The sequence below is a fragment of the Mustelus asterias genome, chromosome 14, assembly GCF_964213995.1.
Source record: "Mustelus asterias chromosome 14, sMusAst1.hap1.1, whole genome shotgun sequence".
NCBI classification, from domain to species: domain Eukaryota; kingdom Metazoa; phylum Chordata; class Chondrichthyes; order Carcharhiniformes; family Triakidae; genus Mustelus; species Mustelus asterias.
In genome coordinates, this window is record NC_135814.1 from 58,460,516 (window position 1) to 58,604,694 (window position 144,179).

Genomic DNA, 144,179 nt, shown 5'->3' on the forward strand with positions numbered 1-144,179 from the left:
ATGTAGCTGATGTATCCTGACATTTTAAAATATGTTCCTCTACACACACTAGACCAGGCGTGGAATGTTCAGTCTTATATCACTGTCGGAATGGTATTAGACCAGATGGTTGATTCATTGTAGAATCAAGCAGCAAGATAATTTATGCAGTTTTCTATATTGTGTTGTGTGAATTTAAAGAGTTCATGGTGTGCATACATGTAAAGCTGCTCCTTTACAGCAGTCAAACATCAATAAGAAAAGGTTAGAGATTGAGTATTTGTAATTAAGTATTTACAGGAAGTCCAGAAGGATTTTCGCTGTCTTTCTATAAAAATTAAAAACACAATCACTTGCATTTAATTATCTTATCAAGGATTTTTTTAAACATCCTTTTTACATGTTTTGAGAAAAACCTGATGCTTGATATTCCTTCCAGATTTTACTATTGCTGAGGAATTATTTGGCTTTTTACTTTGCGTTCAGTGGAGCTATAATACTTAGCAGTCAATTCCCTTGTATTTTTATACCAATGCTGATTTCATGGCATTGTTCAACTCCATACTAATGCTGAACTTGTCCTTTCGTCGATTTTCTTTTTGAAGTTTTACTAATATTTTAATTGCACACCATTTGTCTGTAGAATACTGCTCAGATCTCCTGCATGAATTGCAGTTTGAGGATCACATTGTAAACCCATACATGGGGCCCACAATGCGGCATCTTATTTGGACCTAAATCTGGAAAGACCTTAAACATATTCCAGAGACGTGAACTGCTGTTTTGGCTTCTGCAATCCACAAAAGGAATTGGGTTACTTTCAGTGCTAAATGAATTAATTGAACAGTGAAGAGAAACATGGAATAACAGTGCAATTTACCATAACCTATTAAAAATTACCGTACACTGCAAAATGGATCCAATGTTGCAGTTTTATGACCAGTTAAAATTGCTATGGTTATTTTCATTTTGTCTTTGATCAATTTTTCCCGGATACCTCTGAAAATGCCCTGCAGCTGTTCTGTGAAAAGGAGGAGAATTGTTCATATGCAGAAAGCATCAGTGACATAATGTGCAGTGGAAATTTCAGTGGCAAGTGAAATGAATTCCCTCAATTGCAGCACACTGATCATTTTGATATGAACACTTGGAGACCCCAGGTTCTATCTGGAGGTACATTATCATTCAAGTGTAATACAGAATGAATGCAAATTGCTGAAGCCAGTCACAGGAATAGTAGCAACAAGATGTAGACGCCCTCCTTAGCAATGCTTTCGTTGTTTATGATTTTAGAGTAAAGTGCTCCAGACAATTGTCCTTTGCATTGAGCTGATTTTGCATTTGTTTTAAAACCTATATGTGTTATACAAGTGCATATGTCAAGGATAGTACCTCAATGTAGTTGCAGTACAACAGAATTGCAGACACGTTCAAAAAGCCCTGGTCCGAAACCCTGCCTGGAATGATAGAATCAGCAACCTCACAGCCACACTTGTCTCCTAGAACATTGTGTGACAGTGGAGTGCTCTCTGAGGGAAGGGAAAGCTGATGGGACCAGTTCCACAAAACCAGAAGTGCATCTGTTCGTGCGATGCTGGTGAGAGTGGCTATAAAAATGTACTCTCCATCCCAGAATATCTCTCGAAAGGAACGTTCAGGCAGCGAATGGTCGTGGTGTTGGCTGTAGGGAATGAAGTGATGGGGCATGTGATGCAGTAATTGCAATAAGAAAAGGCACTGTTCCACATTTAAAATAGCAAAGGGACTTAAGTACGTCTTGGAAACTGCTTAGACTGGTGGATATTGAATAATGAGGTGTTTAGCAGATTTGTTTAGAGGAGCAATTAACACATTTGCATTTGTAAATTAGAGAATAGGGACTGTTAATCTGCTGCTGAAGTGCATCCTGTGTGTAAAAATCACAAGTGTAGATAGAGACCACAAGCATAACACACTGAACAGAACAGGTTTAATGGAAATAAATGGAGAAGTGTTTTGCAAACAGTGTCACCATTAGTAGTGTAGGTGCTTCGGTGGGTTTTATTTATGTCCAGAATGTTTCTCACACATTGGTTGTCACACTTGTTACAAACGTAAAACAATCTTTAAAAAGAGAGGATAGTCAGCAAATGAACTGAAGCCAGTACAACTTTGCGATCTGCAAAATTCCCTGAAGAAAATAGTTACACTCTGATTAGCCTGAGATGGTTTTTACTTAACCGTCACCTGGTCATGTGGCCCTAGACTACAACTTGTATTTATATAGCACCTTCAACTTGGTAAATGTCCCAATATGTTTCACAGGAGGATATTCAGGTAGCGATGGATACTAAGCTAAAGAAAGAGATGTTAGAAAAGGTGACAAATGGTTGGTTCAAGGATACAGCTTTTGGTGGAGAGAAAGATGGACAGACAGTGAGGGTTCAGGAGGGAATTCTGGAGCAAAGGGCCTGGTGGTCAATCACAAGACAAAGGAAGTGGGGGATACACAGGAGGACAGAGTTCCAGAGCACTCCAAGAGTAGTAGGGCTGACGGAGGTTACAGAAATAGGGAGGATCAAAGTGTGGAAAGATTGGAACATAGGGATATAATTTTTACAATAAGGCATCACTGGACTGAAGGCTGATGTAGATTAGTGAGCAGAGGGAGTAGATTAGTGAGCAGAGGAAGTGTGGTAAATGGGATTTGGAGTGTGTTATGATACAGGCAGCATAGCTTTGGATGAGTTTAAGTTTATGAAGGTTCAGAGGCAATTGATCGCTCCTGTGATTCTGGCAACCTGGTTAAGGCCTCTGGGAGACTCAATATGGATCCACATCTGCCCTCAGTGGTTGCCAACATTCCAAACTAACATGACTACTTCAGCACAGAATGTTCCAGTTTGACGAGAATTTGAACGTTTAAAAAGTGCAATCATCTTAAAATCCGTTAAGCTCTTTTAAGTAAATACAACTTCAATTAATATTTTATATAGCTCCGATGAGTCCTTCAGTACTAGCAAGTTCAGTTATAAATTAGGAAAATAATTCCACCCTACCAGCAGAATAATGCATTGTCCATTTTATGCTATAAACTCTTCCGTCCTTATAAAACAGCATAGCAACCAATTTACCAGAAGCAATAGCTTAGGCAATTCATGAGTATATTAAGTGCTATATGCCACTGAGCTCAGTGGTATGTACTTGATTTGTACCCTGAAACAATATAACAAACCTTCATTTTGCATTCAAGCGGCCAAAAGCACAATTCTCCTGAAATGGTGAAATCTATTTAAACATATACTTTTGTACATGCCGACAATAATTTTTCAGAATTGTAATATTTCTCCCGTTAAATCTTACTGATTAAACCATATTAAGAACAATAGACAGAGAATAAGATTCCATGTCCTCGTAAATAAGAATTAATAAACCAAGTCTAGAGCATGTCCTTTTCTATTAAAATCTAAGGTCCCCGGTTTTCAAGTTTAAATAAATATTAATTGTCTGAAATGTCCCTAAATATGAAAGAAAATGGTACCGAGGCTTTAATAGTGCTTCCCATGCAATCACCCTTCATTGTGAGCTATGTCTTTCTGCTACAGCTGTGTTCAGTCAAGTGAGACTTTAATTTGCTGCACAGTGCCACAGTATTAATAGACAATTATTTATAGCAAACCCGGTTCATTTATACCGTTTTATTAGCCGACATGGTGGAGAATTTAGATTCAAATGTTAATGTATTCATGACACGGCAGAATTCCATTTTATAACAAATTTCCAGATTGTTACACCTTCCAGCATGAAAAGAAACTTCTAAGATGATGGAAAGCAGAATGTAAGGATAATAGTGAGATTGTCCAAAAGCGACCATTTAATCGCGCTTTAGCAGCTACCAAATTACAATGAAACCACCAAACAAAATAAAAATGCCCCCCAAAACCCTTCTGAAACCAACAGTCGAATGTGTTCAAAAACTAACAAGTATTTCTCGTCAGTATTTCTCCCAAACCACCACCTCAACCTGCACGTAAATATTGTCTGCAATCTGAAGCATATATGTTGTACTTCTCAGAATTTATAAAAAATATTTATTTACAGGCCTCTTTTGAATAGTGTTACAGAGTATATTTTTCTTGTGGCCATTATGGTTAAATTAAAACGTAAACATAAATGGCATGATTTTACCTCTTTTGTAGCAATTGGCTCCATAGCTCAGTGGTTAGAATACTGGTCTTGTAAACCAGGGGTTGTGAGTTTAATTCTTGGTGGCACCTATGGGCAAATTTTAAGTGAACAGCACAGTGGTTGGCACTGCTGCCTCACAGCACCAGGGGCCTGGGTTCAATTCCAGCCTCATCTCACTGTCTGTGTGGAGTTTGCACATTCTCCCCATGTCTGTGTGGGTTTCCTCCAGGTGCTCCGGTTTCCTCCCACAGTCCAAAGATGTGCAGGTTAGGTTGATTGGCCATGCTAAATTAACCCTAATGTCAGGGGATTAAGAGGGTAAATATGTGGGGCTACGGGAATAGGGCCTGGGTGGGATTGTGGTCGGTGCAGACTCAATGGGCTGAATGGCCTCCTTCTGCACTGTAGGATTCTATGATTCTAAGTCAAATCCCTCAATAAAAACTTGTATTTATTTTATTTAAGAATATTATTTAAGTTTTAAGTGAATTCATTTTAAAGTTTTATTTTAAAAGACTTTAAATCCTAATAGAGATTAAAACAGCATTTTTTCTAAGACTGGTGGAGAATGGAAATGCTACAAAAGCATGACTTCTTATATGTACCATGCCAGAGCCACAATGAAGATACACGAAAATGTGGGCCTATTTGTCTATATTTTCTCAAAATAAAAACATTAAAAGATAAAATTTACTTTCAAATCAGCATAATTGAATTTTTACTCCTTTACAGCCACTGCTCCAAAAGCAGCAGATTATCTAAGATAAAAGTTGGAGCAACTTTCTTAGAAATTAGCAATAAATATTTTCCAGAAAACAAACAAATAAACATAAAAAATGACAAATCAGATTCATCCTATTTTTACAAAATTGAAAGAATGATTGGGATGGAGAACTGAAATGCAACCTCATTATACCACAATCCCGAGAGACAATCCCCATGGTCACTTACAGGGTAACGTTACATTAAAATATTCACTTGCTGTCACAGTCTACCTGCTTCATCTTGTACACAACAACGCAATAAACATTATAACATCTATCAATATATTTCAACAATTTCAAGAAAAGACACCTAAAGGCGCAAAGATTGGTTGTGCGACCAGTGTTACGCATCAGGTCCCTGTGGAAGGCTTGGGAAGTTTACCTGGGTAGTTTACATTTCCCCGATGGGCAATTCCCCCGCTGACCCGGACTGAGCTAGAGTCAGAGACTTCAGACAAATCCACAGCACCACCAGGAAATGTTAGAGATTAAAGCCTGGCCTAACACCCGGCTAACTCCACAACTGAGACCCCCAAACACCCCTTCCCCCATCCAACCACTCCCTTCAACACAGTTACCCTCCAAACACTACATTGCCCACTCTTCCCCCGATATGACTGGATTTACCCCCCCGACCCAGCCTGACTACTTCTCCAACCTGACCTGAATGCCCTCTGACCACTTGACTACCTCCTGATCCGACCCGACTCGTCCCTGACCATCCGACTAAGTAAGAAGTCTCACAACACCAGGTTAAAGTCCAACTGGTTTATTTGGTAGCACAAGCCACTAGCTTTTGGAGCGCTGCCCCTTCATCAGGTGAGTGGGAGTTCTGTTCACAAACAAGGCACATATAGACACAAACTCAATTTACAAAATAATGGTTGGAATGCGAATCTTTACAGGTAATCAAGTCTTAAAGGTACAGACAATGTGAGCGGAGAGGGGGTTAAAGAGATGTGTATTGTCTCCAGCCAGGTCAAGAGATGTGTATTGTCTCCAGCCAAGACAGTTAGTGAGATTTTGCAAGCCCAGTCAAGTTGTGGGGGTTATGATCGATGGCATTTTCTTCCTTTGGACTCATGGTGAACAATCACTGAAACAACTATATGATGACATCAACAAGTTCCATCCCACCATCAGACTCATCATGGACTACTCTGCGGAATCGGTTGCATTCTTGGACACACGCATCTCCATCAAGGACGGTCACCTCAGCATTTCACTGTACCGCAAGCCCATGGATAACCTCACAATGCTCCACTTCTCCAGCTTCCACCCTAAACACGTTAAAGAAGCCATCCCCTACGGACAAGCCCTCCGTATACACAGGATCTGCTCAGATGAGGAGGATCGCAACAGACACCTCCAGACACTGAAAGATGCCCTCATAAGAACAGGATATGGCGTTCGACTCATCGATCGACAGTTCCAACGCACCACAGCGAAAAACCGCACCGACCTCCTCAGAAGACAAACATGGGACACGGCAGACAGAGTACCCTTCGTCGTCCACTACTTCCCCGGAGTGGAGAAGCTACGACATCTCCTCCGGAGCCTTCAACATGTCATTGATGAAGACGAACATCTCGCCAAGGCCATCCCCATACCCCCACTTCTTGCCTTCAAACAACCGCACAACCTCAAACAGACTATTGTCCGCAGCAAACTACCCAGCCTTCAGGAGAACAGTGACCATGACGCCACACAACATTGCCACAACAACCTCTGCAAGACGTGCTGGATCATCAACATGGATGCCATCATCTCACGTGAGAACACCATCCACCAGGTACACGGTACCTACCCTTGCAACTCGGCCAACATTGTCTACCTGATACGCTGCAGGAAAGGATGTCCCGAGGCATGGTACATTGGGGAGACCATGCAGACGCTACAACAACGGATGAATGAACACCACTCGACAATCACCAGGCAAGAGTGTTCTCTTCCTGTTGGGGAACACTTCAGCGGTCACGGGCATTTGGCCTCTGATCTTCGGGTAAGCATTCTCCAAGGCGGCCTTCACGACACACGACAACGCAGTCACTGAGCAGAGACTGATAGCCAAGTTCTGCACACATGAGGACGGCCTCAACCGGAATCTTGGGTTCATGTCACACTATTTGTAACTCCCACAACTTGCCTGGGCTTGCAAAATCTCACTAACTGTCCTGGCTGGAGACAATACACATCTCTTTAACCTGTGCTTAACCCTCTCTCCACTCACATTGTCTGTACCTTTGAGACTTGATTACCTGTAAAGACTCGCATTCCAACCATTATTTTGTAAATTGAGTTTGTGTCTTTATATGCCCTGTTTGTGAACAGAATTCCCACTCACCTGATGAAGGAACAGCGCTCTGAAAGCTAGTGGCTTGTGCTACCAAATAAACCTGTTGGACTTTAACCTGGTGTTGTTAGACTTCTTACTGTGTTTACCCCAGTCCAATGCCGGCATCTCCACATCATCCGACTTACCCACCAACCTGACCCGACTATCCCCACCCCCCAACAAAACACCATCCGGAGTGTACCAACTACCCCTGAACACCCGACAATTCCTGAACTGAATGGATGGACCCTGACCACTCAATTATGCTCCCGACCCAAGCTGACTGTCTCCTGACAACCCCCGTGAACCAGCAAATGAACCCCTGATCTGACCCAACTACCCCTGAACACCCAACTACTCCCTCACTCAAACTAACTACAAACTGACCTTCCTCCCAACCCGACCCAACTACCCACTCACTCACCTCAGCCACTTACCCACCTATTCACCTACCCACCCCTCTCCACCCACCTACCTATTCACTTACTCACCCATTCACACATTCTGTCATTCATCCACTCATCAATTCACTAACCCACACTCATTCATTAAAAGATGGGAACTATTGATATCTGCTTCCGCCCACACCATCTCAGCTCAGCAAATCGAACATAGAGTGACCATTCAGCCCTGTCTAGCGGAAGGTAGCTAATTAGAATTTTGAGGGAGGGGCTCCTTGCCCTTGTGCCATCTCATCATGCCCGCTGTAAAGTATTCCCAAACCTTCTCCCATCTGACACCCAAAAAATGCAGTGGACAATGAAACGTTGACTGCAATTGGATCTTTATGAGCTCAATATTTTCATAGACTCATAGAATCCCTTCAACGCAGAAAGAGGCCATTCAGCCCGTCAAGTCTGCATCAACAATAATCCCACCCGGATCCTATCCCCGTAACCCCACATATTGATCCTGTTAATCCCTCAAACCTACACATCCCAGGACACTAAGGGGCAATTAAGCATGGCCAATGCACTTAACCCGCACATCTTTGGATGTGGGAGGAAACCAGAGAACCCAGAGGAAACCCACGCAGACATGGGGAGAATGTGCAAACTCCACACAGACAGTGACCCAAGCCGGGAATCGAAGCCAGGTCTCTGGAGCTGTGAGGCAGCCACCATGCAGCCCCATCTTGTTAACTGGTTATTTCAAAATGGTGGACGGGATTCCAATTTCAGCACCCACTCGCCTTCTGTAATATCTGAGACTGGGGTGATGACATTGTATTGCCAACCTAACCTCATTGTGCCTTATTTTACGTTCAGATGGGGATGGCAGCCCATGGATTTCTGACTGTCCAATCCAGCTCAAGGAGTCTGACATGGTCGGAGAACCATCACTCTATTTAACTCCCCAGACTTGAATTTATACTTCAAGTTTAACATTGGTGAGAAGCAATTGCCACTTTACACCAATGCTGAACTCACGGTGGAGTCAGGGTTCACGCTTCCGTTTGGCACTGCGTGTGGTATAAACACAGTGTGGTATCAAACCTGATTTACAATATGCTGGACTTCATCGCACTTTTTATTAAACCAACCTTACCTTAATTTTGATTCTTAGGTAGGAGATTCTCCCCTTCTTTCTGCAGCCATTTAAATCTGAATAGTTGGGGAAAAATTCAACATGTGAATTTATCCATCTACACATAAAGCTATCCCTTAAATGGTGCAGCCAGCAGGCACCAGAAGATGTAAACAGGGTTCTGCTTGACTGCAACCCAAATTACATCTATTTTCACATCTGGTAGCTGTAGTGTGAATGTAGCTCACATCTCTCTACATCAAGCTGCTGTCAAATCTATACCAGTGGAGGTTTAGTTTGCCCAATGAAGAATAAACTCTCTCCCTGTAGGAACATATCTCACTTGAGCAGGTCCAGACAATTTGGGTGCAGTTGACAGGACCAAGACTCTGGGCACCTAACTGTGTACATGGTTCTACTGGGGATATTGATGTCTGATACATCATTGCAACTGCTCTGAAGCAGAAAGAGGCCATTCAGCCCATAATGCCTATGTTGGCTCTTTAAATGTGCAGCTATAAACTATTTTAGCTGGTTGAAATCACAAGATGTACCAGAGCAAAGCACTGCTAAGGTTTCTCCCTCTTTTCTAACTGTCCAGTATTAGAGTGTTGGCTTTCAGGGTTGAAAAGGAGCCTAGCTTCTGGTCATAGATTTATCCCTCCAAGCTGGCAAATGATTTTGAGTACTCCGAAGTATTGGACAACAGACTACTGGGTCTAGAGCATAGGGAATTGACTTGGTTCTAAGCTTATATGAGCAAGCCAAGCATTTGAAGTCACCACAACACCAAAAACATATTTCCCCCCTTCCCAATCAAGAAAACATTATACCTTTAAGGTCCAAGATATTATATCCAATTTACTTCTGATCCAAACAATGTGCTAACCAGTAGAATTCTGTAAGTGACCACGTGAGTGTTGCACCTACGCTTTTGATTTTAATAATGTGTTACACTGGCTCAGACCTTTCATGCCAGAACATATTCTTCATAGAATCCCTACAGCACAGAAAGAGGAAATTGCCCCATCGAGTCTGTACTGACCACAATCCCACTCAGGCCCTATTCTCATAACCCCACACATTTACTCTGCTAATCCCCCTGACACTAGGGTCAATTTAGCATGGCCAATCCATCTAACCCGCGCATCTTCAGACTTTGGGAGGAAACCGGAGCTCCCGGAAGAAACCTGGAGGAAACTCGCGCAGACACTGGGAGAAAGTGCAAACTCCACAGACAGTGTCCCGAGGCCTGAATTGAACCTGGGACCCTGGCGCTGTGAGGCAGCAGTGCTAACCACTGTGTCACCGTGCCGCCCTTGGGAATTGGATTTTATTATAGGATAATCATTACTTGATACTCTTAAATACATGCCAGCAACATGGATAATATGGGTTAGGGTCAGTGAATAGGTTTTCTGAGTTTGTATTCCTTACACATAGCTTGCTGGGAGCACACATTGGGGATTTGGGATGGAAATGCCTGCTGACTATTGTATTGAAGCCACAATGTGGACTCCAAATACATAAGGGCCTGAACTCCCTAGGAGCACAAATTGAAAAACTGAATCTAATATTCTTTTTGATACCTTTGAACAACTGTAGGCACTGGAAAAGAAGAAAGCCAAGATATGAAATTAGTTATCAAATCGAAATGAAAATACACTTGTAAACTTAGCTTCGATTCCTATTTTTAAATTCCTTGAAGTGTTCCTTTTAGTGTTCACTACAAACTCAACTAAGGTGCTTTTAAACAGTTTAACATTACACACAACTAACTGATTTTCAGAGTGGAGAACATAAAGCACGTGTGGGACTGGGTTTTACAGGGGGTGTAGCGCTCACCGCAGTGGAAGGAAAGTTGGGGCTAATCTTATTTACGCTGAGTAAGGCCGTCCCACAGCAACACAGTAAAGTGCTGCCGAATGCATCAATGAGGTGAGAGGGGGACTCTCACTACTCAGTGGGAGGAAGCCCTGCCCTGAGAACTGTCGGCCAATCTGATTGATTGGCAGCTCCAGTTGCACCAGAACTGCTGGAATCACCATCATCCCCGGGATGAATGGGACATGGATCCCTCTGGTCCTACCGGCGAGGGCATAACAACAGGTCTCCATTGATGGCGACTATACATGATCCCCGCTGGTGAGGACCTTCAGTGGTGAGGCCGCTCGGGCAAGAGAGCCTGGAGGATTTTCCCCCAGGCTCACTAATAATATTTGAATTCTATTCAAAATAAATTTAAATGTAAGATCGCGATAGACGAGAAATTGGGTGTGAACCCGATTTTTCACCTCTCTTGCGATCTTACCACTTGTCCCGCCCATCGACCACGTAAGATCACTCTCTGTAACCTTTATTCTTTTTTAGAAAATATGGAACAGAGTCATAGGACTGCTAATTAGCTTTTAACAACAAAACACATTTTTTATAAATATGAAAGGTTTGACTATAATACAATACTCCTTCCCTCCCACTTATCTTCACAAATGTATACAGGCTTTAAGGACTACACAGATTACAAAATATATCCTGTGCTATCATGGTTCTCAGTAAACATACAGTCCCTGTAATCCAAAAGGCTAACTGTGGTCAGATACACCCCACTCTGAAGCCAAGTGGCACATGCCACCCAATCGATCTTCTATGGATTTCTCCTCAAATCTTTACCATAAAACATTTTGTCCTTTAATCCCTCTTGCCCTCCACTCTACTACAGACCTTTCCTTTTGTTCTTTCCTCCTTCCCCCTTTCAGTTGCACAAAGCCTATTATATTTCTAACTTGCCTCAGTTCTGATGAAAGGTCAACAACCTGAACTATATTTCTCTCCACAGATGCTGCCTGACCTGCTGAGAACTTCCATTTTTTAAATTTCAGGTTTCAGTATCTGTAGTATTTTGCTTTTGCGAGGATGTTGTCAGGGCCCATAACCTTTACTGTGTCCAGTGCCTTCAGTCATTTCTTGATACCATTTCTTGATTCTTGAAAGAATTGAATTGGCTCAAAACTGGCAAGCTGAGAACTTCAGGAGGGAGCAGAAATGGATTATCCTCTTGGCACTTGGAGCTGGAGATAGTTGCAAATACATCACTCTTGTCGTTTCTACTGTACTGACAGGCTCTACCGTCATTGAGAATGGGGATATTTGTGGATCCTCTTCCTCCAGTAGGCCACCATTCATGACTGTACGTGACAGGACAGCATAGCTTTGATCTGATCTGTTGGTTATGGTATTATTTAGTTCTGCCCATCACATGATGCTTCCACAGTTAAGGATCATGTAATCCTGTGTTGTAGCTTCACCCAGGTTAGCACTTTATTTTTAGGTATGTCCGGTGTAGCTTCTGGCAGCACTAGTACACTCCTTGTTGAACCAGAGTTGGTTCTCTGGTTTGACAATATAGTTAAGGCAATAGCAAGCATGGAGTTACAGATTGTGATGAAAAAGATGCAGCAAGAACTGGACAACATTTAGGCTTGGCTTGTTATGTGGCAAGAGACATTCTCGCCACACAAGTGCTAGGCAATGGCCATATCCAACAAGAGAGAATCTATCCATTTTTCCTTGTCTTTCCAATGGCTTTACCATCACTGAATTGCCCATCGCCAACATCCTGGGGTTACCATTACTTGATCAGACTACAGGACAGCTCTCGCAATTTTGGCACAAGTCCTCTAGAGAGGTGTACCTTTTGTTGTTTCTTGCATGTGGATCCTTCTGGTTTATAGTTATTTAACTTTTCTGTTGCAGTTTGAATCAGTTGAATGGCGTGCTAGGTCATGTCAGTTTAATGTCAACCACATTGTTGTGAGTCTGGAGTCACATCGAGAACAGACCAGAAAAGGACAGGTTTCCTCCCCTAAATGGAATTAATGAACAAGTTGGTTATTTATAACAACATGATAGCGTTTTATTTCAGATTTATTAATCGATTGAATTTAAATTCCCCAAGCTGCTGCCGTGGGATTTGAACTCATGTCTCTGAAGCATTTGTCTGAGCCTGTGGATTACTAGTTCAGTAACGCTAACACTATGCTACCGTACCTCCACATTTTTAACTTTAAAGCTGCAATTGATACATTTTTGTTAGCCAGATGTATTAAGGGAAATGGAACAGAGATAGGTGATGGATCAGCCATAATCTCATTGCACTGGTGGAACAGGCTTGGGGCCTAAACGACTGACTCTTCTTCCTTTTTCTGAGAGACACAATGAGGCACTAAATACAAATCCTTCACTTGGGTAAGAATAAACTTGAATCTTCTAACAAAAGAGTTCTTTTTACAAAGGTAGTCCCTGCCAACAACCTGTAACACACAGTTTAAAACCATTTTAAGACAACTTTGTGATGCCACAACAGGCAGCAACTATCCTTCCTTGATGACTTGCACCGTGCAGGTGTTACTCAGGTTAATGTAGGGAACAGCAGTGGAGGCAAAATAGAAATAAAATACCGTGGATGCTGGAATCTGAAACAAAAACTGAAAACGCTGGAAAATCTCAGCTGATCTGACAGCATCTGTGGGGAGAGAATAGAGCCAACGTTCCGAGTCCAGCTGACCCTTCACCAGAGTAGTGGAGGCCTCTGACCAAGAGTATCATTAAAGATACTTCTGTTAACTTGGAATATGATATGTTTGGTTATTGGAAACCTAGAGAAATACAGCATTGATTTCACCTTAGAGGTCAATGAGGAACCCTAAATATTGTATAAAACTGTTTGCATTTCTTTCCATTGTAAATTGAGTAACATGATAACATAATAAATTGGGAAGAAAACACCACTGAACTTTAATCCTTTAATTCATGTATGGCCCGAATTTTGCAGTCAACAGCAAAATGACTTGCTGCTGAACTCGAAGAAAGCTTTCCACAGATAGAAATAAATATCTACGACTTTTGGTCATTATGAAGACATGGTTAAAAAATCACCAAGACTGGGACCTGAATATTGAAGACTGTTTGACATTTGGTAATAACAGGAAGCTCTGTTAATTGAGGATGTCTTTAGTACAGTAGTGAGGGATGACCTGAGCTAAATGTAGTTTGGTTAGATGAAGATGTCTTTAGTACAGTAGTGAGGGATGACCTGAGCTAAATGTAGTTTGGTTAGATGAAGATGTCTTTAGTACAGTAGTGAGGGATGACCTTAGCTTTAAAGAGCTAGATGTAGTTTGGGTAGAGATAAGAAATAGAAAAGGTAAGGGGTCACTTGTGGGAATAGTTTATGGGCTCCCTAACAGCAGTTACACTGTACGACCGAGTATACAGGGAGAAATAAATGTGGTGTGTTAGCGGTAATCATGGATGACTTTAATCTTCATGTCAATTGGGTGAATCAGATTGGCAAAGGTGGAAAATGAGTTCATAGAATGTATGCAGGACAATTGTCTTAGAGCAGCATGTGCTAGCGCCAACTTGAGCCAGGCTATTCTAGACCTGATAATGTGCAGTGAGGTAGGATTAATCAATTGCTTCATGGTAAAGGAGACTCCGGGTGCAGCAATTAAAGCATAAATAGAACCTCACTTTCAATTTGAAAGTGAGAAGTGTGGGTCAAAGACTTGCGTTTTAAACATAAATAAAGGCAATTCTGAGAACATAAAGGCAGAGTTATCTAAAGTGAACTGGAAAACTAGATTAGAAGTTAGAACAGTGTAGTGACAGACAATTAAGAAGCTATTTAATAACTCTCAGCAAAGGTTTATCCTGGTGAGAAAGAAAGGCTCTTTGAGAAGGTTGTATCATCTGTAGCTAAGTAATCAAGTTAAGGATGATATCAAATTGAAAGAAACACAATCCAATTCTGAGTAGGTTAGTAGAAGATTGGATGGATTTTAAGAACCTGCAAAGAAAGAGGGAGAAATTAGAGTATGAGAGAAAGATAGTTAGAAATATAAAAACAGATAGAGTATTTAAAAAAGAAAAGAGTAACTAAAGTGAGTATTGTTTAACTAGAGAGTGAATCTGGGGAATTAATGGTGGAAAACAAGGAAATAGCAGAAGAATTGGACAGGTATTTTGAGTCTGTCTTCATTGTAGAAGACTTACAAAACTTCCAAGATATGAAAGGGAGGAAGGAACTTAAAGTAATCAACAACACCAGGGAAAAGACATTCTGAAAATTATTATACTAAAGGCTGGCAAGTTCCCAGGATCTGGTGGCCTGCATTGAAAAGTCTTAAACAAAGCGGCTGCAGAGATAGTAGACACATTGATTACAATCTCCCAACATTCCTTAGATTCTGGAAGCACCCCTGAATTGGATAGTAACAAATGTAACACCTTTATTCAAGAAAGAAGGGAGACAGAAAGCAGGAGACTATAAGCCAGTTAGCCTAATATCAACCATATGGAAATTGTTAGAATCCATTAATAGGTAGGTTTAGAAAATCATAATAGGACCAGGTTGAGTCAATGTGTTTTGTGAAAGGGAAATCATGTTTAATTAATTTATTAGAGTTCTTTGAAGAAGTGGCAAACAATGTGGATAAAGAGAAACTTGTTGATGTGATGTACTTGGATTTCTGAAAGGCATTTGATAAGAGGCCACGGCACAGGATAAGACACATGTGCCGGAATTCTACCACCTCACCCGCCACGGAATCGGAACGGGCGAAGGGAGGACAACGGTAATGTCCATTGACCTCGGGTGGGAATTTCTGGTCTCGCTCGAGCGAGGCCATAAAATCCTGCCCATGGTGTAGGGGGTAGCACATTGGCATGCATACAGGATTGGTTAGGTCACAGGATGCAGAGAATAGGGATAAATAGTCTTATTTGGGTGGCAAGCAATAACTAGTGAAATGTTACACGGATTAGTGTTGGGGTTTCAACTATTTACCATATATATCAACAACTCATATGAAGGTACCAAATGTATGGCTGCTAAATTTGCCGATGACATCAGGGTAGTTGGGAAAGTAAGTTGTCAAGAGGAGGAAAGAGTCTGCAAAGGGATGTAGATAGGCTAAATGAGTGGCAAAAATTTGGTTGACGGTGGTTGTTTTGGTTGCACACCAACTAAATGGTAATGGAGTGGTAGCCCTTGTGGAAATGGGACATCTCATCATTAACATGTGGGGCTCATAGAACCATATGCATGTAATTAATAGCACCCTGCACCACTAGCAATCCTGTCAGCCTGGAGTGTACACATGCTCTCTTCTGCTTCTCTCCAGTCAGTAAGATGATGAAGTTTCCTCTCCTCAGACCTCTCGGACTTTCTTGATGAAGTGGTGGAAGCATACTGAGATGTTGCTGATGTCACCTGCTCCCACCTGGAGGAATCCGTCGGTTTAGAAGTTAAGGGCAATGGTCACTTTGAAGCCACTGGCAGCGCTATCTTCACTCTGTTGTGTAGCTACAGGCCGGGCTCTATGAGGTGGTACAATTCTTTGCAGAAACAAAGGTACCTCGCATACTGCTCCAGGCAGAGGTGAAGGTAAGAGAAATGTTAACTGAAGAACCTTGGTGGATAGAGCCTTCAATTGAGAACATTCCTCCCCCTCCCTCTGAGCCCTGATTCCTCTCTTTGCAGCCTCAGCTCCAGCTCACAAGGAAATAGCCACCATTTCTGAAGCAGGCTTTCTCCTGACAGGACAGAGACCTCCCATGACTCCCTCCACAACCCATCCTCATCAGAGTCCAGCACCACGTCACTGAAAATCCAATTAGTTAATAAAACCTCTCAAATAACACAACATGGTCCTTCCATTAAGTCTGCACCAGCAAAAGTCAAAAACATCTCACCAGGAAATTGGTCCTTTATGTAACACCAACCTGGAGTCAGGGAGTGATTATGAGGAGATATTCACTGGGCCTGTATTGTCCAAAGTGGCTCCATAGTAACATTAGCGCCTATTTGGCATCACAGTTTGTCCACTCTGCATGTTCCTGGTGCGTGCTCTGCACAGCCACACTGGTGCTGTCAGTCAGGATGCACCACATGGTCCATACTGGGGGTGATCACAAACCCGGCACAACTTTTCTCAGTTCAGGACTTCAGTAGCACTGGATGATGGAGCCCAATCTCACAGCCAAAAAATCCTTCCATTCTAAATCTGTTTGGGCCTAACTGCGCTAAATTCTCCAGGTTTGACCATTACATCACGTATAGCCAATCCCTTTCATCCAAGGGATGGCACGATGGCACAGTGGTTAGCACTGCTGCCTTACTGTGCCAGGGACCTGGGTTCAATTCTGGCCTCGGGTGACTGTCTGTGTGGACTTTGCACGTCCTCCCCGTGTCTGCGTGGGTTTCCTCCGGGTGCTCCGGTTTCCTACCACAGTCCAAAGATGTGCAGGTTAGGTGGACTGGCCGTGCTAAATTGACCCTAGTGTCAGGGGGATTAGCAGGGTAAATATGTGGGGTTACAGGGATAAGACCGGGATGAGATTGTGATCAGTGCAGACTCGATGGGCTGAATGGCCTCCTTCTGCACTGTAGGGATTCTATGATTCTGTAGCACATTGAAAAGATTCAATCTCAGCCTTGTCATGTCACTGTGCAAAAGTAATTTTAGCAGCCACTCATTTCTAACTGTGTATCTACCAGTTATCTACTCAGTCTGAGTTCCAGTGAAAGCAATATATGTTTTAAAATGTTTAAAAACACAACCAACAACCGTTATCCCAACTTTAGCCAATCACATTATCTGGACTTAACAGAATTATACTGACTGTTTCTGTTTCCTTCAGGAAAGCCTCCTGTATAAGATTTCCTGTTGAAAACTCTGGGAATGATGAAAATCTGCATTGCCCCAGTGGATGGCCAGTCTATTCTGTGATCACATAACTACTACTCTTTTGCCTGTTTCTGGCAAGTCATTAATGACATCACACTCTTCAGCTTCCCAGTCATCAGGGGTAAAAGATGGGGCACAAAAATGTTCACCGCCCAGAGACTACACACAATATTCTTGGCTTCAATAACACTTTCTTACAGCAGCTTCCTCGCCTGACAGCGTGTTAAACAAGACGACTTCTCAGTTGCGTCCATACACGAGACAAGAACTCGTCTTGTTTCCAGTCCTAATCTGTCACGCTCTGATGAAGGTCACACTGTGAAGGATTGTTATTGGGAATGGTCTTACAGTAAGTACACTGTCCAATCAGCCATTGTTCATTGTTGAGCCCGAACGGAGAACCAATGGGCTATTCTGACTGTGCACAATTTTCAAGGCCAAACTCAATCTTACCCTGTGCCCCCACATTCATACTTTCCAGCTGGAGTTACTGGATAGCAGTCTAAAATGGGAATCAGGGCTGATCTTTCCCTCTCCAGGCCAGGCATACAGAGGTCAAATAAAGCATCCAAATCTCTTGTGTTTTCCCATTGAGTTATTAAAGTCTGTGAACTGGCAATGTCTGATTTTGGCATCATATTTCAATTACTCTCAGTATTTCTCTCGCTGTCCAATGATGGTCTCGTGCCAGTCAACATTCTGCCTCCCTGCTTTCATTAGACATGCCATCCCCACCTCTCCACTCTTACAGGATCAGATGAGGGAGGAGTCAGGGCTTCCAGCTTTATGGAAGCTCAGAGTTTTACTCCTGAGCCTTTAGACTGGAGAGTGTGCTGATTCATGCCATCCAAGTCTCCTACTGAGGCATTTAACCCTTCAGGGTGTTGGCTCAGGCAGTAGGTCAAGACCATAGGAAGGAAAGATAGTGCAATCCGCGCCTGCTGATGGCAGTTTTCAGGGTGCCAACATGAACACCTACTGCCATCCAGTCGCAGGCATGCCACTGAGACACAGTAGCTCTGACTCTCAATCTGGATTGAAGGCAGCAACAGCCTTATCCAGAAACACAGGGCCATAGGCATCAACTCAGCACAGTCCCATGGGCTGCATTATGGTCCGCAAAGCCCTTCTATGTCAACTATAAAACCCCTCTATGTAGCCCACAAAGCCTCTCTCTATGTGGCCTACAAAGCCTCTCTCTATGTGGCCTACAAAGCCCCTCTCTATGTGGCCTACAAAGCCTCTCTCTATGTGGCCTACAAAGCCCCTCTCTATGTGGGCTGCAAACCTCTGTCTGTGTAGCCTGCAACACCTCTCTCTGTGTAGCCCGCAAATCTCTCTCTGTGTAGCCCGCAAACCTCTCTCTGTGTAGCCTGCAAAGCCTCTCTCTATGTAATCCGCAAAGCCTCTCTCTATGTAACCCGCAAACCTCTCTCTATGTCACCCGCAAAGCCTGTCTCTATGTAACCCGCAAACCTCTCTGTATGTGGCCTGCAAAGCCCACAACGGGCCAGCCCCTTAAAGGAATAGTGCCTGCAACAAAAATAAATGACAAATCAAATGTAATACATCAAACTAAAATGTGATTTAAGGAGGGTATTCAAACCCATTCTTCTCACTGGGGGTAACAGTTTCTCTGAATTTAACCTAAAAATTGTCCTGATCTCAAAGACTGCAAAATGTACATAAAATTGGCCATGATAAATTGCCCCTTAGTGTCAGGGGGATTAACAGGGTAAATACATGAGGTTATGGGGATAGGGCTTGGGTGGGATTGTGGTCAGTGCAAACTCGATGGGCTGAATGGCCTCTTTCTGCACTGTAGGGATTCTCTGATTCTTTCGATGAAATGGCATTCTTCACTATTCCAGGATGATTGTGAGTCCAGCCCATGCATTGATTAAATGGTTTGACTGACTGTTCTCTCCCACATTAACTGCTAATAAGCTCACTAATGAACAAAAGAGAGAAACAGGCTGTGATTGGAGGAGCAGTGAACATCAGTGAGTATTAAGAGAGAGAGAGAGATGGCGGAATGAGTGTGGGGCCTACATTTGCCACACTTTCTTGAGGTGCAGACCGCTTTCACGCTGCTCCGAGCTCTTTGATTCTGCTCTGCTGCATTCTCCCCAAATTCCCCCATTTCCCCTGACATTCCCCACATTCCCCCACTTCCCCCGACATTTCCCCACATTCCCCCACTTCCCCGACATTCCCCACATTCCCCCACTTCCCCCGACGTTCCCCCACTTCCCCCGACATTCCCCCACTTCCCCCGACATTCCCCACATTCCCCCACTTCCCCCGACATTCCCCCACTTCCCCCGACATTCTCCCACATTCCCCCACTTCCCCGACATTCCCCCACTTCCCCCGACATTCCCCCACTTCCCCCGACATTCTCCCACATTCTCCCACTTCCCCCGACATTCCCCCACTTCCCCCGACATTCTCCCACATTCCCCCACTTCCCCCGACATTCCCCACATTCCCCCACTTCTCCCACATTCCCCCACTTCTCCCACATTTCCCTGCTTCTCCCCACATTCCCCCACTTCTCCCCACATTCCCCACCTCTCCCCACCTTCACCCACTTCTCCCACATTCCCCCACATTCCCCCACTTCTCCCCACATTCCCCTGCTTCTCCCCATCTTTCCCCCACTTCTCCCACATTTCCCCACTTCTCCCCAAGTTCCCCTGCTTCCCGCACTCCCCTCAATGGGCACTGGTGTTCAGGTACTGCCAGGCCTCAAGCCTCAGCCCAGACCTCTCTTCCACTCTCCCCAGTGGCCCCCCACAGCCGATTTAGTGAGGAAGAGCAAGTGAGGATGGATGAGTGTGTGTGAGGGTGGCTGTGTGAGTGCCAGGTATCACATTCCACATTGCAAGCTACCCTTCTGTCCTTACTTCCACCCCTCCTGCCCTGGCAGATGACTCCCTCCCACCCACAATCCATACATCAGCGATCTTCAAAGCATGCCCACTGTAGTATTGACACTGGGCACCACTCCCAGTGGCGCTGCAGGCATTGGAGAGTTGCTGGCTTTTGAATGGTTGGCTACTGTTGAAGGTGGGAGGCCTGCCATTTTCCTAGTAAGTGCCTAATTACCGCAGAATAAATTTGGGCCTCCAGGGTAGAAGCAACACGGGGCTCCTTCCAGTCTCCAAGCAGTAGAACAGCCCTCATCACCCACATTAAACCCCAGCTGTTGCTTTTGATGCTAAGTACAAGTTTTGTGTTTCAAAGATTTAAGAATTTAATAAAACTTTTCCAACATTTTACCGATTTCTCGTGTTTGTATTGTTTGGATTTGGGTTTCCAATGGCTTGCAGCAGTCATTTTCTTCTCATGAAAGGTGTATTCTTGTAAATAATTGTTCAAATTTCCAAACACAGTTTAGCATTAAAATAGAATGCTTGCTAATTAGAATCTATTAATGCAAGTAAAAAAAAATTCCCAAGTGTAGTTAAACTATTCAGACTACTTGTATTTACTATCAGCTTTCACTTAAAGTTCTGGATCATTTTTGTAATAAAACATTCTTTGAAGTTTAAGAGAGCTATGTTTAATTCTTCTTGTGATCTCTGCATGGGTGTTTATTGATTAAAGACCTCCATCACAAGCCCTGCCCTCTTGAGGTGGTGCATCCTACGGATGAATTATGTTACTGTACCCGATCTCACACAGCACAGTGCCTTCCATCTCTATTGCTTTCTCTCCAGATGTGCCAAGGTCCAGACCTTCAGCCATTGTTGCAGCTGTGCAAAACACAACACACAATGACACCTCTTGCTACCTTCTCTGGGGAATACGGATGTCACCGCGCCCCTCACATCTGTCCAAACATCTGAAGTTGCTCTTTAAGACCTGATAAGATCTGAGCCACCACCTTGGTGGATGCATATACCTGATTGTATCTCTCTGCCACTTTAGCCAATGGCATAGCCATAGCAGTGTGGAATAAGCCTTGTCACTGATTATTTCAGCCTTCCAATTATCTCCAAACACGCGTGCGATGAATTGTGACCAGCCTCTCCATGCTAACGATGAACAACTGAGTGTCGCCTTCCGACTGAATATTGAGGGCCCGCTTAACTCAACATTCCCAATGGAAATACATTCTAGTGAGAAACAAAAACTCCAGGGAAAAGGCTGATGAAAACATGTTAAGGATAATGTGGTGTCTCACCCCTTAAGGGACGATCTTCTGAAAAGTTCACATGATCTGCGCTGTCCAATTGTGAACTGAGTTGGCTTCATTCCAACTTGCCTGGGCTTGTCCCAGCAGTTAGATCCTAGAGTCAGGTCTGAAAGCATTGATCTGCATCACCCTGTAAACAATTGTCGTTCATTAATAAACATTTATAAGTTTGTTCTTCACTTAAAAGAAGAGGCTTCTAAAGTTGTGAAGCATAGTAGTATGTTTGAGGATTGGGAGAGTTTTAGAAACAGGAAAAGGATGACTAAATGCGATAAAAAGGAGGAAAAATAGAATGAGAGTGAACCAGCAAGAAATATGAAAGCGGATTATATAAATGTCTAAAATGCAAAAATGAGCGGAGTAGCAAAATAATGATGTAGGTCCCTTAAAGGCTGAATTGGGAGAAAGCAAAATGGGGAATGAAGAAATGGCAGAGAAGTTAAACAAATATTTTGTATTTACCTTCACATTAGAAAACACTAAAAATATAGTGAAAATAGCGGGGGCCAAGGGCTAATGAGGGTGAGAAACCTGAAGTAATTATTATCAGTACAGGAAACGCACTAGAAAATCCAATGGGACTAAAAGCTGACAAATTCCCTCCACCTATTGGCCTATGGGGGACTCCCAGTGGATTGGACGATAGGAGATGTAACACTGCCAATCAGGAAAAAAATGGAGCGAGAACAGGCGACCAGTTCGCCTGGCAGCAGTCATCAGGGAAAGGCAGGAATCTGTTATAAGATGTGTTAACGAGGCATTTAGAAAATCATTCCATGGACCGGATTTTCCAGCTGCGCTCACCCCAAGACTGGAAAATCCCTCCTCAGCTCAACAGACCTTTGCATGGTCCTGTCCCACCTGCTACGATTCCCGTTGGCGGGCGGGACTGGAAAATTCTGCCCTGTGGGTTAACAAGGTTTTATGAGTGGGAAAAATTATCCGACGTATTAAATATAACTTTTTGCAGGATGCAACAACCAGGGTCAATAAAGGGGAACTCATGGATTCCGTCTATAATTTATACATTTGGATTTCCTAAAGACCAAATAAAAGATTATTACACAAAATAAGGGCACACGGGAAATGGGAAGGGGTGAGGGGGGGGTGAGGTGTAGTGGTGGATAGAAGACTGGTTAACAGGCAAAGCGCAGAGAGTAGGGATTAAAGGAGTGTTTAATTTGGCAGGCTGTAACCAGTGTGTCCCAGGGATCAGTCTGGGCCCTCAGCTATTTACAATCTATTTTAATGACTGAGACTCTAATGTACCTAAGCTTGTTGGCCAAGCTAAGTGGGACAATAATCTGTGAAGAGGATACAGAGAGATATAGACAGTTTAAGTGAGTAAGCAACAATTTAACAGCTCGTAGGAAGAATAGAAAAGCAGAATATTTTTCAATGGTGAACAACAACTAAATGTTGATGCTCAGAGAGATTCAGGTATACTGGTACAAGGGATACAGGAAATCAGCAAAGCAATGTAACAAGTTATTTAAAAGGTAAATGGCACGCTGGCCTTTATTGCAAGAGAGCCGAAGTGCAAGGATAAGGAAGTCTTCTATTATAACAATTGTAATGGGCTTTGGTGAGATCACTCCTGGAACACTGTGCACAGTTTTGCTCTTCTTATTGAAGGAAGGATTTATTTGCTTTGAAGGAAGCACAGTGAAGGTTCACTCGACTGCTTCAAGGGGTGAGAAAGAAGGTTGTCCTTTGATGACAGGTAGAACTCTGGAGTTTTGAAGAATGAGAGGTGATGTCAGTGAAACTTTGAAGACTCAGAGGATTTGGCTGGATATACAGTGAGAGACTGACTCCCCGGCTGGGGGAGGCGGGGGGGTGGGTCCAGAACAAGGGTTTCAGGATAAAGGGCCGAGGGTTTAAGATTGAGAGGATCAGGAATTTTTGGAATTCTCTACCCCAGAGGATAGTGGATATTATTGAGTATATTCAAGGTGGAAATTTGGGCGAATCAAGGAAAATTTGGACTGGCTGGAAAAGCGGAATTAACATCCAAGGTCAGCCATGATTTATTGAATGGTGGAACAGGTTGGGGGGGAGGGGGGGGGGTGAAATTATGTGATCTCCTGTTGCTATGAGTTATGTTCTTATTTTCCATCCGTGTAGCTTTGCGAGGTCATGTGCATTCCATCAATGGCACTAACACTCTTAGGAAGTAAACAATTCGGTCAAAACCTACACTCTGCAACGATCAACATTCTCCGGTTAATGAACTGTTCAGCCATACAGAGCAGACGTCCAGTTATCTGCTGAATACAGGATCTCACTGCCCCTTGAGTAATCCTGCACAGTCTGTTTCTGCTGTCTGGAAGGAATCCAGATATGTTGATGTTGAGGGCCACGGCAACCTTTTTGCAGTTAAGGAACTAAAGTCATCAAAGGACAAGTTGCAGATCTGGCTGATAACCTTTCTTCTAAATCAATGCTGCTACACATTCAGTTCCTCAGACATTGCACAGAATGCAAGTGGAGGACAGTTTCATTGTATGATTAGGGTGCCTGTGATCTGGGTGCTGCCTCCGCTTGTAATGCTTCACTCTTCCAGCTGCTTCTATTCCTCTTGCTCCTCCCCCCCCAACAGTAATATAAAGTAAGATAAGTGGCAATAAGGGCACCTTTTTGTGTCATTGAAAAAATCGAATGGAAAGAGGCTGTCTGCACTGATGGAGAATGATAATTCCTTCAATTCTTCCTGGATTGGCTAATCTGTTCCTGTTTCAGGGCTCTGTCCACCTTAAAAACTCTTTGTAATTTGCAGAGAGTCTCTGAATAACCACAATTGGAGGGTATTTATATTTGAAAGTCGGAGGCGGGGTAGGTTGATTGGGTGATGATGTGTTTGGGCAGAGTGTTCAATAAACAGAGGTAACACAGCAAGGACTTTGGAGTAAGTTACAGGCTGGAATCTTTTGAGATCCAGAGCAGCACAAGCTGAAGTTGCTGTCAATCATCACGATCCGGTGGAAGTACTGATGGGTGCACGTGTGCTGTGGGAATGCCAGGGAAGATTAAACTGTGGATGGACTGCCCAGAAACTTGGACAAAGGTGTCCGACTTGTATACAGCAGTTGTAATCCCCACCAGCGTGACTTCACGCCAGAGAGGGGGGAGGCATTCGCGGGGGCGGAGATTCTAGTCGCGCTCCTGCTAATTAGATGGTAAGACATGTAAATGCATGCTAATGTCCGTTACACTGATTTTCAGCATGGATCTGTCGACATGGCATGGTGGCACAATGGTTAGCACCGCTGCCTTACAGCGCCAGGGACCTGGGTTCAATTCCTGGCTTGAGTCACTGTCTGTGTGGAGTTTGCACGTTCTTCCCCGTGTCTGCGTGGGTTTCCTCTGGGTGCTCCGGTTTCCTCCCACAGTCCAAAGATGTGCGGGTTAGGTGGATTGGCCATGCTAAATTGCTCCTTAGTGTCAGGGGGATTAGCAAGGTAGCAAGGGGGGATAGGATGGGATTGTTGTTGGTGCAGGCTCGATGGGCTGAATGGCCTCCTTCTATACTGTAGGGATTCTATGACACCAAAAAACTTAGGCTGGGAGACACGCAGAGGTCCGGACACCCAGCACGAATCGCACTAATCGGTTCGAGACTCCTTTCCCGTTGCACTAAAAAATCATCACAGCAGGATGGGAGAATTGCCTCCCACATTCCACGGATACAGCATGTTTAATAGTCATAATATCTATGATAACTGTCATGTTTAATGGATGAAACATCTATGAGTAAATTATCTTCCATTTTTGGAGCGGGGAAAATGTCATTCATTTTATCATCTGACAGTTTTCTGCCTCAGCGCACTCCAGCCGTGTGGGAGCAGTGGGAAACGATTCGCCCCCATTCCTCCGAGGTGAAGCTATACTTATTTAGTGAGGGAACTGGGGCCATTTTTGTCACATCCCTCTGTGCCTCAGACTGAAGTCCAGTCCACTGCTTGTCAGCTTTAATGGATGAGGCCACACTGCTCCATATAGCAGCTGTTCAACAATGAGTCAGAGTTGGTGTGAACTTTTAACTCCACAAATCGGTGTAAACACAGAAATATCTGTTGAAAATGAACATCTGTCAGTGCACGGCAATAAGACCCTCATTTGCATACAGAGTCAAATACCTCACTGTCTGAGACTGGCAACGACATTGGAGGGTCAATTCTAACAGGCAAGGGGTTAAAATTGCTCACTGACAGGCAAGGGGTTAAAATTGCAATCCTGAGCTTCCCACACTCTTCCTGCTCCGTTCCTATATTTATATCTGACGTGTTTCTGGATGTGCGTCAGGAACCTGCACACAAGTTGGGTCCAATTTCAAAGGCCAATCTCACACCCCAGTGACTCCATTACCAACCCAGTGCGTGTTAACTCCAAATCAAAGGTACCGACTCTCAGTAACAGCAGCAAAGGCTGGGGATCCCAAAGGTTCCGAGGCATTTCAACAGGGGAATCTAAGTCGCAGATCAGTGAGTCGCAGCTGCCTGAATCCCCAGGACAATTTCCAACTTCCAGCTCACCACTTTGATACTTCTGGTGCCTTAGATCAGCTTTCTTTCCTTACTATGTGAACAATTCTTGCTGTTTTTCTGCTGATTTGAGGAGGGAGCGCTAACAGCCTCCAGAATCACCTGGACTGCTCAGTAAAACTAGGCCAATGGCCCTCAGAGCTGCTCGAGTTTATACTTCAGTTCTACCTCCAGTTTGCCATTCACTGCTGTGCTTAACAGGTGACTGATTCTGCCAGAACCAAGCAGGACATGACCTTCCCCACTATGCAGGCAACAGGACAGAACTGGTGGCTTTGCGGCAGTGGCAGACTTCCTTTGCACTCAGGGTGTGATTGATGGCACGCAAGTGCCCTCGAGGGCACTGGAACAAGAGCCAGCAAGATCTGTCAGGGCCGTATGTGAGAAGCTCAGAGAAGGATCCTACTCTATCAATGTACAGCTTGTGGCCAATTGCAGGAACAACATCAGGCAGATCTGTACAAGGTGCCCAGGGAATTGTCACTATGCTTATGAGACAGTAGGCTACCATCCCCCAGTGATTTCACCCTGTAAAGCCTCAACAGGATGGCTGCTGGAATAAAAGGGATATCCTCTGCGGACCTGGCTGATGACACTTCTGTGCAACCTCAGCATGTGCGAGCAGCACATGATACAATCAAAGTCAGATCCTTCTAGAATACATGAGAGGATTCCCCTGATAGGATACCAGCTTTCTTTGCAGTCTGCTGTATAATGCACAGCACCGCATTACACATAGGCCTGCGTCTGGAGGAGGTAGAGTAACAGTCGTCATCAGACAAGGAAGACTTGGGGGAAGGAAGGAAGCACCAGAGGAAGGAGGGCCGCATCCGGGCCTCGGAGCAAGAGATCGGAGAGATCAGCTCACAGCCCAGGGGTTCTGCTGAGATTCTCACAGTCGGCCCTGAGAACTGAGACAGAGGCTGTGTGCGTAACATCCTTAACACTTTCTTTCCAACTCCCTTCATCTTGTACTGAAAAACATTCAAACCATTCTGACAGGGTTTGTACAAGTTACTTCTGACCATGCAGATTCAATGGACAACATTTTGATTCTGGGTGTAAAACCCTCAATACTGCATCCGCTGCTCATTGATTTGATCTGATTTGATTTGATTTATTATTGTCACATGTATTAGTATACAGTGAAAAGTATTGTTTCTTGCATGCTATACATTCAAAGCATACCGTTCATAGAGAAGGAAAAGAGAGAGTGCAGAATGTAGTATTACAATCATAGCAAGGGTGTAGAGAAAGACCAACGTAATGCGAGGTGGGTCCATTCAAAAATCTGATGGCAGCAGGGAAGAGGTTGTTCTTGAATCGGTTTGTACGTGTCCTCAGACTTTTGTATCTTTTTCCTGATGGAAGAAGGTGGAAGAGAGAATGTCCGGAGTGTGTGGAGTCCTTGATTATGCTGGCTGCTTTTCTGAGGCAGCGGGAAGTATAGACAGTGTCAATGGATGGGAGGCTGGTTTGAGTGATGGACTGGGCTTTGTTCATGACCTTTTGTAGTTTCTCGCAGTCTTGGATAGAGCAGGAGCCATACCAAGCTGTGATGCAACCAGAAAGAATGCTTTCTATGGTGCATCTGTAAAAGTTGGTGAGAGTCGTAGTGGACATGTCTCCTGAGAAAGTAAAGGCATTGGCCGGAATTCTCCCATCCCACCCGCCGCTGGAATTTTGGCGGGCGGGTTGCGGAGAATGCGAAACGCCATTGATGGTCAGGCAGAAATTTCTGGCTTTTAGACCAGCGCAGCCAAAGAATTCCGCCCAATGTCGCTCTCTCTCCCGGTTTCCATTTCAATTGACTTCAGTGGGAGCAGTAATCAGCAGACAGCCCAATATCATCCATCCATTTTATATTATTAACAAAGGGCAAAAATGCCCCGAAGCTTCTGTTAAGTCACAGTGCTGACCATCTGCCATGGTTCCAGCAAGTTCGTTCCCAGCTTCAGCTGAGTTTGAGCAGTTTGTGGCCAGGTCCTCACAGGCTCAAGCACCCAGAGGTCATTGACAATGAGCATCTCGAGGGTCTACGCCTGTGCAGCCTTTTACCAAATGAGAAGCTGACAGGGTTCTAGATTTAGGAACCCTCCTCTGAAATAAAGGTGTTCAACTGTCTGAGAAATGAAACATTTATTATGGCTGGGAATAAATCAATCAAATTAATCACAACTGGCAATTTGGTCAGCAGATTTCTGGGGCCAGCACAGTGGTTAGCACTGCTGCCTCACAGCATCAGGGACCCGAGTTCAATTTCAGTCTTGGGTGATTGTGTGGAGTTTGCACATTCTGCTCTGGATGTTTCCTCCGAGTGCTCCAGTTTCCTCCCACAGTCCAAAGATGAGCAGGTTAAGTGGATTGGCCATGCTAAATTACCCCTTAGTGTCCAAAAGATGTGCAGGTTAGGTGGACTGACCATTATCAATGCGCAGGGTTATGGGGATAGAGTGGGAGTGTAGGTCTAAGTATAGTGTTCTTTCAGAAAGTCGATGCAGACTTAATGGGCCAAATGGCCCCCTTTCTGCACTGTAAGGATTCTATGGATTCTATGGAAATCCTTTGGAATATACGGCAAGCAGGACTTAAAGATTTGGGTTTGCCAAGGGAAGGAGAGGAAAAGCTATTAGAGCAGTAAGTGATCCCTCTCTCTCCAAAGTTACATTGAGGCCTATCTCCACAGTCTAAAAATCTTGCACAAGAGCTGGTGAATGTCCATCAGAAAGATCCTCGTAGATTTTGGGCAAATGGATCAGAGATTTAAGAATGGAAATTGTCTCCAGCAAATGCGATTATGTGGACTTCAACTCAGCTCTGATTTTTAAAGGAATCAACTAACTTAAAACAGCTGCAATGTTCAACAATCTACAACTCAAAGACAAGTAAAGGACTTAACCATATATTCCGCAAACGTTTTACTTGGGCTCTAACTTTCCTTATTTCTGAGACCTGTGTGTAACGCTACCTCTTTTTGTTACATTTACCCTTGGGTTTCATTGTTAATGAACTTACTGCTTCTTTGAACAAAAGAACAAAGAACAATACAGCACAGGAACAGGCCCTTCGGCCCTCCAAGCCTGCGCCGCTCATGTGCCCACTAGACCATTCGTTTGTATCCTCTATTCCCAGTCTGTTCATGTGGCTATCTAGATAAGTCTTAAACGATCCCAGCATGTCCACCTCAATCACCTTGCTTGGTAGTGCATTCCAGGCCCCCACCACCCTCTGTGTAAAATATGTCCCCCTGACATCTGTGTTGAACCTTGCCCCCCTCACCTTGAACCTGTGGCCCCTTGTGTTCGTCACCTCCGACCTGGGAAAAAGCTTCCCACTGTTCACCCTATCTATGTCCTTCATAATTTTATACACCTCTATTAGGTCGCCCCTCATCCTCTGTCTTTCCAGGGAGAACATCCCCAGTTTACCCAATCTCTCCTCATAGCTAAGACCCTCCATACCAGACAACATCCTGGTAAACCTTTTCTGTACTCTCTCCAAAGCCTCCACGTCCTTCTGGTAATGTGGGGACCAGAATTGGTCGCAGTATTCCAAATGTGGCCTAACCAACGTTCTATACAGCCGCAACATCATATGCCAACTTTTATATTCAATGCCCCGTCCAATAAAGGCAAGCATGCCATATGCCTTCTTGACCACCCTCTCCACCTGTGCTGCCACCTTTAAGTATCTGTGGACTTGTACACCCAGGTCCCTCTGTGTGTCTATACTCCTGATGGTTCTGCCATTTATTGTATAGCTCCCCCTTACATTAGATCTACCGAAATGCATCACTTCACATTTATCTGGATTAAATTGACTCAAGGAAACCTTGTGATTGGCTCTTTATTGTTCAATGCATACTTAGTAAAAAAATATACATTTAGAATTGGAAAATGCATCCAGAGGGAAAAGAAATTTTAAAACCTTTGCTGTGACAAATTGAGGAGGTTGAACAGAGGGAAGTCAGTTCACTCCTCCACACCTGGTCCTAACAATTATAAACATTGCTGACATTTGAGTTTATCACGAACAATAAACATTTTTAATTAAATGATTTAATTCTCTATCTATGCATGGTTTGATTTTAAATAACTTTAAATGATTTTAAGGAATTATATTGAATGAGTAACTGGTTTCAACTGTCTACAGTAGTCAGTTTCTGAGTAAATTAAATACTTTTAAACTTTTTTTAAAAGGTACCTACCATTGAGCCCGAATAATAAGCAGCTTAATCTGAAAAACTTTCCGACTATAAATGGCGGAAACTCAGCAAAATCATTGATTTGATCTGGGGACCTGGGCAGTACTGTGGTTTGCCAAACTTTGAGCCAACATGAACTAGTGGAAACAATTGCGAATGCGATTACCTCAGCCGCCAACACTCCTGACTCTTATTAATATCAAAGTCAACAGGAATGGCCCAATGTCAAAACTATCCCCCAGGAATGAGCTAGCTAAGGTGAGGTGGGAAGAGAACTTGGCACTCAGGACTGTGGAGCAAGAGTGCAATGATTTTGAAAAAAGGACTTCAATTTTGCCGAGAAAATATCCACCTTTTTATGTTAAAAAGTAGACTTTTGGAAAATTCAGAATGCATAAAGAAGTTAGCAACAAATTAAAATTGAAGAAAGAGCAGATGGTATAAATAAGAAATAACTTGAGACAAAAGGGAACAAAGTCATGAAAGAGATACGCAAATCAAGGTGCGAGTGTGAGAAGAGGATCTCAAAAATTATTAAAAGAAAGTACTGGACAAAGATAAAGAAAATCAGAATTGTTAAATGTGAAGGAAGTAAATCAATTAAAAATTGGCAGGATACGCAACAAGTTCTCCACTTCAACATTTTACAGTAGAGGAGGATACTGGGGACTGGTATTATTGGATTGATTAAAAGCAATATGAGAAACGATAAGAAAATGAAAGTAGGAGAGAAGCTAGGGGCGGCACGGTGGCACAGTGGTTAGCAATGCTGCCTCACAGCGCCAGGGACCTGGGTTCAATTCTGGGGTTGGGTCACTGTCTGTGCGGAGTCTGCATGTTCTCCCTGTGACTGTGTGGGTTTCCTCTGGGTTCTCCACTTTCTTCCCACAGTCCGGAAGGCGTGTGCATTAGATGCATTGACCATGTTGAATTCTCCCTCAGTGTACTTGAACAGGCGCTGGAGTGTTGCAACTAGGGGATTTTCACGGTAACTTCATTGCAGTGTCAATGTAAGCGTAGTTGCGACACTAATAAATAAAAATAAATAAATAAATAGTTAGTTAAGTGAGTAACAATATACCCAAGGATCCTGAAGGAAGTGAGAGAAGAAATAAGAGTGTTGATCGTGAGATGGAACATTGGAGAGTGGCCAATATACTGCCGATTACTGGGAAAAAAAAGCACTAAACTTTCCTCAGGATCAAAGCAGAGCAAGGTCAGAATGAGTCTAAGTGAACAAATAGGAAGGAGGACAGTTCCCAGGGTAAATGTCCAGAGTTGCTGGCAGGAATTTAACAGTATGGCTTTGGTTTTAGCAGCGTTCAAACTGTTGGCTTAAAATTGCGCGTAATAGTTCTGGAAATCTTTGTGACCTGCCACTTTCTCCCTGCCAAATGAAATTTAATTCATCAGCACAGATTGATTGTATTGTCCTTCAACAATGGAAATCTAAAATCTAATTCAACTAGTAATTTCTTGTGTGTGTTTATACTGAAGCGCAGAGCAAAAGTCATTCTGGCTCCATGACTCTCTAAATAAATTATCCTATTTTACAGAGATGGCCCCTTGAATTTGATACTGAATCTCCATTTAGGAATTTTAGTTTGTTTGCCGTCTTGAAGAGAGCTGAGAGGCAACTCACATGAAATGGAGAAGAAAACCAAATGTACTCTGACGTCAAGAATCACCCTTTAAAAAATAACAACTAAACAATAATTTTCAAGCAACATAAGTGTGTGTCTTTTGGGTAGCTGTAGGATATGATTTATCTTTGCATCGAGGCTGCAGACCATGGTCCATTCTTAACTATTTGTGAGCTCCCAAGACCATTATTCCTTTCCATGGAATCATAGAATCCCTACAGTGCACAAAGAGGCCATCTGTGCCATCAAGCCTGCACCGACAACAATCCCACCCAGGTCCTATCGCCATACCTCATGTACTTACCCTGCTAAGCCCCCTGATACTAAGGGACAATTTAATAAAGTCAATCCACCTAACCTGCACATCTTTGGAGGTGGGAGGAAACCAGAGCACCCAGAGGAAACCCACACAGACATGGGGAGAGTGTGCAAACTCCACCCAGTCACAGTAATTGAACTCGGATCCCTGGCGCTGTGACGCAGCAGTGCGAACCATTGTGCCACCATGCCGCCCTTTTGATTTCTGCGATTCCAGGAAAGATCCTGTTTGCACCATTCATATTCAATAAGTAAATGTGTTAACTGCCCCAGTACATATCAAGATATGCTCAGTGATTTTTTGCATTGAAGAGTACTAAAGAAAATTATTTTAAGCTGCATGCAAAAGTTTGTACCGGTTCAATGTTACCGAGAATTAATGCAGACTTTTTCAGGCAGGATATAAATCAATAGGATATCATTTTACAACAAAGAACAAAGAACAGTACAGCACAGAAAAAACAGGCCCTTTGGCTCACCAATCCTGCGCCGATCATGTGGTCCTATCCAGACCAATCAGCTGTATCCCTCTATTCCCCGCCTGTTCATGTGTCTATCCAGATAAGTCTTAAATGTTGCTAATGTGTCTGCCTCAACCAGCACACATGGCAGCGCATTCCAGGCCCCACCACCCTCTGTGTAAAAAACTTCCCCCGCACATTTCCACTGAACCTTCCCCCCTTACTTTGGACTTGTGCCCCCTTGTAATTGTCATTTCTGCCCTGAGAAAAAGCTTCCAACTGTTCACCTTATCTATGCCCCGCATAATTTTGTAGACTTCTATCAGGTCACCCCTCAGCCTCCGTATTTCCAGGGAGAACAATCCCAGTTTATTCAATCTCTCTTCATAGCTACTACCCTCCATACCAGGCAACATCCTGGTAAACCTTTTCTGTACTCCCTCCAAAGCCTCCACATTGGTCTGGTAGTGTGTTGGCCAAAATTGGGCACAGCATTCCAAATGTGGCCTAACCAATGTTTTATATAACTGTAACATAATTTGCCAACTTTTATACTCGATGCCCCAGCTGATGAAGGCAAGCATTCTGTATACTTTCTTTACCACCTTTTCCATCTGTGCTACCACTTTTAAGGATCTGTGGACCTGTACTCCCAGATCTCTGTGTGTGTCTACGCTCCTGATTGTTCTGCCATTTATTTTATAGCTCCCACCTGAATTGAATCTACCAAAATGCATCACCTCGCATTTTTCCGGATTAAATTCCATCTGCCATTTCTCCGCCCAATTTTCCAGCCTATCTAGAATGTTATTTAATTACAGTTCCAGCGTGGAACTGTCAGTCTATTAAGAATACCAGTGCCAAAGTAATAGTTGACGTTATGGTCAGACCAGGTCATATTTATTAATTCTCAAAGAACAATAGACCACTACATTTTTGTCATTTTGTAAACACTTCTCTCTCAGCAATGTGAGGGATATTCACTGGAAAATGCATAATTTTCTCACTAGACATTCACTGTCGCTATCAAGTTTTCCTAACTTGGTTACTTACCAATTAATAGATGCAAAGTAAAACTGTCCTTCTAAATTTCCCAGGTGTAATCCTATTCTGCCAGTGTGACATTTTCAAGACCACCCCCTCATGAGATTTTTAAAAAATTCATTCGTGGGACATGGGCGTCGCTGGCTGCCCAGCATTTATTGCCCATCCCTAGTTGCCCGAGGGCAGTTGAGAGACAACCACATTGCTGTGGTTCTGGAGTCACATGTAGGCCAGACCAGGTAAGGATGGCAGAATTCCTTCCCTAAAGGACATTAGTGAACCAGATGGGTCTTTCCGACAATTGACAATGGTTGCATGGTTATCAGTAGATTCTTAATTCCAGATTTTTAAAATTGAATTCAAATTCCACCATTCGCCATGGCGGCATTCGAACCCAGGTTCCCAAAGCATAATCCTGGCTCTCTGGATTAATAGTCTAGTGATAATACCACAAGGCCATCGCCTCCCCTGCATTGTCAGTTTAATAACATTTAATACCAGCTTAGGGTCAATTTTGTACCATGAGCACATATTTGGTAAAAACCTGAGTTAAGATGAATAGGGTAATTATAAACATTTGTGTATATTGGAAGCTGAGGACTGCATGTCTACTGTGACCCGATACCCAAGGTGGGTGGATAGTGTGCTTTACTGCTACTGCTCAGTCCCTAAGACATGAAAACTGTATCTATCGAAATGTTATTCTTTCTGTTGCATTTAAAATGGGTTTTCTGCTGAACCAAAAAAAGCTGCTACAAGTCACATGAAGCCCGGCTAAGCAAGCAAACGGTTACCATCTATCAACTGCTCGCAATCTGCTTGATTCTAAAAGTCTCTGATCAATGCCTGCCAAATGGTCTAAGCACAGAAAACCCATCATGTTTCAGCATCATTCATTTCAAGGATTTTTGTGTTGTCGTCTCCAAATAAGAATCTCATCAGTTCCGAACCCCGTCTTAAAAGAAACACTCTCTGGGCTTTGACTTTTCTGGCCCTGAAAATCACGTGAACTAATATTCATTTATGGGGTTCTTGTACTATCACCATCCAGAGTTGTAAAACTGTAAGTGTAACCCTGTTTTCTATGGGTGCGATTCTCTGGCCTCCCTGTGATATCTTTCTCACAGCGGGAGATGGCATGCCGTTAGCCAGTGATGGGACCTTCTGGTCCCGCCACTGTCAATGCTATCTCCCATTGACTCCTCCCCACACCGCTGGGAAGCCCATGGAGGGGGTATGCCACCAGCGGGACCAGAAGATCCCGCCAGTGTGAACAGCTGGAAAGTTCCGCCCTACATGGCTCACCAATTAAATTCATCTTATTCTCACCCCAGCTTTTCTACTACAAACAAGCTCAATGCAAACTGCAATGTCACAATGACAACTGGGGAATTTAAATTCAATTCATTGAATAAATCTAGTGTAAAATCTAACCTTAATAATGGTGACCATGAAATACTGGATTGTCATAAAATCTTTCTGGTTCACGAATGTCCTCTTTGGAAGAAAATGTCCCATCCTTACTTGGCCTGGTCTATGTGTGTCTTCAGACCCAGAGCAATGAGATTGAAGTAGTCCAGCAAATCATTTTGTTTCACTCAAGAAGAATTGCAGATCTGAATATTAACTTCTACCTCCTGTGCTCCTTTTTAATTGTTTTGTGAAGTGGTTCTGTTCTTTACTTTGTAACGCTAAATCTCCACCTGAAACCCATCTTTACTCTTTACAAATGCTGGCTGATTTGGCAGCTATTTCCAGAATTGTCTGTTTATTTCTGTAAATGAGTTGAGATTGCCCAAGTTCATTCCACGCATCCGGTGGAATTTAGTGTTGGCGAAGGAGGTCTCACCAATCAGCTGAAGAACGGCTGGGGACCCCGCGTCGTCTCCATTGGGCCAGGCCTGCCAGAATTAAGTATCAATCAAGCACATAACTGGCCAGCATTGGGGCCTTCACCAGGATTTAGGACCCCACGGGCCCAATGGGAGCTGCCAGCTAGTCACAGGTCAACAGCTGTCCATTGTTCATCAGCACCTGCTGCTGATAATGCAGCCACCAAAGGCCTAGGAACAATGACGGACCCAGACCACAGGTGGGTTACAGTAGCAGATATGGGAAGGGAGTCAATAGCTGATGGGGGGTTGGGGGGCTTGGATGTGTGGTCTGTAGGAGGGGTGAGGTGTTGTCTCTGAATGGCCACCCCCTTCCTGATGCTGGGTCCCTCAATCAGGCACTGAGTGCCTTTGGACAGAGGACCTTCCCCAGAAGCTCACAAGCAATCCTGACAGAGGCTATTTTCAGGCTCCCACATGGCGATTCCTCCACGTGCCCCTGGTTTAATACCAATAGCAGAGGGTTGAAGCTCTCAAGTAGGAATTAATTTCCCAATTAAGGGCCTGAATTAACATCCAGGTGGGAAGGCTGTCCATAAGTCTCCCTGGCCCAGACTTAGGGCCTGATTTTACCAAAACTTCACGCCCGTTTCAGACTGCATGCGCAGTTCAGAGCTCCGATCGGTCCACCAGTGCTAAGCCCCGGCCACAGCACGGATCGGGCCGGAGCCGGGAAAACGCGTATGGGTGCGCTGCAAAGAGGATTCCAGGCGCGGATCTATTTGATGCCCAGATCCGGCACTTAGACTCAAAATGGTAAAAGTCCCCCCTTAATCAAATGGAGGACTGGAAGGTGGTGGGTCTCCACCTCAAACTGCTCCCCCTCTCCCCCCCACAATTAAATACACCCACCACCAAACCTGCCACTGGGAGGTCATTAATTTATACACCTCATTACAGCAAACTAATACTTCCATCCCTGCTAAATTTAAATGCTCAACCTCTGGCATCTTTTTTAAAAATCTTAATTAAACGCCTTGTGCAATGTGTCATAGATGTACTATTCGACAGTCTAGGATCCTGAATGCTTAGAATTATGCATGAAATCAAAACATTGTTTGGTGGTAGAGTTGCTTGTGCGTTCAACAACCTAAAAGCAATGCTAATCTTTTAGCTTATGAGGGGTGCTCATTTTCTTCTGAGGAATTGGAGGGAGCCGGTCAGTGTTGAATTTCAGCGAGACCCAGCTCTATCACACGGCCTTGAAAGGAACATAAATGAATATTGTCTTTCATCTGCTTCCTAATTGGGTTTTATACAAAGGACATTCTTAAATTATGAAGTGAGGAAAAACAATAGAAATAGTTTTAAATGGGGCTGGATCTTACTGGACACCAATTAATGGTGTATTACCTGCCAACCCTGACTGAAGTGTCAGTCAGGAGATTGCCCTTGAGTAAGCTGCCTGCCACATGGCCATTTTACACTCAGCAGGAGTTTAATAGGCTTAGTGCAAGACTTCTGTCCCTATTTGGGGAGGATATCCCACCTTGGAAAGCTACCTGCCAATCTGACAATGTGACAATTCCGACCACCAGAAAAGTAAAGTGATTAAATTCCAATGTTCTTTTAAATGTGCTGGAAAAATAAGGAAAGGAAATCTTAAGTATAAATTAAACACCTTGAAAAAATATACCAACAGACCAAATATACCAACGGTTCCAGCACTGGATATTCAGGCTGTAATGTGACACAGTTGTAAAATATTATTAACAATGCAGCTATGTGTGAACAGTAGAGGATTGGCACGTGTCCTGCCTGGATCTATGGCACAGAATAAAAAGCCTTGATTCCTATAAAGTTACTGCAGCACAGTGTAACCCCTTGGCATCTGCTTCCTCATGGGATTGACCTTATGAGTAACACAGAGTAAAGGCTACAGCTCTTCCTAAGAATAATCTTACAATGGGCTTCTTCTGGACTGAAATTTTGCTCCCAACCTCCCCTCAAAGCAGTTGAAGATTGTTCACAGTATCACAGTGACACAGAACCAGCATCTTACAAAGTAATGCTTCTGCTCTGTGCAGCAAGAGGGGAAAGTTCTCAAGTGCATTCCTTTTCGGTAGAGTCATGTTTCACGAAAGGAAAGGTAAACAGTAAGAGACAGCAGAGTCTCAGATGACTGCATACCACTGGACACGGATACTTTCCAAATTTGAGGCAATAAAGTGGGAAATGTGTAAGAGAACCAGATGGTCTGTCTTGTAGAACCTGGAGTAAAGAAATGTAAGGATGCCCTAAGGTGTATACAATAAAAGCAATTATAAAAATAAATGGGCATGAAGCCTGGAGGATGTCACTGATATACTGCCGGGGAAACAAGTCACTGACCACAGATAGGGATCTGGTTTCTTCATTTTCAGACACCTTGAAAACACTGCATTCAGCTCCAGAATTCATCCCACATCGGAGCAGTAATCCCATCCCAATAGGGATGATTACTGCTGGGAGGGCGGAAAATGAGTGGTAACTTAATCTTTAAAAGGCTGAAGCCAGTTCAAGGGGTTCATCAGTCTTCGAGCAGCAGGGAGGACAAGTTCAGGGATGACTAAAGGAGCAGCAGTTCTGAGAGAGGGCATGAGGGAACCCACGGCACAAAGGGATTCTCAGATTCTCAGATACATTCTTGGAGGCGTTGCTTGCTGAGGTCAGGACCAGATTAAGGAGTGAGCTCTTCGGTATCGAGGGCAGGAAAGCACGGAAGGGAATGGTTCCAGCTGTTTAGAAGGACACAGCAGGGGCAGTTAGCGTAACCTCCAATATCCCATGATGTCACATGCTGCAGGAAGAGGTTCAATGTTTGCTGAAGTGTGGCAAAGGTAACATTAAAACTCTTATTACGAATTCACACCTTCTCTCACGAACCGAGTCTGAAACTCCCTTTCTCGCTAATCTTTTTACTGTCAGTATTTAGGTAAAAGGGAAATGCTGCAAGAAAAATCCTCAGCAAATATTCAAACGCCAACTTTACTCAAAGTTATTCGGTTCATTTATATCTCCAAACGAAAGGCCTACCATGGATGACCTTGTGGTGATTGACCTGCCTCTGAGCCAGCGACTGCCACTCTATCCCAATTTGTCTCTGCCAAAATGGCTCAGGGGTGAGATAGAGTCAGGGAATTGGCACGCCAGTAGGTGGTACTATTTTTAACATTCTGCCAGCCCCCAATCCCTGTGCCAGCAGGAGCTAAAAATTCTGCTCCCGGTGTTTACTGAGGAACAAAATACATTGGATATTATATATTGCATTATAAGGAGGGGCTGGATAGGCTGGGACTTCTTTCTCTGGCGCTTAGGAGGATGAGGGGTAAAACCTTATAGAATCATGAGGGGCATAGATAAGGTATTTTCCCCAGGGTAGGGGAGTCCAAAACTAGAGGGCATAGATTTAAGGTGAGAGGGGAAAGATTTAAAAGGGATCTGAGATGCAACCTTTTCACCCAGAGCGTATATGGAATGGGCTGCCAGAGGAGGTGGTAAAGGTAGGTACAATTACAACATTTGGACAAGCACATGGATTGGAAAGGTTTCGAGGGATATGAACCAAACGCAGGCAAATGGGACTGGTTCAGTTCAGAAAGCTTGGTTGGCATGGACGAGTTGGGCTGAAGGGCCTGTTTCCATGCTGTATATCTCTTGAGGCAGAATTTTCCCGTCCAGCCCGCCACGGGAATTGTAACCGGTGGGACACAGACCATGCAAAGGTCCATTGACCTTGGGCGGGATTTTCGGGCCTTGAGGCGAGCGTACCCAGAAATTCCCTCCCAATGACTCGATGACAAGATAGGGTCCGAATGTTGGTGATTCTGTTTTAAACATAGTTGCAGATGTATTCAACAGAAAGACTCTTCTCTACATCTCTTGCAGCCTCATCCACCCAACACATTAGTGGATATTTAAAGTATTGTACAATTGATGGTGAAATCCTTCAGCTTCATAAAACAATGGCACTATGTTGAGGTCAGCGGTGAGGGATAATGGGGATCTGCAACATGCAGGAACAGTAGGCGGAATCTTGTACTCTCCGCCATGGTGAGTTTGATGGCGGGGGTTCATTTAATCAGGAATGTGTACAGTGGGTAGGGACCCCCTTAGAAGCTGAAATATCGAGAACAAACTGAATAAGAATTGCTCTCGATTATTTTAAAACGTAATGAAATTTTAACCTTTTATTCCAAGGTGATGACACTCCATACATTTAAAATTAGTTTCCAGCACCAAAGAGGCAGTTCAGCAGTAATCATAGCTGAGTACACTGCTAAAAACTCAACTACTCATCATTGAACAAGCTTTAACAATTTCAATGCCTCTGCAGCAAGACTATTGAGTAAAAACGTTGAAGTTCACGTCAAATCAGTGATAATCTGTTGATTACATCTGCAAAGGCTGCAAATGTGTGCACCTCATGGAGGAAAATGGTGTCACTGACAACAACTCCAGGATTTCTATCTGTGACCACATATACGCGATGCCAGAGTTTGCTGCCAAATTTTGCGCAAAATTGCAAGTGAACATTTACAGTTTCACTGCCACAAACTCTGACCAATACTGTAGACTCTGGGCAATACTATGAAGCGATCTACTCAAGTGGATAACAGCTCAGGAGACACAGGCTGATATTGGTCAATAAAATTTTGAAGTGAAATAATTCATATAATTGATTCTAAATATTAATACACACTGCTTTCATTCTTTGTCTCAATCGAAAGGCTATTTATTGGGATCAGTATCTGCATCAGCTAAACTATCGAGTGGCAGTAACTACATAAACTGTTCATTCCAACTGAACTTTGTATAAACCAGAACCTCCCCCCACCTACTTTTCCAAGTCGGTTCACTTCATGAGAGTTTGAATGTATACTCTGTGCCAGATTTGGGAAAATTAACCTATAAGATTTTAATGTGAAGCTGAAAAGCTAAATGTTCGATAACACCAGAGGGCTGGAGGGCAGTGCTGGAGAGCAGTGCCAGAGAGCAGTGCTGGACAGCAGTGCCAAAGAGCAGTGCCAGAGAATAGTACCAGAGGACAGTGCCGGAGAACAGTGCTGGAGAGCAGTGCTAAAGGGCATTGCCAGTGGGCAGTGCCGGAGGGCAATGCTGGAGGGCGGTGCCGGAGGGCAGTGCTGGAGAGCAGTTCTGGAGGGCAGTGCCAGAGGGCAGTGCCAGAGGGCAGTGGTGGAGGGCAGTGCCGGTGGGCAGTGCTGGAGGGCATGCTGGAGGGCAGTGTCAGAGGGCAGTGTTGGAGGGCAATACCAGAGGGCAGTGCTGGAGAGCAGTGCTGGAGGGCAGTGCAGGAGAGCAATGCCAGTGGGCAGTGCTAGAGGGCAGAGCTGGAGGGCAGTGCAGGAGAGCAATGCCAGTGGGCAGTGCTAGAGGGCAGAGCTGGAGGGCAGTGCAGGAGAGCAATGCCAGTGGGCAGTGCTGGAGGGCAGAGCTGGAGGGCAGAGCTGGAGGACAGTGCTGGAGGGCAGTGCCAGAGGGCAGTGCTGGAGGACAGTGCCAGAAGGCAGTGCTAGAGGACAGTGGTGGAGGGCAGTGCCAGAGGGCAGTGCCAGAGGGCAGTGCTGGAGGGCAGCGCTGGAGGGCAGTGCTGGAGGGCAATGCCAGAGGGTTGTGGTTGAGGGCAGTGCCAATGGGAAGTGGTGGAGGGCAGTGCCAGAGGGCAGTGCCGGAGGGCAGTGCTGGAGGGCAGTGTTGGAGGGCAGTGCCAGAGGGCAATGCCAGAGGGCTGTGGTTGAGGGCAGTGCCAATGGGAAGTGGTGGAGGGCAGTGCCAGAGGGCAGTGCTGGAGGGCAGTGCTGGAGGGCAGTGGTGGAGCACAGTGCACAGCTGGATTTTCTCACCATATTTACCAGCACTTTACAAAGAAAATGCTGGAGGCATGTCCCGCTCCACCCGCCACCCCCCACCCCTCAGCAACGGCAGCTTTCCAGAGATTGGGACACCCTTTAAAAATGGGGGACCACCTCAAGGACATAGGGAACCTCCCCATGGACATAGGGAACCACCCCATGGACATAGGGAACCAGAAGTAATGACGGAGGGCAGTGCCAAGGCAGGGCCTGTGGTGTCCCTCTCTCCCATGGGGGCTGTACTTACCTGTGCATCCCTGACATGACCTCTTCAACTGATGCACATTTCTCCATGCCTGCTGCAAACCACGTTGACGTCAAGGGGAAATTCAAACGCAGGAGAACTATACAGCGGGAATGCCCGCCAATGACATGGCAATGTATTTAAATGAGGCTCCTGACCTTCCTGGGTGTGAACCTTGCTATGTCACTGGCGGGGTGGGGGTGGTGGGGGGGCAGGGGGGGGGGGGGGGGGGGGAAGGCGGGTGGCTGGGGGAGTGGAGTGGGGGGATGGGAGGCAGGAATGATCATATCTGGCTAGATTCTCATTTTTGGACTCTCACGAGATTTTGTGCCCACATCGCAATTTGCCATGGAGCAAATGTAGGGGTGGTACGGTGGCACAGTGGTTGGCACTGTTGGCTCAAAGTGCCAGGGAACCAAGTTCAATTCTTGGCTTGGGTCACTGTCTGTGCAGAATCTGCACGTTCTCCCCGTGTCTGCATGGGTTTCCTCCGGGTGCTCCGGTTTCCTCCCACAATCCGAAAGACATGCTGGTTAGGTGCATTGGCCTTGCTAAATTCTCCCTCAGTGTAACCGAACAGGTGCCAAGTGTAGCGACTAGGGAATTTTCATAGTAACTTCATTGCAGTGTTAATGTAAACCTCCTTGTGACACTAATAAATAAACTAAGCAAATGCAGACACAAAATCTCAGCCAAAACTAAGGCCTTAGAAATTAAAACTGTAGCCTAGGTATATTAACATAATTTGGATACATTGGTAACGGGTGCATTATCAAATGTGTAATTCCTGCTGGGCTGACTTTCCTTGGGACAACATCCTCTGTCATGGAGGTTATACCTCTGTTTTATGGAGGTATAACCTACTGATTATATGCTACTTATTAAGCAAAATGTGGATTGTGTTGGTGCTAATATCTCTGAGCTACATTCAAGACCTCGTTGATAGTTTGTTTAACTCTGCTCATCTGAAAAATATGTTATTGTTGGTCTATTCCCTACATTTCAGGGTGTAAAGTGCAAACCCAATGCTCTCAGCTGGTTTTGTGAATGCGCAGCATTTTTACACATGTATGTTTCTTAACAAAATAACTGCAGCGAGTTCAAATGGTGACCTTTAATGGAGTTGGCACATTTATTTCATTCTAAATGTGGGGCCTTTATGTTTAGTTTGCATGGCAGTGCTGGAAATGTACACATATCTTGTCCAGAAATAACATGATGTAAGAACATCAAAATGCATAAAATGAATAAAATGAGCCATGCTTTGCCACTGTGGAATGTGCAGTGCTTATTGAAATTCTAGTCTTGACTCCTTAACATTTCAGCTTTGGTGCCATTCACCCATATTCACCCGGTTTAAGGAACCAAACAGCCACTTAAAGTAAGTTATTTATGTTCATGATAGTTTCACTACATATATCTTGCCATGCTATCTTGAGCTCACCTTATGCTGTGATTTTCAAGAGCATTTTTTTATTTCTCCAGGAACATTAACTGACAGAATGCAGCAGTTGTGAACCACTAGATAGTGAATCTCAATTAAATAATCACCCAAGAGAAAAATCATAACCCAAAGATGAACTGAGTTTCACATAACACCTAAATGTGCCTTTGATGTATGCATTGTGGGCACTGATCAGGAGCAGGAAGCCTGGCTGATTTTTCCCAATCCTGCTCAAGGTTTTCCCAGGCCCCCAGCTGGAGGCTAAAATTCTACTGGGACACAACAACTATGCTAGAACATTTACTTCAATACAGTTCACATTGCTGACACACACAGAAGGTCACCCTTAATATTCTTAGCCCTCCCCTCATTGCTATGAGTACAGGCTGATAACTTTTGAAAAAGAAGCGCATTTCCCAGCAACCAACGGAAAGAACCAAAGAACAAAAGTTTACGTTTTAAGACTTTTACTGTAGCAAACAAATTAAAATCAGCTTAGATCAAACACCTACTAACAAACACCTAAAACACCAAACTAAACAAAAGGTACTTCCCTATTAACTAATTAATGCAATCAAGATTCTTCTTTCAACTGATACTGATGCTGCAAACCCCTCTTCTGGCAGATGGGTGGCAATTCAAGATTAAATCCCAGGTTACTCCCAGATTTTCAGCAGGTTTGCTTCTTCCTGCCATGCCAAGACAAATCTTCCACTGCCCTTTGAAAATTGTTCCATTCAATCTGTGTAGCCCCCAATCAACTTTAAGCATCAAAACCAACCTTGGTGACTCACTGGTCCTCAAACCTCCAAAGGTTCCTTCTCTTCAAACAGAAAGCCTGTACTCATTAGCATCCTGCTTGGTTGCTAATGCAAAAACAGCTCACCCTGCAATTCACAGCAATAGCTGCTGTTCCTCCCCACAACAGTCAATCTTTTCTCTCTCTCTCTCTCTGTGCTGTATCTCTGGGATAGATTTTAAGGGGTACCACCACCCCCCTCACTGTTGCACATCGCACCCTGCTGAAAGGTTAGTTGAGGAGCCACCCACAAAATAGCTAGTTACCCCACAGCCATTTTACACTCACCTTCAAATCTTCCAACAGTGGGTTGAAAAACACAGCCCTCTGTGTTCATAAAACAGCTGCTCCTCTTCTGTGTCAAGGTGTGAAAACTGTCACTTGCTTTTCAATAAGTTTTAGTTTGAATCTCTTTCTCTGTGACAACCAGATCACATGGGCTTGTCTCCAGACAGAGTGAGTTTGAGCTCACCATAAGGAGACTTTTTAAAATATAACCATGCTGTAAAGTCTTGCATGCCTAATACATTGATATACTGCTGAGAAACCCCTGAGCACAATTTGTACCTCACATTAGGGACTTGGAGGCCAGGGTAGGGAGAGAGTGCTGTGGCAGTTCCTTATAGCTGTAGCTGTACTTCCTCCTGTCTGAAAATTGTTCATTTTTGCTTATTTTGCTGCAGGTTGGGTTGCTTGAGTTAAAGGTCAGACAAATCGCAGTGAGATCTGTTCATCCTGAAGGAACACCTTGACAAAATCCATCCCAGTTGTGACAATAAGGGGCACGTTGTGAATAAGGTGTGGTTAGGGCTGCCTGGGAAGAGATGACCAAGCAAGTGAACGCAGCTTCTGGTAATAAAGAGCTGACCCTCTGCGATGAAATAGAAATTCGACACCTTGAAGAAATGTATTATAGTATGTGACTGCTATCCTTATCAATGTACTGCAGTGACATGCCAACACCTCACGTACAGCCTGTCCCCTCAATTAATCACACACTCACCTAAGATGCTTCCTTAGCCTTTATTTATTCTAATACTAGCACAAGATAACACAAAGTCAAACATGATAGCTTTTTGACTTTCCCTGTAAGCTTTTCGCTGTTCACACTGTTAGGGGATGGGACCACAACAGATTTCACCAAGACCCATTTGCTTTTGAACTCCTGTAGAGGTAGAAGCTGCTGAAGAATGCTGACAGCAAGAACATCACAGAAAGTGGCAGGAATGAGGGAAGTGCCTCTCAGGATAATTTGAATCATAGAATCGCTACAGGGCAGAAGGCAGCCATTTGGCCCATCGTGCCTGCACTGACTCTCCTACAGAGCATGTTACCCAGGCCCTATCCCCGAACCCCACATACTTACCCCACTAATCCCCCCCAACCTACACATCTTGGAACACTAAGGGGCAATTTACCATGGCCAATCAACCTAACTCGCACATCTTTGGAGTGTAGGAGGAAACTGGAGCACCCAGAGGAAACCCATGCAGACACGGGGAGAACGTGCAAACTCCACACAGACAATGACCCAAAGCCAGAATTGAACCCAGGTCCCTGGCGCTGTGAGGCAGCAGGGCTAACCATTGTGCCACCGTGCTGCGCATTCACCATCCCATGCTACCTTGCTAGCCCCATCCATGGTGAATCAGATGGCATGCAGGACCAGGGATCCACCACAGCAACATAAGTGGCACCTTAGCTATAGGGCCAGTTTTTAACCATGCCAGAGGGGTGATGAGTTCCTCCTGTGCCAGCAAGCCCTCAGGGGAAGCCAAAGACAGCCTCCTCACCTCCTTCTCGCAAAAGGGGAAAAGAAGGTAGAAGTCTGTATTTATACAGCGACTTCCATGATCAAAGGGCATCTAAGAACACTTGGTAGACAATGGGTTTTTGAAGTGTAGTTGCTGTTGCAAGGTAGGACGCATAGCAGCCAATTTTTGTACAGGAAGGCTTCAGAAATAACAATAAAATAAATAACATTGGCTGAGGGGTAACTATTGATCAATGAGCACTAAGATATTATTAGATCTCAGCTTGGGCAGTTGTAGATGAGTATTATGCAGATGTGGAGTTACATGGTCCTGTTGTGACAATCCCTGCAAAGCATAAAGAAATACTTGACCGATGGGGCGCTGAAAATGAGCAACATTCAAATCTTTGCTGCCGGTTTGGCTTAGTGCAAAATCCTTTTGTAAGATTGAATATCTGGTGATGCAGAAGTGATGCAAGAATTCCTGCCATTGTTTCATCCTTAGAGTGGCAAGAGGTAGAATTGGAAGCTGATCAGAAAATGAAGTGAAAACTGAGACTGGGGCAATATGAAATACTCCAACAGGAGCTGAGGGAAGGGGTCCGATGGTGAATTGAGTGAGGATTCATGAAAGGTGCCTGTGTGATTTGAGGAGAAATGTGGTAAACAGGAGAAGAATGTTATTATTAACTGCTGGAAGGGATATTGGGGGGAGTTGAGAGCAGATTGCAATGAATTTGGACCAACCAATGCAAAATTTACAAAGAAAAACACATTTCAAGGCAAATGTGCTTCCAGAGCCCCACATGGAAATGCCTGTACTTGTGTAAGTTGACGAAGTGTACCAATTAGAAAGGTGTACAATTTTAAATTTCCTGCATTTCAATATCTTCCTGGTCATGTGCTGCACTTATTCATAAAACATCAGGGTGATTTATCTCAGTGGATCTCAGTTAACAGCTTAGGAATCCCTCTCATAAATCGCCTGTTGAAATGTTGGCACAGAGGGGCATGCTTTCCCATACACCTCCCTGCTGGGAGGAACTTCCAACAAATTGGAAAATCCGAGTGGCTGGATTTAACCAAAAGAAAACAAACAGTAGTAGCATGACTCTAAAGAAAGAGTAATGTGCAGCTTATGGAACAATCTTCATATTGGGAGCTATGGTTAGTAAAAACAGGAAGGGGACTTAAAAAAAACCCATCCAGAATGAGATTTCAATGAAATATATGTGGTTCCTAAAAGAGTATAATCAACAGGACTGGATTTTTCATTTTAAAAAGGACCGTATTGTGAACAGGGTTTAAAAAAAGCAAGCAAAGAGTAGGTTTAAAAAGAAACGCCAGAGTGGGAAATCAGAACAAACAGCAGGAAGAAGATTTCAAAAACAAACATAGGGTGTGAGAATTTGAAAAAGGCCGGAAGTGGGACAACAAAAAACAGGATGTGGGAATTTTTAGAAAAACAAACACCAGTTACAGGATTTAAATATCACCAGGTCCGGAATTTATGGTCGAGGAATGGAGAGAATCCAGTTAAAAACCAAGGTAAAAGATTTCAAATGCTGTTCACAGTTCCCAATTTAGAAAATAATTATAATAAACTGTTCTATTTTCAATGCTACAACCTGCAGGGAAGAGGGGAACAGTTAACTGCCATGAATAACATTTTCAACATTATTCCCGGATTGTGACCAAGAAACTGTGACAATTGAGGGAATCACTCTTCTCAGCTTGTACCTCTGAGGCTGCAGATTGACACCTAAAGAAATGTTAACACTCACACAATTATGGGTCGTGTCAGGAACTAGCAGGAGCTCAGTTGATGGTCTGAAACAAAATGAAGACATGAGAAACCTTTCTTCGCTCAATGTCCACAAGTTTCACACAGATGATAATAATACTGCCACATGTGGCGTCATCAGACCTGGGAGGACTTAAAGTCACATGAGGAGAACAAGCCAATCAGATATGGACATCTTGGGGGGACGATTCTCCCAAAAAAGTTCTAACTCTTGAATTCGCAGGAAAACTGATGGAAATCAGGATTGTTTTTTCAGTGGGAGTTCAGACTCGAATCTCCGCACTCTGTGAACTGCAGAGATCACAATCGTGAATATCATTAAAAGCTCGGGGGGGCGGGCTCTTCATGCCGGAGTCGGATAGTTCCGGAACTCTGCGCATGCGCAGTGGCCCCGAAACTGTCAGACTGCAGTTTGCTGGCCAGATCAATTGCTGGGCTGTCCCTCCAGCCCCCACCCCATGGCCCCCACGACCATTCCCGGGCCAGCCCCGACCTCCCCCCTGTCCTGGAGTGCCCCGATCACCAGCCCCCATCAGCCCCCCCACAGCAGACCCTCAGGAGGCAGACCTCGCCACCCCGGCAGACCGCCCCCATGAGAGGCAGACCCCCCGGCAGACCACACCCCTCCAGCCCGCCCCAATGCTGGCCTCCCTCCTGCCTCGACCAGATCCCAATGCAGAGTGGCAGCGGGACCTCCACCCCCACCAATCGCCCCCGAGGCCCCGTCCACAGCTGGCCCCACCCTCTAGACCCCCACCCCCTTGGCCCATGCCCGATGGGCAGTGTCAAGGTGCCCCCTGGGCAGTGCCGGGGCAGAGGCTGGCACTGCCAAGGTGACCATGCCCAGGGGGCACCACCCCTTGCAGCCCGACCCCCTGGGGGCCCCCAATTGCCCTCATTCACCCCAGCAGGGTTTCCTGCTAGTTCCCCAAAAGTAGGGAGCTACTCTAAACCCTGCAGGAGTGAAATTGTACTGGCGCGGTGTGAGATGTTGTCGGGCTCAGAGACTTCAGTCCTGGGCTTGATAATGACATTTAAATTACATTCAAATAAGATTAAAATAACTTACCTGCTCTTCCCGCAGGTTTCCAGTGTGGTCCCAACTGCGCTGGACATCCATCGCTGGGAGATGCGCGCGCGTCGGGAATACGTGTGAATCCCGTAAATCGGCGTATACGCGATTCTCCCGGCTTGACGCACTAGAAAATTAGCGCGTTGGGATTGGCGAACCACCCCCCTGAAATAGGCTGAGACAGAGGGTGGGATTTTATGGCCTCGTTCATCCCGAATCAGTAAAATCCCGCACAAGGTCACCGGGCCTTCCCATTGTCTACCCTTTGCCCGCTCCAATTCCTGTGGCGGACGGGGCGGTAAAATTCCGGCCATACTGGCTGCAAAGTTGGTCTCCATTGTGCACATTGGCCGGGATTTCCTGGCTAGTCACACCCCGCTGCTGCAGCAAACGAGGACAGAGAATTTGGTGCTCAGCCAAACCTCCCTTCACTGCAGAGGGAGCAGAAAATCCCGCCAGCGCAAACAGCCGCAAAATCCCGGCCATACTGTCAGTACCATGGGGGTACCAAAATGGCACCAGGCCATGCATGCACACTTCCAGCATGGTTTGTACTGGCTACATTTTGGTGAAGGTATTAGCACAGGCTTTAGGAGCTTGCATCCAATGTATGCAGAGTGGGCAGATAGTGACGTCAGTCAGTAGGTAACCCTGATCTGACACTATTTTTATGATAGTTGTTAATGAACTCCTACAGGCTTGGTTTGTGCGAGGGGAAGCACTTGTTGGTATGAAGAGCTGGTTAAAGTTGTTGAAGTTGACAGAGAGCGGTGGAGGTCTTGGTTTGTGGTGACGGGCATTAGGCACTTGCTCCCATCGGTGCCTTGACTGCAATTCCTCTTGGGCCACAGCATGAGAGGAAGACTGGAACAGAGGCTGCAAAGGAGAGGACAGGTTGCTCATGGAGGGAGGAGGAGAGGAAGGGCTGGCAGTAGGAGGCCTTACCCACTCAGGGTGCTCTCCTATGATCCTATAAGCCAGGAGCAGTGTGTATATCAGTTGGCTTTATACAGGAGGCTCTCACTGAAATCTAACAACTGCTGCGGCCAGGCCTGGACCCTCGGGGCAGGGCAGGTACAGTGCAGTCAGTGGCTGTGACAGTTTGGAGTTGTTTGGATTCAGTATCTTTCCAGGCTGATGCAGGTGTTTGCCATTCCCAGCTCTATAAGGGAGTTAACATTTGCTTTTTATGGGAGTACTGTGCTGCCTCTGAGCAGAAAGAAGCTGGTGGAGTGTTGATGTGGTTTTGCCAGGCTAGTGGACTTCCTCATGATGCAGGGTGCCATCGACAGCGCCAACATGGTTTTATGGGTGCCACATCTCAGTGTTGAGATGTTCTGCAACCTCGAAGGTTACCACTTGCTGAATGTGCAATTGGAGCGTGACCACATGGGTCCTGATACTTTTATTCTGCATTAGTCCATTGCTGCAACAGTCTGTCAGACACCAGAGAAAACCAGAGAATGGGTTACTGGGTGACAAGTGCTCTCCATCTTACACCAAGCTCATGATTCCAGTTTGTAACCCAACGCTGATAACCAGAGTGCAGATATTGAGAGCCTGTGGCTGAGGGTGTCCATAAAGGATGGTCCCGAGAATTGCTAATTCTATCAGAAGGCCAGTAGATCGACAAGCTCAGCATGCTAGTGGGTATGACTGGCATTGTTGGGGCTGAATCTGGAGTACACAGTGATGGCCGTGTGCCACGTAAGGGGGCATGGGGGCATTGGGGAGAGTCAGACAGGTCCTCAATGATGAAGGTGGAGCAGGGTCATTGGGAGATGGTTGAAGGGTGTTGGTAAGGACAGTCGGTAGCATTGCTGCGTGGTCATTGACTCATGAGTAGCCTCGGTGGACCAAAGAATACCCAAGGAAGAGGCTGTGGTATTAGAGTGTTCGCGACTGTAAGGGTCCATGTGTGACTGGGAAAAATAGTACTGAGTACAAGAGGTAGTCAGCCACATGGGAGTCGTCGAGTGTAGTCGGGATATAGGTACAAGCCGGCATGAAAATAGCACCATATGTACAGGACTCTGTCTAGATATGTGTATAGTTATGTGTTATCAATAAACTGTTATTGTTCAACCATAAACGCCTTTGCACATCTTAATGCGCCAACATACAATCTTACAACAGAGGCCTCCCTGCACAGTGCCACTGGGAGGCTGCCAAGCTTTATCTGACTGTCTCGCCACCCAGTGGAAGGCCCACCCACCGCTGGTACATTTCCAATAGCTTTGGGAAGTGGCTCTCAATTGGCCACTTTAAGTGGCTTCATTGGGTTCTGTGGGAGGGCTGTCGACTATCTTTCCCACCACTGGTGGGATGGCACGATAGCGGGAAGATGATGGGTGTGCCACTTCTTGTCATTCTGTGCAATCTTGCTGCCCCCAGTGCGCCCAAGCCAAACTCACTCTAAATGGTCTGGTAAAATCCTGGCCATATGAATTTATGGCCCCCTTTGCAGAGTTACCCCCACCCTGCCAATCGCCACCCCTGCAGAGTTCCTCCCACCCCCACAGATTTCCTTCCTTCCCTCCTTCACATTACAGAACTCCCCCCTTGCCATCTCCCCACCCCCTCTCAGGCTCCACCTCCCTCAGGGGTGGGCTCTCTCTCTCTGAGCTCCCGCAGCCTTATGGGCTCTCTATCTCTCTCTCTCTTTCTCTGAACTCCTGCTGCTTTATGAAGACCGTTGGTTTGAAAGATGCTGTTGGAGTAGCTTTATTGAGTCTGCTGTGCATCTTGTAGATGGTACACACAGCTGCACTGTAGCGGTGGTGGAGAGTAAATGTTTAAGATGGTGGATAGATACCAATAAAGTCAACTACTTTGTCCTGGTTGGTGTGAAGCAAGTGGAGAATATTCCATCAAACTCTTGACTTGTGACTTGTAGAGGTATGGCAGGTTTTGGGGAGTGAGGAGGTGAGTTAGTCTCCATAGAATTCCCGAGGTGGGATTTTCCGGCTGCATTCGCCCCAAGGCCGGAAAATCCCGCCCGAGGTCAACAGGCCTTTGCATGGTCCTGTCCCGCCCACTACGGTTCCCGTGGTGGGCAGGATGGGAAAATTCTGCCCCCAGTGTCTGACCTGCTTATATAGTCCCTGTATTTGTATGACAGGGCCAGCTGAGTATCTGGACCAGCCATATAAATACTGGGACTACAAAAGCAGGTCAGACACTGGGGGAGGTATCCCACCCCCAGCCCCGCCCGAATATTGATAAGGGAGCATCCTGTGATGGTAATGGCATTGAATGTCAAGGGGAAATGATTAGATTCTCTCTTGCTGGAGATTGTTCTTGCACGGGCTCAAGGTGAGAGGGGCGAAGTATAACTCAGATATTAGAGGGATGTTTTTTACACAGAGGGTGGTGGGGGCCTGGAATGCGCTGCCAAGTAGGGTGGTGGAGGCAGGCACGCTGACATCGTTTAAGACTTACCTGGATAGTCACATGAGCAGCCTGGGAATGGAGGGATACAAACGATTGGTCTAGTTGGACCAAGGAGCGGCACAGGCTTGGAGGGCCGAAGGGCCTGTTTCCTGTGCTGTACTGTTCTTTGTTCTTTGTTCTTTGCTGCTTGTGCGGCATGAATGTTACTTGCTGCTTATCAGCACAAGCCTGAGTATTGTCCAGGTCTTGTTGCATATGGACACAAACTGTTTTAATATCTGAGGAGATGCAAATGTTGCTGAACATTGTGCAAACATCATCGAACATCCCCACTTCTGGAGGACGATTCTCCGCAAAAAAATCGAAGTGCTGAATTGGCGGGAAAAATGGTGTAATGCACGATTGTTTTTTCAGAGGGAGTTCAGACTCAAATCTCCTCAGTCTGTGCACTGCAGAGGTCACAATCATGAATATCATTAAAAGCTCGGGGGGGTTGGGGCCTATTCACACCAGAGTCTGACAGTTCTGGAACTCTACTCATGCGCAGTGGCTCTGATCTGTCAGACTCCCCGTTTGCTGGTCAGCTCGATCGCTGGCCAGCCCGGGACCCCCACAGTGCTGCCCCTCCACCTCCCCATCCCGCGGCCCAATCACGGCCCCCACGACCATTCCCAGGCCAGCCCTGCACCTCCCCTCCTGTCCGGGACTGCCCTGATCTCCAGCACCCATCCGCCGCCCCCCCCCCCCGCAGTGACGATACCCCTCACTCCCCCCACCCTGGCAGACACCCCCCACAGAAGGCAACCCCTCCCCTGGCAGACCACGCCACCCCCCAGCCCATCCCCTTCACAGGCCTGTCTCCAGCCCCGACCAATCCTCATACAGAGTGGCAGTGGGACCCCTCCAACTGCCACCAATTGCCCCTAAGCCCCACCCACAATAGGCCCCACCCCCTTGGCATTGCCCAATGCCCTGTGTGCAGTGCCAAAGTGCCCCATTTACTGCCCCTTGTGCAGTGCCAGAAGGCACAGGCTGACACTGCCAGGGGGCTCCACCCGCCCCGCCACCTGACCCCTGTGGGACCCAATTGCCTTCCTTCACCCCAGCAGTGTTTCCCGCTAGTTCCCCGAACATGGGGAGCTACTCTAAATCTCGCCAGAGTGAAATACTCCTGGCGGGGTGGGAGATGCTGTCGGGCCTGGAGAATTCAGTCCCGGGCCCAATAATGACATTTAAATTGCATTACAAATGGATTTACATCACTTACCTGGTCTTCCTGCCGGTTTCCAGCGTGGTCCCGACTGCGCCTGCTCTCCGGCAGTGGGAGACGCGCATGCATCAGGAACGCATGTGCAAATCCTGCAAAATGGCTGACATGTGCATCTCCCCACCCAACACGCCAAAATATTATACAAGAATCAGGCCCCTGATTTTAGATAAAGAGAAGGTATTGATGAAGACCTGAAGGTGGTTGGGCCAAGGACACTCAGGAATATCCTAGAAATAAAATAATTGATCTCTGACAACCACAACCATAACCATACTCCTTTGTTTTAGGTATGACTCCAATCAATGGAGTGTTTTCCCTCTGATTCCCATTGATTTTAGGTTTGCTCGGGCTTCATGATGCCACACCCAGTCAGCCTTTGTTCTTGAGACGTATCACTGACAAGGTCATCAAAAAACCGCATTGCTGTGGGTCTAGAGTTACATGTAGACCAGACCTGGATGATAGATTTTCTTCCCTGAAGGATATTAGTGACTAGATGAGTTTTTACGACAATCCAGTAATTTTGTGACCATTGTTAATGAAGCTAGCATTTTGTTCCAGATTTCGTAATTAAATTTCAATTCTCCACTTGCTATGATGGGATTGGAACTCATGTCTCCAGAGCATTATCCCTGGCTTCAGGAATATTAGTCCGGTAGCATTGCCCCATTCTACCTTTCCCCACCTGTAGGAATGAGACTCCACATTTTCACTTGTGCTCCTCCTTGACTGAACGGGTTGAGTGCTATTGCAGGAACATAGATTTTGAGTATTGCTGAAAAAAAGAAAGAAGTTGAAGTGTTTCACCTTGCACACATCAGGACACTTTACAAGAATATTTATATAAGGGGGAAACAACTGGTGCATTCTCCATGGCAACACCTCTACCAATCAAAGTCCACTTGCCAATCAATTAGCATTCTTGTCATGTGCAGTACAATTGTTGTTGTTTTCCTCTCATACAGGTATTCTTGCGAAATGTCCAGATGAGTGCAAGATGAAAAGCTTCAACATGTCTCTTTTTTCAGCAATTCTCAAGCTCTGTACTACCACATCTCATTAAAAAGTTCTTATTTTTAAATAGTAAACTGTTATTAAACTAGTGAGAGTTCAGAGAAGATTTACTGGGATGCTACCGGAACTTGATGGTTTGAGTTATAAGGAGAGGCTGGATAGACTGGGGCTTTTTTCCAAGGAGCATAGGGGTGACCTTATAGAGGTCTATAAAACAATGAGGGGCACAGATCAGCTAGATAGCCAACATCTTTGCCCAAAGGTAGAGGAGTCTAAAACTAGAGGGCATAGGTTTAAGGTGAGGGAGAGAGAGACAAAAGGGTCCAGAGGGGTGGTGAATGTCTGCAACGAGCTGTCAGAGATGGTAGTAGTAGAGGTGGGTACAATTTTGTCTTTTAAAAAGCGTTTAGACAGTTACATGTGTAAGATGGTCGTAGAGGGATTTGGGCCAAATACCGCCAATTGGGACTAGCTTAGTGGCAAAAACTGGGTGGCATGGACAAATTGGGCCGAAGGGCCTGTTTCCATGCTGCAAACCTCTGTGACTCTAGTAGCTCTAACAATTTATGGCAAGTTTAATTGGCAGTTAATGTGCCTTTGCAGCAAATTGATGAAACTCTTGCTGAGCTGTTGGATTTGCAAGGCTTTCAGCAAAGGGACATGAATCATTCAGCAACTTATAGCAATTCAAAATTCAGGGGAATCTTTTGCTGGGCAATAATGGCAGCCACCATTAAACTCAACATTATCTGGAAAGCAAATTATGGGCATTCATATCCTATTCCAGAAATGGAATACAGTTTGCAAGGAGAAATCTGAAAGACGGTGTATGCCATCCATATGGTCAAGGTAGCATCTACCTAATGAAAGCATGCAGATATATTGCATTGGCAGCATGTTTCATGTTTGTTGCTTACCATATGTAGTGGGCCATGGGGCACATGCATTACCATAGCAACAATACTGTCACCAACAATTTGAAGATATTATCTTTTGTTGTCCATGATCAAATATATTTGCATGTAGATGTGCGAATTTTCTTAACCTCAGAATGATTGAATCAAGTTAAATAACTAAGCAGCAATGTTTTTTTTAAATGAAGGAAGTTCCTTTATTTCTCACACACGCTTGCCACAGAATCATAGAAACCCTACAGTACAGAAGGAGACCATTTTGAGCCTGCGCCAATAACAATCCCACCCATTCCTGAAACCCCACATATTTACCCTCCCTGACACTAAACGGCAATTTATCATGGCCAATCAATCTAACCCACACATCTTTGGAGTGTGGGAGGAAACTGGAGCACCCGGAGGAAATCCACGCAGACATGGGGAGAACATGCAAACTCCACACAGTCACCAAGGCTGGAATCAAACTCAGGTCCCTGGTGCAGTGAGGTAGCAGTGCTAAACATTGTGCCACTGTGCCATCCTCAAGCATTGGAAAATGTTTCTTGTCCTGAAGGGTAACTGAAAATTTAATGTGCTGAATTTTCCAGTAATAACTGAGCATTTGGAAAGCCGTGACAGGATCAGCACAAGTCAGCATGGATTCATAAAAGGGAAATCGTGCTTGACAAATCTTCTGGAATTTTTTGCGGATGTGACCAGTAGAGTGGACAAGGGTGAACCAGTGGATGTTGTGTATCTGGACTTTCAAAAGGCTTTTAACAAGGTTCCACAGAAGAGATTAGTGAGCAAAATTAAAGCTCACGGTATTGGGGGTAATGTATTAACGTGGATAGAGAACTGGTTGGCAGAAGGAAATAGAGTGGAAATAAACTAGTCATTTTCAGAGTGGTAGGCAGTGACTAGTGAGGTACCGCAGGGTTCAGAGCTGGGACCCCAACTATACACAATATTCATTAATGATTTGGACAAAGGAATTGAATACAAAATCTCCAAATTTGCAGACAACACTAAGCTGGGTGGCAGTGTGTGCTGTGAGGAGGATGCTAAGAGGCTGCCGGGTGACTTGGACAGGCTAGCTGAGTGGGCAAGTACTTGGCAGGTGCAATATAATGTGGATAAATGTGTGGTTTCCACTTTGGTGGCAAAAACAGAAAGGAAGGTTATTATCTAAATGGTTGCAGTTTAGGAGAAGGGGAAGTGCAATGTGACCTGGATGTCATGGTGGAACAGTCGCTGAAGGTTAGCATGCAGGTACAGCAGGTGGTGAGGAAAGCTAATAGAATGCTGGTCTTCATAGCAAGAGCATTTGAATATAGGAGTAAGGATGTCTTGCTGCAGTTATACAGGGCCTTGGTGAGGCCATACCTTGAATATTGTGTGCAGTTTTGGTCTCCTAGTCTGAGGAAGGACATTCTTGAACAGAGAACAAAGAAAATTACTGCACAGGAACAGGCCCTTCGGCCCTCCAAGCCTGCACCGACCATGCTGCCCGACTTAACTAAAACCCTCTACCCTTCCGGGGACCATATCCCTCTATTCCCATCTCAGTCATGTATTTGTCAGGATGCCCCTTAAAAGTCTCTACCGTATCCGCTTCCACTACCTCCCCCGGCAACGAGTTCCAGGCACCCATCACTTTCTGTGTAAAAAATCTGCCTCGTACATCTCTTTTAAACCTTGCCCCTCGCACCTTAAATCTATGCCCCCTAGTAATTGAAGCTAACTCTTGCTATTGAGGGAGTCAATCAAAGATTCACCAGACTGATTCCTGGAATGGCAGGACTGACAAATGAAGAGAGACTGGATTGACTGGGCTTGTACTCACTGGAATTTAGAAGAATAAGAGGGGATCTCATCGAAACATATAAAATCCTGATGGGACTGGACAAGCTAGATGTGGGAAAAATGTTCCCAATGTTGAGGAAGTCCAGAATTAGGGGTCACAGTCTAAGAATAAGGGGTAAGCCATTCAGGACTGAGATAAGGAAGAACTTCTTCACTCAGAGAGTTGTGAACCTGTGCAATTCTCTACCACAGAAAGGTGGTGGTTCATTAGATATGTTCAAGAGGGAGCTGGACGTGGCCTTTGTGGTTAAAAGGATCAAGGGGTATGGAGCGAAAGTGGGAGTGGGATACTGAAAGTACGTTATTAGCCATGATTATATTGAATGGCGGTGCAGGCTTGAAGGGCTGAATGGCCTACTCCTGCATCTATTTTCTATTTTTCTATCCTGCCCGCCACAGGAATCGTAGTGGGCGGGACAGGACCACGCAAAAGTCCGTAAATCTCAGGCAGGATTTTCCGGGCGAGCACAGCCTGAAAATCCTGCCTCACGATTCACCTACAGTATCACACACACACACACAAACTAGATGCAGTTGAAGGTAAGACAGTAATTATACAAATGGAATAGAACTCAACCTCGGTGGCATTGCGGGCCCATCTTCTCCCACCTCTGTTTCAGTCGCCTATTGTGTTTGAAAAGGTAAATTCACATTTTTACCTTGAAGGTGCTGGTGGGGTTTTGTTCATCTCCTGATTTGACAAACATTGAGTCAATACCAGAAAGAGGGTCCTCTTTGTTCTGCTGGGGAAAAGGTAATCCATGCCTGGTACTCTTCGGAAACCACCTTGGATTTCAGCCTTTCAGAGCGTAGCTGCTAAAATATGGAATTGATAAAGAGTTGCAATATCGTTGCGCTAGTAAAGATATGATGATGCACAGTGCCCTTCTAAAACACAGGCATCTCTGAAAATTTGGAAAACACATGAAAGGTTGCCAGCATGTTACACACATTTTCCTGTAATGGGATCCAAACTTAAACAGGAGGGTGGTCTTTAATATTAAAAAGGGCCGTTTTTCTTTGTAGGACCATTACCAATAGCTTCATTAAAATCCACTGCTGCGATTTCACTTCCTTCTTAAAAGCAGGGCTGTTGTGAGGCCTACCCACACTGGATGATTTAACTCCTGACCCCAGTGCATTCACAGCACGTCAGGCAGTGTGTGCCAGCCTCATGTTTCGACAAATGAACTGACCTCATGATGAAACGCAAGGTCAGCTCATTGTATTACAGGTGCACATAATGCCTCTGGGGCCGGATTGAATAATCAGTCCCCATATGTAGCTGGTGGAGTTTAATAACTCACCAGGTATATTGGTTTAACTGGATTGAGCCAGCTCTCATACAAAGCTATGTGTTTGTGAAACAGAAATGAAATAAATAAAACATTGGGCTGAAAACGATCTGAATTCTAGTTACATTTCCAAAGATAGAAAAGATTCAATACGACACTCATATTTTCTATTAGAAATTAAAGGGATCTGAGAAGATTTTTACATATAGTTTAAAGTTTATTTATTTATTAGTGTCACAAGTAGGCTTACATTAACACTGCAATGAAGTTACTGTGAAAATCCCCTAGTCGCCACACTCCGGTGCCTGTTCGGGTACACTGAGGGAGAATTTAGCATGGCCAATTCACCTAACCAGTGCGTCTTTCGGAGGAAATCCACACAGACACGGGAAGAACGTCAGACTCCGCAGTGACCCAAGCCGGGAATCAAACGGAGGGCCCTGCCGCTGTGAGACAGCAGTGCTAACCACTGTACCACAAATAAATGTTATGTTAAAGTTAAAAAACATTGGTTTTCCAACTCTCTCGGTCAATCTGTAATTTATTTGAAGAAAAGGCAGAGTGAGACAACCTCCTCAAGATAGTCTCACAGCACAAGGTAAACGTCACATTAGCAGATGCTGAGCTGAAGTCTTTTGGTTCATTTTGCCGAGAGGCTGTAGCATAGCAACAAACAAGTGACGGGTAACTGCATTGACATACACAACAGATACCAACCACAACCAAAAGGAGAAGATTGTTCAAAGAATTGTTTACAGCTGAGGTTTCAAAGTGAGCAAGTATCTGCAGCAAGCTGAGCTGGCAAGCCTGGAAAAGCCAGACTGTCAGGGTCATGGATGCTTGTTATTAACCTATAAACTGACTGTGCTGATTTTTCTCTGCAATTCTATAAGAGCTTTGCGGACCAGAAACATCTGATCCTCACATCAAGAATGATTAAGTTAGAGCTACCATCTAGCCCACAAGAACTAAGGGCTGAAATTATGTAAAAATATAATCAATCCTAATAACTTCAAATAGGACATAGCCTATATTTCAGAAACTTTAACTGCATAGAAATAATTACATTTATACTATTACCATTGATTTTTAAGACCCTGCATAATATTAATTTTGTGATATTAAGTAATTTCTATGTACACAGAATACACACAAATATGCTGCCTTATTGTCCAACAACCCACTATTTCATGTTTCTCCTGCTAATCCATTTTCAAATAATTAATTCCATTCAGAGTCTCTCCTTACCTTGCCTGCTCCATTTGTGCCCTTCTTACTGTTCCTCAGACTGCTCTGCTATCAGTTGCTGCTTACTTCAAACAATAGGTCTTGGTTTCTGTTTTAGGTCAGCCACACAGGCAGTATTGGATCAGACATTTTGGCAGCTTATTGAAGCTGTTCATCACTTTTAGTGCATTTGAAAGTTGTGGGGGTCCGGGGTGGGGGGGGGTGGAGGGGGGGGTGGGGGCGGAGGGGGGGGTGGGGGCTCACAGTTTGAACGCTATCTTAGCAAAATTAAAACACTGCTGTTTACAACTTACTTTTATCCAATATTATTTCATTGTTTGTACTTCATGGTTTGGCGTGTCACGTGGTTAAATGTGACTGAACTGAATAAAGGACATTGTAAGAAATCCTACTTCTGTTTCAGGATGTCAGCAGCAGGAGCTAAAATGGGACAGAAGTTGACTTTGTATTTTCAAAATGAAAATCCTTATTTTGAATGATCGTGGATGAATGCAAAATCAATTAGGAATACTGGACATTGTGCAAAGACCGACAAACATCCCCACTTCTGACATTATGATGGGGAGAAGGTCATTGGAGAAGCAGCTGATGATGGTTGGGCTTAGGACACTACCCTGAGGAACTCCTGCAGTGGTGGCCTGTAGCTGAGATGATTGACCTCCAACAACCCCAACCATCTTCCTTTGTGTTAGGTATGACTCCGACCATTGGAGAATTTTCCCCTGATTCCCAAAGACTTCAATTTTTTAGTGCTCCGAACGCCATAATTCGCTGCCTTGACGCCAAGTGGAGCCACTCTCACCACACCTCAAGTTCAGATTCCTTTTGTCCATGTTTGGACAAGGGCGGAATGAGGTCAGGAGCTGAGTGGATCTGGCAGAACCCAACTGAGCATCAGCCAGCAGGTTATTGCTGTGTAGGCGCTGTTTGATCACACGGTCAATGGTAACTTCCATTACTTTACTGATAATTGATGGGGATGTGATTGGTTGGATTGGATTTGCCCTGCTTTCTGTAGACAGGATATACTTGGGCAATTCTCTGGTAGATGTCAGTGTTGTAGCTCACCTGGAATAGCTTGAATAGGGATGTGGCTAGTTCTGGAGGACAAGTATCCGGGACTATTGCCGGGACGTGGTCAGGGCCAATCGCCTTTGCTTTATCTTGTGCCTTCAACCATTCCCTGATATCACTGAGAGTGAATTGAACTGGCTGAAAACTAGCATCTGTGATGCTGGAGACCTGAGGCAGAGGCTGAGGTAGCACTTCTTGCTGAAGATGGTTGCAAATGCTTCAACATTGTCTTTTGCACTAATGACTCCTATTATTGACCACTTGCTCCCACTGAAATCTATTGTTTGTCTGGAGGGTTTCCTGCCCTTGCCTGATAGATCCCTCCCCTCTCCTGCAGCATCAAAATATCTGAGTCTGTTCTCTGCCATATTGTGCCATAATTTAGTGATGTCCTTGCTAGCACTCTCTTCTGCAATCCGTTCCACTACCCGCTGCTGCTGGAATGCTTCTCCTCTTTAAGAGATGCAGGCTGACTGTAAGTAGTGCAAGCCTAGCCTTAAGTGTTGCTAACCTCCCGTGGTTTAATGACCCCCGCTGAGGCATGCACTCACTCAACAGCAGGGTTCATGCTGCCTGCATTCAGCGGCCATTTCAATGAGTAGGCAGCTTGAGGTTTATGTGTTGCCTGCAGCAGAAGCGACGGGTGTGGGTTAATCATGCATTATGATCCGAGCGACTGTTTTTGAAAATTTGTGGCAATGGAGTTCTAACAAAATGGCAGTGTTATGTTTTCTGGCTCTGAGATACGCAGGGATGACACACACAGTTTATATGTCTAAACAGGAGCTTTATTTACAATGCTTTTAACATGTCTGTTGCCCCCTTGGGGAGTTAAAGGATCTCATTTTAAATTAAACAGTCCTGAACAACAAACATATGTCATTTCTTAGTGTTCAGTCTGTCCATTTTCTCTGAATACAGAAATAATGGTTGCGGTGTGAAGATTGTTGATGATGGCGCTGAGATCTATGGTCTTGAAGTTGTGCTTTTGCCTGATCAGTTCATTCAGGCAGATGATCAACATTGCAGTCACACATCAAGGATAGAAATGTAATCTCATAATCACTGCCCTCAAAATATCCTGGTCTACTCACTGTCAAGCACCTCATACTCTAGTTTGGGTTATCATCCAACAGATAAGTGTTGTTACGGAGGAACCGCTTGATTAGAAGGCACAGTGGCACAGTGGTTTGCACTGCTGCCTTGCAGCACCAGAGACTGGGTTCAATTCCTGCCTTGGGTGACTGTCTATGTGGCGTTTGCACATTCTCCCTGTGTCTGTTAGGTTTCCTCCCACAGTCCAAAGATGTGTAGGTTAGGTGGATAAGCCATGGTAAATGCGTGGGGTTACAGGGATGGGGGGAGGTTGTGTAAGATACTCTTTAGGATAGTCGATGGGCCGAATAGCCTCCTCCTGCAATGTAGGAATTCTATGGAGTTCAATAGGACTCTAATACCAAAGAATTTACTATTCTGTAGAGCTGGATACATATTTGAAAGTGATGAATCTGGAGGGCCACGGAGATAGGGCTGGAGAATGGGAATAACTGGGTAGCTGTTTTGTGAGCTGGTGCAGACACAGTGGGTTAAAATGGCCTCCTTCGGTGCTGTAAAATTCTATGATTCTATGACTCCTTTAGTCCAAATAAGAGATGATGATGCAAGTTTATGATCATGATTTAGTCATTTGATGTGAACCCAATTTCTAACTTCAAATTGTGGTTCTCCTGTGCCAGTCCATTTGTCAAAGTGCTGTTCTGCTTTATCTTGTCTCTTTGCAATTTCTTATGTTTTCACTCCAACATTCTCAATGGATAATGGTGATGGTTTAAGATTGGTGAGCAGTATGTGAATGTCAGGACTAGTCATAGGTCTGACCATTTTCTAACCAGAGAGTATGGGGTGGATCGATATGTGTGAATGAGGATATGAATGGATTGTTTAAACATTTTCCCCTCTACCATGCTATCTCCCAGGCTGTCCTTTATCACCCTGTTGAATTGTTTGAGGCCACCATTGGATTGCAGCTCGTATCACAATGTTAGATGGTGGTGAATTCCATAGCTTGCTCGGAACTCCATGAACTGACTGAAAACAAATTGCAGTCCATTGTCCACTGTGATATAAACAATTTGGCCCAGATTTTTGCCTCGCCGTCATTGGCAAAAATAGTGGAAATGACCGAAAATCCTAAGTCCTGCCCCTCCGAACATGGCATTTCTATTTTTGTTGGGTTAGGACTGGAATTGGGCTGAGGCTCATGCACGCATGCTTTACGGAGGCAACTTGCCATTTAAATCATCAGCTGCCATCACTGAAGTGGGATTGTGGCAAGCCAGCAGCGTGAAACCTAACATGTGCAGATTAGACCAGGTAAGAGTTGATCTGAACTTGATGGATTCATTTGGATTGCCAAGATTCTGGAGAGGCATGGTAATCCATTGTATATGGTCCTATAATACTCTTGGGAGAGCTAATGCATCCTTTGAGGTAGGTATAGCACACTCAGTGATAGATAAAGTAAACATAATTGTCTGCTAACTCATGGAACTGTCAAAGATGTCAAAGAACTGTCAAGTTGTCAAAGAAATAGCAAGCTGTCAAAAAATTGTCAAAGCTGTCAAAGAACTTCCAAAACTCATTGGAACTGTCAAAACACGTTGGAGCTGTCAAAGCTGTCAAGGAATTTAACTGTGTGGGGCATTATTTTTTTTTAAAGTGTGGAGTTCAAACAAAATCAGTGCTTGATATTTCACTCTGTCAGTTGATGTAAGTCTAAGAATTATTGTTATAGAGCTGGGTCGGGTCATGTGTGGCATAGGGCATATGAGATACCATAGGGGATGTGTAGTGGGACAGGTGTTGCCATAGCAGGTATGAGGTGCCATGGGGGCGCGTAGAGGGGCATGTATTGGCATGGGGGTATGAGGGACCATGGGGTGGTTAGAGGGGCGTGTGTTGGCATGGGGGTATGAGGGACCATGACAGTGGGTGGAAACATGAGGTAGCATAAGTTGGCATGGAGTGTGTGGAGATAGTGGATGAGGGATGAGGGCTGGAGAGCCAATCTTTGTCTTAATCATTTGTTAATCAAATTAAACAAAGTGCTGGAGTGCACAAATCAGCCTCCCGCTCAGCCCGTCGCCGTTGCTGGCAACGTCCGCACTCGTGCCGAGGCAGCTGGCCTGACTTCTAATCCAGCCCACCTCCCCAAATATATATTGGAACTGCAGACCGCAACTTTTAAAGGTTGAATTCACAGAGTCAGGAATTCTCCAGTCCCTCGGTACCCAAACCAGGAGTAAAAAGCTGGGCCCTTGTCTAGAATGTCAATGACTGAAATGGTGGTTATGGAATTCGTGGCAGTAACTTCCAACTATTTACAATGTAGACCGTGAACAACAGGAAAAAAATCTTTGATCGCTGGCAGCTGCTTGCCCTCAAAAATATCCCTTTGGAGTTGTTGCCATGGTTCTGTTGGTCACGGAGAGGTGTGGAACACAGTCTAACAGATTTTTCTTTGAGTGTACCTTCTACACCATTTCTAATGATCTCCTCTGTGTGGCAATCTATTGGTGACCACAAAACTCTTTCACGGGATCATTATTTCATCTCAACAACGTTCGGATGTCATTCATGGGCAAGAGACAATACCCGTTGTTGTAGTACTTTTGGGATAACCGCATGCGATACAGTGATCATCAAATAATGGTAGCACATTGCATTATCTGTAGTACGAGAACTATTCTTCTTCTGTTTCATGAAGTCATTTAGTTTTTAGATACTGGCCAGAAAGTTACGGCCATTCACACCAATGGGATTTTCCCATCCCGCTGAAGTGAACGGAGATTTGGCTGGGCAACAAATTCTCCGACCTCGCTGCAGCAAGTTTGCGCCCACTGTCTTTCTTTCTGCAGTACTCTGTCACTGATTCAACTCTTCTCTTGTAACAAGATTTGTGGTCACATATCAAATCAATATGATCACCTAATCTTTGATGTTGCAGTTGCTTTGCTATCACAACGGCTGTCTGTCAATGTAATATGGCTAAGTATTTCCAGCTATTCAGTTGCATGAATCTATGAGACGCTTAACCTTGAAGTTACTGATGAAGACGATCTGACAATCCATAGATGCATAGAGGTCAATAACCAGACCCTGACGTGGCTAACAATGTAGTCAGTGCTTTGTGATTGGAGTAGAAAGTCAGTTTTCTACCATAGAGACCAATGTACCAATGTTCACAGCTTCTGCCGCATTTCCCAACACACATATTGTGATGTACACAATTGAGCTCAAATGCACAAGGACTGGCAGAGAAGTTAGTTTTGCCTTTAACACACTGTTTGCTGTGTAATTGTCCATCCCCATTGTGCATCTTAATGCAGTAGCACTGTGGAGCAGCACAGTAGCACAGTGGTTAGCACTGCTGCCTCACAGCGCCAGGGACCCAGGTTCAATTCCTGCTTGGGTCACTGTCTGTGTGGAGTTTGCATGTTCTCCCCGTGTCTGCGTGGGTTTCCTCCGAGTGCTCCGGTATCCTCCCACAGTCTAAAAGACGTGCTGGTTAAGTGCAATGACCCGAACAGGCGCCGGACTGTGCCGACTAGGGGAATTTCACAGTAAGTTCATTGCGGTGTTAATGTAAGCCTTACTTGTGACACTAATAAATAACTTTAGTAGCTGAATGTGATCCCACATTCCTTACAAATGCTCATCCCAGAGAACATATTGGTTAGAGTGAAGCCTGCTACAAATCAGAACCAGGATCTACCCTATCAAAACAACTCGAATATAGTAATGGACTATTCGTGAATCACAGAGTGAAACTGACCTGATACCACCAGGATCTTCCTCCTCAAAACCTGAAACTGTCATTGTTCCCAAAACCAGAACAATAGAGTGATCATAAACTTGAAGAGCGTTTGTTGCAGAAGTGAGAGAAAGTGGTGAAAAATAACACTGGTAAAGTGTACGGCTCAATATGGAACCGTTTGTACCACCATCGATGAGCAGCGACACTGAGAAACCCATGATCACAACTGAACATCCCTTACAATAACCTGTTACATCACCATCCGTGATGGTATATACAGGCTGTACCATACCTTCAGGAACACACTCCTCTTTGTGTCAAATCCATAAAGTCCCCCTCTTTGTTGGCCTGCACACCTCTGTGAAGTGATTCCACCTTAAGCAGGAGACACACATTTTCCCTTGAGTTGGGCATGGCATTGTGTAACTCCACAGTATGGACACATGTTTGAGGGTACTTGATGAGGCATGAGTGGATGAGACTGCTGGGGTCTCTTTTTCCATCATCCTTGCACGTGAGCGGGTCGGGCAAGTTGTTTCTGCGACCCCTGATTCAGTGGGTGCATTTCTGTGTAATCTCTTCAAATCTAACATGACAGAATCAATTTGGACTGCCAAGGTTGTGGCTTTTTCCAAAGTTATATCATCATTCTCCATGAGTAAACTTTTCCTAACTGCTGGAATTGAAGTTTTTTCAATTAATTGGCCACAAATTAGGTCATTAGTTAGTATGCCAAATTGACGCTTGGACGGTAACTGCCATAACACTACCACCTATTGTTTTATTGGCTCACCATTTCCCTGGCATCTTTGATGGAACGTATATCATTCAATCATCACACTTTCTTTTGGCCCATAATATTTTTTGAGGGCACTGACCACCATATCAAACATAGACATCTCTTCTGTGAGTTGCTTCAATATTCACTGGCCTTCTGCTCTGAGACAATATACAAATATCACCTTCTTGCAAGTTACTGCTATATTTCCATTGTCCATTCCCATAGTCAGCAAGCAGGTCCTGAATCCCAAAATCCATCATTTCTGTGGTATGGGTGGATCTCACAGCAAAGAAAAGAAAGTTGCTGGAGCCAATAAATTTAAACTATTCTCTATCTCATCACCAATTGTTATTTTTATGCCTTGGGGATATACAGAGATGAGACATTTCTATGTCCGAACAGGTGCTTTATTTACATTGCTTTTAAAATGTCTGCAGATACTAGATTCTAGCTTATTTTTATTTTCCCATTCTCTATGGTGCAGCAGTTTCAACAAGCTGAAAGGTTGTCTGGGCTCTCAGCCAAGCCTTGTTATGTACGTTCATCAGAGAGCCCAGACAATTATTATTCTTGTTAAAACATCTGTGTCCCAGAGAAAACATTGACAGTTTAGGCTCTCTGATCTCTGCTGTTAATTTCTTTGTTTACACAATGTTAAGTGGTTTCAACTTTTTGGGGTTTTTGTTGTCTGTTTAAGAGATATGGATGATTAACACTTATATTAGCTTAAAATGAAATGCCTTTTTGTCAGCATAGAAGAAAATTATGTGGACAATGTGGCCTGCCCAGTTGAACTGCTCAAGCATGGTCAATGCTTTGATGGAGTCTACATGTGGCTTCAGACCCACAGCAATGTGATTGACTCTTACCCGTCCTCTGAAATGGCCGGCAAACCACTCACTTCAAAGACAGTTAGGGCTGGGCAACAAATTCTGGCCTTGCTTCTGGTACTCAAATATCATGAAAGATTAAATTTCAAAAACTAGAATTAGTAGAACTTAGGGATACAGTTTAAACAAAGGGGGTTTCCATTTGCAACAGAGATGAGATGAATTGTTTTCCTTCAAAGGGCCGTTAGTCTTTGGAATTCTCTTCCCCAGAGTGCAGAACTGGCAGAGTCATTGAATATTTTTATGGCTGAGTTAGATAGATTCTTGATTGATAAGAGAGTCAAAGGGTATAGGGGATAGGCAGGAAAGTGGAGTCTAGACCACAATCAGACCAGCCATGATCTAATCAAATGGTGGAGTAGGCTCAAGGGGCCAAATGGCCTACTCCTGCCCCTAATTCTTACGTTCGAATGTTCATAAGTTATGTTCATCTATTACCCCTGAGCTCATTGATCCGCATTGGCTTTTATTCATGCATTGCCTTGGATTTAGAGATGTGCTCAATCTGAATTACTCATCGACACATCTGAATTTTGTACTAACAGTGCTTTCACTCAATTGGAGAGTTCTGCATTGTGCAGCAGGGGTCTGTTATTGCCTTCACAGTGTTCCTTTTTAGTTAACTTATTTACATCATTTAGTAAAATGTGATTCAATTACTAGCAGGTAGCTGGCAAAAGTCAATCATTTAATTCCCTTAAAGGTTCTTACAATGTGACATTACAAGCCTAATGGTTCTAAGTTTGATTTAAATAGGAGTGAAGAACAAATACATTTTGTCCCGAGAATGTGGAATTTGTAAAACATGTTAAATGGATGTGTGAAATTCCTGTTTTAAACTGCCAGCCATGGCTTTGTTGGTAGCACGCACACCCTCTCTGTCACAAGGTTGGGGGTTCAAAACCTTTTCCAGAGACTTGGTGATGAAAATCTCGACAAACACTTCAGTGATGTAATGCGGGAGTGCTGCACTGTCAGAGGTGCCATCTTTCAGATGAGATAAAGCTGAGGCCCCTGCTGCTCTCGAAGTTGAATGTAAAAGATCCCGCAGCACTGTTTCAAAGAAGAGCAAGAGAGTTATCCGTGGCACCCTGGTCAATATTTATCTCTCAATCAACATCATAAGGTGCCACGGTGGCACCGTGGTTAGCACTGCTGCCGCTCAGCACCAAGGAGCCAGGTTTGATACCTGGCTTGGGTCACTGTCTCTGCGGAGTCTGCACATTCTCCCCGTGTCTGCCTGGATTTCCTCCAGGTGCTCCGGTTTCCTCCCACAGTCCGAAAGACGTGCTGGTTAGGTGCATTGGCCATGCTAAATTCTTCCTCAGTGTACCCAAACAGGTGTCAGAGTGTGGCAACTAGGGGATTTTCACAGTAATTTTGTTGCAGTGTTAATATAAACCTATTTGTGACACTAATAAATAAAAACAAAGGTTATCTGATCATTATTACATTGCTGTTGTGGTTAGCACATTTTAACAGTGACATTGACACTTCAAAAAGTGCTTAATTAGCTCAAACGCTTTTTGGGGTCAGAGCCTGGGGGGATGATAGATATTGCCAAACACCAGGATTCAAGAGCTGGGAGGGCCTGGGCTCAGTGATGTCATGATGTGGAGATGCCGGCGTTGGACTGGGGTAAACACAGTAAGAAGTTTAACAACACCAGGTTAAAGTCCAACAGGTTTATTTGGTAGCAAAAGCCACACAAGCTTTCGAGGCTCTAAGCCCCTTCTTCAGGTGAGTGGGAATTCTGTTCACAAACAGAATTTATAAAGACACAGACTCAATTTACATGAATAATGGTTGGAATGCGAATACTTACAACTAATCCAGTCTTTAAGAAACAAAACAATGGGAGTGGAGAGAGCATCAAGACAGGCTAAAAAGATGTGTATTGTCTCCAGACAAGACAGCCAGTGAAACTCTGCAGGTCCACGCAACTGTGGGAGTTACAAATATTGTGACATGAACCCAATATCCCGGTTGAGGCCGTCCTTGTGTGTGCGGAACTTGGCTATCAGTTTCTGCTCAGCGACTCTGCGCTGTCGTGTGTCGCGAAGGCCGCCTTGGAGAACGCTTACCCGAATATCAGAGGCCGAATGCCCGTGACCGCTGAAGTGCTCCCCAACAGGAAGAGAACAGTCTTGCCTGGTGATTGTCGAGCGGTGTTCATTCATCCGTTGTCGCAGCGTCTGCATAGTTTCCCCAATGTACCATGCCTCGGGACATCCTTTCCTGCAGCGTATCAGGTAGACAACGTTGGCCGAGTTGCAAGAGTATGTACCGTGTACCTGGTGGATGGTGTTCTCACGTGAGATTATGGCATCTGTGTCGATGATCCGGCACGTCTTGCAGAGGTTGCTGTGGCAGGGTTGTGTGGTGTCGTGGTCACTGTTCTCCTGAAGGCTGGGTAGTTTGCTGCGGACAATGGTCTGTTTGAGGTTGTGCGGTTGTTTGAAGGCAAGAAGTCAGGGTGTGGGGATGGCCTTGGCGAGATGTTCGTCTTCATCAATGACATGTTGAAGGCTCCGGAGGAGATGCCGTAGCTTCTCCGCTCCGGGGAAGTACTGGACGACGAAGGGTACTCTGTCCACTGTGTCCCGTGTTTGTCTTCTGAGGAGGTCGGTGCGGTTTTTCGCTGTGGCGCATTGGAACTGTTGATCAATGAGTCTAGCGCCATATCCTGTTCTTATGAGGGCATCTTTCAGCGTCTGGAGGTGTCTGTTGCGATCCTCCTCATCCGAGCAGATCCTGTGTATACGGAGGGCTTGTCCGTAGGGGATGGCTTCTTTAACGTGTTTAGGGTGGAAGCTGGAGAAGTGGAGCATCGTGAGGTTATCCGTGGGCTTGCGGTACAGTGAGGTGCTGAGGTGACTGTCCTTAATGGAGATGCGCGTGTCCAAGAATGATATCAACAGACTTTCTTGTAACCCAGCCTGCGCGTGTCCAAGAGTGATGTCAACAGACTTTCTTGTAACCCAGCCTGAGAAGCCAGAACTGTCGAGCTGTGAGACCAACTCCAAAACAGTGAATCTATTGGGTTGGGCATTCTGAATTTTTAAAATCCAGTCTGTCAGTGTCAGCTCAATTTCACTGAGTTGCTGTGCTGCTTCCGACCTTTGGGTAGATTTGTGATTCTGATTTTGTTTTTGAAAAGCCCACCTGAAAACTTCAGCATCTCCCAAAAGTGAGAAGCAGCAGCACAACAACTGAGTGTTACTTCTTAAAAAACATTAAGTCACCCTGCAGTTTGGTGTGTGTGTGTGGAGGGCATTAATAGGGAGGTTGGAGGGGAGTTTTGGAGAGGTTAGGAGGGAGTTTGGAGGGAAGTTGGGAGGGGAAATGAATAGGGTTGGGAAGCATTTTCTGATCAGGGCCAGTGTGATCTCCTGGACTCGTTTCGATCGCCACAGGGGGTCGGAGAGGAATTTCCCAGATTTTTTTTTCCCCATATTGGCCCTGGGGTTTTCACTCTGGGTTTTCGCCTCTCCCTGGAGATCACATGGTCTGGAATGGGGGGGTGGGGGTGAGTTAATAGGTTGTGATGAACAAAGCATCATAGCTGTGAGGGACAGCTCGGTGGATAGGATGTTAGGATGTAGATAGGCTGGAAAATTGGGCGGGGATCCTGGATTCAGGATTCAATCCTGGACCGGGGAGCGGCGCGGGCTTGGAGGGCTGAAGGGCCTGTTCCTGTGCTGTATTGTTCTTTGTTCTTTGGGAGTTTGGAGGGTGGTTGGCGGTAGTTTGGGGGAGGCTAGGGGCAGTTGGGGGGACTTTAGGGAGGGAGCTTGGGGGAAGGTTAGGGGGAGTTTGGAGGGGGAGTTTGAGGGGAGTTGGGGGGAGGTTAGCAGGATAGTTTCCTGTCAAGTTAACAATGTTACATGATGCTATTAAAATGAAATTTGTACTCTCGTTTATTTAATAGTTGCGGTGGGATCAGCAATAGGATACACAGAAAGTAACACTGCATTATACTGTTGTTGCTCTGAATATTAATGCCTCATGCTGCACATATATCAGACAATATTTGTAACCAGATGCCAACAATGGGTGTTATCATCCTACTAGGATTTTTCCATCATTGGTGAATTGATGAGTGAATTGTGAAAGGGGAGAAAATATCATGCATTTTTGAGGGGACGGGTTAAAGTGGGGGAGGGGAGCAATAAGGGGCCCGGAAACAGGAGAAGCACCTGACTTCTCCCCGTGGCCCTGTTTCGCACATCCTGAGACTATGAAAAGTGCTACAGAAATCCAAGTTATTCTTTTTACTCATGAAAAACAGGTAACTGACTGTAATTATTGATTCTAACAAAATCCCATTCTCAGAAAGCAGATTGAAATTCAAAGCTGCACGCTTTTACAATTTCATTAGCGAGTCCATTATTATGCAGAGAACAAAGAATGTTTGTGTATGTCATTATATGCATTTGTGAGCTGTTGTGACCCAAAGGCCATAGATATATGACAGACTCTTCATAGCAATTTCTAATGTTGTAAAGAACTGTCACAAAATAATTAATTTAATATTTTGACTTTTGAATATTTGCAGCATTCATTATATTTTGTATTCTTGATAAGAATGCGTTTTACAATACTGCAGACTCAATAGAAGTGGAACAACTGGCGTAAATCTGCAACACATTTGCAGTCAAATTAGTGTCTTCATTGCGACAGTACTTCTTTGAATACATGATTTCTAGTTATTCTTTCACCAAAGATTTAAACAGAATCAAAGCTTCTCACTTTGGAAAAATTACATTAGACTGTCCATGTGTAAAAACAGGCCTAGGAATATAAATAAATTTTTTATCAAGGGTCTGGCCTTGTGACTTGCTTACAGCAATAGAATATAGAAGTCTTATTGGGAACTGTTTTCTCTTGATGGACTCAATATTATACAAACACTAAACACTCAGGGTGGGATTTTCTAGCCTTGCTTGTCCCAAGACTGGAAAATCCCACCCAAGGTCAACAGACCTTTGCATGGTCCTGTCCCACCCTCAATTTCCCTTGAAATCCACCAGTTATAATTTCAATCAAATTTCATCAAAGGAAACAGCTTCCTAACCACCAATCTGGTCCCATGACAAAGGCCTTATTTAGGATTCAAATTTCCTGCTCCTCCATTGAGTCTGAGTTTGTTCAAAGAACAAAGAACAAAGAACAATACAGCACAGGAACAGGCCCTTCGGCCCTCCAAGCCCGCGCCGCTCCCCGGTCCAGGATTGAATCCTGAATCCAGGATCCCCGCCCAATTTTCCAGCCTATCTACATACCAATATCCTATCCACCGAGCTGTCCCTCACAGCTACGATGCTTTGTTCATTACAACCTATTAACTTACCCCCACCCCCCCATTCCAGACCATGTGATCTCCAGGGAGAGGCGAAAACCCAGAGTGAAAAACCCCAGGGCCAATATGGGGAAAAAAAAAAAATCTGGGAAATTCCTCTCCGACCCCCTGAGGCGATCGAAACGAGTCCAGGAGATCACAATGGCCCCGATCGGAAAATGCTTCCCAACCCTAGTCATTTCCACTTCCACGAACACCATATGAATTCCCTGCCCCCGAGACAGGTTCCCAACTATCCGCAGTCTCACTCTGTACTGGCACCAGCAAGATGATCGTAGAATGAAGCCTTGAAACGAGAAACCAGGAACAATTAGCCCGCGCCGCTCCCTGGTCCAAACTAGACCACTCTTTTGTATCCCTCCATTCCCACTCCGTTCATATAGCTGTCTAGATAAGTCTTAAACGTTCCCAGTGTGTCCGCCTCCACCACCTTGCCCGGCAACACATTCCAGGCCCCCACGACCCTCTGTGTGAAATATGTCCTTCTGATATCTGTGTTAAACCTCCCCCCCTTCACCTTGAACCTATGACCCCTCGTGAACGTCACCACCGACCCGGGGAAAAGCTTCCCACCGTTCACCCTATCTATGCCTTTCATAATTTTATACACCTCTATTAAGTCTCCCCTCATCCTCCGTCTTTCCAAGGAGAACAACCCCAGTTTCCCCAATCTCTCCTCATAACCAAGCCCCTCCATACCAGGCAACATCCTGGTAAACCTCCTCTGTACTCTCTCCAAAGCCTCCACGTCCTTCTGGTAGTGTGGCGACCAGAACTGGACGCAGTATTCCAAATGCGGCCGAACCAACGTTCTATACATCTGCAACATCAGACCCCAACTTTTATACTCTATGCCCCGTCCTATAAAGGCAAGCATGCCATATGCCTTCTTCACCACCTTCTCCACCTGTGACGTCACCTTCAAAGATCTGTGGACTTGCACACCCAGGTCCCTCTGCGTCTCTACACCCTTTATGGTTCTTCCATTTATCGTGTAGCTCCTCCCTACATTATTCCCACCAAAATGCATCACTTCGCATTTATCAGGATTGAACTCCATCTGCCATTTCCTTGCCCAAATTTCCAGCCTATCTATATCCTTCTGTAGCCTCTGACAATGTTCCTCACTATCTGCAAGTCCTGCCAGTTTTGTGTCGTCCGCAAACTTACTGATCACCCCAGTTACTCCTTCTTCCAGATCATTTATATAAATCACAAACAGCAGAGGTCCCAATACAGAGCCCTGCGGTACACCACTAGTCACAGGCCTCCAGCCGGAAAAAGACCCTTCCACTACCACCCTCTGTCTTCTATGACCAAGCCAGTTCTCCACCCATCTAGCCACCTCCCCCTTTATCCCATGGGATCCAACCTTTTTCACTAGCCTACCATGAGGGACTTTGTCAAACGCTTTACTAAAGTCCACATAGACAACATCCACGGCCCTTCCTTCGTCAACCATTTTGGTCACTTCTTCAAAAAACACCACCAGGTTCGTGAGGCATGACCTCCCTCTCACAAAACCATGTTGACTATCGTTAATGAGTTTATTCCTTTCTAAATGCGCATACATCCTATCTTTAAGAATCTTCTCCAACAACTTCCCCACCACGGACGTCAAGCTCACCGGCCTATAATTACCCGGGTTATCCTTCCTACCCTTCTTAAATAACGGGACCACATTAGCTATCCTCCAATCCTCTGGGACCTCACCTGTGTCCAGTGACGAGACAAAGATTTGCGTCAGAGGCCCAACGATTTCACCTCTCGTCTCCCTGAGCAGCCTTGGATAGATTCCATCAGGCCCTGGGGATTTGTCAGTCTTTATATTCTCTAACAAACCTAACACTTCCTCCTTTGTAATGGAGATTTTCTCCAACGGTTCAACACTCCCCTCCGAGACACTCCCAGTCAACACATCCCTCTCCTTAGTGAATACCGACGCAAAATATTCATTTAGGATCTCCCCTACCTCTTTGGGCTCCAAGCATAAGTCCCCACTTTTGTCCCTGAGAGGTCCGATTTTTTCCCTTACAACCCTTTTGTTCCTAACGTATGAATAAAATGCCTTGGGATTCTCCTTAATCCTGTCCGCCAAGAACATTTCGTGACCCCTTTTTGCTCTTCTAATTCCCCGTTTGAGTATTTTCCTACTTTCATTATACTCCTCCAGAGCTCCCTCCGTTTTTAGCTGCTTGGACCTAACATACGCCTCTCTTTTCCTTTTGACCAGTCCCTCAATTTCCCTGGTTATCCACGGTTCTCTAATCCTACCCTTCCTATCCTTCTTTTTTACAGGCACATGCTTGTCCTGTAGCCCTAACAACCGTTCCTTAAAAGACTGCCACATACCAGATGTGGATTTACCCTCAAACAGCCTCTCCCAATCAAGAGCTGCCAATTTCTGCCTGATCCCAATAAAGTTAGCCTTCCCCCAATCCAACACCTTACCCTTGGGACACCACTCATCCTTTTCCATCACTATCCTAAAGCTAACAGAATTGTGGTCACTATTTGCCACATGTTCCCCGACCAAAACTTTGAAGACCTGACCGGGCTCATTTCCCAGCACCAGGTCCAGTATAGCCCCCTCTCTAGTTGGGCTGTCCACATATTGTTCCAACGAACCCTCCTGTACACATTTTACAAATGCCTCCCCATCCAGAGTCCCTGCCCTCAGCGATTTCCAGTCTATACCAGGGAAATTGAAGTCTCCCACTACAACAACCCTATATTTCCTGCACCTATCCAGTATCTCCTGACATATCCATTCTTCCACTTCCCTTGGGCTGTTGGGGGGCCTGTAGTACACCCCCAACATAGTGACTGCGCCTTTCCTGTTTCTAAGCTCCACCCAGAGTGACTCGCTACACGACTCCTCCGAATTGTCCTCCCTCTGCACCGCTGTAATATGCTCTGCACCGCTGTAATATTCAGTGACATACTCATTGGAGTTAGACTGTGCAGAAACTCTGGAGGTTATAGACTGTTATCATTTCCTTCATCTATAAAGTGAATGTTGATGTATTCTTTTAATTCATGTGACAGCTTTTCTAAAACATTTTCACTCAAATTTTGAGTATCTTCATTTTAGCACAAAGAATATCTTTAATAGCTTTCAAAAAGTAAATTGTATCAGATAATTGGCACCACCATTTACCACACTTAACCCATCCCATCATTTCAGCCACCCTCTATCCCATACCTGTTTTGGCCCCCCTACTCCCATCGGGAACATCCCCAAAGGTATTCCTATCCTCGTGTTTCCCATGAGCCTGCCCGGTTCATGCTGGCCTCTCACTAACCTCACAGGGGCCTGCTGACCTGACCCCAGTGAGACCCCAAGCTTACCTTCGGTTAGGCTCCACCACAGCGCATTTCCATCTCCCAGCAATGGCCACTGCTCCCAGTGATGCTTCAGAGGCAAGAGAGCTGCCAGCCAATGAATTGGCCATTAGCTCTTGATCGTGGGACTTCCTCCCCAATGGTGCAGTAGGCCTGCCCCCAGCCAACCGGTGGCCTAACATCCAGAAAAAGATTGTGGGGTGAATTGACCCAACATTTGGCTCATCCCCAACATTTCTGCTGATAAGTGGGGCCTCCACTCCCAGGCTAAAGTTCGGAAATCAGTCTTTGCTCAGGCTAATAGCCAGGGGGTTAGGAAGTGACAGAAGAAGCAGGAGCTTGATGCAGCAGTTGCCTGTCCTGTCGCTGACTGCCAAACGGGTGATGCATGTTAACAACAGGTGTCCTTATTACCAGCTAGTTCAGCTCTGCATCTGTTCCACTGCTGATCCAAGAGTGAAAGCACTTTCTCACAACCACTGCCAGCCGGCTGATTTGGTTGAGGCATCCGGGTAGAATTAACCAATCAGCCTTAGGCTGGCTGCATGATAATCACTTTGGCATGACTTGCTCCATGTGGTTTCATGTCGAGCGTGACATGCTGTGAATGGGGTGCTTCTGAAGAACAATCCAGCACAGTAATTAGCTGTATCCTCACATTTATCTATCTTCAGACCCATTGTCACAACTTACTTCCAGAGCTGGAGTTTTCACATGCAATAATTGTGTGCCAAAGGTCTGGTGACCATTTTCTGCAGGTGTAGTTACATTTGGGCAACTAAGAGGTTGAGAGAGCTAGGTCTATTCTCCTTGGAGAGGCGAAGGATGAGAGGTGACCTGATAGAGGTGTACAAGATGTTGAGAGGTATTGATAGAGTGGATTCTCAGAGGCTTTTACCCAGGGCTGAAATGGTTGTCACGAGAGGCCACAGGTTTAGGGTGCTGGGGAGTAGGTATAGAGGAGATGTTAGGGGTAAATTTTTTACTCAGAGGGTGGTGGGTGCGTGGAATCGGCTGCCGGTAGTGGTGGTGGAAGCGGATTCGATTGAGTCTTTTAAGAGACTTTTGTATAGGTTCATGGAGGTTAGTAAGATAGAGGGTTATAGATGAGCCTAGAAGGTAAGGAAATTGTTCGGCGCAACTTGTGGGCCAAAGGGCCTGTTTGTGCTGTAGCTTTTCTATGTTCAATGTTTTAAGAGAGTAGGAGCTTTGAAGTGAGAAAGCGAACATTTCTCACTGATTTGCTTGGAGAAAAGCCATACAATGAAATAAGGGGCCAGGAAGCACGCGTCATTAATTTAAAGAACTGTTAGTTAAGGAAAAGAGAGAAATGAAGGGAAGTTTCCAGGGAATCAGGAATTAACGGAACAAAAGAAACTGAAACAGTGTATTGCTCATTGAAGCCACAGACAGAGATAAGAAGGAGTTGGCAAGTGAGAAGCCAGAACGATATCTGAAGTGATTCTAAGGTTTGCGATATCTTACTACAGCCTACAAAATTGTGGTTGAAATAATTGTGGAGCAATCAGTGGCTGGTTCGCAGAGTTTATGTAAAAGCATTCAAGACAAAGGAATGCTGAAAGTAGAGTTGGAAAACCTGGAGGTGGGTCCTTGTTAAAACAGTGGAGACCAAACCAGGTTTGAAAGGATAATTGGAAAACCTGGAGATGGATCCTTGATGAAAACAGCTGATGGAAAGCATTGTTTGAAAGAAAACTTCCAAGTGTGTCTTTTTGAGAGTAGAATTTGCTAATACTCATGTGATAATGATCTGGGAGGAATTCGAGGAGAATTCCAAAGAAGACTGATTAAGTGGCATCTGCCACTTAGTTTCAAAGTGGATTGTGTCTAACCACAGTCAGCCAGTGGGTTTAAAGGGACTGCTTCTTTATTAAGACCATTAAAGCGTAAGATCATGGAATCCCTACAGTGCAGCAGAAGTCATTCGGCCCATCGACTCTCTGACTACCCAGGCCCTCTCTCCAACCTATTTCTGTAACCTATTTACTATGGCTAATTCATCTAACCTACACATTTTAGGACACTGAGGAGAAATTTAGTATGGCAAATCCACTTAACCTGAACATTTTTGGATGTATTGTGTAACCTGCATTATCCTTGAAATCTATGTACATTTGTGAAGATAAGGGGACTGAAGAAGTATTGTATTATAATCAAACCCGAGTGTTTAATAAATGTGCTTTTTTGTTATTAAAAGCTAATTGGAATTCATATGACTCTGTTCCTCCACATATTCTTAAAAAAAGTAAAGGTTACAGTTTTCTGAGCCAGGGTTCCATTCTGGGATCTTCCTGTCCAGTTATAGCATCAACTGGGATTGTAACATTCATCAGTTCCATAAGCTTATGAAATGGCAAAGAAACATGAACAATCATTGTAAATAGTTATACTTCTTTGGAAGGGGGAAAAGTATTTTTAAAAAGAATGGGGAATTTTGTAATATACCTGTAAGAGATAGCAGCATGACATCACTAGCAGGGAAATGTGTGCTGTGATCCAGTCTTAGTTACACATTTGCTTAAAGCAGAGCCACACACATGGCTCTAATGTCGTCCAGCTTTATACCTATGTATAAGTGTCCTCATATGCCTCGTCTTAATAAATGAACCCACAACGTGTTTACGCAATTCCTTATGAGTGATTGGTGATTATATTATAATAATGACACAACTTTAAGAGGTGTTAAATTGATCTTCACCAGTAACGAAGGTTGACTTCACCCTCAGGGTTCAAAGTAGGACACAATACAAAAACTTCTAAAATCTGAAGCTTGTTCATGGGAACTGTTCACAATCACTGCTGAATTGGAGAGAAGGACGGATAACTTTCGATTTACCACTTGATCATAAAACCGGTGTCGCAGTCAATGCCTATTATCGAAACTGCCTGATTTTCCTTTGCATTGAAATCAATGGAGAGGAAAGTTGCTCGCGGTGTGTAATTGACAGCTCGTCCACAATGCCAGCCTTCCACCGAGAGTGATAATTAAACCTCACAGAAAAATTCATCACCAAGATCTGTGATGACACCAAACTAAATGAATTCAAATTTCTGTAAAATAATTCTAATATCAACCAGCAATTTGTATCCACGGCATTCATGCAAAGGAGTAACTCATTACAGATTTTCACAGTGTACCCATGTTGTATTTATATTACTTGCTGAATATTCTGCTCACATTATTACTAATTTGTTAATAAAATTTCTAGTTGCTGTAACCCATACGCCTCTGTTCTGTATCCTTCTGTATCATCAGGGAAGGTGATGGCCTAGTGGCATTAATCCAGAAACTCAGAGACCCGGGTTCGAATCCTGTCACGGCAGATGGTGGAATTTGAATTCAATTTTTTAAAATCTGGAATTAAGAATCTGCTGATGACCATGAAATGATTGTCGGAAAAACCCGTCTGGCTCACTAATATCCTTTAGGGATGGAAATCTGCCACCCTCACCTAGTCTGGCCTACCTGTGACTTCAGAGCCACAGTAATGTGGCTGACTCTCAACTGTCCTTGGGAAACGAGGGATGGGTGATAAATGCTGGCCAGCCAGCGATGCCCATGTCCCACGAATGAATAAAAAAGAATACGTCTGGCATTTTGCAGCGTTTGATAGCATAATGTAAGTTGACATCAAATCTAGCACGTGGGGTCAGTTTTAATCCTTAATATTAAAAGCATATCTTACAAGTCAGCTGCTGTTGGACCTTTGACAGAGAAGATGTCCTTAAATATCTGAAATTCGAGCACTGTACAAAAGCAAAGAGCTGCCAAAATGTGTGGGTGTCACTTTGAAATGATGTACTGTCAACAGTTGAATTGCACAAAGTGCAAAACGTTTCAGCAGTGGAACAGCTTGCTAACACTGAAGGCAAGTCATATTTGCCGTTAACGCAACACAAAGGTTTATAGTAAGGTTTCAGACCTTGTATAAACAAGCCTTCATGCTCTGTTTAAACTTGTTGCAAATGTGTGAATTTGCTTATTTCTCATACTCAGAAGATCAAATTGGCTTTCTGACCTAGACTGCAGATGTAAATAGCAGGGATTTCCTGAAAGCTGAAAGAACTGGTTGTCCTTCCACTGTGCATTTCTTGTTCGACTTAACTAACAAGCTGGTTGTCTGAGCTGTATAGTTTTCCACAGACAAAACTGTATTTTTGTCCTCTATGTAATATGATCTGTATACATGTTTAATTAAATTTAAGTAAAGTATCGCTTGTCTGGTCAGGAAACTCTCCACAAGCAATCTCCTATGCTAATCAGAGAATGAGTCATTATTTGAGTTGGCTTGAAAAAGGCAGCAATTGAAACTCATCTAAGAATGGTGCGTTTCAACACCTACCTCATAGATTTAAAAATGCAGTTTATAATACAGTTCACTCCAAATTCTGCTCTGTGATCAGATGAAACTCTAAGCTGCTGTCAGGGTGAGTGGCATGTTCCCATACATTCTTCAATGGTAGAAAGTATCATGAGAATCGCTGATGATCACTGAGCAATGCTGGACATACTACGAGAGAGATTAATCCAGCATTTGCTTTTCTTTTTCTTTCCACCTTCTCATTCTTGTTCAGTGATGTAATTAGGAAAGGGGAAGACAGAAGTAGAATTGGCATCTTATAATGCTAAAGGGTTCATAAGTTCAGCTGGATGTCAGCTTTTCTCCTTTTTGCTGAACCGTTATATGGTAGGTTTTGTTCAGTTTGCAAAAGGCCATTCGACATTGCTCAATATTCGTAAGTTCCTCTGAAATCATTTTCACTAAAGGTGATTAATGCACTAACTATCATGTTTCGATGTACTGTATTTTAGTCTGTGTTTCCTAGCATTATTTCATTGCACATAAATTATTACTTGCTCAAGTCTGTAAAAACAGTGATCAGTATTTGATATTGCAAATTTGAGAGTGAGGAGATGCTTTTATTATGCCAAAAATTGCAACATTATTTCAACCTGGAATTTGAAATAAATTTACAGAACCTTCCCTCCATAGATAATGGAATTGCATATCAGTCCAGGGCTGTTGGTACAATTGTAATTTAATCAATGTATCCAATATCCAATTTTATGGTTTATTTCTTGCTTTAGTCATATACCGATGTGAGCTTAAAGCCTTCCTACATACCTGTAGTCTGCATGTAACAAGTCTTGTTCCAACTGGCCAATTTCAGCCTGTGAAATTTCTAACTCTAAGTCAAAGTAATGTTTACCCATTATTCACATCTTCTTGCCCTAGCAGGGAAAACTAAAGTGTTTCCAGTCAGTGTAATTTAATGATGGGACAAGATATACATTTCATTTGGTTTAAGTTTGGAGATTTTACTTTTGTCTTCTCTCTCATAGAATCCCTACAGCGCAAAAGGAGGCCATTTGGCCCATCGAGTCTGCATCGACCACAAACCCACTCAGGCCCTATTCCCGTCACTCCACATATTTACCCTGCTAATCCCCCTGACACTAGGGTCATTTTAGCATGGCCAGTCAACCTAACCCGAACATCTTTGGATTGTGGGAGGAAACCAGAGCACCCGGAGGAAACCACACAGACACAGGGGAATGTGCAAACTCCACACAGACAGTGACCCGAGGCTGGAATTGAACCCGAGTCCCTGGTGCTGTGAGGCAGCAGTGCTAACCACTGTGCCACCATGCTGCCCTGGCACAGTGCTCTATGCCCCTATTCCTAAAGCCCAAATTCATACATGCTTTATTAACAGGTCTCTCAATCTTGCTACTTTCAATGATTTGTACATATATACACCTAGGTCCCTCTGCTCCTGCACCCTCTTTAGAATTATACTTTTTATTTTATATTGCCTTTCCACATTCTTCCTACCAAAGTTCATCACTTCATTAAATTTCATCTGCCATTTACCTGCCCATTCACCAACCTGTGCTCTTTTGAAGTTTCACACTCTTTACAATTCAAAATTCTTTCATATTTTGTGTCACTTGCGTATTTTGAAATTGTGCCATATACAGCAAGGTCTCGGCCATTGATATAGATCAGGAATGAAGGTTCCGAACACTGACCACTGGAGAACTCGGCGATGAACTTTCCTCTAGTTTGAAAAACAACTGTTTCCCAGTACTCTGTTTCCTGTCACTCAGCTAATTTTGTATCCATGCTGCTACTCTCCATTTTATTTCATGAGCTCCAATTTTGCTCACAGGTCTGTTGTGTGGCACTTTATCAAATTTATTTTGGAACTCCATGACAGTATTAGCCCCATCCATCCTCTGTTACCTCATCAAAAATCTCAAACAAGTTAGGTAATTGTAATTTGCCCTCAATAAATCCATGCTGGCTTTTCTTAATTTACCCACACTTTCCCAAGTCACTGCTAAATTTGTCCTAAGTTCCGAAAGAATTATCCACCAATGTGGCTTCACTAACTAGCCTGCAGTCGCTGGGCTTATCATTACATCCTAGAGTGTAAGATACCTGATGAAGGAGCAGCGGTCCGAAAGCTCGTGATTCCATAGAAACCTGTTGGACTTCAACCTGGTGTTGTGAGACTTCTTACTGTGCCCACCCCGGTACAACGCTGGCATCTCCATCCCAGAATATTGACAGTTGGGGATTCAGCGATGGTGATGCCATTGAATGTCAAGGAAGATGGTTAGATTTTATCTTGTTGGAGATGGCCTTGCCTGCCACTTGGGTGCTGCAAATGTTACTTGCCACTTGTTAGCCCAAACCTCGATATTGCCCAGGTCTTGCTGTACATGGACACAGACTTTTTCAGTATCTGAGGAGTTGCAAATCATAGAGTCATAGAGGTTTACTGCATGGAAACAGGCCCTTCGGCCCAACTTGTCCATGCTGCCCTTTTTTTTAAACCCCTAAGCTAATCCCAATTGCCTGCATTTGATCCATATCCCTCTATACCCATCTTACCCATGTAACTATCTAAATGCTTTTTAAAAGATAACATTGTACCCGCCTCTACTACTATCTCTGGCAGCTTGTTCCAGACACTCACCACCCTCTGTGTGAAAAAATTGCCCCTCTGGACACTTTTGTATCTCTCCCCTCTCAGCTTAAACCTATGCTCTCTAGTTTTAGACTCCCCTCCCTTTGGGAAAAGCTATTGACTATCTAGCTGATCTGTGCCACTCATTATTTTATAGACCTCTGTAACGTCACCCCTCAGCCTCCTACTCTCCAGAGAAAAAAGTCCCAGTCTAACCAGCCTCTCCTTATAACTCAATCCATCAAGTCCAGGTAGCATCCTAGTAAATCTTTTCTGCACTCTTTCTAGTTTAATAATATCCTTTCTATAATTGGGTGATCAGAACTGCACACAGTATTCCAAGTGTGGCCTTACCAATGTCTCGTACAACTTCAACAAGACATCCCAACTCCTGTATTCAATGTTCTGACCGATGAAACCAAGCATGCCGAATGCCTTCTTCACCACTCTGTCCACCTGTGACTCCACTTTCAAGGAGCTATGAACATGTACCCCTAGATCTCTTTGTTCTGTAACTCCCTCCAATGCCCGACCATTAACTGAGTAAGTCCTGCCCTGGTTCAATCTACCAAAATGCATCACCTCGCATTTGTCTAAATTAAACTCTATCTGCCATTCATCAGCCCACTGGCCCAATTGATCATTATCCCGTTGCAATTGGAGATAGCTTTCTTCGCTACCAATCTTGGTGTCATCTGCAAACTTACTAACCATGCCTCCTATATTCTCATCCAAATCATTCATATAAATGACAAATAACAGTGGATCCAGCACTGATCCCTGAGGCGCACTGCTGGTCACAGGCCTCCAGTTTGAAAAACAACCCTCTACAACCACCCTCTGGCTTCTGTCAAGAAGCCAATTTTGTATCCATTTAGATACCTCACCCTGGATCCCGTGAGATTTAACCTTATGCAACAACCTACCATGCAGTACCTTGTCAAAGGCCTTGCTAAAGTCCATGTAGACAACATCAACTGCGCTGCCCTCATCTACCTTCTTGGTTACCCCTTCAAAAAATTCAATCAAATTTGTGAGACATGATTTTCCACTCACAAAGCCATGCTGACTGTCCCTAATCAGTCCTTGTATCTCTAAATGCCTGTACATCCTGTCTCTCAAAATACCTTCCAACAACTTACCCACCACAGATGTGAGGCTCACTGGTGCAGAACATTGTACAATCATCAGCAAACATTCCCACTTCTGACATTATAATGGAAGGAAGGTCATTAATGAAACAGGTGAAGATAGTTTGATCTAGGACACTACCCTGAGCAACTCCTGCAATGACGTCATGGGGCTGTGATGACCTCCAACAACCACAACCATCTTCCCTTGTGCCAGGTATGACTCCAAGTAGTGGAGCTTTTTCCCCTGATTCCCTTTGACTTCAGTTTTGCAAGGGCTACTTGATGCTGCACTCGGTCAAATGTAACCTTCCTGTCAAAGGCAGTCACTATCGCCTCACCATTTACTATTTATATGTCTATAGAAGACTTTTGGATTCTCTTTTATGTCAGCTGCCAGATCGCCATAATTTCTCATTTTTAAAGTTGTTTTTCCACTTCATCGCTGAACTTTTAATATTGAACCTGATTCTCAATTGTATTATCCATCTGATATCGGTCGTATGCATGTTTCTTTCTGCTTCAGCTTACTCTCCATCTCTTTCATCATCCAGGTAGCTCTGGATTTGTTTACCCAACCTTTCCCACTTGTGAGAATGTATCTTGACTGTACACATGCTATCTCCTCTTTAAAGGAGATATGGCCTCATTACAGTCGAGCCTTTAATTCGAACTTATCTGGGCCATCCGATTGAAGTTGGCCCTTCCCCAGTTAATTATTATTATTCTGAATTGCTCCATGTTCTTTTCCACAGCCTTATGATGCTGTGATGACTGTCCCTTAAATGTTCCTCTACTGCCACTTAATCTACTCAATTTATAAACCAAACCCACATTTTTTTAAATTCATTCATGGGATATGGGTATCACTGGCTGACCAATATTTATTGCCCATCCCTAGTTTCCCTTGTTCAGAGGGCAGTTGAGAGTCAACCACATTGCTGTGGCTCTGAAGTCACATGTAGGCCAGACCAGGTAAGGACGGCAGATTTCCTTCCCTAAAGACATAAATAAACCAGATGTTCTTTTCAACAATCGACAATGGTTTCATGGTCATCAGTAGATTCTTAATTCCAGATTTTTATTTTGTTGAATTCAAAGTCCATCATCTGCCGTGGTGGGATTCGAACCCAGGTGCCCAGAGAATTAACTGAGTTTCTGGATTAATAGTCTAGCGATAATACCACTAGGCCATCATCTCCCCTAGCAGTGCATCCTTCCTCATTGGATCGGAAACATACTGGTGTAGAAAATTCTCCTGAACACACTATAAAAACTCCTGCTCCTCTCTGCCCTTTACATTCTTATTATCCTTGTCTATAATTGGATAAGCAAAGCCTCCCTCCCCACCCCCCCATGCATACACACCGTATAATTACTCTCAAATTCTTGCAGCTCTCTGAATTTCAGAAGAACATGAAAAAGAGAAAAGGAGCAGGAGAAGATAATACGGCCATTCAATTTAACCATGGCTGATCCTGTCTTCAACTTCATTTTCCTGCCTGCTGCCTGTATCCCTTGATCCTTGAGAGACAAAAAAGATCTGTCTATCTCAGCCTTAGATATATTCAGTAATGGTAGATTCACAAACCTAAGGAGTAGAGAATTCCAAAGATTCACAATCCTTTTGGTGAAGAAATTTCACCGTGTCTTAGTCCTAAATGATCAACCCCTTATCCTGAAACTGTGCCTCATTGTTCTCGATTCCACAGACAGGGAAAACAAGTCTGTCAAACCCCTCATAATCTTGAATGTTTCAATGAGATCGCCTCATTCTTGTAAACGCCAGAGAATAAAGATCTAATTTACTCAGCCATTCATCAAAGGGCAACCATCTCATCTCAGGGACCAATCTAGTGAACCTTCGCTGTGCTGCCTCCAATATAGTTAGATCCTTCCTTAAATATGAAGACCAAACTTGCACATAGTGTCTATTCTAAGTGTGGCCTCACCAAAGCCCTCTATGATTGTAATAAAATTTCTTCATTCTTGTATTCCAATCCCCTTTCAATAAAGGCCAATGTGCAATTTGCTTTCATAATTGCTTGCTGTATCTGCATGCAAATGTTTGCTATTCCTTCTACAAGTACACGCAGGCTTCTCTGCATATCAACATTTATGAGTTATTTTGAAAATTATCCTACTTTTCTATTCTTATGACCAAGGTGAATAACATCACACTTCCCTTGTTGCCCACTCACTTAACCTGTCTAAATCTCTTTGCAGCCTCTTTGTGTCCTCCTCACAGTTTGCATTTCCACCTAGCCTTGTTTCATCAACGAACCTGGATACATTACTTTCAGTCTATTTGTCGAAGTCATTAATATAGATTATTAATAGCTAACGCCCTAGTACTAATTTTTATGGCATTCCTCAAGGCTGCCAACTTGAAAATGCCCAGTTGGCACTATTCTCTGCTTCCTCTCCATTAACCAACTATGCTAATATATCACCCCAACTCCCTGAACTCTTATCTTGTGTATTAACCTTTTGTGTGGCACCTTATCAAATGCCTTTTGAAAATTCAGTATACTACAGCCACTGGTTCCCCTTTATCTAACTTACTAGTTATATCCTCAAGAAACTCTAATAAATTTGTCGAACAGGATTTTCCTTTAGTAAAATCATGTTGACTTCTTCTAAACATATTGTGCTTTTCTAAGTGCATTGTTAATACTTCTTTAATAACACTCCAGTATGTTTCTGACTGATGCCAGGCTAACTGGCCTGTAATTCTACAGTCTCCTTATAATTTTTTCCTCTATTGTCTATGGGTTAAATGTTACATGGAGTTGGCATCCCCACCCTCCCCCAACCCAGCTGAAAAATCAAGGGTGAACCTTTACCATGAGGCTGAGATGTCCTGAGCTGATTTTATGGTTGCCAGCCTTTTAAATTGACTTAGGCTGGAACTCCTGCTCCCATCTGGGGGGAAGTCGCACTTCCAGGATCTGTCAGCAGATCAGATGACCGGCAATTATGTAGTCCAACAGAGCCACTGGTTGGAACTACATCCAGTGCTCAACAACAATCATCAATGAATCGGGATGTGAAGTAAATGAGGGAAGGACTATTTTGGGACCAATCTGGCTACAGTGAAGGGGGTGGGGGACTGAGTTCAGCAAGGTAGGGGGAAGGACACTTGGGAATAGGGAGTACTGTGGGGGGGACAAGAGGGTGCTGCATGGAACACAGGGTTCCTGAAAGGAGGGACCCCCAACCCCTCAGCAAAACTGTTAGGATTCATTTGGTGGCCTCACCACATGAAGTGGACATCCCTCTCACTTAACAGTCCCAACTGGCCCAAGGCTGGGTAGATCGCCCAACTGAAGTAATCTGTTGAGTTGGTGATAGAAGGAAGTCGAGAGATGGTGCTGAGGTAGAGCTGGGTGTTGTCAGATGATGATGGATAGAGCTGTTGTCTGGAAACGGGCAGACACTTTGACCAGTTTGTGTTAAAACACTTTACCCAGGTGCCCTTACTCACGCGATGGATAAAGGACAAGAACCAGTTCATGGATTACCCCAAATTTTATTAACAAACCCTAAATATACAAACTCTATTCAAAAATAATTCTTAATTCCCAGACTAACTCAATACTTTATGTTGTCTGTCTGGGATTTCTGATGCTACCTGTGTCAATGAACTTGACCGAGTTGCCGGGTCCAGTTCACTGAACTCTGCTGTCTCACATCTTCAAACTCAGGGTCTTCTTCACGAAGGCTAGTCTCACACATCCACTTCTGTCATCACCGGGTCTCCACTTGGTTTTCACTGTTGGTCAAGCCTTCGTTGGGGACGCAAAGTCAAGTCTTCACTGTAGGTGGCTTCCAGGCAAGTCTTCTTATCCCCCTCTTCATGCTCTTCTGGAAGATTCTCTGGCATTCAAGTCAATGAAGTCACTGGTCGGGCTCACAGCATCCCCAGTGGGGTTAGCTATTCCATACATGGAGAACACCAGGGCTCCCTAGGTGTCCATCCTCAGGTGCACAGGGTGCACATAGCTCCTTTTCATATAGGGTAACGGAGGGAATCCGAGGTGTCAGAGAATCAGACCGAAACTGAAGAATACTGTCCTTAGTTGATCAGGGCTGAGTACTTTCGGCTCCAGCCTCCCGGGCAAGTCCATACTTGCCCTTGCTCACCTCTGACCTGTGTCTGTGTTTGAACTAGGCCTGTCCAGATTCCCATCAGACCTGGCTGCGGAGGATGTTGACTGCTGTTTAATTTAAATTGTCCCATTCTGTGTCAGACCACTGGTCATTAGGACACAAATCCTTGGGGACACCAGACATAACTGTGCAGGAGCAAGAGGAGAAATCATCGCAGGTGGTAGTTTGCTTATGATTAGATGGTTAAAAATTGAACTATGAAAGTACAATCCTAACCAACTGTATAAAGATGGAGAGATATTGGAGAACAATGGTGTTATCAACTATGTCGAAATATATTGAGAAGAGTGAGGAATATTTTATCTTTCTTATGACCATGTGTGACTTCAGTAAGAGCTGCTTTAGTACTGTAGTAGCAGTGGAAGTATTATTGGAGGGATTCAAAGATGGAATTTCAGGAAATTCAGGAAATTCAGGAAATAGGGCGGCACGGTAGCACAGTGGTTAGCACTGCTGCTTCACAGCTCCAGGGACCTGGGTTCGATTCTCGGCTTGGGTCACTGTCTGTGTGGAGTTTGCACATTCTCTTCGTGTCTGCGTGGGTTTCCTCCGGGTGCTCCGGTTTCCTCCCACAGTCCAAAGATGTGCAGGTTAGGTTGATTGGCCATGCTAAAATTGCCTCTTAGTGTCCTGAGATGCGTAGGTTAGAGGGATTGGCGGGTAAAATATGTAGGGATATGGGGGTAGGGCCTGGGTGGGATTGTGGTCGGTGCAGACTCGATGGGCCTAATAGCCTCTTTCTGCACTGTAGGGTTTCTGTGTTCTGTGAAAGATAGGCATGAATTTTGGAAGGTGACAACATGTCAAAACATTTGCCGAGAGAAGAGAAGTTGTTACATTATTATGAATGTAAGTTGTTGTTGTAATCTACTCTACACCTGCTGAACTATAAATATTACAGAGATACAACAGAGGCATGAATCCCTTTAAATATTGCGAATAAATTATCAGTGGCAATTGAAAATTCTATTGAACCTTGCTGATCTTATTGGCTGAGGGAACAGGCATTAAAGTCTGGTAAAAAAAAAATCAGCATTCCTCGAAAAATGTACCTGGCTCAGCTCCACTAGTTTCATCACAGTCTATCTGCTAATGGTCACGATGAACCCTGCAGTGCATTTTAACAGGGCAACCTTGAAATGATTAAATGTTTGGCTGCACAGTGTTCATTATAGCAAAGTGCTTAGAATGGGTATGCAGAAGTCATTTATTTTGCAAACAAAAATTAATTATAATCTAACCCTATCTTCAATTCCAAATGTGTTCCATCATTACCCTGAGTATAAATATGGCACAATTTATATAAATTTAATCCATCACAATGTTCTCCAAACACAAGTATATTCCTCTTGAAAATCAGCATTTAATTCAATAACTAGCAGTGTTAGAACATTAAGAGTGTAGTAACTTGCATGGCTTTATAGAAAGTATATGTATTCATTTAAATAACTATTGCCTACTTGTTATGGAGTACATAGAACATAGAACATAGAAAGCCACAGCACAAACAGGCCCTTCGGCCCACAAGTTGCACTGATCATATCCCTACCTCTAGGCCTATCTATAGCCCTCAATCCCATTAAATCCCATGTACTCATCCAGAAGTCTCTTAAAAGACCCCAACGAGTTTGCCTCCACCACCACCAACGTCAGCCGATTCCACTCACCCACCACCCTCTGAGTGAAAAACTTACCCCTGACATCTCCTCTGTACCTACCCCCCAGCACCTTAAACCTGTGTCCTCTCGTAGCAACCATTTCAGCCCTTGGAAATAGCCTCTGAGAGTCTACCCTATCCAGACCTCTCAACATCTTGTAAACCTCTATCAGGTCACCTCTCATCCTTCGTCTCTCCAGGGAGAAGAGACCAAGCTCCCTCAACCTATCCTCATAAGGCACGCCCCCCAATCCAGGCAACATCCTTGTAAATCTCCTCTGCACCCTTTCAATGGCTTCAACATCTTTCCTGTAATGAGGTGACCAGAACTGCGCGCAGTACTCCAAGTGGGGTCTAACCAGAGTCCTATAAAGCTGCAGCATTATCTCCCGACTCCTAAACTCAATCCCTCGATTAATGAAGGCTAGTACGCCGTACGCCTTCTTGACCGCATCCTCCACCTGCGAGGCCGATTTAAGAGTCCTATGGACCCGGACCCCAAGGTCCTTCTGTTCCTCTACACTGCTAAGAATGGTACCCTTCATATTATACTGCTGCTTCATCCCATTGGATCTGCCAAAATGGATCACTACACACTTATCCGGGTTGAAGTCCATCTGCTAAAAGACTTTCAGAAATTATTTATTCCATCCAATGGATATGTTCTCGAACAGATCTAGCTCAGCAGCAACCTTCCATCTTGTTTACCTCCAAAGGTCACTTTAAAAATTCAGGGATTAAAAATAATTCTGACAATTTTAAAGGTAATTTCACTAGTTAAGAGATTTGGATCATTCTCTAATACTAGGGGGCATGCACTTATGAGAGCGGGTAAGTTCAAAGGAGATGTGAGGGGTAGGTTTTATTACACAGAGAGTGGGAGGTGTCTGGAACGCACTGCCAGGGGTGGTGGTGCAGACAGATACAACAGGGGGGTTTAAGGGGCTTTTTAATCAGCACAGGAATATGCAAGGAATAGAGGGATATGGACCATGGGCAGGCAGAAAGGATTAGTTTAAGTTGGCTTCATGTTCGGCACAACATCGCGGACCAAAGGGCCTATACCTGTGCTGCACTGTCCTATGTTCCATGTTCTCAAACTGGGGTCGGTGAATCCATTCTATTCTTCAGAGATTTTCCAAGGGGGTCTGCAAATTGATGTGAAAGTGCTAACTGAACAGGGCTGACTTTACGGGTGGCTTCCATGCACAACTGCCCAGGGCGCCGGGGCAGGGGGTGCTGTGGTTAAAGGTAAGTGAATGAACAGCAGGGGCCAGAAGCTGTGAGGCGGGGGGTGAAGTGCAGTTTATGGGGAGACAGACTGTGCAGTGAGAAGCAAGCACACCTACCTCACTGATACCTGTAAGTGGATACCTATTTTCTTAAAACACACTTGACATGCAGCACTTTTGTACAATGAGTATTATATAATATTATAATTTAGATGGGGGTCAAGGATTATTAATCCATTTAAAAAGTCCTTCAAGCAACAAAGTTTGAGAACCACTAATTTAGATTACTGAGATTGCGAACAGAAGACAATCTGACTGTTTGCTAAGTTCAGCTTGGTATGTTTTTTATCCACTTGGTTCATGACAGGACATTCTGTAGCTGTTCTGTGGAACGTTACATTCAGACTGAAGTCATTCCAGTGGTTACTCATTATTAGATGTGTTCAATTGCCTTCATCAAAACCATGTGGAATTACCTGCAGCCGGCTCTGAAACAGCTGTACGTTTGATTTATTGAAATTAATTGAAAAGGAAACAGATAAAAACAAGAGAATAGATGCTGATGAAAATGAAATGGATGAATGATTACCTTTGGAAGAGTTCTAGTGGAAATGTGCATATCATATGTCTGCACCATTTCCCGACCTCCAGTCACTTCATCTACCCAGTTGTAGATGCATGCTGTAACGAATTGTGTGGGTCACTAAATATGTTACTCTTTATTACAGCAGCAATATAATTTAACTCTAAAGGAAACACATGAAAATATTTCCTTTATCCAAATATCTGACTATATTAGGCCATCTTAATTAGAATGTGGTCTGCATCTCACTTTCAGCATCAAGGCAATTAAATGTCTGTCGGATATGAATGACGTGAGTCCTGATCGGTCTGCAGGCACAGATGTTGATCATACGATGGGCTAGTCACTCAACTCAAGAATTGATTGGGAGTGCGTTGTGTCCACAATAAATGGGCTCCTCACTGACAGGGTGTATGTTGAATGATTGGAAGCAGAAACCCAATGGCATCTGTGATCTTCACTATAATTCAATGTCTCACCAGACCCTGGTCACTGATTTGAAATCTCCTGTGGTTCTGCAAGGTTGTGGAAGTTCTTCACTTACAGAAGGCATGCTCATTTGCAGAGCTGTTTTGCAGTGTGCCACACTTTCCAAGAATGCGGTATCTAGCTGATAAAATAAAAACAGCACTGACTTCATTATCCCAAATGTGCTTCCAGAAAATTCTAGAATGTCATATTGTGGCAAATTGTTAACTTGCCGAAGAATGATTTGTGTCAACTTAGCTTGCTGTAAACCAGCAGTAAAAAAACAAAATGCATTGGAATTTTATAAAAATAATTTAATAACCCAATACTTATATTTATCTGGTATCTTATAACATTCAAATATCTCAAAGCACTTCACACAATAAATTACTTATTGAGCAAAGCAACTGTTGTCATGTTGAAACTTCGTACAAATGAAAAGCCTATGTCTGGGATACAGGATAGAGTACAAGAGATTATATTTCATATTGAACAAGGGAATACTTACAACAAGAACTAATGGTCCTGAAATCCCTTGGTTTGGAAGTGTGTAAGTTGCTAATTACACTTATGGGTTAGGAATTTTTGCTGCTGAGATGTAGAGTTGAATTCCACCCCAGAACTGCCAAGGTATAAATTTGATTTGATTTAATTTCACGGCAGGTTAAGAAGAGTTCACCCCTTTAGTAGCAGCCACATGCAAATGATCAATTTAGGATAGGATGTGACTTTATATGATTTCTATCCTAGAGGAAGATGGGCAGAGGAATGCCACGAGCAAAACCAGTTTAATCAAATACCACCAGAGAATATCTGGACCATCACACTTCCTATCCAACAGCATGTATAGACACAGGCACACAGTTCAAAATCTTTCCCAGACGCTGGGTCTTCGGTGGCTGGGTTCTCATCATGAAGTTTTGCAGGAGTTTCATTCTATCTACAACCCAGGTCTACAGCATAGAAATTTCAGACAATGGAAGCGAAAGTGACCAACAGGTCTCAACCTTCCCACTCAGGCTCACATTAAATAGAATCATAGAATCCCTACAGTGCAGAAGGAGGCCATTTGGCCCATCGAGTCTACACCAACAACAATCCCACCCGTTAACTATCCCCATAACCTCATGTATTTACCCTGCTAATCCTCCAATCCACCTAACCCGCACAGTTTTAGACTGTGGGAGGAAACCAGAGCACCCAAAGGAAACCCACGCAGACACGGGGAGAATGTGCAAACCTCACACAGAGAGTCACCCAAGGCTGGAATTGAACCCAGGTCCCTGGTGCTGTGAGGCAGCAGTGCTAACCACTGTGCCACCGTGCTGCACGAGTCTCTTAAAGGTAAGTCGCCATTGTCCACCTTGCCCAGGTATCCCTCAGGCAGCAAACTAAAAGATTCATCATTTTTTTCAGAATATTCCAGGGCTATTGAAGCAGTCAATTGCATCACTATGGCACGATGCAATGGTTAACGTCCATATTTACGTGAGCCTCAAAGGCTTGTATTTCCTCAAAGAGTGATAACAAGTGTAGGATTTTGATATGTCGGGAGCTTTTCTACTTCATCAGTCCAATGCCAGAGCTCTATTCTGACCGTGGGAATAAAGGCCAGGATGCTGGCTACACCACAAACTCCCGTGGCTCATGATATCGCGATACAACCTTCAGCGCTGCAGAGAAATGCCACAGTCAACCACAGGCAAGGATAAGAAGGAACAAGCCATTGGAATGTTCAGGAGAAGGTTGTGGTACTTGGACAGTACCAGGGAGTGCTTTGCAGTCTGTACTCAGCATCATCAGCTGTGGTAACATGTTAGGTACTTCATTGCTTTTGAAATCATGATGAACTGGTGGTAGGTGCACCAGACAATGTTCTATTGATGCTGAGGACCCAACCCATGAAGAATAGGGAGGTACACACATTATCATAAAAGCAAGATACTGCGGCTGTTGGAATCTGAAACAAAAACAGAAAATGCTGGAAAATCTCAGCAGGTCTGACAGCGTCTGAGGAGGGAGAATAGAGCTAACATTTCGAGCCTGGGTGGTCCTGAGTCAGAGAAGGTATATTCATTGGCCACTGCAGCTAGACAGCAGAGAGGCAGAGTCATATAGCAGACCTTCACAGCTGAATGTAGCACTGTTATTTAGATATCTCAGTCAAAAAATATCTGCTTCATCTCTACGGCCTTAAGTAAAACTTATAACTGGCCATCATCCCCTCTCTAGGCTGGTACTTATTTGTAGCATTGAGGAAGTTCTGCATTGTCAGAGGTGTTGTTTTGAAAAGAAACATGAAGCCAAGGTCCCATCTGCCTGGTGAGTTAATGTAAAAGATCTCAAAGAAGCGTAGAGGAATTCTCCCAATGATTAAGATTAACATTAACAATCGCTGCACAAACTATCCCAGGTGTAGAAGTTGCTAGTCAAATTCTCCAGACTCATCAACTCATCAGCCCAGATCTTCTGGTTTCTGTGGGGTCATATCCCAAAGGAACCCTAGAAGATGCACGGGGAAGGGACACTTTGGAAGTCTCAAAGCAAGGACTGCATGAGAATTGTCCAAGAAATTTCAACTTTTGTTGAGCAATTACCCAGCATCTGGAACCCTCCAATTTCAAGTCAGAAACTTCAGATGTTTCCAATTCACTTCACAGAATAGATACCCAGGAAAAATTATAAGGAGTAAAATCAATTCTAACTCCTGGGCAACTATATTACTGACCACTCCAACTCCTCACTGGACCACCCCCCTCCATCTTCTGACACCCTCAGCTCCTGACTGCCCTCTCACCCCCAACCACCCCGACCACCTTCACTCCCTGGCTACAGCCCCCACCCTCAAACCCCCATCCACCCGACTACCCGACCAGATCCCCCTCTGACTACACCCCACTCCCTGATTATTCTGACACCCTGATCACCCAACTCCCCTGACCCTCTGACCCCCCTCACTCACCTCAAACAGTTACCCTCTTTCCTATCTTGTCAAAGTGGCATTTAAACAAAGGGCCATTTAATCATACTGAAAAATAGCAGCTAGCTGTAAAAAGGGGGCTTGGCATCCCCTGACACTTCTACACTGCACTGGAGGCCTTCAGGAGCTGCCACACCCTACATTCCTCAGCAGACCTGGCTCCAAAGTCAGAGAGAGAAATGTGGAGCTTCAGTATATGGTAAGAAATCAGGGCCAGAGGCAATGCCATGGCGATTATCTCTCCATGGAAGATCCAGCCCATCATTTCCAGTGGCATCAGGTGATTTTCACAGTAATTATACTTTCTAATTCTCCATCGACGTTGACCCTGAGTTCATTGTGAGTGTGAGAGCAGGAAACCGGGAGCTGCAGGTCGTTATTGTGCACTGGCATTTGGGCTCTCAGGACTTGGGTGGATTGTAGAATTGTCAAAAATGCATGAGAGCTCAGGGTAAGGAGGGCAGGAAAGGCTCTCGCTCAATTTCCCTATCACCCAATATTTACTCACTCCAGTTACATACTGGGTACACCCTGAAAATGATGAGGCAATTTACTCCTTATTTCTTCAATGTCTTCACCCACTTCCAAAGAAATTCAGCTGTGGATTGAGCCATTTCGCTTATGGGCCACAGATTTCAGGTCTATACTGCCACTGCAGCCGGTGCTACAGGAGCCAGAGTATCTGGCAATGATGGGCTTCTGGTCATTTGTGGCAAAACCCTCCCTCAGCATCCCGTGCATGTAAGGATGCTAATGTGGGCACACTCACATGCTATATACACACCAGAAGCATGCAAAGAGTGGGCAGATCAGTACTCAAGTAGCTTCTAACACTGATTCGATGCACGTCCTGCCAAATGAGACTGTGCTGGTCCAGTTAATGCCCTTTAATAATCACTCCCAGCTGAACATCTGTGTTGCAAATTCCCCACCCTTATTTAAAAGGCCAGCAATCCAACTTGCAGGTGAAGCACTTTTGATTTACTCTTGCTGTTGCAAAATGTTGTAACAACCACCAACAACAAAACCATTTCATAATCACTTCATCCAACAGCACAGCCAATAATAATATCAGCTGTGGTTCCGTGGGTTCAGAAGCTCACTCGCTTCTGAGTCACAAAGTTCTGGGTTCAAACCCCACTCCAGGACTTGAGCACAAAAGAAAACTGACACTTCAGCACAATACTGATCAGAGGTGCTGCCTTTCAGATGCAGGATATAAGCTTAGGTCCCATCAGGTGAATGTAAAAGATCCATACACTCTTTTGAAAAAGAGCAGGGAGTTATCTCCATTGTCCTGGTCCAATATTTATCCTTCAAACAACATCATAAAAACAAATAATTTGCTGATTATAGAATCACAGAATCCTACAGTGCAGAAGGAGGCCATTTGGCCCATTGAGTCTGCACCAACCACAATCCCACCCAGACCCTATCCCCATAACCCCATGTATTTACCCTAGCTAGTCCCCCTGACACTAAGGGGCAATTTAGCACGGCCAATCCACCTAACCCACACATCTTTGCACATTGCTGTTTGTGGGAGCTTGCTGTGTAAAATTGGCTACTATGTTTCCCACATAATAATAGTTATTTCATTACAAAAGAACACTTAATTAGTTTTAAAACACTTGGTACATTCTCTGATCATTACAGAAGTACATTCCTTTTTCTTTCTCTAGGGTACAGTATGTGCCTGTATCTGAGTTCCCAGTTTAAATACTGGTGAAAGGCAGGGAGATACTGCACAAGTAACTCGCCACCCCCACACGGAGACTCAGGGGGTGGTCTTGAGCCCACACTCGCCATCTGTGTGAATGAATCACAGCGGGGGCTCAAGATCCGGTGAGGTCACAATCTTGGATCTTCCCTGCCCCTCACTGGCAACGTCACCAAGTTCACACCCATAATTGGCATGAACCTGCTTTACATGAATTTGAATATAGTTAATTAAATGCAATTAACCCACTCACTCGCCAGATATCGACCCTCTGCCGTATATTGACACCGCACTGACGTGACGTCACATTGGCGCAGTTTACAACAGGTTCACACAGAAATGAACCTGTCGTGGGGATCTCCCTGGGAGAGTAAAGGTAAGTATAGCCCCTGGGGAAGAGGGACATGGCCAGGCAGTACCCTGGCACTGCACCTTGGCACAGGTTGGCACTTCCAGTGCCAACATGGCAGTGCCAACCTTTGGCAACCTGTGCCAAGGGTCAGGTGGGGGCAGGGAAAGGGTTAATGACCGGGAGGGTGGGGGGAAGGTGTCGATGATCAGGGGAGGGTGGAAGGGGGAAAGGGACTGATGATTGGGGGGAGATGGGGCCGATGATCGGGGAGGAGGGGGCGATGATCGGGGAGGAGGGGGCGATGAGCAGGGGGGAGATTGCGCTGATGATTGGGGTTGGGATGGGGAGCCTCTGAGACCTTTGTGGTGTGCTTGCGGGTGAGGTTTGCTCAGGTTATGATTGGGGCGCCCTTAAAGGCTTCTGTGCAGGAAATATGACCCCTTGACTTTTTTAGCAGAATGTTGTAAGATCTGGAGAGAAAACGGGCATGTTTCTCTGGAGAAAAATACACTGGTTTACTTGCCGGAAACAACCCTCTGCCATTCTTTGGTAAGATTTAGCTTGTTACAAAGGCTCATGGTCTATCTCTCCCATGTCTGTAACTTGTTCTCCCTGACTATAAGCATCAAGCAGACAGTGGTTCTGTGACAAGGTGTTACACCTCCAGCCCCGATCACATTAAACACACCCCACTCATAGTGGTTAGCTAATCCTGCTACCTTGGGTCCACAGTGACAGATGATCCAGCCCTTGATGTAGATCTTCCTGAACACACAGGGAAAGCAGTTACCCCTCTTCAGTCAACTCACGAAATGTGCCAAGGATAACACCAAGCTGACCCTTAGGACCAAGCTGACCCTTAGGACCAAGCTGATGGTTTATAAGGACTGTGCACCTTGCTGTTTGGTTGTGAAACACGGGCAGCCTACAGCTACCAGCAAAAATAGCTCAATCATTTCCATCTTCCCTGTCTATGGTGGGTATCCAAGGCGGCCTTCGCGACACACGACGGCGCAGAGTCGCTGAGCAGAAACTGATAGCCAAGTTCCACACACACGAGGACGGCCTCAATCGGGATATTGGGTTCATGTCACACTATTTGTAACCCCCACAGAGTTTCACTGGCTGTCTTGTCTGGAGACAATACACATCTTTTTAGCCTGTCTTGATGCTCTCTCCACTCACGTTGTTTTGTTTCTTAAAGACTTGATTAGTTGTAAGTATTCGCATTCCAACCATTATTCATGTAAACTGAGTTTGTGTCTTTATATGCTCTGTTTGTGAACAGAATTCCCACTCACCTGAAGAAGGGGCTTGCAGCTCCGAAAGCTTGTGTGGCTTTTGCTACCAAATAAACCTGTTGGACTTTAACCTGGCGTTGTTAAACTTCTTACTATGGTGGGTATATACAGGCAAGACAAAACCACAAACTAGGCAGTCCTCTCAAAGGCACAGCTCCCAAGTGTGTTGGCACTAATCAAACCGAGGTGGCATCAGTGGATCGAGCATGATGGAAGATGGTCAAACATCCAAGAACTGTCTGATGAGGTAGTCCGAGCCAGGTGACCAGACGCCCCCACTCCACCTTACACGTGTTAACCTGAAGTCCCTAAGCGTCGACTGTCACACCCGGGAGTCACTAGCCAGTGACAGAGGGAAATGACGATACCTCCTATGGGCTGACGTGCACCAGCCAAGACAATCAGTGCCCACAGCAGCTCAGCAACAGGCACCACATCACTTGGCAGCTTCTTGTGCAGCACTTGTGGCAGAAGCTGCCTCTCAAGGATTGGCCTTTACAGCCATTGGCAAGGATGCAACAAGTGAAGACCTTTCATCTAAATGAACTGCTTGCTGCGCATCCATATCTCTCATAGAGGGAAGAATGCCAACTCACTCACTCCTTCTCTATGACATGGGCACTGCCATTATCTGAGCTGATGATGGTCAGATTAAATAATGATGCTTCTTGTTGCAGCTCTTGCTTTTCCAAGTAAGATTGCAATGTTTTTTTTATTCATTCGTGGGACATGGGCGTCACTGGCTGGCCAGCATTTATTGCCCATCCCTAGTTGCCCTGGAGAAGGTGCGGGTGAGCTGCCTTCTTGAATCGCTGCAGTCCATGTTCTGTGGGGTGACCCACAATGCCATTAGGGAGGGAATTCCAGGATTTTGACCCAGCAACTACAAAGGAACGGTGGTATATTTCCAAGTCAGGATGGTGAGTGGCTTGGAGGGGAACGTGTAGGTGGTAGTGTTCCCATGTATCTGCTGCCCTTGTCCTTCTAGATGGAAGTGGTCGTGGGTTTGGAAGGCATTGCTTAAGGATCTTTGGTGAATTGCTGCAATGCATCTTGTAGATCGTACACACTGCTGCTGCTGGAGGGAGTGGGTGTTTGTGGATATGGTGCCAATTAAGGGGGCTGCTTTGTCCTGGATGGGATCAAGCTTCTTGAGTGTTGTTGGAGCTGCACCCATCCAGGCAAGAGTATTCCATCACTGGTTGGTCAGCTGGCAGCTCTTGTGTGTGCTCAAGGATTAATGTACAAGAGGAGGGTTGGGGTGTGGGAGGTGGGGGGTGGGTGAAATGGGAAGCAAGAGTTCCACCATCACACCAGCTGCAGCTAGAAAGCAGCAGGAATGTGGGCAGGAATTCAGGAGGGGCCATAAGATAGGAATGTACCATCAGCCTGAAGCTTCTCAGTGATGTGACAGGCTGTGTCACAGCTAGTCTCAGAATGTGGAGCACAGTCTGCTCCAGGGGGTTTCCGTCTCATCCAGTTGTGCTTTGCTCCCTCCTGTAATGGGCCATCTTGTCCTGCCGGAGAGAAGGTCAGTGATTGTGTTGCAATGTGCTTAGTCGGTGCGTCGGCTGCAGCCAAATAGCTGGAGCTGTGTGGAAGCAGCAAGAGACTGGCACCATCGCAAGCGATGTGAGGCTGAGCTGGAGTATCTGAAAGTTAGATTTGAATCTGTTTGCTGGAAATTACTGATGAGTGAGCGATGGGGTGTTAATGCATTGAGCAGCATGATGAAGTGGCGGCTTTTCACTGGCCTTGTCCACCCATGTGAGGCTATTGAGCTTCCTGTGGAACTGCTGAAAAGTCCTTGGAAATAGTCTGTAATCTACCTGGCCACTTACACCCATTCCCTTCTCAAGATTTGTACGGAAGGCCTCCCATGGAAACATCATTTCTTCCCTCCATTCCACCCCCCATACTAACACCCCCAACACTGTATTGGAAAACCTCAGAGCCGTCCTACTTGCCTGTAACTCCATGTTCTGTACTTTGCCTTGTAATAGGTTCCTTCACATACAGTCAGCAGCAGCTTCTGTACATTGACTGCAGCTCCCCTTTTCGAGGGGGAGGCTGCCTCTAAGAGCAGCAGGTCATCTGAAACAGGTGTTAGCCCCCTGTTGAGCACACTGGATAGCAGGACAAGGGTAAGGTGGGATTTGAAATCTGTAATGAAGAGGCAGTACAAAGTTTATCCAGTGTCTGCTTCAACAGGCCAGGTATGACGTCATTGCCAATCTTGATCCCAGTGCTGGAAAACGGGATTAGTTGAATTTTCCTGCCAAAGTGCCTTAAACTCGAATTGTTTTGTATTAGGTGAATCATAATAATGCAGTTTAGGGTACAATTATATAGTATTACTTGTTAATGCTACTTTTAATCTGACCGTATAATGAACAAAAACCTTGCCTCTTCATATTAAAGTTTGTACATTACACAACTGGCTGTCAGGGAGCTGATTCCGGTTTATCTTATTTAGCATTCTAGTCATTTGAATCAATGCTGCCACATTGCGTGGAGCAATGAAATGGGAGAATGGCTGAAAAGCCAGATTATCATCTAGCAGTCAGCCGTAGCATAACAGATAACACTCTAAATCTCATTATTGTTCAGAGTTTTTGAATTTGACTTGAAGTTAAACCGTGTATTTTTCTGAAATGTCCGCCATCTATACTAGGGAAGTGAATCACGTAGTAATTTTTACACACTTTACAATATTTAACGCCATGTGAATGAATTCTCTGCCATGGGTTTAATTGCATCAATTTAATCAATTGTACCTGTCTGTTTGCTGGAAATCTCTCTTGATGATATAACTAATTGTCAACGAAAAATCCATCAAGTCCACATATTTAATATGACTGAATATATACTATGACTGTACCATGACTCACCTGAGAAAGGAGCAGCGCTCCGAAAGCTCGTGATTCCAAATAAACCTGTTGGACTTTAATCTGATGTTGTGAGACTTCTTACCGTGCCCACCCCAGTCCAATCTCCACATCATCACATATTTAGTAACAGGCAACTCACAGAGAGGGCTGAAAATGTGAAGCCAGCAAATGCTTTGAGCACAACAGAGGGTTTAAATGGCAACACCAAAGATTAAAGTCACACCTGGGCTCAAATGTCTTTTGGACTGACATGAAGGGAAATGTCTATGTGCTTACCATAACATTTGTGCTGCACAAATGCCAGGCAATGACCATCACCCATAAGAGACACTCTAACCACCCCCCTTGACATTCAATGATGTAACCATCACTGAATCCCCCACTGTCAACATCCTTGGGGTTGCCATTGACCAGAAACTCAACTGGACTCACCACATAAACACAGTGGCTACAAGAGCAGGTCAGAAGCTCGAAACACTGCGGCGAGAAACTCACCTCCTGACTTCCCAAAGCCTGCCCACCATCTACAAGGTACAAGTCAGGAGTGTGATGGAATACTCCCCACTTGCCTGGATGGGTGCAGCTCCAACAACACTCAAGAAGCTTGACACCATCCAGGACAAAGCAGCCTGCTTAATTGGCACCACAACCAGAAACATCCATTCCCTCCACCACCGATGCTCAGCAGCAGCAGTGTGTACTATCTACAAGATACACTGCAGCAATTCACCAAAGATCCTTAGACAGCACCTTCCAAACCCATGACCACTTCCATCTAGAAGAACAAGGGCAGCAGATAAATGGGAACAGCTGCAGCACCTGCAAGTTGCCCTCCAAACCACTTACCATCCTGCCTTGGAAATATATCGCCGTTCCTTCACAGTCACTGGGTCAAAATTCTGGAATTTCCTCCCTCGCGGCATTGTGGGTCAACCCATAGCACGTTGACTGCAGTTTTTCAAGAAGGCAACTCACTATTACCTTCTCAAGGGCAACTAGGGCTGGGCAGTAAATGCTGGCTAGCCAGCAATGCCCATGACCCACGATTGAATAAATAATGTCAATGGAACCTTTCCTGAGAATATTTAAAGAAATATCATTTAATTAGAAGAAAGATTTGATAAAGGACAAAGTCAGAGGTTGAGTTGGCTGTGTTAGATCTGGTCCATTTCTTAGGCCTAGATGTGGCAGACTATTACTATTTCTTCTTTGAATAAGACTAAATCTTGTCCATCCCCAGTTTCAGGAAACAACATGTTTCAGGTAAGCACAAGACACTTGGGCACAGTGGTTAGCACTGCTGCCTCACAGCGCTTGGGACTTGGGTTCAATTCCGGCCTTGGGTCACTGTCTGTCTGGAGTTTGCACGTTCTCCCCGTGTCTGCATGGGTTTCCTCCGGGTGCTTCAGTTTCCTCCCACTCTCCAAAGATGTGCAGGTTAGGTGGATTGGCCATGCGAAATTGACCTTTAGTATCAGGGGGACTAAGGGCATTAAGAGCCAACAATGTTGTATGAGACTGGAGTCTTATTTAGGCTGCTAGCATTCAACCTCCTTCCTTCTGTCATTCATAACAACATGTTTCAGGTAAGCACAAGACACTTGGGCACAGTGGTTAGCACTGCTGCCTCACAGCGCTTGGGACTTGGGTTCAATTCCGGCCTTGGGTCACTGTCTGTCTGGAGTTTGCACGTTCTCCCCGTGTCTGCATGGGTTTCCTCCGGGTGCTTCAGTTTCCTCCCACTCTCCAAAGATGTGCAGGTTAGGTGGATTGGCCATGCGAAATTGACCTTTAGTATCAGGGGGACTAGCAGAGTAAAAACGTGGGGTTACGGGGATAGGGCCTGGGTGGGACTGTTGTCAGTGCAGGCTCGATGGGCCAAATGGCCTCCTTCTGCACTGTAGGGATTCTATGAAAGCACTTGATGGTACAGTATCGTACATGGATCAGATTTTATTAGCCAGATTGGGTAAGAGTGGTAGGTTCCCTTCTCGGAAATACATTAGTGAATCAGTTAGATTTTTAACCATGATCCTGAAATCCTGATAATCATTTTTCAAGCTGCTAGTCCATAATTTATGAGGTTTGTTGAATATCAAGTTCACAACAAGCTAGGATTTAATGTCTGGACCTTGAAGTTGTTAATCCAATTCTAATACCATGCCGCTATAGTGTGTCCTGAAGTAGGCAGTCCATCTGCACCTGCTACTTCTTCGAGTCGCCCCAGTGGCTGCAGCAAGGGAATTTAATATAATCCGGAAAATAAAACAAAATGCTGGTTGACGGAGAGCTCCAGGAGTGGCACTGATTGGATACCTTCCCAAAGCCAGAACAGGGACATTGGACAGAATGGCCTCTTTCTGATTCACTGTGAGGTGTCTGCCTATGTGTGTCCATCACAGGTATTCATTTTAAAGTTTGAGATGAAAATAGATCTCAAAGAACACTCATGACTCATGAGAGTCACAAGTCTCTGCCACAAGGGTCTCTGCTGCACAATGTCTGCAGTTTCCGTGTTGAACTGTAGCCTTTCTATTCAGTCCAGAGCACAGTACATTAAGCACATTGTGGTGAAAGATCCTGGGCAAAACTCATTTACTTCATTTTCAGGATCCATTGTTCGTTGAAACCTATCTCCTGAAGTCTGGATCCCCCACAAATCAGAACCAATGTTCTGGACAAAGGTTTATTATGCTATTTTCATTTGCTCCTGCTCACCTTACTCAATGTATCACTCGTCAAACTGCTGACCAACATCTCCTGGAGTATCTGTGCTGCTGCCTTTCAGGGTCAGTTGAGTGATGGGGCATGTTGCGACGTAGCAGCATCCTTGAAGTCACTGGCACCCAGCTTAGCATCGCAGGTCATATCCACAGTAAAGACAGAAGAGGGGCAAGTGCTACAAGATATTGTGTTGCCCAATTGATGAGGCAATATTCCACTCAATAAGTGACAAGTAATTTTTGAATGTCTGCTTTGATTCAGGCAATAAAACGTATCTGAAAAATATGCTCAGGTTCTGAAGTGGGACCAGTACTCTGCTTCGCCAATAGTCTCTCTGCCCTGGACTTACTGTGCTACCTCCTCAAAGACAGAAAGATGGTAAGAGGTTTGGTGCAAGGTTGGTGGTTCTCCTATTTGGATTTCCTCTCTCTTGTTATGTTTAGTCACCTCCAGGAAGACCTAGATGAATATCCGGATGTCAGTATGCTGTTTGCAGACAATGTGAAAGACACAATCATATGCCATGTAAATCCAATCGACGGAAGGATTTATTCAGCAGGACAGTGGCTCAGGTTATGAGGAAAAGAAGCACGAGTGGAAAAGTACCAAGTGTACCTAGATGCATAATAAGCAGTTGTAGAAAGCTTATAAAGTACTTCAAGATTTTTGGGTTGTAGGGAGCTAGTTTTGCCACGCATGTTTAATAAGTTACATTGAAATGGGTTTCTTACGTGCTGAGGTCATTAAACATTTTACAAACAGATGCACATCAAAATTGACAAACAAAAAATGACCCACTCGTCCATCGAGCCAGGGTGGTCCTTATGCAAGTAACTTCTCTCCCTTATGCCCCTTCCCACTGCCCCAACAGCCCCAGCAGACACCCCCCTCCCCGCAAACCGCATCCAACCCTAATTACTTCCCACCCAGCTGCAGCTATGACATCTCCCGGGAGAGGCAAAATATTGAGAAAAAAATGTCTCCAAGTTCGCTCCAGTCTGTCTGCCAACAGGAACATTCTTCAGCCCTTTAACTAATAACGACTGTAAAATATAGTAGAGCTGAACTGCATGATCCTTGGGGGGCGGGGGGGGGGGGGTGCTAGCGGATGCTGCCAATGACATGGATCAAAGCTAACCCACATCTGTAAACAACAACACTTTGGCTTTGGGATTGCACAAATTTCCTGATCCAGTTTTTCCAATTTCTTCTGATATTACACGATTCCATCTTGTGAACTAACCTGTCGTGAGATACTTTGTCAAAGGATGTTTGAAAGTCCAGATAGACAATGTCTACTGTATGTCCCACATCAACTGTTTTGTCATGTGTTTGGGGTTTAGATGGGATTCTTTGGGGCCTGTATCCTCTCCCCAAGTACGTTACTTGAATGTACATCCTCCTATATCGACTACTCTAGGGACTTCCGAAAAACCTCAACTCACATTTGTTAGACACAATCTATTGTTTTATTTCGTTATGAATTCTAATGGCCCTTCCCTTTTCCAATAAGCATAAATAATCATAATAATCAGGCAGCACAGTGACACAGTGGATAGTACTGCTGCCTCACAGTGCCAGGACCCTGGTTCGATTCCAGCCTCGGGTCACTGTCTGTGTGGAGTTTCCACATTCTCCCCGTGTCTGCATGTGTTTCTTCCGGGTGCTCCGGTTTCCTCCAAAGATGTGCAGGTTAGGTGGATTGGCCATGCTCAATTCTCCCTTAGTGTCCCAAGATGTGCAGTTTCGGTGGATTAGCCATGGGAAATGCGCTGGGTTACGGGGATAGGGCGGGGATGGTGTGGGCCTGGGCAAGATGCTCTTCGGAGAGTCGGTGAAGACTCAGTGGACCAATTGGTCACTTTCTACATTGTAGGGATTCGATTATTCTGTAAAGGGCATGTCTTACTATCTCTTCCAGCATCTTTCCAATAATGGTATCAGACTATTGAGTCTGTCATTCCCTGGTTCTGAATTGTGTCCGTTTTAAACATAGCAACTACAGGAGCTAGCTTCTATTCTAAGGGAACTATTCTGAAATCTATTGAACCATTGCAGATTCCAAAAAGGGGCCAACAGGGCACCTGCCTGATTCTTTTCATTGCCCTGGGATAGATATTATCCAGATCTTGACTTCTATTGCTCTTCCTTATCTATCCAAGTATCTATTTTAATATTAATAATAGTATTCAATGATAAGTGCTAAAAGCATCAATTACAGGGGTAGAGACAGTCGTGGTACGATGGCCAGGAATGAGCACAATGATATTCATGTTCACATGTGTTGCTACCTCCTGCCACCAAACCTCACCCACTCTTCTGGCCCACTGATAAACGTCTCTGGGAAGTAGCAGCTCATTCCTCTGGCGTACTTGTTCTAATAACATTTCGACAGCTCCACCTGTAAAAACAGCATGCCCTGCTATTCCAACAATTTCTAATTGACATCTCTGTCACTTGCCTGTAGCTTGAAAATCTTTGTCTGAAGTCCTGCAGCAGTCCCCGCATCAAGTATTGCTCCCGAATGGGGAAGGAATGGCAAACAATAATTACACCGAGTGTTTGCCCATATTCAGACGCTGAATGTGGAATTACACATGGGTCCAGCACAGATATTGCTGAGTGCATACACGATACCTCCAAGATCCACCGTCAGTGAAAACAAATGAAAAATAAACTCAGTACGTGGCATTAAAAGAGGCGCATGCTTCTTTACCCCAATAAAAAGCATGCTCATTCCTCCACTTCAGACAGAATTTTCCCATAGATTTTCAATGTTCTGACTGAAAATTGGAGTATAGTTCTCCAGCTACACAGCTGGATTTTGAGTCCAGATCTTGAGCCCAGTCTAGTGGGATGGGGCAAGGCCTGACAGAGCTGGTGATGCCAGCTCCACAAAGATCAGGGCACCATCTCTGAAGGGCACCTGGATCAACACTGACATTCGACATCACCCCTCAGCCCCCCAACCACAGAGTTATTGGGGGCTCTCCCTCCCAACACCCAATCATCGCTCCATCTCCACCTCCCCATCACTGCCTGTGCCCCAAAACCCTGCCTGCAAGATCCCCCCTCAATGGCCTTGACTCTCTCCCACCCCCACCATACATAATAGAAACCGCCCCCCCCCCAACATATGGTACCCCAGAGGGCCAGCCCTGGCACTACCCCCCCGGCACTGCCCCTTGGCACAGATTGGCATTCCAACCTGGCAGAGCCAATCTGGTAGTGTCAATTTGGCCATGCCAACCTGTGCCAAGGCACTGCCCTGGCAAGTCCCTCTCCCCCTGGGGCTACATTTGCCTTTGCGTGCCTGGGGGGGGGGGGGGGGGGGGAATCGCCTCAACTGTTTCACATTTTTAAATAACTGTTAGGAACAACGCCAATGTGACGTTACGCCGGCGAGGTTTGTATATTCAGTTAGGGGAGGTCACGTGGCAGGGAGCTGGCTAATTATATTGAAATATATTCAAAAATATTCAAATGAGGTTCTCACTCTTTGTAGGCGTGACATCACTAGTGAGAATCCCGTTTCCCGATTTGCGCTGTATTTTCTGCCATGTCACCATTCCCTCTGATGGCGCATGTGGGCTGAAAATTGCCTCCCTTTCAGTTGCAAAATAAGCACACTCTACTTATTTTGCAAAGCTGCTGTAGTCAAAAGAACCTGTGCACAAAGATAATACTTTGCATATACACATCACCTGCAAAAGAACACAGCCAGGAAAGTGGTACCAGGACGCACATTCACAGGACATGGGGTGGTTCTTAACACGGTCAAGTAAATATTAATGTCTTCACAAATGAGCCTTTCCTTCAAGCTAAGATGATTCACACACTGCCAAATTACAGCTTAACTCCTGTATGACATGACATAAGGACAGAAGTAGACCATTCAGCCTATTGAGTCTGCTTCTATAATTCAATGAGATCATGACAGATCTGATTTGATTATCCTCAACTCCACTTTCCTACTTTATCCCCATTACTCTTGATTCTGTTACTGATTAAAACTCTGTCTAGCTCAGCCTTGGACATACTGGACGATCCAACCTCTATAGCTCTCTGCGTTAAAGAATTCCGTAGCTTCACTGCCCGCAGTGAAGAAATTCCTCCTCATCTTTACCTTAAACGGGCCACCCCTTACTCTGAGATGATGTCCTCTGGTTCTAGACTCTCTCACAAGAGGAAACAGCCTCTCAGCTCTTTATGGAACCAATCTGCAGAGAGGACGTTCAAGTGAGTTTGCAGGCATGGTGGCAAGTGGAGTTGGCAGCAAAGATCCGAGGCGGGTGATGCTCTAGGATATAAAAGCTGTATGAGTATGGAATTGATTTCCTATTGGGACTGCTTCGGATGAGACAGAGGCGGGGGTTCTCTGACCTCACCTGCGGCTGCAATTCTCCAGTTCCGCTGCTGTGAATGGAGATTTGGCGGAGCGCCAAATTCTCCGTTCTCACTGGCAGCGGTGGCAAAGCGTGTGACATCAGGGAATTCCGGCCACAATTATTAAAGGAACACAGGGCCTTTCCACATCCTCTGAGTCTACTGTGAGTAGCTTACAACAGCTGGTGGGAAATACGTAACAATGAATCTCTGACGTCATGGCAGTTACTCATAAACACTGTTTGGAAAAAGGGAGCAGTAAAGAGTAAGCGGCATCTTCACAACCACCCACAGGGAATCCTCAGAGCACATGGAAAGTAAAAGCTGAACATCTCTGTCTCACAAGTGCAATCCAAGCTTGAGGGAGCCACTTATTCCATTGCTGCCAGGTTTAATGGACTGAGTAATTGCTTGGAAAAAGCAGTAACAACTGGGTTAACACTTACAGACACATTGCAGACTGCTGGTTCTAGCACACATGGGCTGCCACCTGGAACAAATATTTACCCCATTTCTACACTGTGGAATCAATAAAGATCTCCGTCCACCAAACACTAAAATCAACTTCCCAAATTTGCCAACTCAGCCATTTCACATCATCTCACTCATTACATGAAGTTTTTTTTATTTCTATTGATTTGGTGACTTACCTACTGTTTAAATGAATAAGGATCATTGTTAAAGATGGGTTGTTTATCAATGGGCTTCCTGATGGTTCTGTTCAATAGGCTTTCCAGAGAAGGTAAGGCTGTGCAGTTCTGGGAAAAGCATTCAGGAAACCTAAGGCGGAATTTTACAAGAGTGATTATAAGTATCCAGCTAGCATGAAAATGGGAAAGTTGCGATCTGTATTTTGGTCGCATTTTTACGCCCAATCGTGTGCACATAGTACATGAAAAAATGGGCTAGGCCATTTCTAGCTGCTGCAGGCAGTGGACGGGGCTTAATTTGCCAGCCAGCAGCAGAGGGACCTATTGTGCATGCGCAGACCTCTGTCTGCACATGTGCAATTGCAACAGCAGGAGCCTGACAGAGAGAGAGAGAGCATTCAGGCCTCTACTATTGCAGCCAACCTCAACCAACTCCCTCTGTCCTGCGGCCGATCACGAGACCCACACCACCTGGAAATGTAGCCACCTTCCCACCGCCCAGACTGATCGCACCTCCCTCATCCCCATTGATTGCCTACAGAGTGGCAGCAGGGCCCCCTACCCTCCCCGATCCCACCACCCCTTCCAACCCTGCCTCCTCCAAGCTCTGCCCCCATAAGCCCTGCCCTTTCATGCCCAGGCCCTCTAGGCCCCACCCCCATAAGCCTGCCCTCTTCAGGCCCTGCCTCTATTGGCCCTACCCAGCACTGCCCATTAGGCAGTGCCAAGGGGCCCAGTGGGCATTGCCAAGGTGTCAGGCAGGCAGAGTCAAGGTTCGAGGTTGGCCCAAGGGGCACCCTTTGCCCTCAGCCTCCATGGGGGCCCTCAATGGCTTCCGGTTCCACCGGTGAGGCCAACACGACTGTTCCCCATTCATGGGGAGCAGGTGTTTTCCTCACCGGAGATAAAGGCCATAAAGGCAAGCGAGACCGGACGATTGAGCGCCAGGCTCTCTGCTGCCATGTAAAGTAGCATTTAAATAAATTTAAATAATTTATTCAGCCTTTCACTGAAAATGGGTGAGAGACTGACCGTGCTGGAAATCTCCACGAGAGCCGAGAAATCAGGCGTGATCCTGATTTCTCAGCTCTTGTATGATTTTACCGGCTCGCTCCGCCCATCGATGGGCGGGACAAACCGGCATAATCCCGCCCCTGAAGTCTTTGGGGACGGGGGAATTTCCCAATCCCATTTCCAGCGGGCAGGATCGGAGATCCCCCAGGGTCCTGACATTCCATTTGATTTAGTTTGAGTATCATTATCAGGCCTTTATGCCCTATAGCTCCCCTGCCCTCCCCCCATCAGCATCTCCATTCACACCAGGTCCCTCACAACGTGCACCGAACAGAACTTGCCAGAGGCGCACAAGGATACACCCTCCAGGGGCAAGAGTGGCAGCACCTTGGCACTGCCCAGGCACTGCCCTTTGCACTGTCCCTGGGGAGACTCCATGAGGGGAGGGGGCTTTCTATTTTTATTTTATTTAATCAAAGGCGCCCCAATCTTTTACAGACTAAGTTGCTGGTGGAACAGGCTCAATTGTGTAGCCACACCGCCTGAAAATGAGAAAATTCCACCCTTCGTCTCCGTGCTGCACATTTCCTTCAGGAAGCTCCTGGCTGCATTTGGTGGAAACTTCAATTCAACATTGAAATGTGGGTGGTCAGCAGAGCCAGACACCAAGCTGTGCTGTCCTCTGCCAACATGCTGCACAGGGCTGGCACAGCCAATACTGGTCAGCTGCAGCGCAGCCTTGACCTCACCTCCTTTCAAGCATGTTGACCTATGAAAGTGATGCCATGGAATGACAAACAAGACCACTCATACATCACATTGCACAGCTACACTTCTGCATCCATCAAACATGGGGTCAGGATTGTAAGTCACTCCCTGATGACTCACCTCCACTGTGAGTTCCCTAGTCCTTCATTGTTAGCTTATTACTCAGTGTCCTCTGTCTTTTCAGCCCTTGCAGGGTTAAGATGTCAGCTGAAGATATTCCAAAGGCTGTACGTTCGTCCCTTTTCTGGCACTTCCCTTTGACTGGCTTTCTCCAATATTTCTGAATATATTTTTTCTATTCACTGCTGCTGAACGTTTTTACACACAGTCAGGCATTCTTCGAATGGAACAGGTCTATGAGACATTTAAGGGAAGAGAAAGCAATGCTGGCATAATGTCAGCAGGCCAGAGTACTCTGGTACACTGTGAGCTGTTCTTGATTTCACAAAGTCAGCTCATTAGGGTCATTTTAATACTTCCCTGAAAGATTGAGCCAGCTGCAAGAAGTTTGCTACCTTGGGGGGGAAAGGGTGTGTAATCCTGATATCTGGCAAAGCAGTAGCTCTTAAAGGACTGCCCCTCACACTGAAAACAGTGCTGCAATAAATGACGAAATTCAATGGACCACCAACATATTAATTGAACAAGCCCCCTTTCTGTCCATAAATAGTGTGTGCGGTTGATGGTGAGAACTCAGATGGCCACCTACATGCCATGTATGATTTGCTACATTTTAGAAAAACCTGCCATCTGGTAAATGTGTTATGCCTGTTTGTATTGATGTCGTCTTTTCACGCAGAAAGTGATGAAAGAGTTTCTCCAGTCGAGCAACGCTTCTGTCACCTGCTTGATGCATCAGCGCACGGCAGAATGATTTATTTGGTATATGTTGCCAGTCATGACTTGGAACGATCCGGTGGTGTAGAAATTCAAGACGGTTGTCACCTCCCTAACTACTGCAAGGCAGTTCCTGTGGTCAATCTCAGAATCAAAGAGAAGGCAGGTCTCAGTTATTATCTCCCTCATGAAACATAGGCAGCAAAATTAATTCTCCGCTGATATACTGGGAGCAATTCTCCTCCTGTTAGCAGGGCACAAGGAAAGCACCCATCCACGTGAATTCTTTATTTGCTCTGCAGGGGCAGGTTTGGAACAATAACACTTTTCCTGATAAGTTATCGTCGCTTGGAGACAGAAGTACAATTGTGGCGCCATTTTAAGAAAGTTGCAGTCAGTTCAAGGGGAGCATCAATTTTTTGCAAGCATGTTTGAAGGAGCAGCAACCTCAGTAATGGCAACGGCAAGAAGGGCTTCAGAGGCTTTGGCACATCCATGGAGATCCTTTGTGGCAGAAATGAAGGTTAGAAGAACAAGACTGTTGGATGAGGGTGGAAAGTGGTTCAGAATATCTGGCAGGGTTGGATATCTCATTGTCTTGTGTCTGATTCCATTGGAAAGAATAGGAATTCCACAGCTCTCCTGAATTCAGATTCTTGTTGTAATGTTGAGGAGCTGCCTGACTTCATTGGTGGCACAGTGGTTAGCACTGCTGCCTCACAACGCCAGGGACCCGGATTCGATTCTGGCCTTGGATGACTCTCTGTGGAGTTTGCACCTTCTCCCTGTGTCTGTGTGGGTTTCCTCCAGGTGCTCCGGTTTCCTCCCACAGTCCAAAGATGTGCAGGTTAGGTGGATTGGCCATGCTAAATTGCTCCTTAGTCTCCAAAGATTAGGGGGATTAGCAGTGTAAATATGTGGAGTTACGGAGATAGGGTAGGGGAATGGGCCTGGCTAAGATGCTCTGTCAGAGAGTCAGTGCAAACTCAAAGGGCTGAATGGCCTCTTTCTTCACTGTGGGGACTCTGTGATTAATGTGTCAAAAGTCACCAGACGCTCCCTGGAAGCATCGAGAGGTTAAGACATTTGTGATCTTTACTGGCTCAGATACTGTTGCCACTGTCTTAGTGCTGAGCTGTAGGTTTTTGGGAATAGCTATTCAGGAATTGATAATCATAAACGTCTAAGTAACATCTTCTAAGGCTGTATATTCCGATGTAGGGAAATTCCTCATCTGCCTCCAATATAGCCTATTCTCATCCTAACAGCATTGTAGCACAAAGCACTACTTTGGGCTGAGTGAACTGGCAGCAATAGTACAGATTGACGGCAGGATCGGACAACCCAGGCTGGAAAATCTCAGCCATTGTGTCCAATGCTGACCACAAACTCTTTTCCCTTGGCCTCCCTATTCCTGGACACAACTTCTGTATTCTAATTTGATCCTGAGCTGAGCTTCCAACTCCATATCCTCTCCATCACCAAGAACTCCTACTTTCATCTCCATAATACAGTTTGTCTTCATCTCTGCCTCAGCCACACATTGCTAAAGTCCCACCGGGCTAGCTGACCTGAACTGGCTCCCAGGCTACCAATGCCTCGATATTAAGATTCTTATCAAAGTGTTCAAATGCTTCCATGGCCTCACCCTTCCCTATCTCCGAAACTTCTTTCAACCCGGCAACTGCTAAGAACTCTGCATTCTTTCAACTTTAGCCTTTGATGCATCCCCCACTTCCTGCGGCCCACACTGTTGGCCACGCCTTCAATTATCTAGGAGCTAAACTCTACAATTCCCTCTTTGCCTCTTTTAAGATGCAACCAGTGTTTGGTCACCTGTCTTAATGTCTCCTTCTTTGGGTTAGTATCAATTTGATTCTGATTAAGCTCTGGTGAAGTGCCTTCAGACACTTGATTTGATTTGACTTATTATTGTCACATGTATTAGTATACAGTGAAAAGTATTGTTTCTTGCGCCATACAGACAAAGCATACTGTTCATAGAGAAGGAAAGGAGAGAGTGCAGAACGTAGTGCTACATTCATAGCTGGAGTGTAGAGAAAGATCAACTTAATGCGAGGTAGGCCCATTCAAAAGTTTGATGGCAGCAGGGAAGAAGCTGTTCTTGAGTCGGTTGGTACGTGTCCTCAGACTTTTGTATCATTTTCCTGATGGAAGGAGGTGGAAGAGAGTATGTCCGGAGTGCGTGGGATCCTTAATTATGCCGGCTGCCTTTCCAGGGCAGCGGCAAGTGTAGACGGAGTTAATGAATGGGAGGCTGGTTTGCGTGATGGACTGGGTTTCATTCACGACATTTTGTAGTTTCTTGCGGTCTTAACATTTCACTCTGAATGGGATTTTCCAGCCCCATCACTCGTGGGGATCATCGCAGTCAGGGCAGGAAAATTTTCAGAGCTATTAAAAGTCAACAGCTCTCCACATTATCCCATCCCACCCAGTGGGATCAGTGACGCAGCCAGGAAAATTCGGCCCATGTTAAAGACAGCAGATAAATGCAAATTATTATTGAATGGAAAATAATTGAAAGATTGACCAGGACAAGAAGGGTCCTTCTTTCAACAATTCAAGCACCAGCATGCATTCAATTTATTTAATCTCTTGAGGGAGGAAACTAGTCACCACATAAACCTTGTGTCAGATTTCACCCTATTCCTTTAAATGAATTCATCAGAATTCCAGGGTGGAAACTTCATTTTGCAATTGTTTGTTGTATTTTACAAATGACAATGTCATGGTCCCAAAAAGGCAAGAGCGATAAAGTATTTGGTTGTTCATGATTGTACTTATTCATTGGGTCTTCAGTCCTGTTTTAAGCTAGACATTGGTCCAGCTTTTGTACCATGAAGCGTGAAGCTCTATTCTTGTTATTTTCCCTCCCAGATTTCTCCCCCCGCCCCCGCCCCACCACCAAGATTTTAGTTTGTTGCTGAGGTTTGGTTCTGGGTCACGCAAGTGGCCGTTCTTCATGTTGAACCTAGAGAAGGTGGCATGGTGGCATGGTGGTTAGCACTGCTGCCTCACAGTGCCAGGGACCTGAGTTCAATTCTGGCTTCAGGTCACTGTCTGTGTGGAGTTTGCATGTTCTCCCCCGTGTCTGCATGTGTTTCCTTCGGTTTTCTCCCACAGCCCAAAGATGTGCGGGTTAGGTTCATTGGCCACGCTAAATTGACCCTAGTGTCAGGGGGATTGGCAGGGTAAATGTGTGGGGTTACAGGAATAGGGCCCGGGTGGGAATGCGGTCAGTGCAGACTCAATGGGTCAAATGGCCTCCTTCTGCATTGTAGGGATTCTATGACAGGGTAGAGTGAACACCAGTCTGTGATCACTGACGAAGTCATCAAAGTCACGTCTGACCCTCATCTCACCCACCATCCTATGATGCGGGAGTTACTAACAGAAGTCAGTAATTGGACCATGTCTGATTTTCCCCCATCATGGCCCAAGGTTGTTGATGTTAATTTAATCACCTCAGAAGCGACACCAGCTGATATCAACCAACTCAGCACTGAACCTAGGATCTTCTACACTCTATGGACATTTGTTTTACTTATACATTGGATATGGGCATCTCAGGCTAGCCAGCATTTGTTGCCCATCCCTAGTTGCCCTTGTTCAGAGGGCAGTTGAGAGTCAACCACATTGCTGTGGCTCTGGAGTCACATGTAGGCCAGACCAGGTAAGGACGGCAGATGTCCTTCCCTAAAGGACATTAGTAAACCAGATGGGCTTTTCAGATAATCGACAATGGTTTCATGGTCAAAAGTAGATTCTTAATTCCAGATATTTTTTAATGAATTCAAATTCCACCATCTGTGTGGTGGGATTTGAACCCAAGTCCCCAGAACATTAGCTGAGTTTCTGGATTAATAATCTAGCGATAATACCACTAGGCGATCACCTCCCAATGCATTACACTGGATGATGCATTATCCAGATGGGGAGGGCCCATAATTCTATTTTAGCCTCCAGTGCTCGTCACATTTTCCTCTTTATTTTCACTAAAAGCTTCTCTGACTGAGAGGCTTTAGTGATGGTGGGAATCTTTCAAAAACACTTGTTAATAGTGTGCGTTCATTTAGATGTGAAACTATTAAATGATGTTTTACAGACTCCATTTCATATATGCAAATTCAGATTAATGCGTTTTTTGTAGCTTTCAAGTTAAAAATAACAGACTTAGGAGGTTGTATGTATCTGGAACCATAAAAAACGCCTCAGGTGCATCACAAAGACAGCTTGGAAATTCTATTAAAATGTTAGCTGGTCTCTGCACACATTATTTACTGTGGAGGTTCTAGCAAAATAGTACCTCCAGTAATGAAAGGAAAGGGAAGTCAATGTTCAATTAAGTCATAATGGTGATAGCTAAGCTAAAACATTTTAAATTGAAAATTGGTTGAAGTATCTTTCTAGCAGAAGAGGCAGTGAGCTGACTACAGCAGGGATTATCAGCCTTTCAAATTCTTACTGCTTTGCACCTTCTGCCAAGGTTGTTATTGGAAGGATGGACCAATTGACAAGAGTGTGACAAAGTCTTTTTTTCATTCACTCATGGGACATGGGCATCGCTGGCTGGCCAGCATTTATTGCCCATTCCTGGTTGCCCTTGAACTGAGTGGTTTGCTAGGCCATTTCAGAGGGCAGTTGAGAGTCAACCACATTGCTGTGGCTCTGGAGCCACATGTAGGCCAGACCAGGTAAGGACGGTAGATTTCCTTCCCTAAAGGTCAGTAGTGAAGCAGATGGGTTTTTCTGATAATTAGCAATGGTTTTATGGTCATCAGTAGATTCTTAATTCCAGATTTTTTTATTGAATTCAAATTCCACCGTCTGCCGTGGTGAGATTCGAACCCAGAACATTAGCTGAGTTTCTGGATTAATAATCTAGCGATAATACCACTCGGCCATTGCCTCCCCCCAAGCCACAGTTTGCCACTGTATGATTTAGCTGAAATGAGAAAAACATCTTAGGGAACTTGTGTGCAGGAAGTTACCATCAAAGAAGTTGCAAATACTTCTGTCACTAATATGAAAAAACACTTCAGTTGAAATTTAGCGAAGAGGTGGTGCCCATGCCACTGGCCAGAAAGTTAAAGGCAAGACAGCCTCCACCGGCCTTGGCAGCCACCACTCTATTTTTCGTGGTTCAGCCAATCAGTTGTCTTAAGACATGGCTTCTTCCCTTCTGAGACAGGAGAGCCTGCCTCCAGGAACTGCTGGTAAATCAGACGGCCAGCAGCTCTCCAGACTCAGCAGCTCCACTGGGGGCAGCGGCCATTGTTGGGACTGCAAAAGGCCTCACATCACAAGCATGAGGCCCAGACTTCAGGTAAGTGGGGTGAGCTCCTCAGAAGCAGTCAGGCTGGTCCCAGTGAGGGAGTCAATCGAGAGGCTAGATAGAGGATGGGGGATCTTACGGCAAGGTAGGTCCTTGCCACTGGGGCAATGCCGTCCATGTGTTTGTGCACTATGATGGATGAGATGCTGGAGAATAGGCTTTCAATGCGGATATCTCCCCTGTTAATATTGTGTCAGATCCCCGTTCTGAGTGACGCTCTGAGTCATAATGCCGTTAAGAGTGTGTGTTTGGAATGAGCTGAAAGCTGACTTACCCTGCTGGCGCTGATGAGATCACTCATCCTCTTCCTGCACCAGAGGGTATTTCTAGGACAGCTGCTTGTAGAGCTGACATTCATTGTAACTGTCTCCGAGGCCGGCGAGTGAGGTAGATGGACCACATGGAACCATCCCTCTGGTAGAGGGCATCCCAGTACTGGTGAACACCACAAATAATGGCCTTGGGGAGTCATTGCCGAAACTTGACTCTGTCTTCTTTTGCCTTGGAGCCACCTCAACCTTCGTTGTCCACACAGCTGGGCGGCAGTGAGTGATGTGTGTGCTCGGCTGACATTTATAAATAACGCCAGAACATCTGGCCCAATTGGGTTGTGGATTTGGCCACAACGCCATGTGATTCAGAGAAGCACTTAACAATACATAATGAATCAGCTTGCAAGCTGATCCAAGGGTGGCACACTGGTTAGCACTGCTGCCTCACAGCACCAGGGACCAGGGTTCAATTCCAGCCTTGGGGACAGTCTGTGTGGAGTTTGCACATTCTCCCAGTGTCTACGTGGGGTTCCTCCGAGGGCTCTGATTTCCTCCCACAGTCCAAAGATGGGCAGGTTGGGTGGATTGGCCGTACTAAATTATTCCTTAACATCCCAAGATATCTAGAGGTTAGGAGGATTAATGGGGTAAAATAAGTGGGGTTACGGGGATAGGGCCTGGGTGGGCTTGTTGGTGCAAGCCCCTTCTGCACTGTAGGGATTCTATGATTCAAGCTTCAGTTGTGATTTGCTGACTGGCCAATCAGCAGGAAGCCTGTCGCTAATCCCACCCACCATCACACTTAGTCTCTGGAGTCAAAAATTCCACCTTACAATGTTTCTAATTCTCAGTTTATGTGTTAGATTCAGTGTGAGATTGTGACAATGGTAATTTTGAGTCTCTGAACTTAAGAAAGAAGTAAAAATCAATTACAATTTTGGCTAGTCAGGCAAGAGTAATGATGGCTAAATCCAATATGAGTGCGAAAAAACAGATATATCATTGAAAACATGAGGTGTTAGGACCTTGGGTTAAGGAGATAAGCAGAGGTGAGAATCTGGTAGAAAAGGTTGGCAACTGGACAGAGGTTTCTCTCACTAAGCCGCATAGCTTCTGTTGTATAAGGTGCGAGGCCAGAGACAAGAGAAGTCAATAAGACAGTTGGAATTAGAAAAGGTGGAGTTACAGAGAAAGGCCAGCGATAGAGAGGTCTCAAAGTTTGGAAATAATTGGAGTTTGAATTTTATGACTGGACAAATTAACTCTTTGGATTCTGGAGGAGAGCTATAAAGTTATTACTTTTTAAACAGGTGATCAGGAAGCCAATAAACTCAGCCTAGGATTGTTCCCTGGGGAAGGCACTGCAGTCTATCCCAATACAAAACATCATTTCACAAGACAGATGTTGACCATAGTTTACAGGGTTACATGAGTGGGCTGCATCAAGAGATCCAGCAGAAAGAGATAAGATCTTATCTACAGGCACCCAATGTCACAGCACAGCGATTATTTGGAATTTTGCTTTGCAGATTTAAACTATTTAGAGTGATTTGTTATCGTAGGTTTGGTTGTGCAAGTCTCTGCCTTATCAGAGCAAGAAAGTCCATCTTCAGTATCCTGTTACAATCTCAACAAAGGTCAGTAACTTTTTAAAATAGATTCGAAGTCCCAGTTATCACCTTTCAAACAGAACTTTTATGTACAAGTATTAAACAAAGCAAGTACTATGAACTTAACATTTGTAATTTTTTAGATTTTAAATCCAAATCCAGATAACTTTCTGTGCAGCTTTGATTTCCACCCAAAATATCCCCCAGCCGTTACAGGATCCTGAGGGCTCCTTCTTTCACCCAAACCAAGGTATGTCACAGGTCTCAGGGATTGACTTAGGTTCTCCCCTGTGTTCTTGCTGTTCTCCAAGGAATGAGATTTTTGGGGGTCCTTACTAACATCCAGCTGAGTGACCCTCCAACTGTTCTTAAGGACTTCACAATTGTGGACATCCAGCTCAAGCACGGACCCTCCCACAGTCCAAAGATGAGCAAGTTGGGTGGATTGGCCATGCTAAATTGCCCCTTAGCGTCCCAAGATCTCTAGAGGTTAGGAGGATTAATGGGTAAAATATGTGGGGTTACGGGGATAAGGCCTGGGTGGGGTTGTTACTTTGTCACTCAGTGACTTCAACATCAGGAAATCCCTTTTGTTTATGATAGCCCTTTGCTTCTGGTTTGCAACTTCTGACAAATTCTCTCTTTCTCTGTTTCTCAAAGCTGCTCCCAAACTTCAACAGCCACTGCCTGCTTTGATGAGAAATCCCAGAAACAAACCAAAAACAAAAAAAGCTACCTCCCTACAATCTTTCCCTACAGCATGGTGGCACCCACATAGAGATTTCAGTAATTAACTTCAATTCCTAAACCTATCCTTTGATCTGAAAAGTATATGGCTACTATAAGATGTTCACTTGTTTGCCAGTTGCTTTCCGATCTTTCTTTCCAGGTAAGGGGCAAAGTATCCTCCAGTGAGTAGCTCACCTTCTGACTCCCCGAAGCCTGTCCACCATCTACTAGCACAAATCAGGAGTGTAATAGAACATTCTCCCCTTGTCTGGATGGGGGAAGCTCCAAGAACTCTCAGGAAGCTTGACACCATTCAGGACAAAGCAGCCCACTTGATTGGCACCCAATCCACAAACATGCACTCCTTCCACCACTGAAACACAGTAGCAGTGTGTACCCCCTACAAGGTGTACTGCAGCAACTCACCATAGCTCCTTCAACAGCACCTACCAAACTCACAATCACTACCACCTAGAAGGAGAAGGACAGCAGGCACATGGGAACACCACCACATAAAAGTTCCCCTCCAAGCCACTCACCATCCTGACTTGGAAATATATTGACATTCCTTCATTTTCGCTGGGTCAAAATCCTGGAACTCCCTCCTGAACAGCGCTGTGGGTGTACCTACACCACTTGGACTGCAGCGGTTCAAGAAAGTAGCTCACCACCGCCTTCTCTAGGGAAATTAGGGATGGGCAATAAATGCCGGCCTAGCCAGCAATGCCCACATCCCTTGAATTAATTTAAAAATGAATAATTTAAATTGCTTGTAAAGATAACTGAAAACATCTAATCTCCAGCATTGTTTAATATTTTCCCACTTCCAACTCTAACCTTATTTATTCCATAAATAAATAAACATGTTCTTTGAATTGCATTACATTAGGTGTTACCAGCCTCCCAAACCAGGAGCTGCCATGCTATTCCTTTTAAAACTTCAATCCAATCTTGAAATATGCAAATCATGAGATTAGACATTTTCACAATTATAGTATGGAAAGTATTGGGGTGACTATGGATTGAATGCATGTGCAGTATCATCTGGCTCCACCTTACATAATGCCTTTGAAAAGAATATGGGAACTAAGCTGGAAGGATGTTTCAGTCCTGGAAGTATGGGTGGTGTATCCCGTCTAAATAGAATCTCATCTGGTTCCTACCCATGGGTTTGAGCTAGAGAATAATGAGGGGGAAGTTAAATGTACCATGGAGTCCTTGGGGACTGAGCATAATGCAACACAAAAGTTAAAGGGGAGTATTGTGTAACAACTGTTAAAAGGAATTATGTCTGGTAATCAGAGCTATCTTATTGTAAACAGCGCCGTTAGCTTTACTTGGTTTGACCTGTTGGAACTGGAACGTGGGAAGCCATTTCCATTTACACTCATAAAGTAACACATGTTCAGGTGATGGATAAAGTTGATAAGAAGTTTAAGTAAAGTTTATTTATTAGTCACAAGACTTACATTAACACTGCAATGAAGTTACTGTGAAATTCCCCTAGTCGCGACAGTCCAGCACTTGTTCAGGTCAATGCACCTAACCATCACATCTTTCAGAATGTTGGAGGAAACCCACGCAGACACAGGGAGAATGTGCAAACTCCACACAGACAGCGACCCAAGCCGGGAATCGAACCTGGGTCTCTGGCATTGTGAAGCAGCAGCACTAACCACTGTGCCACCGTGCCGCCAATGAAAGCAGAAAGATTACCTAACTAGATTTGGGTATGAAATCTCTGAATCTTTGACTGTGGTGTAGAAGGAGATTGACCTGTTTTATAAGCATCATTAGCAAATTCAACGACATGCCAAGAATATGAAAAAGCAAGATGATCAAATAAACACTAGATCTATTTGGTCTACAATTTGGAATTGGGGTATGAATATTAAGGTTCAACCCTGGATATAGGTTAGGCCTTGGTGCAGCTGCAGTTAGCAATAGTGACTTGCCTACTGTGTGACTTGGTTTCTCGGGTAAAGAAAAGGAAAGCAAAGGAGTTAAAGAAGTTAATGGCCCAGGTCAACCAAAACTTGAACCTCATAATCATCAGGACGTTCCCCATGCACACATTAAAAAGGTAGAGGCACCCTTTACACAGTGTTAGAGGCAGCTCAGGGAGACTGTCACAAAAGGGTTAATGGACTGGATATAAGCTCAGGACAGTGGTTGTTGTGTGGAAACCGGATGGGTGCGATAGCTGCTAAATACATCGCTACTCGTTCATTACGAGGAGACAGCTGAATTGAAGAGAACAATTTGAATTGGATAAAACTGTCAATCATAGCAAACTGGTTGAAGCCAGTGGAGGCTGATTGAAATCAGACAGGTAACCACAGCGGGACCAGAGGATGTCCTTATATGGCTAAGACAATGGAAGAAGTTTGGGAACACACCAATCAAACAATGGCAGTCAGACATGCACCCAACAAACCAATTTCAATCAAGAAGAGAATTAAACACAAAGTCTTTCAAAAACTATATTCTGCATGGAAATCCCTGAAAGAAGTTTCACACAGAAGTGCTCAGGAAAGAAGGCAGCAGGTATGTATCAATGGGAATGTCCCAAGCAGAAAGGTCTCAGTCAAAGATACCTCTCAACCGCCGAACTTAAAGAAATAAAATCACCTACATTACTTATTCTAATATGATATCCTACATAAAGGAACCTTTGGAGTGTAAGTCCTGGACAGGGACGCAAAATCCCATTGGGAGATTATTAAAAAGGTACTTATAAATGATGATTGTCCTAGATTTCTGAACAACACAAGCAACTGTCTTTGTTGGTGACAAGCCTCGAAGCCAAGCTGCAGATTGGAAAAGCACAAGGAAAACAAGATAGCCTTGCTGAGAGGGAGGTGTGAAAAGTGGACATAAAGAGGGCACAGCAGAGCAAGAGAAATGAATCAATGTATCTATCAGGTCAGATGCTCAGGGTTTCAGGGAAAGTGGATATATATACTAACGAAAGGTGCAGAGGTACAACATAATGAAACAAAGTACCTTTGCCTGAGCAAACATTGGCTGGAACCTAATGTTTGCCTTGCTAACATTATTGAAAATGGATAGAAGAGAAGTTAATGAGAGGAACAACATGTGCTATTTTGTTCAGTATCCTTGGAGTAATATATGATCTGTAAATTGCTGCCTAAACACTGTAATGTCTTGATCTTTGCTTTATGATAATAAAAGAGAATTGTAACAACTTCTTGTTGACAGACACAAATCCCTTGCACAAAATTAATCTTACAGCAGATAGAAGCATTGTCGAATTATCACTCATCTTAGAAGCTCCTCCCTGAGTCTGTTCATTCATTGTTGTGTCAGCCTTCCCTTCAGGTCTGATGTTTACCAACAACTTTTGTCAGCGAATGCAAGGTATATAATTAGGACTAAGCTAATCAGGTATTTTATATTAAGATTCCACAAAAGCCCAATTTCAGATGCTGCAGCCTGATTTTGCAAATTGGTATGCAACTCTACATGCCTGCTCACTGTGCGCAGTGAATAAAAATGAGAGTGGCAGCAGCTCCATTGTAATACAGTAATTATATTAATTAGGTGCCATACTGATTGCATGTTATTGGGACAAGCTGGGCCTCCAACATTCATTCTTTATGTCCCATGTAAAATATGTGGATGACTTATCCACTGACTTGAACTGCTGAAGTTGAATTCTAAAAGCCTTTACAGCAGGAACTCACAAATTTAGCACTTAACCTTTTGATTTGATTTATTATTGTCACGTATATTACTATACAGTGAAAAATATTGTTTCTTGTGCGCTATATAGACAAAGCATATCGTACATAGAGAAGGAAAGGAGAGAGTGCAGAATGTGGTGTTACAGTCATAGCTAGGGTGTAGAGAAAGATCAACTTAATGCAAGGTAGGTCCATACAAAAGTCTGATGGCAGCAGGGAAGCCTAAGGATCACCAAATCTTTAAGAGATTGAACTAAAGCATTGTTAGAGAGTTTAAAAGAGTTAGAATAAAGTTTTAGAAGCACAGAACGAGAATAAAAAGATAGAATTAGAAGGTATGCTGGGCACAGCTTGCAAGAAGTTGCCTCGCTCCGGCGCCATCTTGGATAACCGCATGGAGCAAAATGCGACTGACCATCAGTGTGAAATCCTGGATTGCGGAGAGGCAGTACATAAGGTTGCTATGGAACATCCACAAAATAATCTGGTTAAGCGCTGTTAGGAGCCCATCCAAACACCCGGTGCTGGCCAGTCAGCATATATTTATCAGGTGTCTGTGTCAATGTGGGAGAAGCTCAGGAGTCTGCTTTTGAGAGAATTGAGCTGGGGGACAAGTGTTTGTTTCCGTGAAGAATGTAATTTTGGATACCTTGGCAGCCAGATGGGATTCCATTCGACTGTCCAGGAGTCCATTCACTTGGGACACCAGTTACCCAGCCTGGAGCTAGGGCAACTCTCTGTCCAAGCTAGGGAAACTCTGTCCAAGCTAGGGAAACTCTCTGGCCATGCCTCTTCTGATACGGAGGACAATGCTTGGGGATGGATGACATTCCTGCCTAAATACCATCAGGGCCTGCAGAGAGGAGCACTGGGGAGCAGGATCCAGCCCTATCTGTGTTTCAGCCTAGCTCACCGATTTCCTGACCATGACAGCGTGTTAAATGGTGCCAGCGTCTTTTGTCTGCAAGCCAGCTTTCAATGATCTGCTGCACGTTGATGTTTAGTTGGAATTTGCTCCAATGCATTAGTGTCTGTAACAATACAGATCACCATTACCCCCCCCCCCCCCCCCCCACCCCCAGGGCTTTCATCAGGAATGTAGCTGTTACAGTAAGTGCTGGCAGTGGGAATTCCTTTGAGAATTTCCCAGAGGGTTCCATGATTAAGTAAGGAAAACATATTCATCGCAGAAGGCTAAGTGAAAACGTTTCTGTTTTTATTGTCTCCATTAGGTCTAAATTGGTACCTTGTCCATTGACAGAGCAGTCTGAGTGCGAGGGGGAAGGAAATTAAAGTACAAAACAACGAAAAGCTCAAGGTTGCATTTGCAGATTGAACAAAGATGTTCAGCAAAGCAATCATCCAATCTTTCTCCCAATGTAGAGGAGGTCATGCATAAATGCTGCAAATACTGCGTAGCTGGATGGAAGACGGATGAATAAACTGCCGTCTCACCCAGAGGATGGTGAGAAAGAAGGAGGTATAAGGCAGGTGTTGCACCTCCTGCGCTCGCAGGAAGGTGCTGAGGAAAGACAGTCAGTGTGAGAGTTCACCAAGGTGTCAGCAAATGTTGAAGAGGTAGCTCAGTCTGCTCCCACACTTACAGAGTAACAAGACTAAGCAGTTAGCCAAGCTACTTAGCTCCATAATCAATTTATTGAACACATTGATCTACCACCATTCTCTGAGATTCAGACTTTCTTTATGTCATCTAATAATGGAATTGAGGAAGCGGCTCATGTGCCATTTTGTTTCAACATTTACCAGTTGCCATTTTATCCACAAATTCCATGCTTCATAATAATCTTCACATGAAGTAAGCATGTTGTTTACATACAGAAATATAGCAGTGCTGCACCTCCTACCCCACAATCAGACTGCCAACTAGCTCCCCAGTGCCATACTGCCCCTCCCATGTACACCCTCCTCAGTCCTCGCTGCAACAGAGAAACCCATTCAAAAATTAAAATCCGACCCTGCCATTAAATTGGGCAGGGCCTTTGGAAAAAATGTATTTTAAGATTTTCCATCCGGTAAACCTCTCCCCATCTCCCTTCTAGCTTCCTTATTACCGAGGCCAATGATTCCATTAACTGTGAAATAAGCTCAAGAGCTGGGAATATACAAAGTGTGAAAATTGCTACTTCATTTTTAAAGGACAACAGTCATACAAATCAATCTAAACATTCGGAGAAAGGGAAAGTTTCAGCTTCACTGACCCCCACCTCCTAACCCCGCCACCAAACCTGCCACTGGGGAGGGCATTAAATTCCATCCTGCACATGTAGCGGTGTTTCTCATCACCTCTCTCATTGCTTAACTTGCCACCAGAATTTTCATAGATTCCATAGAATCCCTACAGTGAAGAAGGAAGCCATTTGACCTACTGGGTCTGCACCAACCCTTCGAAAGTGCATTTCACCCAGGTCCACACCACACCCCCTCCCCTCCACCAACACCCCTCCCTCACCACCACCCCACCTATCCCGATAACCCCGCGCATTTACCATGGCTAATCCACCTGACCTGCACATCTTTGGACTGAATTTTGATCTTTCTAAAGTCAAATTTACAAAAAAACAAGCCGTTTCCAAATTTGGCAGTTTTAAGTTTATTCATGACTAACAACATTTTGGTGAATCTGATTCATTTGGTTTTGAAGAGGTTTGTTTCCAGTGTAAGTTTATGAGACATTAAAAAATCTATTTTTGACAGATCTACAGTACAAGATTTTTTTTAAAATTCTTGCATGAACTTTGCTGGCAAGGGTGGCATTTATTGCAAATGCCTAATTGCACTTGAGAGGCTGGTAATGAGCTGTTCTCTTGAACAACTATCACTATCTGGTATAGGTACACCACAGAGCTGACAAGAAGGACATTCCAGATTTTCACCCCACTTGTGGTGAGTAACTCACCTCCTGGATGGGATTTTCTGGCCGCACTCGCCCCAAAACTGGAAAATTGCCCACGAGGTCAACGGACCTTTAGTATGGTTCGCCCCCCTCCCCCCGCCCACTACAATTCCCATGGCGGGCATGACGGGAAAATTCCTCCCCTCCAACTCCCCCAAAACTTTTCCATTATTTACGAAGCACAAGTCAGGAATGTGCTGGAATATTCTCCACTTGCCCAGATGAGTGCAGTTCCATCACTGCTCAAGAAAGGAAATCCAGGAAAAAGCAGCCCAATTTACTCGTGTCTTTTTCACCACCTTAAACATTTACAGCCTCCACCAATGATGCAACAGTGTGTGTACCATCTACAGGATACACTACAACATCTCACTAAGGCTCCTTTGTCAGCACTTTCCATACACATGACCTCTATCAGCTAGAAGGACAAGGGTTACAGGTGCATGAGAACACCACCACATGGGCTCCCCCACAAGCCACACACCATCCTTATATGGAACTATATTGTTGTTCTTTTAACATCACAGAATTCCCATCCTCTGGCCTGCTCTTGTAGCCACAGTATTTATATGGCTGGTCCAGTTCAGTATCTGGTCAATGGTAATTCCCAGGGTACTGATAGAGGGGAATCAGTGATGGTAATGTTATTGAATGTCAAAGGGAGATGGTTAGATTCTCTCTTACTGAAGCTGGTCATTGCCCGTCACTTGTGTGGAATGAATGTTACTGGCCATTTATTTGGGACATATTATTAACTAAATATTTCAGGCAAAAATGCTTTGGCCAAGAGGTGGCATCAAAATGGGGTGCTAGCCAAGAACATGAGGCATTGAGATAACAAGGCAGGACTGTGTCAACTGACCAATCAGTGCTGGATGCAGTTCAGGCCTGGCTGATATAGGCTGAAGGTCTAAGATGAGTCGGGGAGGGGAGGCAAATGGCAGAGGGTCGAGTGTGGGCTGACAACAGCCCTCAGTTTAAATGCAGATCCAGGAGGGACACTTACATTGCTCCTGTCTCCATGTTTAGTGAAGATTTTTAAAAAAGCTTTGCATTGCTTTTTATCTGGCAGCCTCTAATGTTCCCTTTAAGACTGGTTCAGCTAGTCTGTGCACAGTACATTCTGCAGTCATTCACAAATGGGCTGTCAAACAGACACTACGCCTCTGATTTGCATAAACAATGGGCTTAATGTGTGTGTCAGGCAGGCATCCTGGGAGCACTAAGGAAGGTGGCATCCGGCACATGCATTCTGTCCACAATATTGAATCATGCTGGCGATCAATTTGTGTGTGAAAAGAATGTTGCAGAATTCCATTTCTATCCTCCTTCCTCCACAGCGTAGGTTAGCTCTCCTCATGTAGCCAAACACCCCAACACATTGCTGCTTGATCGCTGTTTAGGAAGAGCTAATTGTGACTTTATTACGTGTTACACATAAATAAATACTTTCAACAAATGAGTTTTGTGCAATAATGGATAATTTGACTGAATAAAATTAAACTGTGTATATTTTTATATAATCTAGTGCCTCGGCACCAGGTTTATACTATAGCGCCGAGGCATTTATTAGATTCTCCATGTTGCACCCACAATATTTCTGTTGATTCTCTGCGACCAATGTCGTGAATGGCTGCTTATTGGTATTTTTGTAGTTACTTTAAACTAAGGTAGTTCTGAATTATGGGAGACATAAACAAAATCTCCTCTGCATTTTTATCCTCCTGACAGTTTTATGGTTTCTATTTTCTGCTGGGTTGCTACATGAACAGCTTGTGACTGCAGCTCATATGTTGCCTGCTGCCTGTGTCGATTTATGGGTAATGTGGGGAATGCAGATCCTGCCCACACCATCCATTCCATGGTAATTGACAACTCTCAGGTTTTTCAACACTGTCTTGCTCACTAGCTGATCTTTCCTGTCCCCACTTCCATCTTTTTAAAATTGCAACAGAAACTAAAAACAATTTATTGTTAATTTTAAACGCTGGGATTCCTTACTGTCTTTAGTGTTTCTGCTTAAACACAACCAGTAGTTAGATAAGAGGAAGTTGCCCAGACACAAAGCTAGTGAAGGGGCTCGAAAGGCATCATAAACTTCAAACGCAGAGTGAATGATTTATACAAGCCAATGAACCCTAGGATTGTGTTACTGACTGTTCTCCACCTTCATCTGTTGATATATGCAGTTTAATTTTTTCTTTTTGAAGAGTGTGAAATTCCATACACTACTTAGAGCCTTGTACTGTGTCTGCACTGACATCTGTAAGTTCACATTACATTTCAGCTTTTCTAACATTTAAAAGGAAATACATGATGTCGGTGGTAGAAGTATAATTGGAAGACATTTGATAAAGTTCCACATGAAAGCCTGAATCCCGCATTTCAACCTGAGCCATGAATACTGAAAGCAGGGGTCAGTGCAGGTAGCTCTGTGACCAGATTCTCACAGCCTGAGGATCCAGGGGCCACGGTAACACCTGGACCTCGTGTTAATTTCTCCGCACCGACTCTCACCTGATGCCTGTGGTTCCGATAGGGAGGCTGGTGTGAATATATAGGAAATCACAGGGAACAAGAGCATTGAATGTGGGGACTGGGGAGTCGGACCTAATCACATTGGAGGAAAGAAAGGAAGTCTGGAGCAGAGGAAGGACAAGGTTCCCCCCAGAGGAGAGGGTAGGATGAGCCCCCTTGACCATGGTCCTGTTTTGCACCGGCTTTGCTGCCACTTGCGAGGTGTGCATGATTCCCACACGTCAATGTTAATATAGCACTGATGGATCAGGACCCCAACATTTAACTATTTATGAGGCTCCCTCTTGCCTGCAGGGTGCGCCCTCACCCCACCCAAAACTAGGAAGTTAAAACAGGGGACAAACATATAGGAATGTATTGGAAAGTGCCCAGCAGCTGTTTTAATTCCTCACATCTAAAAGAAGAGTTAAAATACAGGCTTCCTAGTTCAGTTCAAAGCTTTGGGAAGTCAGAATAAAACTTGTCTGGAAGTTAAGGTTAGAAGTCAGTTGAATGGTCGAAAATAGCAGGTGCTAGTTAGAGGAACAACAATGGTTGGGGAAAAGTAATAAAACCAAAAAAAAATGTTCAGTGTTTCTAACTTACATCAATAATTTGGATGCAAATTGATCAATTTTGTAGATCATACCAAACTAGAAAAGTTTTAAAGTTTATTGGTCACAAGTAGGCTTACATTAACATTGCAATGAAGTTACTGTGAAAATCCCCGAGTCGCCACACTCCGGCACCTGTTTGGGTACACTGAGGGAAAATTTATCATGGCCAATGCACCTAACCAGCACATCTTTTGGACTGTGGGAGGCAACCGGAGCACCCGGAGGAAACCCACGCAGACACGGGGAGAACGTGTAGACTCCGCACAGACAATGACCCAAGCGGGGAACCGAATCCAGGTCCCTGGCGCTGTGAGGCAGCAACGCTGAATCAAATGAGCCCAGCAATTACAGAAGGACTTAAATAATATATGGGTGGCCTGAACAATTACAAACGAAATATAATGTAGGCAATGATAAAGTGCTGCACATAGATAGAAAAAGTAAGCGATGCACATTGTCTGTGAATGTTGTTCATATTGCTCAGGATAAGGTTGAAAGATACTCATGGGGCTACACTGGCTAGCCCCCAGAAATGGTCATGAAGATCAAGATGCATGATTGATTCCAATGCAAGCAGTACACTCACTTTCTGCTGCTGACTCATTTAAATGATTGCTGTCACCAACTAGATCTAACCATGATGTTTACTGGCTGGACAACTCAACAATCTTATGAGGGCTTAACATCATTTAAAGAATAGCTAGTCCACACTGCTTAAATTTAGCCTGTCCCTCTTAAAGAGAAGCTGTATTATGGCTGGAGAAGCTATAGGGAACCCTGGTTGACTTGCGAAAGAGTAAAGGTAGTGCAACATGGGAAAGAATGTGCTTCAAGGTTTTTGGACTCTGGTGGTGGAGGTGGGAAAGTGGGGAGATGTCCTAAGTTGGGGGGGGGGGGAAGGGGGAGGCTCTACAGAAACAATGATCAAAGGCAGTAAGGCAGATGGTTGTGGAGGTCAAAGCCAGGTGCAAAACCCCAATGACCTTGATGTGGTGTTGTAAGTAATTCAATGACCTGTGGCAAAAGTCAGTGAATGCATCATCAAATGCTATATCCAACCAAATGCACCATTAACCTCACACACCACTCAATTCACCACTCCCCTCCCTTAACACTCACCTGTGGCCAGTCTCTTCAAATTCTTCATCTGAGTCTGCTTCAGAAGAACTCATGTGTGACCTCAGTCTCCAGTCAGTCGGGAACTAACTATGCTATCCTTACCACCCCCACAACCCTGGCTGCAACCCACTCATGCCTCATGTCTCGCAATGTAGGGACCTCACTCTAGTCTATCCTCTGTGACAACTGGAGGCAGCAGGAGCTAACCAGAGAGAAACAGCTGAACCTTCATGTCCTAACCCCAAAGAGGAAATGGTGTTGGCCATCATTGGCAAGGTCATTGCTGAGGCTAATACCAGTAGCAGAGCTGGGATCCATGCTCTTCATAACTAATTCTCTTTCTCACACTTTCCAGTCTTGAAGGAGCCAGACATATAAAATTGCATTGCCTGGACCACCTTCACAGCCACTCACAGTGTAGCCCTTGTCCTGTTCTTAGGGTGCAGTTGTGTTTGCAGCAGATGGCAGATTTCCGTGAAGATGTCCATGTTGAAGTGCGTGTGTTTCATTGAGGTTCAGGTTGGAGAATTGTTGCCCGAACTCCCTGGGCAGATATGGGGTCCTCCTGAATTCCTTCTTCCCCTTCTGATTCCTTCCTTTACCAGCAGCTTGTCCTGTCCTGTCTGCCCTGTGTTCATTCTCCAATCCAGACTGTATTCGAGGAATGCCTCTAGGTGCACTCATGTCTGGGGGAAACTGATTTGTGCTGAAAATGTAAGTCATTGAAGCATCTTTCATTATCTATCACACCCCTCCCTCTCAACCATTGCAACTTGGAGCAACTATAGAAAGCATTAAACAATAGTGGAATTATAGCAACAACCAGAAGAAATGGACCAGCAGCTAACTCATAAATTGTTGATGATCCTTTTAAATAGCCCTAGTGGGAGGGATCCACCAGCTATGTGAGGCTAAATCATGGAGACTCCACGCCTTACCCAAAGTAGTGGCAGGACCCTGGATCCTGAAGGCCTGCTCCTATTTCGGACAAATCCTATTTTCACCAGTAGGGGAAAGAGATTAGGATGTGATCCCCATGCGGGGGAAACCGAGACCCATGAAATCATTGAAATCATAAAATCATTGCTGAGTTCAAACAGACATTATTTTTACAGGAGCAAGGTCCATTTCCCAGAATGTACATATCCCCGGACATACTCTCTTCCATCAGGAAAAAGATTTAAAAGTCTGAGATCACGTACCAACCTGCTCAAGAACAGCTTCTTCCCTGCTATCATCAGATTTTTGAATGGACTTACTATATATTAAGCTGATCTTTCTCTACACCCTCACTGTGACTGTAACACTATATTCTGCACCCTCTCCTTTCCTTCTCCCCATGTACTCTATGAATGGCATGCTTAGTCTGTATAGTGTGCAAGAAACAATTCTTTTCACTGTATCCCAATACATGTTACAAAATTAAATCAAATCAAATGTATGACTTGTTGCTACTTGGCTGCTTCCACAACCTATCATTATCACAGTGGGGGGCTGTAAACTCACAGGTTGACTGAAACTCCAGGGTCTGTTAAGTGATTAGCTGCTTTTAACATGAAGCGATGAATACAAACATTTGTATTGTATTCAAATACAGAATGGGTGGGGGGCATGAGTTGGCACTGCACGCTATTTGATGCCATGATCCTCCAGAACTACTTATTTCTGGTGAACACATAGTGTGTGCCCTAATGCCCTCACCAAAGCAGTATCAGCAGCATTCAGCCCCCAAGTGTACACGCAAATCATGGACTCCATTTTGGAGCTCTGAGATTTCTGGTGTCACCTAAAAAGTAGACGCTAATGAGCCCAATTTATCCACATAATGCACAGCAGTAATCAATACAAATGTTGAACCCCACAGCCAAAGAATAGAATACAAACCAGAGATTGCTTATATACTTTTTAAAAATAGATTGGTGCCATTTACACTTTAATCACATTCAATGGGAAACATGGCATGTGAGAGATACGTCCCGGAGTTTATCTCACATCAGTTGTCAAAGTTAAATCATCCTCAAATCAGTAACTTCACACTGATGCAATATGAAAGTTGTGTTGATCAATATAGAAACAGCAGTATGACTGGTCATTAATGTAACATGCAACTCGGAGTAATCTATTCATTAATGATGCAGTGGGTCATAACTTTTCATTGCTGCTTATTCATTTTCGGTTTCATTACACAATGCAATCGTTTGCTTTCACTGCCTTTTGTTAACTTCATTCTCATCATCCGTCTCCTTGCCTGTTCTGTCATATAATTGTTCTGCGGAGGGTTGTAGAGAGACCAAATAGATCGGATTATTAAGATGAACTGCCAGTGAGAATCTGTACACTTGGCAATAAACCAGAGCTCTAAATAGAAAGGAAAAAACAGATGGATACCAAGCAAGTCAGTGGGGAGAGAATTCCAATGTTGTTTTCCTCTGATAATTCTGATTTTCGAGGTAATTTGGTAATACCCTTTGCAGTTAGGTGAGGGAATAGGGAGGAATTCCAGTTTTTGTGGGGGACTTATCTGTGGTTAATTACCTCCCTCAGTAACATGTTGTTGGAAATTGTCTATCAGAAGGAGAGAGTTATTGTTCCAAATGAGCCTCAGCTCATTTGTTGCATTTTATGTTATTAGCTTCATTGGTCTTAAATGCACACCCCCAACTGTTCCACCTCCACAACTCAGTATTCATTGAATGAGGAACTGCTTGACTATAGTTATATAATTACTGCTCAGCAAACCAAGTTTCCTTTCCAATAACAGGCATCTGAAAGAAGAATGTGTTAAATTGCTGGATTTTACTTTCTTTATTGTAGAATCATAGAATCCCTTCAGTGCAGAAAAGGACATTCAGCCCATCAAGTCTGCACTGACTCCCCAACAGAGAATCTTACATAGACCCTCTTCCCCGCCCAAACCCTGCAACCCCACACATTTATCATGGCTAATCCATTTAATTTACACAAAATTGGGACTCTAAGGGGCAGTTTAGCACAGCCAATCCACCTAACCTGCACATCATTGGTGTGTGGGACAGAACTGGAGCGCCCGGAGGAAACCCACGCAGACACAGGGAGAAGGTGAAAATTCCACACAGTCACCCAAGCCAGGAATCAAACGAGGACCCCTGGAGCCGTGAGGCTGTCGTGCTAACCACTGTGCCACCGTGCCGCTCTACTTATACTATAAATCTCTGCAATGTCACAACCACAGCTCAGTAGAATCAGTTTTAACTGGTCCAACTGTGTGCAATTTTGTCATGCTAATAAATGCGATATAAATCATAAAGTGTTTGCACAATTCAAGCCCTCACAACTTGGCAATGTGGAGGCAGTGGATAACATGCATTTGGTCAGAATTAGAAGAACAGAGGACGTTGACAAGGCCAAAGGGTTGGAGGAGAAAGCAAAGGGAGGGCTGAGGACATGACAGGATTTAAAGATGAGGCGGAGAATTTTGAAATCAAAGTGCTGGAGAATGGGGAGCCACTGCTCGTTGGCAAAGATCAGCCTGAAAAGTGAAGTGACATGTTGTGCATTCTTCAGAGTTCTGGATTAGGTGGGGTTTATACTGGATTTACAGAGGAAGGGCAGGGAGAAAGTTTTGGAAAAGTTCGATCAAAAGGTGATAAAGGAAGAATAAGGACTTCAACAGTTTAAGAATGAGCTGGGGCAGAGATTGGCAATGTTGCAGAGGTGAAAGTAGGCAATGCTAATGGATTGGATATAGGGTCTTGAAGCTCAGCTTGAGGTGAAGCAGGACCTGACCATTATTGGGTTGAGCTTGAGTGGGGTCCAAGGAGCAGCAATGACTCAGGGCCAGGCACTGACTTTCCCTGGGGAGGGTACAGAGCTAATGGCTTTTACCTGATCATGATTGAACTGCAACACATTCTGACTCACCAACAGCTTTTTTAGTACCATCCAAAAAAAAAGGATGTAAAGAATGCCACAAGCAGCTGGGTTCAATTTTCTTTCATGCTGACTAAATGCTGACCCTATATCCAATCCATTAGCGATGCCTACTTTCACCTCTGCAACATTGCCAATCTCTGCCCCACCTCATTCTTAAACTGTTGAAGTCCTTATTCTTCCAGTATAAACCCCACCTAATCCAGAACTCTGAAGAATGCACAACATGTCACTTCACTTTTCAGGCTGAACCTTGCCAACGAGCAGTGGCTCCCCATTCTCCAGCACTTTAATTTCAAAATTAACCTGGGGGTCCTTGTGCATGAGACGCAAAAGCCCAGTCTGCAGGTACAACAGGTGATCAAGAAGGCAAATGGGATGTTGGCCTATATTGCGAGGGGGATAGAATATAAAAGCAGGGATGTCTTGATGCACCTGTACAGGGCATTGGTGAGGCCGCAGCTGGAATACTGTGTGCAGTATTGGTCCCCTTATATGAGGAAGGATATATTGGCATTGGAGGGAGTGCAGAGAAGGTTCACCAGGTTGATACCGGAGATGAGGGGTTTGGATTATGAGGAGAGGCTGAGGAGATTGGGTTTGTACTCGTTGGAGTTTAGAAGGATGAGGGGGGATCTTATGGAGACTTATAAGATAATGCGGGGGCTGGATAGGGTGGAGGCGGAGAGATTCTTTCCACTTAGTAAGGAAGTTAAAACTAGAGGACACAGCCTCAAAATAAAGGGGGGTCGGTTTAAGACAGAGTTGAGGAGGAACTTCTTCTCCCAGAGGGTGGTGAATCTCTGGAATTCTCTGCCCACTGAGGTGGTGGAGGCTACCTCGCTGAATATGTTTAAAGCGCGGATGGATGGATTCCTGATCGGTAAGGGAATTAAGGGTTATGGGGATCAGGCGGGTAAGTGGTACTGATCCACGTCAGATCAGCCATGATCTTATTGAATGGCGGGGCAGGCTCGAGGGGCTAGATGGCCTACTCCTGCTCCTATTTCTTATGTTCTTATGTTCTTATGTTACCAATGTTCCAGGTGGACCCAACAGGAACCACCTGGAACATTGGTAGCATGGTTCAAGGTGCCATGTGACAGCCTGGGAGAAGTGTGGTCCCCTGACACACATCTCCTCTGAAGGATGCAAATACTGCCTGCCCACTCTGAGGGTTTGGGTGTTTCTCCTCCTGCAAGGCTGCACTCTCATAGCTGTTTCTGGATTAGTTTAATTTGATTCCACCTTCTGGTTTGGTATTGTCTGTAAATTTAGTGCCTCACTCGCTTATTCTGCTGCTCAGTTGCTCTGAATCTTTAGGGGTGGGGTGAGGTCAGGGATCTGAATAATTTCAAGTGCAAAGAGACTGACAGCACTAGCAATCATCATAAAATCATAGAATCCCTACTGTGCAGAAGAGGCCATTCAGCCCATCAAATCTGCACCGACTCTCCAACAGTGTATCTTACCCAGGCCCTATCCCATAACCCCACACATTGACCATGGCTAATCCCCCTAACCTGCATATCTTGGGACACTAAGAGGTAATTTTAGCATGGCCAATCCTCCTAACATTCACATCTTTGGACTATGGTAGGCATGATGTGGAGATGCCGGCGTTGGACTGGGGTAAGCACAGTAAAAAGTCTCACAACACCAGGTTAAAGTCCAACAGGTTTATTTGATAGCACAAGCCACAAGCCACAAGCTTTCGGAACACTGCCCCTTCATCAGGTGAGTGGGACTTGTGTTCACAAACAGGGCACATTTTGACACAAATTCAATTTACAAGATAATGGTTGGAATGCGAGTCTTTACAGGTAATCAAGTCTTAAAGGTACAGACAATGTGAGTGGAGAGAGGGTTAAGCACAGGTTAAAGAGATGTGTATTTACACGACAACACAGAATCACTGAGCAGAAACTGATAGCCAAGTTCTGCACACATGAGGATGGCTCAACCGGGATCTTGGGTTCATGTCACACTATCTGTAACCCCCACGACTTGCCTCAGCTTGCAAAATCTCACGAACTGTCCTGGCTGGAGACAATACACATCTCTTTAACCTGTGCATAACTCTCTCTCCACTCACATTGTCTGTACCTTTAAGACTTGATTACCTGTAAAGACTAGCATTCCAACCATTATCTTGTAAATTGAGGTTTGTGTCTATATGTGCCCTGTTTGTGAACACAAGTCCCACTCACCTGATGAAGGAACAGCGCTCCGAAAGCTAGCGGCTTGTGCTACCAAATAAACCTGTTGGACTTTAACCTGGTGTTGTGAGACTTCTTACTGTGGAAGGAAATCAGAGCACCCATAGGAAACCCACACAGACACGGGGAGAATGCGCAAACTCCACACAGACAGTCACCAGAGTCTGGAATTCAACATTGGTCCCTGGTGCATAGTCTGTGCCACCTAATGTATATGTCTTACTGAGGAAATGTGTTAAATCGCTAGGAAATTCAGAGACCTCGTCAGAAGTCTTCGGAATGTTCCAATTCCTCTTCTCTGCCGATATTAGGTGACAGGGGCTACGCTGCACCTCTTTGATCTGTGTATCAAGCTACACCAATCCATTGGTGCTGTGAAAGTTGTAATGGGTGTTATGGAAATGAGCGATACATGGTCTGAATAGGTGGGTGCTTGAAGCAGCCAATAAGATTAAGGGAACCTGCGTGCAGCCATACTTACAACAAAAAGAAGAGGAAATTCCAGGTTTAGGAGTTTATCGATTGCCAAAACAGATTAATGAATTGTTTATTGTTTACAGTCTTTAGGGAAAGCAACTTCCATCAGGAAATTAATCATCGTTTGTCTCAACCATCTTTTGAATACAGGCTTCTCTAATACATTTTTTTTAAATATCCAACATTCAAAAGTATTTTTTTTTCCCAAACCCTCTCTGCGGAAGAACAGTCAAGATGCCAAAATGTAACATCCAGCTATAATTAAAGGGGAAGGAAAGATTGAAGGAAGTGTTGTGATTTTTTTCCCAGGGTTGGGCTGGGTTGGCTGTGGGCCAGTTGAACGTGCCAGTTCCAATAACACTAACTGAAGACACTGTGGGCCACAAAGGCCTCCGCCTTAGCAATGTCACTAGGGTGGTTCAGGATGTGTGCAAAGTATCACAATCTCAGGCTTCCATGAGACCCATTAAAAGAAAATATTTCCAAACAGAAATGAGCGATTTGTTAGTTTGTGTTTTTAAAACGAAAGACTGGCAGAGTACATGAAGTGTTCTCCTTAGTTTTTCATAAGCATTGGGAATGCCACAGTTTGGATAAGACTGCGGAACTTCATTGCTTCCTCAACTTTGTTAAATCTGGCGAACATGTTCTGTAGAAATATACAACATCAGGGTCACTTTCCAGTAAACACACCATTCAGAAGCGGCTCTGTAATGTTGCTTGTGGCCGCCACAGCAATGGGATCTATTACCTTGTTTATGGCTGCTTTCATGCTCTGCTTAGTGGGGTGCAAGAGTAGTCAGCTGATGGTGGGAGTCTTGTAGCTGATGGCAAACCCAAAGCTAATCTTCTGGTTTCGATGAAGCAAACTACGAGTGTATGGCCTTTGTGAGTGTGTGAAATCTGGATCCAGCTCCTCAGAAACACACTTAAGCAGCTCATTCTGCAGGGTGCATCCCACAGCATCAGAACCACAGTGAAATAATGGTGCTCGTTCAAGCTTGTGCATGCAATGTTGTTTGTACATCATCATTCACAACTTCATTCATGGCGAGCATATTGGTTGGGTCAGTCACTGAGGCAAAGTAAATGTTGATATTGAAGCTGGAAGCAGTGCTGTTCCCAGAGGTACAGGTGCAGCCCATCCCTTCAGCTGAGTCTTGGAGCCTCCTGCGGTGACAGTGCTGCCTCATTGCTTTCCAGTAATGTTGACAAAGTCAGGTACAAGGCAGTGTGTTCGATGTCAGAGGATTGAGAAAAATTAAATGCGCACACATGGTTTGATCTTTCTCAAGATCAGGTTACTGATTGTGAGCCTTTTTCATCCCGGCACCACGGCAACAGAATAGTTACTTTCATGTCGAACATTAATGCACACAAATGTTTGATGTTAACTTCATTATTCATAGCTAAATGCGTTAATGTTACAATCTAGCGATACATCCTGTGCCAGAGGCTTTACTTTAATGCAGTCCACTCAGTCAATTAATGGCAATGTTATGGAGACAATCAAAACTCAAAGATATTCTAGATCTTCTTCTGTCGACCTTTTAATACAGCTGGCGACAAACGTTCTATATTCTCACTGGACGTCCCGGAATAGGATCCCTTACACAGTAAATAAACCGCACATCCATCGCGCATTAAAGCAATTTCATTCAAAGTTTGGAAATAAAGAGATGGATGTTACTCAATGTTACATTTTTTCCCAGTGAAATCTTCAAAGTATACACAGGTTATGTTACTCCACTTGGGAAATGACAAAAATGCTATATGAAAATGTATCTGAGTTTGGATGCCATTTGGATCCCTGTTACTTTTGTTTTGTATCATGTTCTAGTTCATAAGAAAGAGAATCTTCACTATAAGTGACTGATGAAAATGCTTCCGACTTAGTGGTAATGGGAGATAAAATATTCTGAAACTGCTGCATTCTTTTCCCAACAACAGACTTGCCAATTCCAGATGAGTATCAGGGCTTTCTGCTAACTAGATATCGGGTTGGATAATACACCATGGGCTGGGTGGGGGTAAGGGGTAGGGAAGTGTGGAGGGTAGCTTGGGGCAGGTGCAGGGGCTGGATGGTACAGGGGAACCCAAAGGAGGGTGAGGCCATGCATGGTGGGGCAGGATTGGATCTGGTGGGGAAAGGCAGGGCAGGGCAAGCCATCCATATACCCTTATAAAGTCAGTGGGTGGAATTCTCCCAAGCTCCCGCCAGTATGTTTGATGGCGGGCACAGTGGGAGAAGACCGTGGGAGGGCCAGAATCAGCAGCATGCCAGCATGAATTTACAGCGGGATCTTCCGCCGGTGCCCGCCGTGGCAGATCAGAAAACCCGCCAGAGGGCAACATGACCCTTATACAGATGCGCCAGAGAAAGCATTCTTTCTGGTTGTATCACAGCTTGGTATGGTTCTTGCTCTGTCCAAAACCGCAAGAAAGTACAAACGGTTGTGAACGAAGCCCAGTCCATCACTCAAACCAGCCTCCCATCCATTGACTCTGTCCGTACTTCCCACTGCCTCGGAAAAGCAGCCAGCATAATCAAGGACCCCACGCACCCCGGACATTCTCTCTTCCACCTTCTTCCATCGGGAAAAAGATACGAAAGTCTGAGACCACGTACCAACCGACTCAAGAACAGTTTCTTCCCTGCTGCTGTCAGACTTTTGAATGGACTTACCTTGCATTAAGTTGATCTTTCTCTACACCCTAGCTATGACTGTAACACTACATTCTGCACTCTCTCGTTTCCTTCTCTATGTACGGTATGCTTCTTTCTGTATAGCGCACAAAAAACAATATTTTTCACTGTATACCAATACATGTGACAATAATAAATCAAATCAAATCAAATCAAAGGTCAAAACCTGAAAATTTGGTGTGTTTTTCCGCCAGCTGCCACAGCAGGAAACACTCCATGTTCCTCCCCTCCCGTGGCACTTAGTCACAAGTTAGGAGAATTCCACCTACTGTAATTCTGGCCACCACTGCAGTGCCAAAAGAGGTGATCAGGCAGTTAAAAATGGTCAAAGCAATCTGAAGGCCTTCATGGACGGGGCAGCACAGTGGTTAGCACTGCTGCCTCACAGCGCCAGGGACCCGGGTTCAATTCCGGCTCGGATCACTATCTGTGTGGAGTTTGCACATTCTCCCCGTGTCTGCGTGGGTTTCCTCCAGGTGCTCTGGTTTTCTCCCACAGTCCAAACACGTGCGGGCTAGGTTGATCGGCCATACTAAATTGACCCTTAGTGTCAGGGGGACTAGCAGGGTAAATACGTAGAGTTACAGGGGCAGGGCCTGGGTGGAATTGTTGCCGGTGCAGACTCGATGGGCTGAATGGCCTCCTTCTGCAGTGTAGGGTTTCCATGGTGGCTGCATTGTAGGCAATGGGAGAGAGCAAGCCCGCAAAGGATGGTGAATGGCAGATCTAGCTGAATGGAAAGGTGGCCATTCGGTTTCTGGGAGCTACCACCATATTCAGCATGGTGGTCACTGGGAAAGTGGTAAGTGAGGGCATCGGATATTTCTCTCATTCTCCGTGATCAGACCTCATTTCAGATGGGATTGCGGAGGAGAGGACAGCCAGGCGCACAGGAACTGACCTCAAAATGAGAATCGCCTGCAAACAAATTATTGTAATCATAATTTAATAAACTGAGATAATTAATTATTTAAAGATATAAGGCTGAACTGGAATGAGGAAGATCAAATCATAAAATGCAATAAAAATTTCAATCTATGATAATAAAATTCTGAAAAGTGTGCACATTTTCTATGAAACCTTACTTCGTGTTTCCATATTGTTTGTCATACTTTGTCATCTTTTTCTATTATAAATCCCATGACTTTGAATTTCGTCATTGATTTCAGCAGTTACACCATTCTCACACCAGCATTGTACCAACATGATCGGAGAGTTTTCATTTGAGAGAATTATAGTGCACAGTTATTGCATCCCATGCAAATTCCATCCATATTTTAAAAGAACAAATCTTACATTCATTAAAGCCCGTCAGGATGAATTTGCATAACACATGAAAGTTTCTTCAGTTTGTGCCACTTCTGAATCAGTGTAACCTTACCCACGCAAAAAAAAACAGCCTAATAGCTCCCCCTAGCTTTTCAGACAAGTAGCAATGTTAAGTGAGGAGTTGGTGTATTGAAGAAGGCATCAATTTCATTTATTCAATCCAGGTTTCTGAGGAGCTTGTTTTGAAATCCCTTTCTTCATTTTTTTAAAATCACTAACACTTGTACTTAATTTAGAAAATAATTTTCCAACCCATACAATCTCCCCCACACCAATGCTCGCACTCTGACCAACTTTCAGCAAGGAAGGTCACCCCTCATGGGCCAAGACAGAATCAGGTTGTGTGGCAGAATGCAGAAAGGTGCTACCCTTCCTGACAGGCACTCAAGGAGGTCTTTCACAAGAGCTGTAAATCTAACAGCTGTGTGCCACAGAAGATGCCAATGAGGAACTATATCTATGCCAACACTATAGTTAACAAAGCCCAACAACGTCTCTACTTCCTCAGGAGATTAAGGAAATTTGGCATGTCAGCTATGACTCTCAACAACTCTTACAGATGCACCATAGAAAGCATTCTTTCTGGTTGTATCACAGCTTGATATGGTTCCTGCTCTGCCCAAGACTGCAAGAAACTACAAAGGGTCGTGAATGTAGCCCAATCCATCAGGCAATCCAGCCTCCCATCCATTGACTCTGTCTACACTTCCCGCTGCCTCAGAAAAGCAGCCAGCATAATTAAGCACCCCACGCACCCCGGACATACTCTCTTCCACCTTCTTCCATCGGGAAAAAGATACAAAAAGACTCAAAACCAGTTACTTCCCTCCTGCCATCAGACTTTTGAATGGACCTACCTTGCATTAAGTTGATCTTTCTCTACACCCTAGCTATGACTGTAATACTACATTCTGCATTCTCTCCTTTCCTTCTCTATGAACGGTATGCTTTGTCAGTATAGCACACAAGGAACAATACTTTTCACCGTATACTAATACATGTGACAATAATAAATCAAATCAAATCAAATCAAATCAATGTCATTACAAAGAATTGCAAACACACTCCAGTATCACAACCATGTTGTCCATGGCAACTAAAGTGACTGTAACCTTCAACTTTCACGGTTCCAAGTCCTTCCAGGCTGCCACAGGAACACTTTGCACCATTAACAAGGAAGCAGTCAGGGAATACCTCTGGAAAGCGATCAACCTGTTCCTACTTAGAGTCGCCAATTCTTCACTGTAACTTTTATGAGGAACTGCAGTTACACCAGCCCCAGCCATCATCCAAAAGAAATCGAGCATTAGATACCGTGGGTTTTCCATCAACTCAGAGGATCTGTAAATGTACAATCAGGAACACCCACTTGCTTCAGCAAAGTGCATTTTTAATCAACGTTTTGATGAAACGGGGCTACAGTGGAGGATCGAAAGCTAGCTGAAAAATAATAGACCATCCAAGTGCTCAGAATTGGTGCTGTTACAGGTTTATACAACCTCTGACTGAAATCAAATTGGAGAATGGAACCTCCAATTACTCCCAATTGGTGGAGGAGTAATCATAAAAGTGTACACAAAAAAGAGACAGAAAAATGTTCATTTCTGCTGACTGCAAAATGACAGGAGTAACTTCTGCAGCTGTTAGTGATGTAGAAAGTCTATGCTGAACTGCTGTGGGGCAGTTAATAGAGATTTAGTGATGGTTACTCTTCTGATCATACCTATTAGAGGTGCCAACCTTTGTTAACAAAGACTAAAGGGAAACCTGGATAATTTAATATTTCTAAACGTCATTAAAAGATCTGTAACACTTTGGAAAGGTAACGTTCTGAATCCTCAAAGCCCAAACTGCAGAACAAGTGCAGGATGGTTTACCAGAAATGCAGTTGACCGCACATTTGGAACTAGTGGCATGTGCAGTAACAGCATGAATTGTTTTGCCATTAGCAGTCTATCCATTGTGTAGACTGATGTGTTGACAGTTCGTAGGTTCTCTTTATCCCATTTCAGGGAGCCAGATTAAGCTCAACATTCCAAGTGCTTCACATCAATTCTTCTAACAGCCTCTTTAAATCAATTCCTATCCACATAGTCTTTGCCTGTGGAATCTGACCTTAAAAGGTCTATCAGAGTTTTTATAATAATAAATTAAAATGAAGAAAAGGGTTAGCAAAGACTTTTCTACCACTTATCATAGTAACATTCAGAGAAGTGTCAGCATAGATGGAAACTATTCAGCCTATTACACTGAGGCTAGTATTGAAGTTATTAAATCCCATTTCACTGCTTTCTCTGCAGCCTTTCATATTTTTCTTCTCCATATATTCCAATATCATGGTTGACTCAGTTCTAATAATGACTTGTGCTATGACATTCCACATTCAATAACATAGCAGGAAAAGATTATTTTAACCTCCCCTTCATGCTTCGAGGTTCTATCTTATGGTTATACTCCTTTGCCACTAATTCACTGGCCAATGGAAATAATCTTTCACTGCGGTATTTACCATTTCAAAACCTTTCAAGATGTTAAACATATCTGTTAGATATCCCTTCAAAGCATCTACGCCGATTTGTCACATTTATTGGATGGATGTTGGTTGCATACCCAAAGATTGTCTTTACAGTGAGTTGGCTACAGGGTCACGACCTCCTGGGTATCTTTATAACTCTGCTACAAAGACACCTACAAGCGAAATAAGACAATGGTGGCTATTGACACTGAGAACTGGGAGACAGTAGCTGACGGCTGTGACCCCTGGAGCCTGGCTGGTTGGAAG